The sequence below is a fragment of the Carex rostrata genome, chromosome 17 (assembly GCF_964058835.1).
Source record: "Carex rostrata chromosome 17, lpCarRost1.2, whole genome shotgun sequence".
NCBI lineage: Eukaryota > Viridiplantae > Streptophyta > Magnoliopsida > Poales > Cyperaceae > Carex > Carex rostrata.
In genome coordinates, this window is record NC_135934.1 from 7,702,412 (window position 1) to 7,831,650 (window position 129,239).

The 129,239-nt window shown below is 35.2% G+C and overlaps 15 protein-coding genes, 1 long non-coding RNA gene and 1 pseudogene across 27 annotated transcripts; 11 read left to right on the forward strand and 6 right to left on the reverse strand.

Moving 5' to 3' along the window:
- Positions 1-1,019: 1,019 nt before the first annotated feature.
- Positions 1,020-5,534, forward strand: LOC144568446 (uncharacterized). The gene is made up of 7 exons (XM_078318802.1): positions 1,020-1,326; positions 2,622-2,738; positions 3,136-3,279; positions 3,462-3,558; positions 3,903-4,006; positions 4,214-4,265; positions 5,102-5,534. Exons 1-7 carry the CDS (start codon positions 1,145-1,147, stop codon positions 5,318-5,320), a joined length of 915 nt encoding a protein of 304 aa, XP_078174928.1. The 5' UTR covers positions 1,020-1,144; the 3' UTR covers positions 5,321-5,534.
- A 7,352-nt stretch (positions 5,535-12,886) lies between these two features.
- LOC144568087 (uncharacterized) lies at positions 12,887-13,603 on the reverse strand. Its single transcript, XM_078318316.1, has one exon. It carries the CDS (start codon positions 13,601-13,603, stop codon positions 12,887-12,889), a length of 717 nt encoding a protein of 238 aa, XP_078174442.1.
- Positions 13,604-18,835: 5,232 nt separating this feature from the next.
- On the forward strand, positions 18,836-21,515 carry LOC144568308 (FAM133-like protein). 5 transcript variants are annotated; one of them, XM_078318611.1, is made up of 4 exons: positions 18,836-18,887; positions 19,373-19,443; positions 19,782-19,846; positions 20,529-21,515. In XM_078318611.1, exon 4 carries the CDS (start codon positions 20,588-20,590, stop codon positions 21,197-21,199), a length of 612 nt encoding a protein of 203 aa, XP_078174737.1. In that variant the 5' UTR covers positions 18,836-18,887; positions 19,373-19,443; positions 19,782-19,846; positions 20,529-20,587; the 3' UTR covers positions 21,200-21,515. The 5 variants fall into 5 exon arrangements, with proteins under 5 accessions (XP_078174737.1, XP_078174739.1, XP_078174735.1 ...); XM_078318613.1 differs by having other exon boundaries at positions 18,837-18,887; positions 20,563-21,515; XM_078318610.1 differs by having other exon boundaries at positions 18,867-19,128.
- Positions 21,516-23,460: 1,945 nt separating this feature from the next.
- LOC144568309 (fruit protein pKIWI502-like) lies at positions 23,461-25,576 on the reverse strand. Its single transcript, XM_078318614.1, has 5 exons — positions 24,967-25,576; positions 24,349-24,448; positions 24,129-24,224; positions 23,920-23,997; positions 23,461-23,814 (listed from the first exon to the last, which is right to left on the reverse strand). The coding sequence occupies exons 1-5, from the start codon at positions 25,464-25,466 to the stop codon at positions 23,752-23,754; spliced, it is 837 nt and encodes a 278-aa protein (XP_078174740.1). The 5' UTR covers positions 25,467-25,576; the 3' UTR covers positions 23,461-23,751.
- A 10,034-nt stretch (positions 25,577-35,610) lies between these two features.
- On the forward strand, positions 35,611-38,744 carry LOC144568088 (uncharacterized). The gene is made up of 4 exons (XM_078318317.1): positions 35,611-35,848; positions 35,942-36,039; positions 36,114-36,278; positions 38,682-38,744. The coding sequence occupies exons 1-4, from the start codon at positions 35,638-35,640 to the stop codon at positions 38,742-38,744; spliced, it is 537 nt and encodes a 178-aa protein (XP_078174443.1). The 5' UTR covers positions 35,611-35,637.
- A 3,061-nt stretch (positions 38,745-41,805) lies between these two features.
- Positions 41,806-43,808, forward strand: LOC144568624 (microbial collagenase). Of its 2 annotated transcripts, none has more exons than XM_078318997.1 (4): positions 41,806-42,055; positions 42,636-42,821; positions 42,934-42,993; positions 43,361-43,808. In XM_078318997.1, exons 1-4 carry the CDS (start codon positions 41,855-41,857, stop codon positions 43,640-43,642), a joined length of 729 nt encoding a protein of 242 aa, XP_078175123.1. In that variant the 5' UTR covers positions 41,806-41,854; the 3' UTR covers positions 43,643-43,808. The 2 variants fall into 2 exon arrangements, with proteins under 2 accessions (XP_078175123.1, XP_078175124.1); XM_078318998.1 differs by having other exon boundaries at positions 41,811-42,055; positions 42,639-42,821.
- Positions 43,809-51,608: 7,800 nt separating this feature from the next.
- Positions 51,609-55,997, forward strand: LOC144568450 (uncharacterized). Its single transcript, XM_078318804.1, has 8 exons — positions 51,609-51,818; positions 52,924-53,015; positions 53,265-53,332; positions 53,636-53,708; positions 53,977-54,101; positions 54,371-54,472; positions 55,032-55,131; positions 55,599-55,997. Exons 2-8 carry the CDS (start codon positions 52,932-52,934, stop codon positions 55,773-55,775), a joined length of 729 nt encoding a protein of 242 aa, XP_078174930.1. The 5' UTR covers positions 51,609-51,818; positions 52,924-52,931; the 3' UTR covers positions 55,776-55,997.
- Positions 55,998-61,778: 5,781 nt separating this feature from the next.
- On the forward strand, positions 61,779-65,881 carry LOC144568314 (threonyl and alanyl tRNA synthetase second additional domain-containing protein). 2 transcript variants are annotated; one of them, XM_078318621.1, is made up of 8 exons: positions 61,779-61,998; positions 62,719-62,877; positions 63,101-63,213; positions 63,308-63,400; positions 64,370-64,472; positions 64,954-65,028; positions 65,190-65,285; positions 65,598-65,881. In XM_078318621.1, exons 1-8 carry the CDS (start codon positions 61,909-61,911, stop codon positions 65,655-65,657), a joined length of 789 nt encoding a protein of 262 aa, XP_078174747.1. In that variant the 5' UTR covers positions 61,779-61,908; the 3' UTR covers positions 65,658-65,881. The 2 variants fall into 2 exon arrangements, with proteins under 2 accessions (XP_078174747.1, XP_078174748.1); XM_078318622.1 differs by lacking the exons at positions 65,190-65,285; positions 65,598-65,881 and adding an exon at positions 65,109-65,158.
- Positions 65,882-66,568: 687 nt separating this feature from the next.
- Positions 66,569-70,425, reverse strand: LOC144568313 (proteasome subunit beta type-5-like). The gene is made up of 7 exons (XM_078318620.1): positions 70,089-70,425; positions 69,126-69,255; positions 68,740-68,846; positions 68,432-68,566; positions 67,787-67,890; positions 67,565-67,665; positions 66,569-66,898 (listed from the first exon to the last, which is right to left on the reverse strand). The coding sequence occupies exons 1-7, from the start codon at positions 70,218-70,220 to the stop codon at positions 66,771-66,773; spliced, it is 837 nt and encodes a 278-aa protein (XP_078174746.1). The 5' UTR covers positions 70,221-70,425; the 3' UTR covers positions 66,569-66,770.
- A 255-nt stretch (positions 70,426-70,680) lies between these two features.
- LOC144568089 (uncharacterized) lies at positions 70,681-72,619 on the reverse strand. Its single transcript, XM_078318318.1, has 5 exons — positions 72,305-72,619; positions 72,061-72,261; positions 71,802-71,970; positions 71,092-71,381; positions 70,681-70,956 (listed from the first exon to the last, which is right to left on the reverse strand). Exons 1-5 carry the CDS (start codon positions 72,617-72,619, stop codon positions 70,681-70,683), a joined length of 1,251 nt encoding a protein of 416 aa, XP_078174444.1.
- A 5,741-nt stretch (positions 72,620-78,360) lies between these two features.
- EMB2369 (tRNA synthetase class I (I, L, M and V) family protein) lies at positions 78,361-88,357 on the forward strand. 3 transcript variants are annotated; one of them, XR_013515623.1, is made up of 20 exons: positions 78,361-78,703; positions 79,072-79,216; positions 79,416-79,472; positions 79,917-80,036; positions 80,108-80,212; positions 80,760-80,986; positions 81,454-81,520; positions 82,152-82,306; positions 82,932-83,193; positions 83,641-83,835; positions 83,941-84,020; positions 84,094-84,156; positions 84,262-84,343; positions 84,522-84,599; positions 85,171-85,272; positions 85,513-85,685; positions 85,866-86,043; positions 86,967-87,040; positions 87,135-87,266; positions 87,862-88,221. XR_013515623.1 is itself a non-coding variant. In XM_078318615.1 (20 exons), the coding sequence occupies exons 1-20, from the start codon at positions 78,423-78,425 to the stop codon at positions 88,096-88,098; spliced, it is 2,817 nt and encodes a 938-aa protein (XP_078174741.1). In that variant the 5' UTR covers positions 78,361-78,422; the 3' UTR covers positions 88,099-88,357. The 3 variants fall into 3 exon arrangements, 2 of the variants coding, with proteins under 2 accessions (XP_078174741.1, XP_078174742.1); XM_078318615.1 differs by having other exon boundaries at positions 86,963-87,040; positions 87,862-88,357; XM_078318616.1 differs by lacking the exon at positions 84,522-84,599 and having other exon boundaries at positions 78,363-78,703; positions 86,963-87,040; positions 87,862-88,357.
- Positions 88,358-88,504: 147 nt separating this feature from the next.
- On the forward strand, positions 88,505-90,480 carry LOC144568312 (alpha-1,3-arabinosyltransferase XAT3-like). Of its 2 annotated transcripts, none has more exons than XM_078318618.1 (3): positions 88,505-88,684; positions 88,946-89,020; positions 89,199-90,480. In XM_078318618.1, the coding sequence occupies exons 1-3, from the start codon at positions 88,573-88,575 to the stop codon at positions 90,392-90,394; spliced, it is 1,383 nt and encodes a 460-aa protein (XP_078174744.1). In that variant the 5' UTR covers positions 88,505-88,572; the 3' UTR covers positions 90,395-90,480. The 2 variants fall into 2 exon arrangements, with proteins under 2 accessions (XP_078174744.1, XP_078174743.1); XM_078318617.1 differs by having other exon boundaries at positions 88,583-88,817.
- Positions 90,481-93,241: 2,761 nt separating this feature from the next.
- LOC144568799 (aspartic proteinase nepenthesin-1 pseudogene) lies at positions 93,242-94,721 on the forward strand (annotated as a pseudogene). The gene has a single exon (XR_013515728.1). The product of XR_013515728.1 is annotated as an aspartic proteinase nepenthesin-1 pseudogene (transcript).
- A 5,524-nt stretch (positions 94,722-100,245) lies between these two features.
- LOC144568482 (beta-1,2-xylosyltransferase XYXT1-like) lies at positions 100,246-102,786 on the forward strand. Of its 2 annotated transcripts, XM_078318846.1 has the most exons (4): positions 100,281-100,522; positions 100,644-100,709; positions 101,016-101,342; positions 101,476-102,786. In XM_078318846.1, the coding sequence occupies exons 3-4, from the start codon at positions 101,075-101,077 to the stop codon at positions 102,663-102,665; spliced, it is 1,458 nt and encodes a 485-aa protein (XP_078174972.1). In that variant the 5' UTR covers positions 100,281-100,522; positions 100,644-100,709; positions 101,016-101,074; the 3' UTR covers positions 102,666-102,786. The 2 variants fall into 2 exon arrangements, with proteins under 2 accessions (XP_078174971.1, XP_078174972.1); XM_078318845.1 differs by lacking the exon at positions 100,644-100,709 and having other exon boundaries at positions 100,246-100,522.
- A 617-nt stretch (positions 102,787-103,403) lies between these two features.
- Positions 103,404-105,365, reverse strand: LOC144568315 (uncharacterized). Its single transcript, XR_013515624.1, has 4 exons — positions 105,239-105,365; positions 104,609-104,686; positions 104,324-104,430; positions 103,404-103,819 (listed from the first exon to the last, which is right to left on the reverse strand). It is a non-coding gene; the product is annotated as an uncharacterized LOC144568315 (long non-coding RNA).
- A 5,148-nt stretch (positions 105,366-110,513) lies between these two features.
- On the forward strand, positions 110,514-113,052 carry LOC144568551 (beta-1,2-xylosyltransferase XYXT1-like). Its single transcript, XM_078318915.1, has 3 exons — positions 110,514-110,763; positions 111,261-111,587; positions 111,721-113,052. Exons 1-3 carry the CDS (start codon positions 110,655-110,657, stop codon positions 112,908-112,910), a joined length of 1,626 nt encoding a protein of 541 aa, XP_078175041.1. The 5' UTR covers positions 110,514-110,654; the 3' UTR covers positions 112,911-113,052.
- Positions 113,053-113,713: 661 nt separating this feature from the next.
- LOC144568316 (scramblase-like protein) lies at positions 113,714-119,780 on the reverse strand. Its single transcript, XM_078318623.1, has 12 exons — positions 119,643-119,780; positions 119,135-119,563; positions 118,596-118,682; positions 118,447-118,488; positions 118,283-118,327; positions 116,549-116,614; positions 116,195-116,251; positions 116,044-116,105; positions 115,545-115,665; positions 114,913-114,990; positions 114,627-114,733; positions 113,714-114,129 (listed from the first exon to the last, which is right to left on the reverse strand). Exons 2-12 carry the CDS (start codon positions 119,555-119,557, stop codon positions 114,099-114,101), a joined length of 1,119 nt encoding a protein of 372 aa, XP_078174749.1. The 5' UTR covers positions 119,558-119,563; positions 119,643-119,780; the 3' UTR covers positions 113,714-114,098.
- Positions 119,781-129,239: the final 9,459 nt, after the last annotated feature.

The window sequence follows — 129,239 nt, forward strand, 5'->3', positions numbered from 1 at the left end:
ATTCACTTTTTAATTATATATAATAAAACATTTAAAATATATGTCAAAATAAAACCGTTATATGTAATTTATATTATTTTCTCTACATGCATATGCATGTAAATTTTTTATCACTTTTTAGTTTTGTTTTCATATAAATCAATAATTTGAAAAATCAACGTCCATAATTTGTCCATTTCAATGTGTTTTTACAAGCTCTTGATGTCGATCAAAGTAAAATCAAAATATTGTAATATTTTACTGTGCATAAAAAATAATATAAATTAAATCTAACAATTTATTTGAATATTTAAATTTTAAATTTGAAGTTATCAATATTAAAAAAATGAATACATAATAAATAAATACATTTAGAACTTCCACAACATAATATTATAATTTCATATGAAAAAAATATGTCATAGTAAAGTTTTGAGGGGACAATATTATGCCTAGATGATAAGTAACCCTTGATTAAACCCTAAACACAGTCACAAGATTCGTGAATTAAATTTGAATAATTCATTTTTTTTATGCCTAACCGAACGTCGAATTATTCGGTTGATTGGATTTTGACCCAATTAAACCCGAATAATTCGCGAATTTTTACCATAACATTATTTTTTTGCTCTCTTGTAGGATGAAATCTCTGGTCCGGATAATTCCGAATCATTTTCGAATTATACCCGAATTATTCCTGAATCACAAATTTTTTACCTCGCCAAACCGAAACCGAATAATTCATTTGTCACTATGTTTAGTAATAGTCTTCTTGGCTCAAACTCGCTACACATATGAACACATTCCACTGCTACTGAGATCAAGAAAACAATATTTGCAATTCATTGGGCCCTCTTCTTCACGAATTCAGATTCCCTAAAGTAACGTAAATTTTGAGTTTTCATCGTCACCGTACAATCAGAATCCTGCCCAATCTGTAATTTACGGCTTCTTATAAATTCGTGCTAAAGCAGATCGGACAGTCCGCATATTAAACAAAAAATTTGAGTTACTTTGTGATATGAATTCCTCTTTTCCTCTCTCCAAAATTCTCCGACAACAAATAAACAGATCCACGATTTGTCCTCTCTGAATCTAACCTCGGATCTCTCTCGCTATCTCTCTATTTCTCTCTTTCTTTTTTGTTTTAAATAATTAAAAATTAATGGCTGGTTTAAGGTGGCCTCCACCGCAAGAAGACCACTGGCAGCAGTTCCCTGTGGCCGCCGGCGCCGGAGCCGCCGTACAGTCCGACGAGGAGCGATCTTCTGTGGCTGCCGATTCCTGGTCTGTCAAGAGCGATTTCGGGAGCTCCACCATCGACTTTCGCGCTGCTTCGGATTATAGGTGCAAGTTTGAATTCGTTTTGGTTCGATTTGTAGGGAGTTTGGGTTAAAATTGAAATGCTTGTATTGAATCTGAACAATCTGCCCTGATAGCTTATTCTCAAATAATAGGCCGTTGTTTTTTGTTTGTATTATAAATATAAATCAACTAATCCAATGCATGATTTGTACCAAAATTAGTTTTAGGGAAATGAGACAGATCCATGCTGTGATTGTAATCTTAACTGAATTAATTTAAATTTAAATTTGAAGGGAATTGTATTCAAATTGAAATGTATCTTTTGTAAATTGTTATGCAAAGAGCATGAACACGTCAATTTGTTTTAGAAGTGTGAAAGCTCATGCTTTGAGTGGTAATTGAAATTGAATTTATATAATTTTGACTTTTGCTCGTCAGAAATGAGCTGTAAAATTGGAAGGGCCTTGTTTAAAGATAATTATCTAAAATCCAGAAAGTGTTTGAATATGGTCCAAATCCTCTCCAGTTATTTGCTCTTGCAACATCGGTGAATGTCTTTATGTCATGATGTTTTATTTCTAGCAGCACATATAATACTTGGTCATGTTAGTTTCTGTGGGTCTCAGTTACTCTATCTGCCCAGAGTATCTAACTTTTATAGCTTGCTCCCGCAATATATGAATGCGAATTTGGTCATGCAAATAAGAACTTAGGAGTTTACAACACGTGCATGAACTTATATAAGGAATTATTCTTCAAATTAGTTGTCATGTTTTTTTTCCTAGCAACGCATATAATATTTGGTCATGTCAGTTACTGTGGGTCCCAGTTACTCGATCTGCCCAGGGTGTCTAATTTTTATAGCTTGCTCCCACAATATATGAATGCGATTTGGTCATGTACGCATGAACTTATATAAGGAATTATTCTTCAAATTAGTTGTCATGTTTTTTTTTCCTAGCAACGCATATAATATTTGGTCATGTCAGTTACTGTGGGTCCCAGTTACTCGATCTGCCCAGGGTGTCTAATTTTTATAGCTTGCTCCCACAATATATGAATGCGATTTGGTCATGCATCTCAGAATTTACGAGTTAATTACATGTGCATGATTTTATATAAGGAAACATTCTTTAAATTAGTCGAAAGATTATAATTTATAGTGAAAGCATGAAGTTATGATAATATATTACAAGTTATTGTTTCCAATAATACAGACTGCATGTATTGAAAAATCACATGCATTTCTTTATTTTTCCTTGCTTCTGATAATTATACATAATATATGTCCTCTCAGAAATAAATTTGACTCTTTTTTATGTGTGTTTTTTAAACAGTTCTGACAAGGATGCACCAGACAGTACTGATGTCGAGACATTGCAAAACTTTTGTGATGCAACTTATGCCGAGGATCTTGCTAACTTTCAAGAGCATGGCCACGCTGGCGAACTTTGGTTAGCAATTTTTTAAATAACAACAACAACAACAACAACCAAGCCTTTAGTCCCAAACAAGTTGGGGTAGGCTAGAAATGAAACCCAACCGGTGAGGGTTTCATATCCATAAAAAGGCTGTATTTTACGTTGGCTCGCCATGCGTATCACAACCCTCCTCTATTTTCCTGGCTTGGGATAGGCTGTGTTTAGGCTGTGTAGAAACTACACGGGCGGAGTTATAAATAACAATAACATAAAATAATAATTAAGGAAACAAAGAAAAGACGAGTCACAAATCAATACAATGGTATATTGATAAATGTACCAGACTTGCTTTAGACATAGGTCCTATATATAAGCAGACAAATAGATATCAGTACACAAATCAATACATTGTTTTTATTGTGCTTTTCAGTTTTGGTAATGAAGTGTTGGATGTACTGGTACGGTGGACAAAGGACCTGTGCATTGGTGGGTCCAACAAAGATATCGGTACAATCAATGTTCTAGATGTTGGTACAGGAAATGGCCGCCTCTTGCAGGAACTCTCGAAGCAAGGGTATGTTGAGAAATCTGTAACAATTTATGGTACTGGTTTAGTATCAAGCTAGCAAAATAGTAAAATTTTGTGCCTTTTGGCATAATACTGACATTTTTAACCCTTTGTTGTTAGTTATTAGTGATTCACCTTCTTTTGCTTGATATGTTAATATATGCACTGTTTTTATATTTCTAAAATAGGTTTAATGACTTGACTGGGATAGATTTTAGTGAAGCAGCAATTGAGGTGGCAAGGAACCTTGCTAACCGGGAGGGCTATTCTCATATTAATTTTTTGGTACATTATTCTATTCTGAGTTCATTTAAATTTTGTTTCACCAAAGCTGTATTTCATAGTACACAACACAACCAGAATTCACACGGTTATTTTATCGGTAGCATAAAAAAATATCAAAATTTCACCCATACTATCGATTCCGGACAATTTTGTTTAATACCACAACTGCGGTCAAATTGTTTTATTCAGCGGTTGTGGTATAAAACAAAATTGTTCGAAATTGATGGTATTTGTTTAATTCTCTCATTTTTTTGCTATGAATAAAAAATTGGAAGAATTTATGCTAGAGTTGAAACAGCGTTTCATGGTAACTCAACTGTTTTTTCATGTATGGGCAATTGCAGGTAGATGATGTACTGGAGACAAAACTGGAGAAGAAATTCCAGCTTGTACTGGACAAGGGAACCCTTGATGCCATTGCTCTACATCCTGATGGCCCTGTCAAAAGGTACATCTTATTAGTGGTAACCGTACCAGTGGCGACCTGTATGCCAGTAACCTTGTCGATTTCAGTACTGACACTAATGTTATAAAGGACTAATAGTATAAAACAGGTTGGCAACAGTCTGTTGTGTTTAGTGCTAGGTGGACCTGACCCTGTACCAGAATCAGGTACTGCAATTCTTTCATGTAAACGAACTATATTTTATTTCAGGATGATGTATTGGGAATCTGTGTCACATCTGGTTGCTCCTGGCGGGATACTGGTAAGAAATGCAAATAATAAGCCCATAATTTGTTCCTTTATATATATGTTTAGAGTGAGGCTATGGTACTTTGCATAGCGCAGATTGGCCCGTACTATGGATCACTATCTCCATTTTCAAAGTCCAAGTTGTCGACGATCTGAACCATTCAACATGTTCTTCATATGAATAGGTACTTGCAGAACAAATTTTACATTTTTTAGAAATTGTTTTACTATTTTTTAGATAGGTAGAATCAGTAGTTCAATCTTTAGATCAACTGATTTTCTACCTATCTAAAAAAATAGTTAAAGAATTCTATAAATGTAAAATTAAGTCTGCAAGTACATTTTCATATGAAAATTATGTTGAACGGTTCAGACATGGGCGGACCCAATTGTGTGTCTGTGTGTTCGGGGGGTGGATGTTGATCCGGACCTATAGATCTCCATAAAATTCCATATCTGTGTGTTGGGGGGGTGGATGTTGATCCGGACCTATAGATCTCCATAAAATTCCATAGGGGCCGCCCTCTGGAATTCTAATTTGTAATCTGAGTTAAATTTAGGGTTAAAATTGGAATAAATTCCTTGAATTTGGATTGGTAATTAGAATTAGAAGTGAGATCATTTCAAATTACATATTAGATCATTGTTTTTTATCTAGTACCGATTAGCTAATGGGTTTGAACCAAATTAGCTCTTTAAATCTTGGATCCACCTCTGGGTTCAGATCGACTATTTGAACTTCGAAAACAAAAATATTGATCAATAGTACGGACCAATATGCGCAATGCAGTACAAGTCATATTTTTATGTAATTAACTCGGATTTTTTTTATTTTTATTTGTCATGTAGATTATAACTTCATGCAGTAGCACCAAGGATGAGCTGGTGCAAGAAATGGATAATTTCAACCACAGAAAAAACAGCTCCAGTGTTGTTTCAAATGGAGAGTCCAGAGACGGCGCCACCACCGTCTTTCAGTATCTAGACCATGTCCAAAGCTACCCTAATGTTGTCTCCAGTGGGGTTCAGGGGTCCCGTGTCGCCACTGTTGCATTTATTGCCAAATAAAATCACTATTGTGAAAAATTCTTCTGTTGTCTAATCTAATTTGTATATTATATATTAGTATGGAGTCGCCGCCACCCCTCCCCCAGAAAAAATCATCTCTGAATTTTGATTTTTCTTCGAATTGGTTTAAGGTAGCATTAGTATGGATTTTTATTATGAGGGAGAAGCATGGTATCAAATAGTTAAAGATTGTACTATTTCTGAGCTTTGTGCTCTTCTTGATTTTTGTTTCCTTTTTCATAGTAGTCTTTCCTTGTATGATTCATCATTGCTGGAAATGGAGCATTTTTTAAACAACTGAGTTCACTGAAGGTTATGAAAATTTGGTTGTATTAATTCCCTTTAAAATGCAAAAGAGAAATTGTTTAGGCGTTTATGTGGAACTAAATACTCCGATATCTGGTGTTCTTCTTATAATGATGCTAAAAGCACGGGTCATTTGTTGCTTTACATTCTTCTGTGTTGTTGTCAAGGTCCAAATAGCCGATCCCTAGCTTAACATAATATCCATATTTATTTAAATGTGTTTGGAGTTAAAAAAAATCATTTTTTGGAGGCTTTTACTATATTTTTATAGTTTTTTAAAACGGTTGATTTTTAGTGGTACCTAATTATTTGAATTTCTTTGAAAGGGAAAACTTCGAGTGTACTCGTCCAAACTTTCAAAATGATCAATTTTCCTATCATAACATTGAAATTTCTTATTTCTCCATTTTAAGCTCAAATCCTTTCTTGTTTCCTCATATGTTGATTAAATCTGAAATTTTAGATTTAATTTATGATTTAATTTTGTTTTGAAGTTTAAATGTCTATTTTACCCCTTCTAAAAATGAATTCTCCCTTCTTCTCCTTCATCCCATTATTGTTACTCAGAATCTAAAATCACATCAACGAAATCAATGATGTCTCCACCTACTCCTCCTTCATCCCATTATTGTTACTCAGAATATATAGTCACATCAACGAAACCAATGATGTTTCCTGCAGCAATCCTGGATCACTGAGTTAGAGTAGAGAAAGAATAGAAATAGAATAGAGAAGATGGAATAAAAAAAAAACAATAATTTCCATTAATTTCAGATAAAAGGAAAAGTCTGACAAGCAAACCCAAGGTCGAATGCCAAACGCAATTTGCCTAATTCCAACCAAAAAAACATACCCCTCTTCACAGGAGAGTTGGCCTTATAAAGGCGATCAAAAATGTGAAAAAAAAAAGTAAATCTAACGATTACAGAAAATCCCAGTTTTATTCTGCGGCATAACAACTTAGCTGATTTGGAATAACAGCTCTAACAAACTCACGAATTGGCAGAGACAGAATATCAGGGCATTATCTCCAGTTCACCTCCCCTCCAATTATCTCCAGTGTTGTTGCTAGAACCCTTCTTGTCAGTCTCACTCACAATGACCTTAATCTTTGGTTGGGGTCCACCTACATCGCTATTAACAGCAATCTGCCCGAAACGCCTTCCTGCATTGCCCTTTCCGTCCTCTCCTTCTTTTGAAATCACATTTGCAACGGGCACCCCCAAATCGAGTTCCCTTCGTTGCATTCCCTCCCCCTTAAGCACATTCATGTCCTCATGAATGAAATCAGGGAACCTGTGAGCTATTTCCTCATAGTCTTCCCATGTGGCATCATCAGGTGATTGATCGCGCCACTGAATCAGTAATTGAACCTGTGCTGCATTATGCTTCTTCACCAAGCGTCTAGCTAGTACTAGATGAGGCTCCAACTTCCCCATCAAACCCGGACCATTAACTGGTAATGTTGGAACCGACACCTGATCAGTACCCAATTTGCCCTTCAACTGGGAGACATGAAAGACAGGATGGATTTGCGAGTTTGGGGGCAAATTCAACCTGTATGCTACCTCACCTATTTTCTTCAAAATTTCAAACGGGCCATAAAATTTGGAACTTAATTTCTGATTTCTCCAGCCACCCACTGAAATCTGACGGTAAGGTTGTAACTTTAAATAAACCCAATCACCTTTGTTAAACTTCTGCTCGGTTCTATGTTTATCCTCCGTCTTGCGCATACGATCTTGGGCTCTCTTCAGATTCTCTTTCAATTGAGATAGTGCTGATTGTCTGTCACGCAAGAGGTTGTTCACTGCCTCTACTAGGCTACGAGGAATGCTGCCCAAAGCTAGTTGAGGAGGAGGGTAGCCATACAAAGCCTCAAAAGGAGTGGATTTAATCGCACTATGCCAATTGGAGTTGTACCACCATTCTGCCAAGGTGAGGTACTATTTCCACTTAGTTTGTTTATCAAAAACCATCCCTCGAAGGTATTGTTCGAGGCACTGATTCACTTTCTCAGTTTGGCCATCAGTTTGGGGATGATAAGCAGTGCCCATGTTCAATTTCACCCCTATCTTCTCCATCAATTCACTCCAAAACTTACTCGTAAACACTGGGTCACGGTCTGACACAATGTCAGTAGGCAAACCATGTAATCGATAAACATGATCTAGGAAAGCTTGAGCGACATTCGCAGCGGAGTAAGGATGGTTCAAAGGAATGAAGTGAGCATACTTAGTCAGCCGGTCGACTACTACCATTATCACCTCAAACCCACTTGATTTTGGTAAGCCCGTAATAAAATCCATACCAATGCTACACCAAGCTTCAGCTGGTATGGGTAAGGGTTGTATGAGACCAGGACTTGCCACATGCTCCTCTTTGTTCAATTGACAATTATTGCAATTCTGCACAAACTCATGTACAAACTCTTTCATCATAGGCCAAAAAAATGACCTTTTTGCCCTCTGGTAAGTGGCTGTAATACCAGAGTGCCCTCCCAGCTTGGAACCATGCAATTCTTGCAAAATCTTCTGTCTCCACTCATTTTTTGATCCCACACAAATTCTTCCCTTGTATCGCAATATTCCTTGAAACTCAGAGAAGTGTTTAGTAACAGTTGCATCCTCACTGCTACTCATTTTGGATTTGAGTGATTGGATCCAGTCATCCCCAATATAACTTTCTTTCAAGTCCTCCACCCATTTAGGCACTAACAAACTAACTATACTCAACTCTGCTACTGTACCATCCACCACATCTCCAACTTCTTTCCTTGAAAGGGCATCAGCAACCTTATTTTCCACCCTTTTTTGTATTCAATTCTGTAATTTAACCCCAGCAACTTACTAAGGCCTTTGTGTTGCATTGGTGTGTTCACCCTTTGCTCCAAAAGGTATTTGAGGCTGATTTGATCTGTCTTGATAATAAATTCTTGGCCCAAAAGGTAGTGCCTCCACTTGTTGACAGCAATGAACAATGCTAGTAACTCTTTTTCGTAGGTGGACAAGTTCTGATTTTTCACACCAAGCTTTTTACTCATAAATGCCACTGGTCTCTTGGATTGCATGAGTACAGCACCTATCCCTTCATGGCTGGCATCCGTTTCAACAACAAAAGGCAATTTGAAATCTGGTAACTTGAGCACAGGAGCTTGCACCATTGCCTTCTTTAAATGATCGAAAGCTTGTTGAGCTGTTGGGTCCCACCTAAAGTAATCTTTCTTCAAAAGGTTAGTCAAAGGTTTGGATATGACACCATACCCTTGTATAAACTTCCTATAATAGCCAGTGAGACCAAGGAACCCTCTTAACCCTTTAATATTTTTTGGAATTGGCCAATCTACCATACACTCAGTTTTTTTAGGATCTGTTGCAACTCCCTCCCTTGAAATAATGTGACCAAGGTATTCTATTTTGTGGACTCCAAACTCACATTTTGACCTTTTCACAAACAGTTGCTGGTTTTTTAGAGTTTGCATCACTGTTTTGAGGTGTACTACATGACTATCTAGGTCCCCGCTATAGACCAAGATATCGTCAAAAAATACCAACACAAATTTTCTCAAAAACGGTTTAAAGATGCTATTCATCAAAGCCTGAAAAGTAGCAGGCGCATTTGTCAAGCCAAAGGGCATAACAGTAAATTCATACAAGCCCTCATGAGTTTGAAAAGCTGTCTTATGAATATCCCTCTCATCCATTCTTATTTGGTGGTACCCAGCCCTCAAATCTAGTTTAGAGAAATAGTGAGCCCCATTCAATTCATCAATCAAATCATCAATTATGGGAATTGGAAATTTGTTTTTAACAGTACCCTCATTCAATTTTCTATAATCCACACACATCCGCCATGATTCATTCTTTTTCTTGACTAACAACACAGGTGAAGAGTAGGGGCTGTCACTAGGTTGTATGAAGGATTTTTGTAACAATTCCTGCACTATCTTCTCAATTTCTGTTTTTTGGTGATGGGACATTCGGTAGGGTCTCAAGTTCACTGGTTTGGCATCAGGTAGTAGGTGGATTTTGTGGTCGACTGGTCGTTTTGGTGGTAGCTGGTTTAGTTCTTCAAACACCATTTGGAACTCCTCTAACACCTCCTTCAATCTTGGTTCGGTTTCAACTTGCACTTCATCACTGACTTCTTCCACTTTGTACAAATGTGCCAAATAAACTTGTTGCCATTCTTATTCTCCTTCTCCACATTAATATGACCCTCACATACCTTTAACTCAGACTCCTTCTCATTCAACAACTTGACCTCTTTGCCCTCATATTCTACTAAAAACACTCCCTTCATGAGATTCATTCTGATATCCCCCAAACTAGCTATCCAATCAACACCCAAAATCAAATCATAACCTTGAACTTCTAAAATTCTGAAATCAGCACAAAATGGATGCCCCTGGATGCTAAAACATACATTCTTACAAATGTTATTAGTGACCAACTGCTCCCCACTTGCACTTCGCACTAACAGGGTTGTTGTAGGTGTGGTAGGCAATTTCAGTTCTTGGACTATGAGAGGGTGTATGAATGAATGAGTAGCATCCGTATCAACCAACAACACAATGTGAAGACCACCAATTAGCCCTTTGTATTTTGGGGTTTTGCAATTTCCTGCTCCATGGCCTACACTCAAGGTAACTAATTCCTCATCTTCTATAATCACATTGTTAGAGTACTGTACTATTTGCCCACCCTCATCTACTCCTTCATCCAACTCCTCTTCATCTTCTCCTTCTAGAGCATGCAACCCCTTGCTACATTTATGCCCTTGACCCCATTTCTCATTACACCTAAAACAAAGCCCCAATGCTCTTTTCTGATCCAAGGTCAGATTGGACAAGTTTTTATGATGATGTTTGTAAATGGGTGGATGTTGAAGTGGATTTTCAACTATCTTCTTGGTAGGTGCCTCCCCTTGTCTCACTGGTTTATAATTTGGATTGTAAGGTGGTCTATAACTAGTTTGCACATGGTTTCTCATAAATAGAGGCTTCTTGTCAACAGGTCCCACAACTACCTCTAATTCTAAAGCCATATTGAATGCTTCACTTAAGGTTTGTGGTTTGAACAAAGTCATGGAATTTTGGATTTCCTCCCTCAACCCACTTATGAAACTCCAAACAAAAAAATACTCTTGTGTAATACCTGTTTCTACCAATAGTCTAGACTTGGCTCGTTGGAATTCTCGGATATAGTCATCAACAGTATTGGTCTGATGTACTCTCCTAAACTGAACAACAGGATTAAGGTGACACCTCAATTTGAAACGCTCAAAAATAGCATTTACCAGTGCTGGCCAAGTCGGATTGGGATGTTCAACCCGGTAACATGTATACCACTCTTCTGCATCTCCCACGAAATTCATGGTCGCCATGCCAACCTTGTAGGCTTCTGCTGTCTGATAATAATTGAAGTAAAAATTACTACGCTCCAACCACTCACTGGCTTTACTGCCATCAAAAACAGGCAGCTCAATACGAGGTTGAAAGCCCCGCTGCTGCAACTGTTGGTCTGGATACGGATTTCCCCTACCAGCTTCCAACTCAATATGCTGATCTGGTCTCTCCCCCTCCTTATCATGGAATACCCGATCCGTACGATGGCCAGTACCACTATTTTGGCTGGTATCCCCCCGCTGATCCAAAACGGCAGCTCTGATCATCATCGATAACTCAGTAAAGGCGGTTCTCAGGTCAGACATCTGAGTGGCTTGTTCATGGAACTGAGCTTGAATCTGATCATCACGAGTCTGCTGAGAGAAATGAGAATCGCGAGCGAGTTGAGTGATACGATCATTCATGACAATCAGATCCTGAGAGACATCATCAATCGTCTCGTTGGGTTTCGATTTTGGCGGCATGACTGCTCAGTAAAATCGCCTCCCAGCTGTGACCGAGAGGCTCTGATACCACTTGCAGCAATCCTGGATCACTGAGTTAGAGTAGAGAAAGAATAGAAATAGAATAGAGAAGATGGAATAAAAAAGAAACAATAATTTCCATTAATTTCAGATAAAAGAAAAAGTCTGATAAGCAAACCCAAGGTCGAATGCCAAACGCAATTTGCCTAATTCCAACCAAAAAAACGTACCCCTCTCCACAGGAGAGTTGGCCTTATAAAGGCGATCAAAAATGTGAAAAAAAAAGTAAATCTAACGGTTACAGAAAATCCTAGTTTTATTCTGCGGCATAACAACTTAACTGATTTGGAATAACAGCTCTAACAAACTCACGAATTGGCAGAGACAGAATATCAGGGCATTATCTCCAGTTCACCTCCCCTCCAATTATCTCCAGTGTTGTTGCTAGAACCCTTCTTGTCAGTCTCACTCACAATGACCTTAATCTTTGGTTGGGGTCCACCTGCATCGCTATTAACAGCAATCTGCCCGAAACGCCTTCCCGCACTACCCTTTCCGTCCTCTCCTTCTTTTGAAATCACATTTGCAACGGGCACCCCCAAATCGAGTTCCCTTCGTTGCATTTCCACCTACTCGTGATACGAAAATTCCCTAGATTTGACGATGTCAAGATTGCCAAAGATTTGATGAGGGAGATCAAAACGATGTGGCCCACCGTGCTGCCATTTGAAATCAGTTTGAGTGCTGAAGAGGAGATAATCGAGAGACTTGATATTGTATTAATTTGTTAATTTTTGTTGGTTATTATTATTTTTATTTGTTTAAGGGGTTCTTGTGATAAATCGGAGATGATCTGAGTGCTTCTGAATATTATTTCTCAGGAAAAACATGGGTCATGTATAATTTAGTTCGATGCTGTAAAATAAGTAGTTATTTGAACGCAAGTAGTTGGGTGTTGAAAGGTAAATAGAAATAATACTTGAATTGTGAATCTGTTTGTGCTCACAATCTCTGTGATTTGATAATATTAATAAAGTTAATTTTGGAAATTTGTTTTAGAGAAATGCTAAAACCAGAAGTGTATCACGATCTCTGTAATCTCTGTTTAGAGGAATGCTAGAGTCCGTATCAAAACTAAAAAATTGAAGTACTTTAGGGGATACAGACTCATTCTAAACCGCCTCCAAGTGACAGATTCGTAATCCTCTCATATATTGTAGAGGAACAGAGGATCATTCTCACTTTACGGTTTGAGACTAAATCCCAGCCGGTTTGAAATTCAAACTAGTTTAGGGGCAATATTATTTTGTTGAAAAATTGGCAGTGACTACCAATGATGCATTATATAAATGTGATTACAACCGCATATCCTAAGTTATTACACAGCCTTTAAACCAACCTTGCCATGGTTTGATCTATTCCCAAATTCACTACAAATTGCTTTCCCCTTTTGCAAAATCTCTGCCAAAGCTGCGCCTCTTCCTTTGCTCTATTTGCAACTAGTCGAACTGGTAGCTTCGTGCCTCGAAAAATAACTTCATTGCGTTGCCTCCAAATGGACCATAGTACAGCCATGAATAATACAATCCAGATCTGTCTCTGGTTTCCCTGCTTGCTGCCGTACCGGTCCATTGAGGCCTCCCATGTTTCTTGTACCGAAGCCTCTTCCTGCATCACATCTCCCACACATGCCCAAACTTCTCTAGCATTGACACATTGGAAGAAAAGGTGGTGCGATGTTTCTAGCGTATCCATATCACACATCACGCAGTGGTCTTCGCAGTTTATGTGTCTCGTCTGTAGCCTTTCGCGTGTTAAAATTCTGTTCTCCAATAGCAGAGCCGCAAATATCTTAACTTTTGAAGGAGCAGATGCTGCCCATACCTCTCTAAAGCCCCAACGAACTTTACCTGTTGTAATCAGTAATTTATAAATCGAACCAGCGGAGTATTTCTTACTTGTTGTCCAGCGCCATATCAACTCATCTTCATGGTCCTGTAGTACCGGTACCGTACCAGTATAGGCAGAAATGATGTCACCCTCCCCTGGAATTGCTTCCTTGAGTGAAATGTGTTGCCGTATTGGCCTTGGCAGCCTATCCTTCATCCTCCTGAGTGGCACTTCTCCCCAAACATCGTACCAGTAAGAGATTTTTTCACCATTTCCAATATTCCATGTAGTCGACCATTGAAACAGTGAGTACAATTTAATCAATTGATTCCAAAAGAATGATCCTTCCACTAACCAAATTTTAGGAAATTGCTGTGATGGTTTATTCTTTCTTAGCAATTGAATTACCGTGTACCACAACCCTCCCTCTATAGATGTCGCTTTCCACCACCATCTAAGAAGAAGAGATTTGTTCCTGAATTCTAGGTTAGCTACGCCCAAGCCACCATAACATTTTGGCAAGCACACCACCTCCCAACTGATTAATGGTAAGCCCCTCTTTTGAGAATGCGATTTACCCCAAAGGAAATTCCTGCACAGTGACTCTATTCGTCTGACAACCCACTTCGGAAGTTCAATGCAGGTCATAAGATATATAGGGACGCTACTGAGAACCGAATTTATCAATTGCACTCTACCCCCTTTTGATAGAAATTTTCCGGTCCATCCTTCTATTCATGATTCGATCTTCTCCAGTAGAGGAATAAAATCTTTCTTACATGGTTTTCGGATTGTCAATGGCATCCCTAAATAAGAGATAGGAAGTTGAGTTTGAGTGCATCTCATAACCGCAGCCACCATCAACACTTCTGATCGGTCCAAGTTGAGTGGATAGAATGAGCTTTTGTCAAAATTTATTTGTAATCCCGAGACTTTAGAGAACAGCCGCAACACCAATTTAAGAGTTATCATGGTTGGTAAATCGGCATGAGCAATGATAGCCGTATCATCGGCATATTGGAATGCAAGTATTGAGTTCTCTAATTTCTTGGAAATGGGTATGTCCAGAGTGTCATTAACTCTGTTAATCATTCTTTGTAACACGTCGACTGCTATTAAAAATAGCATTGGTGAAAGTGGATCACCTTGGCGTAGGCCCCGCTTGTGTGGAAAATAATCCGATTCTTCTCCATTAATGATGACTCTAGATGAAGAAGTTTGAAGCAGCATTTTAATCCACCTTAGCCATTTTGAAGGAAACCCTCTGGAGTGCATCACATTGATTAGAAATTCCCAATTAATGGAGTCGAACGCCTTCGCAAAATCTATTTTGAAGAAAACAGCCGCTTGACGAGATTGTGCAACATGATGCAATATTTCTCTAACCACCAAGAAATTTTCAGAAATTTGACGGCCTTTAATAAAGGCCGATTGGTTTATAGATATGAGTTGAGACAGGAAAGATGAGAGCCTAGTAGCAAGCAGTTTAGAGATTATTTTAGGGATTAGGCTAATAATACTTATCGGCCGAAAGTCTTTGAGTTCGGTAGCACCTTGTTTTTTGGGAATCATCACAATATTGGCTGTGTTCAAGGGATTGAGATCTATATTTTCATTATAGAAATCATTTACTAAACCGAGAATTTCATGCTTTATCTCAGCCCAGTAAGTCTTTGCAAATTCGCTAGGAAGTCCATCCGGGCTCGATGCCCGATTATTGGCTAAAAGGAAAACTGTGTGCTCAATCTCCTGATCTGTAAACGGGTCTGCTAATGCCTTTAAATTCAGTCCATCCCCATATAAAACAGTAGAATCAAATTCCTCAACTGGTGCTTGCGTACCTAGAATTGATTTCATATGGTTGAGAAAGAGTGCACGGATTTGAGCAGGGTCCACAATCTGTTGACCATTCACATGCAAGGACTGAACTGTGTTGATTCTGTGCCTCGCTGATGCATAGTTGTGGAAGAATTTCGTGTTGTTGTTGCCTTCAGAAAGCCATCGACATCGAGATCTTTGTCGCCAACGAGTCTCGATAATTATTGCAAGGACATATGCTTTCTCACGCCAAATCTGTCTTGAGGCAAACTCAGGCTGAGATAACGGCCTAGACTCCTCCAACTGATCCATGCTCATGATGCTTTCCTTGCACTGTATGAGCTCCTTGTTAAGTTGCGGGTGCGACTGCATGTGCATGAGTGTTATTTTTCGGGATAGCATGTGTGTACTCGGCCTTGCTTGATTATCTAGCTGCCACAACCTTTTAACTATTGCTCTGACCTGTGGGAACGAAAGCCAAAAATTTTCAAATTTGTGTTGTTTTCGGCTTGTTTGAAGCTGCTTACATGTTAGTAGTAATGGCGCGTGGTCAGATACAGTAACTTCCAAGGCAGAGAGAGAGATGGAGGGAAAGCGATCAGCCCACTCCTGCGTGACAAAGGCTCTGTCCAGCTTTGACATAGTTGGTGCTGGCCTTTTATTACTCCAAGTAAATCTTCTGTTTTTAGGGGCAGTATTATTGGGCTTTAAAATTTGTGCCAGTTAAAAAGAACGGTACATATTTACTAATTATAAAAGATTCTATTGGATAGGATGTGAATTTCCGGGTGATATGTACAAATTTCAAACTTTATTGGTACATGTGTAAATTCATTGTTTATTGATAGGCCTAAATTATATACATATTTAATCAAATTTTTATCACAAAATAATATCAAATATATTGTATTTTGAATATAAAGTGAATAGAATGCACCTAGGATTAAGTTACTGCGTTTGTTTGATTTTAATTTGCAGAAAATGAAGAAAACCAAAGAAAAATACTCAGTACGGACGCACGGTTTGCGATATGGCCGCACTAAGTACTAAGATGGATTTCTAGACGCGCGCCAATTTAAAATCTGTGCGAACGCACAGGAAAAATCCGAGCCCAGTGCGGACGCACTGTAGCACCAATGCGGGTGGCCTGACCGCACTGTAGCAGAATGCATAACTGGAGCCTGAACTTAAAATAGCCATAACTTTTGACTCGTAACTCCGTTTTGGTCATATGACCACTTTTTGGAAAGCTAACGAGAAGATCTACAATCTGAGAATCTAAAAAAAAAACTTGGAGTCGGAGCATCCGCCTGGACCCGCAGACAGCCAGAAATACGCGTTTTCAACACGGTTTCTATTTTTAGCGCACCAAGGACATGTTTTGACGGCCAAATGTGGACAAGGCAACCTGAGAAACAATCCAAATATAGCACCCGCTAACTCCACTTCCTAGCCTCTTAATTGGGCATAGCCCTTGGCTATAAAAGAGGAGGTTAATTCCCATTCAAGGAACACAGCTCTCATATCTCTCTCACCCTTGGTGCATGTTCATTTCCAAGGAAAAACACACGCTTAGCGTAAAATTCTGCAGCCAATGAAAGCTTTTATAGGAGGAAGAAGAAGGAGATTCGAGCAAGAAGTCGGCAAGATTGAGGGTTTTGATCCAAGAAAGGGTGTAATCATTTCTTTATTTCATTTCTTCTTATTTTTGCCAAACTTTGTAATGGATCTCTCCATGAGGGAGTAGATCTCTCTCTAGGGGTTTAGGTCAATGCATGAACTTGTTTAATTGTATCTTATTCGGTTATTTGTTTTTGTTATGATTGTTTTATGGGATTTGATTGTTAATTTATGTGATTTATCATTTGTATTAATTACATAATTAGTACTTGAATTGTAGTTATCCCGTTTTGGATTCAAAAGAACCAAAATTGACTAGGATCAATAGGATAGTACCAAATTATGAATGCAAATACCCTAGGTTTGGATTAGGATCTAACCAATTTGTAATCTAAGCCGAAACTACAGAAATTAAGGTTAGGAACTTGGTGAAGGACCTAACCGTGAAGCCAAACCCTAATTATGACATCTCAAATCGAATCGGGTATTGGTATGATAGACTTAATTGTGAAGTACCAATATTTGAGGAGATGAAAGACTAACAAGAGCTTATGGTCTAGATAGCTAGGGTGAAAGACTTAATCGTGAAGTCCGAATTACTTAGACACGTTATTAATTCACGAAAGTGACCCTTAATGACATATTAGATTAGAAACCTCATCAAATCACACATGAATTTAAACAAATACCGAATAGATAGAATTAGTAAGGGATTGTAGACCAAATACCCCTAGATCTCCTCAACCAGAAAGCAAACCAATCTTTCTTTCCTTTATTTACTTTAATTGTTTTAAATTCCTCCTTTTCGGGTATTGAACCCAAACTTAGGATTAATTAGAACAAAACTCCCCCCATTTACTTTATTGTACTTTACTTTTCTTTTATTTTCTGAATTAATTGACAAAGTACAAAACCTAACTTTTAACCATACTCTTTGTGGATCGATACCCGATAATATACTACGCGATAGGATTGTATACTTGCAATTTGAACCAAAAGTGTATTTAGGGATAACAAGTACATCTTGTTGTACTGAAACTTTGTACTATACCTTTTTGGTGTAACATTTATAGGGGAAATTTCATGTATATCCCTCAAAAGTTTCAATATTACATATTTATTCCTCCAAAATCAATAATTACATATTTATCCTTAAAATCATACAAACTCACATATTTGTCCAATCTAACTCTATAACATATCAAATATCTCCAAAAATAATTATATAATATTTTTTAAACTTAAAAAAATATTTTACAATATTAATTAATAATAACAACATAAAAGAACAAGAAATTTCACGTATACCCCTCTGAAACTCAAAATTACGTATTCCCCTCCTCTAAAGTTTGAAATTACGTATTTTCCCCTCTGAACTTCAAAAACTCACAAATTTACTCATTTTATTGTATTTTATATTAAAACTCATTCTAAAATTTTAAAATATCCATTTTACCCTTTATTAAAAGCATGTAAAGCCCATCAAACTCAAATTTAAATCTAAAAGGTTCCTCTACTGTTTGATCCGCTGGTATTGCATTAAGATCTGTGCAAAGACAGCATAGTGCTTCAATATTCTTGCTGATCTAGCATGCACAGATCTTAAAGCAATATTGATTTGTGCGCATCACATTAAGATCTGTGCACGTCACTTCAATATACGTGCGTGTTCGCATCAAGATTTGTGCTGATCTTGTGCACGCATATTTAAAAGCAGTTTGGACGGTAGAAAAAATGTTCATATTCAAATTTGAGTTTGATGGGCTTTATATGTTTTTAATAAAGGGTAAAATGAGTATTTTATAAATTTAGAATGAGTTTTAATATAAAAGACAATAAAATAGATAAATTTGTGAGTATTTGAAGTTTGTAGGGGGGAATATGTAATTTGAATTTTTTGAGGGGTATACGTGAAATTCCCCTGGAAGGACTTCAGAATAAGGAAATTTAAACTTTTAGGACTTCTGTGAAAATCCCAATATTAAATCTGCAGTCGGTGCAACCTCAAATTTTATTCTCTCGCCACTACGCGTTACCATCTCTTTTCCTTCTTCTTTGGTAGGTGAGCTTAGGGTTTCAACTACTACCTTAATTTTAATCATTTGCTGGTTTTAGTTTCTTTTGCCCGATTTGGATACTTCTAGGCGTGTTAAACTCTCCATCTTATTTCATAGATCCGATCAGATCTGTTACTTTGTTCTTGGGTTTACTGTTCAAGTAGGTCAAAGGTTCCAATTCTTCTCATTTATTTAATGATATTGCTTCATTTAACAAACTGTGAACGAATTCGGAACTTAGTATTGGTAATTGTTTTAATTTTAGGCATTTTATGTGAATTTTTGTTTGCTATACTCCCTTTGAAATCGTATAGATCTAGTCCAGCTGTTCAGATTTTATGATATTATTGAATGAAAAGTAGTTCCGGGTCTACTTTTCCTTTAAATTTGGATGAAGAAGTTCATTGTTTAAGGGGTATTAACTACTAAGAAGAAAAAAAAAATATTAAAAGGTGTAATGGCTTATCTTTGTTTTTCTTTCTTTGTGCAGGACAATTGAGACTGATCTGAAAAGAGTGAATTTGGATTGTTGTGCAATTTTTTCGTGGGTTTACACTTTAGGTGGGTCTAAGGTTCCAATTCTTGTCATTTATTTTAGTTAAAGATGGTTGCTTCATTTTACTAAATGTGAACAAATTCAGAACTTAATATTGGTAATTGTTTAATTTTAGGCATGTATGTGAATTTTTGTGAGCTATACACCCCCTTTGAAATCGTATAGATCTAGTCAAGCTATTTAGTATCTGTGATATCATTGAATGAAAACTAGTTCCAGATCTACTTACCTTAAAATTTATATGAAAAAAATTCACTGTTTAAGGTGTATTAACTACTAAGAAAGTAGCATATATAGTTAGAAGATGTAAATGGCTTATTTTCGTTTTTCTTTCTCTGTGAAGGATAATTGATACTGATCTGAGAAGTGTGAATTTTGATTGTTGTGCAACTTGAAGTCTTGGAAAAGGTAAGAAAGTTGACCAATTGCCGTAACAATTAATGGATATAATATTCTGATTCTGTAGTTTGTTAGTATTACACTGTGTGCTTAAAACTTGTGATATATACAAGGCACCAAAATAAAAAAGAAAGAAAAGAAAACAAAGACTTCCCTCGAAAAATGTTAGTATACCAGCTACCTGAAACTATGGATGTAAATACGTGCCGTGCTGTGACCAAGTCTGATTTTTAGGTGCCGTTCCGTGACATGACTAAATTGGGATGGATGGTCACGGCACGTTAGTCACGCCGTGACCACACTTGTCGTGTCCAAATGTGACTGGTCAAATTTGGACACACTTGTCACGTTTAACAATTTTTTTGTCGTAATTTAAGTTAGTTTATTCAAAATAATTCACCATTAGATCAAGATCTAAGGGTCTTGATCACACGACTTGCATGACCACGTGGCTTGCCGTGCCAATTTTCCGAAGGATGGTCACATCACGGCATAGACACGTGAGTCATGGCACGTAAATGGCACGTGCCGTGCTGTTACGGAACCGTGCCGGCATGACTTTTTTACATCCCTATCCGAGACCATTTTAGTTTTTGATCGCTGAAGTAATTGTCATCCAAGACAGAAATTTTAATTTCTATGTATTAAATAGGTGTACCAAAAGCTAACATATCTTGTTTCTCTTTATGAGATGCACTTCCTTGCATCATCATACCATGTTGCAGGTGTCAATTGTGATTCTTTTGACAAATGGACACAAACAAGTTCCTCCAACTGGTCGAAGAAAAGAAAAGGCGAATATTAGAAAAGAAAGAGGCACCTTTGAAATGGGAACAGAAGCTTGAGGCTGCGGCTAAGGCAAAGGCAGAGGCGGAGGCCAAAGCAAAGGTGGAGGCCAAAGCGAAGGCGGAGAGGAAGAGGAAACACAAAAAGCAAAGGCGAAAAAGTGATTCTGGTACCGACTTGGATACCGATTCTGATTCTGATAGAAGCGGTTCGGACAAGAAGAGGAGAAAGAGAAAGGGGAGTGAAAAGAGGCATGGAAAGAAGCACAAGTCGAAGAGAAGACATGGGGCCCACTCTGAATCTGATTCAGAATCTGACCTGAGTTATGATTCTGATTTTGGTTCCGGTTCTGATTCACATAAGAGGCGGCACCGTCATAGGCATAGGTCGCAATCGAGTTCTGACGATGACAGTTCAGGGTCTGACAGTGATGGGGCCCACCATACCAGTCATCGGCATGGCCGGCATCACCGTAGACGGCATCACCACAACCACCATCATCACGGGGATCGGCGCGCAAATGGACACACTGATGAAATCAAGAAATCTTCAAGTGAACACGATGGATCAGAATAATTTTAGTTGAATTGCTGATTTGCTGTTCGGATTAACGTCTATAATTTGTTCAAGTGGTCTAGTGTCGTATTTAAGGTGTCAGTGCTAAAACTTGAGTATTTATCTGTTTTTTTTAACTCGTCATTATTGTCTGTCTCATGGGAATTTAGTATTTGTCATTTTGTGATTAGGAGTTAATTTCTTTGTTTTTGTATTGGTGATCTGTTTTGATTTTTGTTAATTGGGACTGTTTTATCATCAATGCTTAAAAACTGTAGGTGTGCTATGACTGAATGGACTTGGTGCTTATTAGATTCGTGTCTGGTGTGTTTGTTTTTATTTGTTCAAAAATGGGAAATTTTATGAAGTAAAAAATGAAGGGAGAAATTTGATGTATATATATGAATCTTGCATGATGGAAACTTTTTATTTATGGTTCGTGGAATCATTTCGTAAAAAGTTTATTTTTTCAATTGGGCTCAAGAAAAGAAGCTAAAATACATAGACGATAAAAACATGGTTATTTGTTGGTATACTTACTACATTAATAATATAAGTTAGAAAAATATTTTCTACGAAATTTCATACAAAAGCGTTCGATGTTTAATATTTTGAATCATTTTATTTCCAGATTTCTGCCCTTATTAGATACAGCTGTCGACGAAGGAGAGATTTCTAGATGTGAATGTTCAGAGTCACAATTTTCTTTTGTGAACATAGTTCATTGGTAATATTTGACAATATATTTTTTTTAATTCTAACAAACAAACTCTTCTAACTTTTCTTTTCTTTGATGAAAAAAGTCTTCTAACTTCGTGCGCGTTTGGTAGTTGGTATCTCTCTCATTTCTAATTTTGCACTTTATTTCAGCGCGTTTCTGGTTTTGCGCTTTATTTCAGCGAGACAAAAGTGAAAGACGTTTGGGTGGACAGTTTCCTTCCCAGTTTTTCTCATCCAAACGGGGAAAAACAATAAATTGACTTCGCTTTCATTTCTAGTTTTTTCATTTTTTGTTCTCCTAATATAGTAATATCAGTACCATGATTTTTATAAATGGCGGAACAAGTTGATAAGGGGTTGCACACGTTGAAATTCGCATGAACGGTTTATATTCACAAAGCAGTTTAGACCTAAATCCAGCCGCACAAATTATAATGCGGATCAAACAGACAAACGTCAGACTCCATAAAAAACTGAGTCCGTATCTAGGGCGGATCTAGGATTAATGTCAGATACTAATTTGACTAATCAGATTTAAACCCATTAACTTATCAAGTACACAATTACAACTCAATCTCTATAATTATGTTTATTATAAAATATGTTATAATCATAAAATCAGTTGACACAACATTGAAATATTTTAGTAAGCTAATTAAAAATTTGTTTAACACAATTCAAAATGAGATTATTCTTAGGCAATTTGCAAATTAAAGTGTTGAATAATAAAATGCACAAAAAGTTTGGCCAATCCATTTCTTTAGAATTGTAATAAAAGATCCCACCGTCAAATCTTTCTTGTTCTCTTTATTTTCTTTCATTCTATTTACGAAATAGAGTATCGCATATCCAAAAAAAATAAAATACACAAATTCGACCAAAACTCACAAGGAATTGATTCAAGAATCGAACTTACTCGAACTAGGAGTAGGCACTACATTGAACCAGAGATAGACACATTAAAAAATTAGTATTAAATCGAAATAAAAAAATTAAAATTCAAGAGTAGACATTCACCTTTCCAATTTGTACATGGATCCGCCAGTGTGTCCATATCCATTGAGGTAACAAAATATTTATGTTTAGATCAGAATCATGACCAATTTGGCCCGATGTGAAATACACAAGACTCCTTTAATATTCGTGTGATTAGAACTCCTTTAATATTCGTGTGATTCTAATCAGACGGTCTGAATCTAAACACAAATATTCTGTTACCTTAGTTGATATGAATTCATAAAAAACACCCTGCTTCCATTGATGATAACAAATTGAAGCATTACCAAATCGATCGGCAAGGCACATGCAGTTCGATTTATTAATTATTTTTATAATGTAATAAATTGGGTCCAAGAATAAAATTTTCCAGTTCATAAGTCAATTTAAGTTGCAGGTATGTTATATTTCAGTTCAAGCAATAGGAATCCACTAATACATCAAAATATCAATACAAGAGAATTGCTGACACACTGTTTTTGGAGCTTCTAGTATAACAAGAGAGTCAAAGATATCCATGAAGTCAAAATTATATACTAAAATCTGCTATCAAACAGACGCCAATATAAAGTTTGAATAAAGAAACAACTATTCCATTATTGTTTAAGACAATGATCTCAAATGTAGTAAGAAATAATCTTCATGCTTCCTCTATGAACCTTTATGAACACAATATAATTTAAAAAAAAAAAAAGAAGATAATATCTAGGGGTTTACTCTTTTGCCGTGCTCCCAAAAATTTTCATTTTAGAAAGAAAGAAAATGCAATGATAAATATACAACAACACAGCATGAACGGTAAAACCATGCTGAATATAAATGAATCAGGCAGCCTATCATTTCAACTTAGCTATAAATCAGAAGTTGGTTAAAATCTTCTCTTTTGAAACTCCATTGGCCAAAAGTATAGATGTAATTTCCTAAAAAGGTAAAAAAAATTGAGCTAATTACAATAAACTCAAGGTTAGAACAACATAATACCTGGAATCAACCTATAGAGAGAGAGATAGAGAGAGAGCACATACTTCTGTCATTTGCCGGTGTCCACATAAAACTGCTCCGGTTGAAGGTCCTGAAATAGGCTTCTCTCTCAGAAAAGTAGTCTGAAACAATTATACCAACAAAAGGAAAAGTTTAGTTAAACAGGTAAAAAATAAGATTGAAAACATGAACTTAGATATGGTCATATGGGTATATATAATGTCCATGGTAAAAACAAAATTCGTAAAATTACCTGAATATAACCTCTTGCACCACTCCATCTATCGTCTGGCCGGGACATAACTGGTATAACTTTCACTCCACTCGATTCCCAGTATTTAAACCTATCCTACAATGTAATTTCATAATCAGTATACATATCAGGTGCAAAATCATTAAGGTTTTTTTTATATGTATAAAATAAATAAGAATTTATAACAAGAAACAAATTAAAATTCATAAAATAAACTCACCTGATAAGCCATCCTCTCAAGATTTCTTGCCCCATAATAAAGCCGCACTTCAGCTTTTTTATTTTCATTAAAACCGGATTCAATAAGGGATCGAATTGGGCTGCCACAATTCAAAAAATAAAAAAGCCATTAAAATTTTAATTTAGGCCGCAATTTATATATAAACTCTCATTTGTACACAACGATTACAGATCATGTATCAAATGTAGAGAAGCTGGTTTTGCAATCCTACTGGCCAATAGATATCTGTACCAACCTGTACCAGTAATTAGCATAGCATCCATAGCTCATAATGCTAAGGACCGGTGCGAATTGCACCATACTGAATTGAATAGTGAAAGCGAGGAATTTAACCTCATTCCAGATCACAATTCAAAAAATCAAAATCAATTAAAATTTTCATCAAGGCCCCAATTCATACATAAGCCCTCATTTATACACAACGATTACATATCATGTATCAAATGCAGAGAAGCCGGTTCTGCGTTCCTACTGCTGATGTCCGTACCAACCTGTACCAGCAATTAGCATAGCATTCATGGGTCATACCACCATGTACCAGTGTCAATGGCACCATACGTCCATACCGAATTTTATAGAGAGAGCGAGATATTTTACCTGATTCCAGAACCTGTTGCAAACATCAAAACCAATGTCACGTCACCACCGCCCACCTGGCCACTCCAAAGCCGTTGGATCTCAAACCCCTTGCCCATGACCTCCCCAACCTCGACCAAATCGCCTTCCCTCATCTTACACAGCGCATCCGAAACGGATCCATTAACCCGTTTGACCAGGAACTCAAACTCCGAATCCAATTGCGCCACATGGGGAGGCGAAGCGATCGAGAGGAGTAACGGTGGGAAAGCGCAGCTGGAGGGGAAGCGGAGCGGGAGAAACTGCCCGGGAGACACGTGGCGCGCGGCAAGGGACTGATGGGAGGAAAGGTTAAGCGTGAGGTGGAAGAGGGTGTGATCTGAGGTGGCGGGTGAAATGTGTGAGACTGTAGCAGGGGCCCAGATGTCAGAGAAGGTCAAAGGGGACACGTGGGGGGTTGTGGCGGTGGCAGTGGCGAGGGAAGAAAAGAGGCGGCGCCGGAGGAGAGAAGGGAGAAGCATAGAGAAGGTAGGGGAGGGAGAGAGAGAGTTGGAAAGGTGCTTCTTAGAAAAACAAGAAGAAAAGGAAAAGGAAAATACGTAAAGACGATGAACTGTGAATTCGGATCCCCTAAAAGTAAGTTTTTCTAATATAACAGCCAATATAACACTACCTCTAAAACCTATCAAATCGACTTCAAACAACTAATTTAAACCGTTTAAACCGATTTACATTATAAGTGAATTTACATACAAATTTTTTAATATATTAAAATTAATTAAAAATTCACACATTTGACCGGTTAACTTAATACTAAATAAATTCGAAAAGTTATAAATTTTGCATGTAAACCCATAACTAATGAAGTAAATCGGTTTGAACGGTTTAGATTCACCGTTTAAAGTAAGATTTGATAGATTTTAGAGTTGATATTAGATAGGTTGAAATGTCACTGATGTTATATTAACCAAACTCCCTAAAGTAATCCAAATTTTGAGTTTTGATCCAGACTGTCTGATCAGTCTAGGCACGAATATTATAAGACTCGTCCATTCCACTGCGGTGTGCGAACCTGATTGGTCAGATTAATCTGATCGGACGATCCAGATACTTTAGGGGTCCAGGACCCATGAGAGCAGATTGGAACTTGGATACTTCTTTTTGTGGGAAAGTCCTTGGAACATTCGTGTAACTAAAATTTTGAGTTCAGAGCCTTTGAGTCGCGAATTCATATCAGCTAAACTCAAATTTTGAGTTCAGATCCGGACCGTCCAATCTGTCTTGGCGCGGATATTAAAGGATCCGTGCATTCCACCTCGAGTTTGATTGTCCCGAAAATTCTGATTGGACGGTATACATCTAAATCCAAAATTTGAGTTACTGCAGATTGTAAACATTTTATTTAAAATTTTTCTCTACAATTTTTCTTTGAATTGAAGATGTATATCAGTGTTGTAAAAAACGTCCGTTTAGGCCGATTAATTGGCCAATTAGTCGTTGGCAGTGATTAAACCGTTATGGATTTTTTCGATGAATTGGTTAATTATTTTCAATTATGGCCGATTATTTCCGATTATTTCCGATTATTCCCGATGAATAGCTTAACGGTACCCAATCCGTCTGACGACCGCATATCGTTATTCACAGCACTAATGTGTATAACATTCGTGTGCCATGTAATAAGAGTGCTATACAGTAGAGAATCAGCATGCACAAGACTGCGAGTTCGAGTCCTACGAGTTTAGATTCGAACCGTCTGATTAGAATTCAAGTCAAACAAGTCAGAAATAAAATGCGCGTGCTCCTTTAATATTCGTGCACAGAACAGATGAGACGTTCCGGATCTAAACTGAAAATGTTACCTCAGGTAATATCAGTGTTCTAAATAGCGCGTTATAGTGTTTTTGGACCCTAAACGCTAAGCTATGGCATCAAAACGCGCTATTTGAGCTACGGACCGCTAGCGCATAGCGTGTAGTGCAAATAATGCGCGCTATGCAACATAAGTTTTTTTTTTTTTCTTTTCAATTTATATGGGGGCTTTAAATAAAGACTCAGATTGGATTTTAACTGTGATTTTATTTTTTGCAATTGACGTGCTAAGCTTTATATTAAACTATTAATTATTAAATGAGAGATCCATCAAATGAAATCAAATAAGGAAGCTACAGCGCGCTATGTAATATGAGTTTTTTTTTTTCAATTTATATGGGTTTTAAATAAAGGCTCAAATTGAATATATTAAGATATTTCTTGAAGTAACAAAATAGTAAAAAGATTTTGAATAGATTAAGATGGTTAATTATGCCATGATGTGTATGTTATTTTGAAATTTAAATAGAAAAAAAAGATAAATTATGTCATGATGCTGAATATATTTTGAATAGAAAAAGATCTATAGTTTATGATATTAGTATTACTATGGATATTTTGAGTCGCAATTTGGACTTTGTATTGATTCAATATAAATATTATAATTTTTTAATCAATTTGATGTTATTTATTGTTCTGTAAGACTTAAATAATATTAATATTTAATACAAATATATGATATAATTTTTATAAAAATAAAAAAATACTATCTAGCATAGTTTTCGTTATAACGATACTATTTGTTATAAAAAAAAAATTTTAGACTTTCCGCTGTTTAAACCTCGGTAATATGAATTCCAGGAGGACCAGGACGGCTAGGAGAAATCCAATAGTGCTCGTCTTTTGTTCCATCCACACGCTACGCCTACGCTAGATAAATAGTGCATATTCGCGACAACTTTTTCATTTGAAAATTATATTATTGAAATATTCTCTTTAAGTCACGTGTCTCACGTGATTACTATCAATATTTTTCTTATTTAACTTTTACTTGTCCAATTTGACAAGAATATTTACTGGGAGTGGGTGGTGTTATTTATTGGAACGAGCACTCATTATTGTACTATTATCATGTGCGCTAAATTGACCGGCGATTTTTATTAATATCCCTAAAATAAATCAAAATTTTAAAAATGCCACTGCTCCTAATTTTTTTTTAAAAATGCCCTGACCGCCTGGGCTTCGGGCGGTCCAAAAAAGCCTGTGAGGCGCCGGCCCAAATGGCGGCCCACAACACCAGTAAGGCGCCCCCCCATCTGGCGCCCCATAAGGCAAGTGAGGCGCCCCCCCATCTGGCGCCCCACTGCCCAGCTACTAACCCCACCCGTGAGCCGCCCCTCCTCTCTCTCCCCCATTGTTTCTGCCGAAAAAAAGAGGAAAAAAAGAGAAAAAAAGAGAAAAAAGAAGAAGAAAGAAGCCGTTCCGAGCCGACCCCTCTCTGCCTCGCACCACGCTCGTCACTGCCTCGCGCCTCGATTCGCTTCTCTCTCGATCGAACAAGTGAGTTTTCTTTTTTTCGATTCGATTAGGGTTTAGGGTTTCGGTTAAATGTGATTAAATGATGTAATGTGATTCGGTTTTGTTTGATTCGATGTTTAGGGTGAAATGTTAGTAATTAGTTGAATTGATTGAATTGGTTGAATTGGTTCGATTGGATGCTTGAATTAGATGATTGAATTGCTTGATTGCTTGAATTAGATGGTTGAATTGCTTGATTGCTTGAATTAGATGGTTGAATTGCTTGATTGCTTGAATTGAATGCTTGAATTGCTTGAATTGGTGCAATTGCTCGAATTTAGGATTATGATTTATGGTAAAATTGCTTGAATGACATATGGTTGAATTTAGGGTTTGTAGTTGTGAATTGTGATTTTTTTTTAAATTTAGGGTTTATAGTTAAATTTAGGGTTTATGGTTGTCAATTGTGAATTACTTACAAATTTAGGGTTTACACTTCAATTTAGGGTTTATGATTTAAAAATATGCATATTTATTTTTTGATAATTATTTTTGTGATAGTTTATAAAAAACATGTATATATGAATATAAAAGATTTGAAGTAAAACTAATTATTTTGAAGTATCACAAAAATAATTTTTTATTGTATGCATGCATATGTTTATAAAACATGCATTTGTTTATAAAAAACATCTATATCTCATTTTTTTTATTGTAAGTAAATTGCATGCATTTGTTTACAAAAAAAAAATGCATGTACATGCAAAATTAATTTTGTAAACAAATTGCATATACACCCAAAAAATAAACCCAGAATTGTATATGCATTTTTTTTGTAAAGTTTATTTATTTTCAACAAAATTAATTTTTGTAAAATGCGTATGCATGCAATTTACTTACATGCAAAGTGTAAATTAATTGTATATGCATGCAACAAAATTAATTGTATATTTTTGAACATCATATAAATGCAATTTATTTACATACAATTATTTTTGGATTATATACATGCAATTCTTATTAAAAAAAAATTATATAAATTGTATGTTTGCATGTATATGATTTTCAATAAATCTAAAAAAAGTAAACCCATAATTGTATGTAAATTGCATGTATATGCATTTTTTTGTTTAAACAAATTGCATAAATTGTATATGCTTCTTATTAATTATGTAAAAAAAGTAAACCCAGAATTAATTATGTAAACAAATTGCATATACACCCAAAAAGTAAACCCAGAATTGTATATGCTTCTTATTAAAAAAAATTTATATAAATTGTATGTTTTGATTAATATTTTTTGGCAAATGTAGTATGCCTAGAGTTAGACGGTGGGGAGTACGAGCTGAGCCTGCAGAGGGTGCAGATCCTGTGGATCCGAGTGGAGCTGGCACGTCCTCGGTGGATCCGACTGGAGAGGGCCCGTCGTCGTATGATGATACGACTGGCAGGGGTTTTGAGGATCCGACTGGAGCGGATCCATCGTCTCAGGCCGATTTTCCAGATGGTGTGCATGATCCTGACACATTTAGTCCTCTTCTATGGACCCATCATGTTAAGCACCACGTCTCATTGGCATCTCTTGAGGTACGTAAATTTTATACTTTAAAAAATGACATTCTGTTGAGTTATTAAAAAAAATGCACGATTTGAGTCTGACAAATTGATAATAAATACAGGACGATGTCATGCTTACGGTGAGGCACCGCAGGTCTGAGATTCCGTACATCCCCCATAAAGAAATGCAGCGATACATCTTGAACCTCGGCTTGTATCAGCTTGCCACCATGCCGCAGAGTAGGATCGATGTGTCTCTGATGCAGGGTCTAGCGGAGAGATGGCGACCTGAGACTCATACATTTCATCTCCCGGTCGGGGAGATGACAGTCACCCTTGGTGATGTGAGCGCCTTATGGGGTTTACGTATCGATGGCGACCCCATAGGCGGCATCTCAGACCATCCAGAGCTGCAGAGGATGATACCGGAGTTGTTAGGGTGTGATCCGAAGACTCTGCAGAAGAAATATAAGAAGAAGAAGGGGGAGAAGGAGGAGTTTCGTTATTCCGGGTACTGCATTTCTCTAAAGGCACTCCGGTCTCACTTCTTCCAGAATCAGATAGATATTGATACTGATGACATTGAGGCGGTCAGGAGGTACTATTACACTCTTTAAATTAACTTAGTAGTTGCTCAACCGTCTCAATTATTTACATTGATTATTTTATATTGCAGGTATACTAGAGCATATGTGCTGGATTTGTGCGGTGCTGTCATGTTCGAGGATTCCAGCGGTGACGTGGTTCCGATGATGTACCTCTCCCTGCTGAGGGACCTGGAGAAAGAATCGAGATGGAATTGGGGTGGAGCTGTCCTCGCCCACTTATACAGAGGCCTCTGTCATGCTTGTCTGGTAAGTCTGCATTAATATACGTTGTTTTTGAAGGATGGATAAGAAGCACCCAGATTTAATTGTAAGTTAAATTTTCAGGTCAAGAATAAACAGCTCTTTGGACCACTGCTTCTGCTTCAGCATTGGTCGTGGTCACATCTGCCCATAAACCGGCCAGTCATACCATTGCCGCATCCCGATTGGGGAGGCCCTGAGCCAGCCAGATGCCCCGCATACGCCGCCATATGGGGCAGTCATCACGATCATGAAGAGAGGGGCAGGGGGATTTCTTATTGATAAGCCAAAATTGTATCTATTTAAACCTAGGGTTAGGTATGTAAATTAAGCCAAGTTTTGGTTAAATTAGTTTAAATTAGGTTTAATTAGGTTAGAAATGTCCAAAAGTTCAAGTTACTGCCCTAGTTATGTTTGTTTTACAGGTAATCAAGTGTTTGGACCTTAACGAAGCAAAACGGGTGAGTTAGCACGAAGAAATGAGCTTCTGCCAACATTTATTGCGGCCCGAAATGGAGTTATTGTGGCCCGCAACCAAACAAGTCAGAGCCTCTTCATTTACAGCACAGTTATTGCGGCCCGCAATGCACTGTAGCAGTCAGCCAAAAATAGAGTCTGAACTTAAAACGGCTATAACTTTTGACTCGTAACTCCGATTAAGGCTTGTGACCACTTTTTGGAAAGCTAACGAGAAGATCTACAACCTAAGAATATAAAAGAAATTTATTGCGGCCCGCAAGGACCTCTTCAGAATTTTTCTGCGCAGTCTGTTAACTGCTATAGTACATTGCAGCCCGCAATAAGGCGATTCAGAGCCCGAATTTGCTATTTTTAGTTGGTTATTTCTAGGTTTTTGAGTTGGGTATAAATAGGGACTTGTAGAACAGATTAGGGACGTTTTTTTAGGCATAATTTCTAGGTTTTGAACAAGGAAAAGCAAGGAAAAGCAAGGAAGAGAGAAGAAGGAAGAAGGGAGCAAAATCGATCAACCGGTTTTATCATTTTCTTTCCTTTGGAACTCTTTTATTCTTTTGATTTCATTTGTGCTTTAGCCATGACTGGCTAAGGGCTTTTCTAGGGTTGATTAGGGTTGTACTTGAAACTTTTGTTATGATTTAATTGATTTTATTCTATATATTCTTGTTCTTTGTTATGATTTATTCTTTATTTTAATTGATTGTGAGGACTTAATTGAAATCACATGAAACCCTAGGATTTGGTATTTGCAATTGAGAAATTGAATATTAGGTCCAGACCATAAGGAATAGGGTATTTGATAGGCTAAGTACCGAGAGATGACGCGTGTCTTATACGGGTTTTACCTAATAGTTTAGAGAATTGTGCCAAGTACCGAGAGGTGAAAGATAGTTTTCTAGATTTATTGGGACAGTAAGAACTTAATGACTTTAGATTAGAGTAGCCAAGTACCGAGAGGTGACGTTTATTCTAATCGAAAGATGGTATTAATATAGAGATATCCCTTTGTACCTACAACACCCAACTGTGCCTTCATAAATAAAAGAACAAATTTAATAAACCAATTAGTCGTAACACTAGTGGATAGGAACCCTAAGAAATCCTAATTTCTCATTCTTGTTAAAAACCGAATTTCGCCTTAAGACTTTAGTTTAATTTAATTTAATCGCAATCAAACCAACCAATTGAACAAACAAAAACCTCTTTACTTTCTTTTACTTTCTTTTACTACATTAAATTGTTAGGTTAGAGTTAATATTCCGACTTGTCCCTGTGGAGACGATCCCTAAGTACTCCTCGATAAGGTTGTACACTTGCAACCAAATTGAGTGCAATTTAGGATTTATTACTTGTGTAGTAAAAATCACATCACTTATGTCCGGGGTCAGCTCCAGATGCTCCGAGATGGGAATATCGATTGGTTTCCGTATCGTGCATGGTATCAGCGCAGATGGCTGAGCCCGCTGACATTAGAGCATGCTGGGTTTTCGGATACCACTTTTGGGGTTTCGCGGTAACCAAAACCCGTTTAGGCTTAAGCTGCGGAAAGAACGTAAAACAAAAATTTTTACTTCTAACTCAAGCCGTGAATTAAAAGGGATATGCCGGAAAGACCAAAGCAGAGTTCCTTCTGAAGTCTTTCATTGCAAGGACCCTTTTAATCCTTTTTACAGATCTACTCCATGATTGATTTCTAAAACTTTAATCTACTTACAAATTAAATAGATTAATATAACATATTTATACCTTGTTTCCAAATCACAGTTGGAATGCAGACCGAGCGAGTAGAGCCTCACCAGGGAAGGAGTCGACTCGGAGTATCACACGTGTGATACCTCTATCGGTAATCCACCAGGACTAACCGGAGAGCGGTTTATTTCTTCTGCCAGAAATACCGTAAACCGCGGAATTATGCAAAAACACTATTCAAAGGAATAAGACGAAAACCCGTAATCACGAATTTTCGGTTGCTCAGTTTCATCAATATGCAAAACTGACATACCGCGAAATTCGGTAAAACACTATTCATCAATCTCGTAAATATTCTCCACAACAACCCGCAAGATTATACGTCAACTACGTATAACTTTCTTTTCTCAACCGAAACACTATTTGGGAGAGAAACCGGGAAAGAGAGAAAATACCGATTCGTTTCTGCACGAAAAGATACATGTGAATGTGCATATGTATATATGTGAATATATCTTTCTCTCTCTACCCTCCACCCCTATTTATAGTGTTTAGATTCGGTTGCAAAAGACCAAAATGCCCTCCAAGTTCGGCCTATTTACAAGATATGTCATTGACACCTCATCCTTTTATATGTGAAATGACCAAAATACCCCTTCCACACCCTTCCACATCCTTCTCCATGCTTCTACACATGCAAGGTGGCATAGGTGTGAAATGACCATTTTGCCCTTATGGATAGGATTGATGACATGTCATCTGGATAGGATCAATGACGTGTCATGCGGATAAGCTCGAATCTGAAAAGACCCGAATGCCCTCGGCCCGAACACAAATAATATTCATATAATTATTCTGAACAATTATATATATATTTTTCTTTCGGTTATTTGTTTCAGTATTGATGACGTGTCATCTGGATAGGATCGATGACATGTCATGCGGATAAGGACGAATATGAAAAGACTCGAATGCCCTCGGCCCGAACACAAATAATATTCGTATAATTATTCTGAATAATTATATATATTTTTCTTGCGGTTGTTGTTTCGATAATTTATACAATGTGTCCTGCACATTTATAAATTAACCGGTTAACTTTTATACAACGTGTCATACACGTTTATAAATTAACCAATGTTTTTGCTTGTTATTTTTACATAACATTTATAATTTAATTATAACACGTATAATTAATTATAACCATCTTATCATTGATCATAACCAATTTATAATCAATCAAAATAAGATTCTCCGATTAACTCCTATATGGTGTGACCCAATAGGATCTGTGTTATGTTGGTAAATAGAGTTAAAACTGTTTTAACTTCTATAATCATGGGTGGCATCTGGCAACACATCATGACCATCCAATTACACAGATGATGCTGTACTGTACAATATCACGATCCAGTAAACAATTTACTTGTGTCTGTTCTTCTGTCTCATAGCTATCAGATCAGTTTCAAGGTAGATGTGTGTCATCCTTGCTAACTTAATCTTTTCTTGATCTTGAGCATATTATCAAATATGATTACTCTTGTAATCATACCGCGCGCTGATAATCTTACTCTATCAAGGGGCCCGGTGATGCTATAACTCGTATAGAGATACGAGGGACAAGTAGTATTCTTGGCAGACTATCACTTCCTCAGCTAAGCTATATATATCGAAATGCTACCGTTATGACTGCTTTTTACGGACAGTGTTAGATAACACTCACACATATATATTTCTTAGTGGGAACGATAAATACCTCATACTTTAGAACGTGACACTGAATGAGAAACATTAATGACACGAACACAATTCTATTTAATGTCTCATTCGGGGTCTGTCAAATACCATGTTCCTAGAACATGTATCTATGTGATTAAAATGACATCTCGTGTCAAATGGTTTGTAAAACTTAACCATCTTTTAATCCACATACTAACCTTATAGCGGTAATTAGTGTTCCTGCTAATTACCTTGGTTAGTGACCTTTTAAGATTAAGAGTATATATCATCTATATTATGGAGTTTCACAATTTCAGTCATGAACTCGAAATGATCCATAAATTCAATAATACTCAAGGCAACAAAATGATATTAATCATCCAATTCATGAACAAAGCTTTATGATAAATTATCGTATTATTGACTTCTAGATTATTACAAACTAACAGAGCAGACACATCTATGGTATTATCGGGGACCGGTCGTCTGTTTCTGGATAGTGGAGTACCATTACCCCGATCGGGTATCCCGGCAGTTTGGCTTGGATGCTTTCATCCCGGAGCACCCGTTGATGGGCAAGGATGCTACCGACAAGTTCCACAATTAAGTACCATCTACTTAATTAATTTTTAACTTTAATATATCCACTGTTTCTCTACTTTCTAATTAATTGCACTTGCAGAACGGCGCACACTAAGGCTAAAGTCGACTGGAGCCAGCATTTCGTCATGCAGTACAACTGGGCTCGACATCCGGAGCAGCACTTATGGAGCCCGCCAGATACTACATCGTTGGGTGCTGGTCCCGGGGATCTGAGATATGCCGTATGGTACCAGAGATGAGGCATGCCGTCAGTCTACCTGACAGGCCATTATGGCGAGACCCTACGACGTAGGCTGATGGATTCATCCAGCAATTATATGCCCTGGGGTCCGATCAATGCTCGCTCGGTAAGTAAAACCGAAACATACTTTTATTTTAAAGTGCAAATCCAGATTACTTACTGTAGGCATAATCATGTTGTGTGCAGCTGTTGACCGCTATGAGAGGAGTTGGACACAGCTTGGCGTGCATGGCGAAGGATGCTTGGCGATATATAGGATGCCAGATGCTCGAGCACACTGCACCAATCGTGGAGACAGGCGGTTTTGAAGGCCGCCTCGTTGGCATGCTGCGCGATGCTGGGGAGAACATCAATTGGCGGGAGATACAGTCTGCACCGCGAAATCCAGATTATCAACGAGTCCCTGTCTACGGCGATGAGATGCCGCAAGCTCCTGCAGGTAATTACAAGTTAATATTAAAAGTACGACACACACAATATTCGTATTTTCGTGAATTGTTCGTTCTAACTCAGTTAACTTCCAATTATGCAGCTGATGACTCAGGTTGGGCGTTCCACGACTGGGTGCTGAATACCCAAGGATGGGATGCTTATAAAAATAAATACGGAGTTGCAGTAGAGCTTGGCACGGTCAGTCGTCAATTATACCATTATTTGTTGCAGAGTTCTTTGTATGTAGCAAAACTAACATTATTTTAATCTAGGATGGAGCACCTCGTTGGAATGCCGATCCCATATTTAGCATAAATGAGCTGGACCCGGCAGATACAGATGCAGAGGCGTATGGCTCCCACAGACCACGATATGGAGTGGAGATGGAGCATGACTTTGAGGCTGGTGGGAGTTCATCTCAGACTGCAGATGGCTTTGTCTCTGCATTATTTGGCGCACCGCCTCCTTCCACGTATTCTGCAAGCTGGGAGCAAGATCCATGGGAGCTGCGTACACAGCGCGCCAATGCAGAGTCAGCTGCTGGATTTGATCCACGGGCAGCCAGGACAGGTACGCAGCACATGTATACGGGGGACGAGGATGAGGATATGGGGGACGATGAGGAGGATTTGGGAGAGGATGCACTCCGAGATGTGAGTCCGCAGAGGCGCGTGCAGCCGCACAGGCATGGCAAGGGCGTAGCGGCTCCTAGGTTGTCTCTATCCGGAAGGAGACGAAGATGATGATTGTAGAGTTTTTGTTTATTGTGATATATTTCTGACTGTAGTATTTTGACTATGGGACTGCTGTATTATGTTGACATTACGTTTTTTTTATTTTATGTTCATGTTGGTATTATGTTGTTTGCACTTTGCATTTCATTATTATAACACAGTTCAACAATACAATTAAAGTTCAACAATACAATTAAAGTTCAACAATATAATTAAAAGCTTAACAGTATACTTCAAGTAATTACATTCAAACTAAGAAATTATATTCAAGTAATTACAATTTCTTCACTATTTGCGACCCACACTCCCAGCAGACCGCCTGTGACAGGGGCGGTTTGCTAGGGTCCTGACCGCCTGGGCCACGGGCGGTCCACTAGGGATGCTTATTTATTCGTTTTTTCTCTCTCTCTTCTCACTCCAACATCAGTCTACCTTCCACCTCAAAGGCAGAAAGAAGGGAGAAAGCGCTCAAGGCGATTTCGGGCGATTTTCTGGGCGACTACAGCTACAGGTAATTTAAATATTTTTTAAATTATTCTTTAAATATTTTTGGTAATTATTTTTTAAATATTTCTTTTAATTATTTTTAAAATATTTATTTCAATTATTTTTTATATATTTTCTAATTATTTTCTAATTAGCCGTTGATTACTGTACAGTTAGTATTTAATTACGCACATAATTAGCCTTCCTAATCAATTGCTGTCACTTGAAACCCTAGTTATAATGGCACCCAAAGTTGGAAAAAATAGAGGAAGAACTGAAACCGAACGCGAAGCAAAAATAGCACTCATTAATAATTTTTGGACGGCTGAAGCCTACGCGATGAGTAATTTGGAAAGATTGTTTTCACCCAAAAATAAAGAAGCATTTCTGAGCACTCTTGATCCATCAATTAGAAAAATGCTGATGGAAGGCTAGGTGGACAGGGTCCCTCCACCTGGATGGGGACAGTGCTGCTTATGTGAGCTGAACGGAGATATGGTGGATATGTTCTTCTGTTATAAATGTGGCAAAGCTGTTCATCCCAATTGCATGGACCCGCATGCAGATCTGCTGAACGACGCTCGTCTCACTACGTGGGAGTGTCCTGCGTGCGTCCGTCGGGCTGAGGAAAAAAAGGGAGCAAGCTCCTCGTCTCGTAAGGCTTAGACCCCAATTGTATGTTGTTGTAGTATTTTATGTTTTAACTGTAACGGTTTGTATAATTGATATTTGAACTGGTTGTTGCTGTATGAATTTTATGTTACCTTATTCTATGGACTCGACGGTACTGTATTATTTAGTAATGTATTTGAATTTTAAATTCCTGGATTTATTATGAATTTTAATCCGTTTTTCTTCACAAAATTCTTCAAATCAAAATTATAAGATCTATATAAAAACAAAAAAAAACAAAAAAACCATGGGGCGCCCTTAGGGATGGCGCCTCACTTGCCTTATGGGGCGCCCCAGGGGGTGGCGCCTCACATGCTTTTTTGGGCCGCCCGAAGCCCAGGTGGTCAGGGCATTTTTAAAAAAAAATTGGGAGCAGGGGCATTTTTAAAATTTTGATTTGTTTTAGGGATATTAATAAAAATCGCCGTAAATTGACTGTCACTTTAACATTGGTCCGATGTTTATTATGAATTAAACTAATTTTATTAACATTAACTTTCTTTATTCCGAAAAATTAACATAAATTTATTATATAATTTTAAAATATTAAACTTACAAAATATTTCATCTCTAAATTTTCAAAAATATTTTTTTTGATTCGATATTAGTTATTGATTACTACTATTTAATAAACTATCTATCTAAAATAAAGAACATATCTATAAATTATTTTTAGTATATTTTGAAAATAAATTGGAGAAATATGATCTCCTAATTTCATGAATTTGAATCTCAAAATTGCCACAGTAATTGTGCACACTTAATGTCTTTTGTATAACATATATATCATAAATAATTATTAGCAACATCGAACAATAAAAATAATGACTAATTGTCATGGATTAATTAATTTTCTCCAATATCATATCAACTCATCTTAAATCCACAATCAACACAAAATAATGGAAACTTACCTCGTAAACTATATAATCCCGAATCATAATATAGGATGTGAGTAGGAGTGGCAATGAGCTGGCTCAGTCCGAGTTAGATCTTAACTCAGCTTATTAATTTTGGACCGAGTTACAGCCGAGCGAGTTGGACCTAGAGCATCCGAGCTAAAATCTAAGTTTGAACTCGTGACAAGCCAGTCCGAATCGAGCTAGCGAGCTAGACAGTATAAATTATACAAACATTTTGAAGAAGAAATTTTTTTTTGGATAAAAGGCTTTAGAAGCCCGTTTCATGTTAATGAAACAAAAGGTTTAAGTTACATAGTGTTCTGTCAGAGTACTGGTGGGAAAACAAAATAGCACCACCTGTGCCTCTCACCAGCATCTGTACATGTAAACCCAACTATTGGCAGTTTGCAAAACACCACATGAGTTTGTAAGTAACAAAACAACACAGAATCTGAAGTTCTACATATTAGACTAAATGGATCACAACTGAGTAAAGACATAAAACAACAGTTAGACATCCTCAACATAGGCAATGCGGGGCACTTCTGGAAACGCCTCAACAGGTACTACATCTGCTTCAGGCGCCAAGGTTTGTATGGGTATTGCATCAACATTGTCCACTATCCAAGCTTCTGTAGCTTCTTTCAATTTCTTACTCATGGTACCTGTCCAGTAAGTAATCAAGGATATAATTAGTAATATAATATTTCTTGCTGTTTTAACAGTAATATGATTGAAACAAATGTCATTCCTATATTTCCATATAGTCCAACACAAAGCACTATACATTACCAGGAAACCTATTTTTTTTGTTTTAGGAAGGGTATTAGCAAATTGAAGAATATCACGACAGTTTGCCCATGTATGCATAATATCCTGACTTTTACCCAACCAGAACCAGATTTGCTGAGTGAAAGGGAAATTTAAAAACAAATGATTTCGAGTTTCCACTGCAGAACAGAAGTGGCAGTGTTTGTCTCCCTGCCATCCTTTGCGAGCCAACCTAGATTTTGTCAACAATTTATTAGAACTCAATAACCACATGAAATTTTTTATTTTGGGGGGAATAGGCAAAGACCACCAAAGCAGTGGATGTGAAGACATTATTCCACTATAATTGAGCATTGTATATAATGAGTGAGTAGTATACTTCCCTTTGGAATCCCATCTCCAGGGAATCCTGTCTTGGAGTTGAGTAAATGAAACATTGCTAATAAGATATAATAGATCAGTCCATTCTTGTTGTAACTTCCCCACTAGAGATAGCCTGAACCTGATAGCCCCCCCTTGAGAGTGCATGACATCTACTAAGCCAACATTTTTGTTAACACAAATTGTAAACAAAGACTCAAAGTTGATGGCTAATGTGCAATTCCTATACCACAGATCTGTCCAAAATTGAAGTGTGGATTGTATTCCTGGTTCATAACTAACACTAATATGTCCTATGTATTCGAATTTAAGAATGACTGACCAAAATGGAGAGAGGGGGGTATTGTGTGTGTAATATTTATAAAGAATCAAAGTTTTCCAACGACTGGTGTAGGAGTTATCTTTTAATTTTGAAGAAGAAAATAAATTATACAAACTTTTTGAGTCGAGCTAGACAATATAAAATGCACATAAATTCACAAATTGATGCCTAGTCGAACTAGAAAGCAAGCTAGGACTCAGCTTGAACTCGTTAATTTTGGACCGAGCTAGTAGCGAGCTGACTCGTTAACAGCTCGGTCCAATAACGAACGAGCTGTTAGCGAGCGAGTCAGGTGCGAGTCACGATCGAGCCACGAGGTACGAGCTTTTTTGCCACCCATAGATGTAAGAGTAAATATATCATATATGCACATTGACTATTTTTCGAACTCATAGTTATAAAAAAAAGACTATTTTTCGAACTCACACATTTTAAGTAAACCATCATGCCTAATTAGAGTTTGTCACATGCAATGAATGTGATATTTTTTTTATCCTTAGTCAATTATATTTATGATATACTTATATAAGATTATACGGAATATGATTTTATGAAAATGTAAACCACAAAATAAATTAATTTGAGGGAATCTATACACATGAGTATGCATAGGAAAAATTATGAGAATGTACTAAATTAAATATTTGATTGTATTATGAAAATAGTTAGTGAGAAATCTTAGTTTTCTTTCTCAGATGCATGATATCAATATAATTAGTCTTATTAATAATTATTAATATAATTAAATAAAATGATTAAATAATAACATAACAATTTTATTAATTATTATTTTATAATGAGATTTTTACTTGTAAACTTGTCATTCAGTTATTACAAAATCAATTAATAATTAAATTAGCAAATTGGTAATTACTGATTTTTAAATAAAATATGTATTTTTTATAATTTAGTTATAGTGAAAATTATTTTTGTTTATATCAAATATTCTAAATTCATTTGTATATAACAACAAATATTATAAATTAAATGCAATTACAAATGAGTTAATTTTAATTGTAACAAAATTCAGAACTGAAATTGAGAGAACTTAACACAAAAACATAAGCTTGAAAAAAAAAATAGAAGAGAGAACACAAAAAATTCCACCACGGGAGAACCAAACACGTCTTTAATCATGTTTACTCTACTTAAGCCGAAGCCGTCAAATAAGAAGTAAAATAGAAATAGTAAAATGGAGTAAGAAATGAATTGCTCCGAAATAAGTTACTCTATATGAGACTATATCTTCAAACAAATTAACTTACTTTACACTTACTCCACCCGTAGAGTCCACTTTCATAGACAAATACTCATTTCTCAATATTTTATTCCTCTACACATGAATTAATTTAAGTAATGATAATTACTATCAAACAAGATATAAAATATGAAAAATAAAATAGAATAAACAATTTAATTTTCATTAATTTTACTCCACAATTAAACATGACCATCGTTAAAAAAATATCCATAAATAATAACATTCTGATGAGAATATTTCAGTTCTAAAAACTCTTAGAGGTGTATATCTTAATTTTGCCTTTCTTTTTGTGTTGATCAGCTCCTCTCCAGACTCCAGCTGTCAGCATCTCGGACTCGAGCACAAATCTAAAACATAGGAATAAAGTAGTTACTGGAAATATCCGGTTCCTCTAAATGGAGAGAAATATACCTGAACTCAACTAAAAGATGAGCTAATAACCGCCACTAGCGAAGCTCAGATACAAAGCAAAAAAATTAAAATAATGGCACTTAAATTTCAATTCCATCTCTCTTCTTCGCCCGCTTCTCTCTCTCTCCCTTCTCTCCAAAAACCATTAGTTCATCTCCCGAAAACCCTAACCCTAGTAACACCTCGTAAACTATGCAAAACTCTTCGACTTGCTGCAGTGGCACCAGGAGTGGACCCCACCAATTCTCAACCTCTGATTAAAGATGAAGAATCGGTTAGCATGATTTCTCGTTCATTAAATTTAGTTTAGTTCCGTTTAGAACAATCAACATCTGGTATAGGTATCAGTACCAATTTTTATTTCATTTATTGTTAGGTTTGTCAAATTATCTCGGTACCAGTTCGTGCTTAATTGAGGTGTACAGAATTGTCAATCCTTCATTTAACATATGAAATGAAATAATCCGGAAATAAAAATGTACTTTAAGTGTAACTGTACCAGTAATTTACCAACATCGTACCCTTAGTTTTCAGGTTGATATGTAGATTAATGGCAATTTAATTATTCAAATTTGCATATGCTTTCCACTTTCAAATTTCAGTCAACCATTTACTGATTACCCTTAGATAATAAATATTTGCACGATCCTTATAAATCATTCAATTTTATTTTTTTGGTGAAATTGGGGTATAACCCACCGGTTTCTCATTGAAACCATAATAATATCTAGATGGTACCAAACGATTTGTACCAATTACAACTTACAAGCTTGTCTTTCAATTATTATTTTGTTGAAATATTTGAGGTAAATGTTTTATTTTTTTTCTTCAATTTGTTCCTTCCCCTATGATAGCAGGATGTGAAGGAGAGCGTGGCAGTACTGAAGGAGGCAGCTAAGACACGGCGGGTCCCATCTTCTGACATACTAGCAGCACTCTCAAAAATAAAAAAGTCAAAGGTGGACCCCACTCCATTTTTTGAGATTCTAGGCGGAAAAGAATCGCCAGGGAGGACCTGGATGCTTATTTTCACTGCTCAAGTAATTTATCAGTTTTTTTTTTTTTTTCTCAATTATCTGTTTTTAATAATACGGTACACTTTTTTTGTTATGGGCTAATTGATGGTGATTTACTGCATGTACCTATATATAGGGACAACTGGAGAAAGGGCAATATTTTCCCCTGACAGCTATTCAAAGATTTGATGCTGCGGTAAATTCATTATCTTATTATAGCAACCATATAATAAAAATGATTAGTAGATTTTTAAATTTGGTAACTTTGGCACTGATCTGATCAGTTTAGCCTTATTGCTGTTTAGTAAATACACCAAAGCAAAATTGTAAACTGTATAACTCAAACTAATTTTTATATAAAAATAGTACTTGATATTGGATGCTGATTCACTCAAAAGTAAAAATGTAAATACACTGGTACTGGCAAGGCAGTTGTTCTCTACATTAATTTTAGTTATTTTTCTTTAGATAAGTTAAATTAATGTTCTTATGTTTCATTAAAACAAATGTATAAGGATAGGAATTAGATTTATCTAATTTTGATGTTTACATGAAATGGTTAGGGAAAGAGAATTGAAAACGGTGTATATCTCGGCCCTGTTGGCAACCTAACCTTTGAAGGGAGGTTATCATGGAAAAACAAGATACTTGCATTTATTTTTGAATGTGTTCGAATAAAAGTGGGCCCCTTTGGACCTCTACAGATTGATTTGAGTCAAGATCAGAGAGAACCCGGTACAAAAGACCCATTTTTTATTTGGTTTTATGTAGACGAAGAGATAGCCGTCGCACAAGGGAGAGGTGGTGGCATGGCCTTTTGGTGTAGGTGTCGTCAAGTCACCTAAAATTTTCTTATTATAAAAAGAAAGTTAAATTGATATGTTTGATCAAACACAAATTGGATTGATACGAGGTAGGGATATCATAAATGGTGTTCTGTTTGTTGTAGATGTCAAAATTGATAAATTGATCCACATCGACCATCTTGTATATATATATTTTTCATTATCATCTGATCATTTTTCCCTGTATTACAAAATTGGTCCTTGTAATGAATTTAAGAAAAATAAAAACTTCACCAGTAGTTATTAATTACCCTTTGCATCAAAAATACTTAATAGTTGTTGAAAACTCAATTTGAATATTACAAAGATTATGACATAATTGTTAAGAAATAAATGATCGATGGATACAACACTTTTGTGGTAGAGTGAAAAGAAATGATCATAACAAGCAAATCTTACAATTATAAACTCGTAATATTCTCTTACAAAAGAACACAATACATCTTCTCTTATATCCCAGAATTATAACTAAACATCCAATAATAAATTCTGACGATCCTTCACTAATAAACAATAACTTTTTTTATAGGGAAGTCCAACTGACTTGACTTCACTATTTGAAACCAGATTAATGAAATTTAAATCCATAGGTTATACACTCGGATTGACAAACGTTTGCCTTTTCAGAATTCTTTAATCAGCAAAGAGTTTCTTTATATTTCTCAACAAATTTAATTTGATTATAGAAAATTAAGTTTATACTTCAGCAATAATATATAACATATGATTTAATCCTGGGACTCAGTCTAAAGTCGCTTGTAAGAATGAGATAAATGTTTATATTTTTTGTAATGCCTCGTCTTTGGTGTACAACATTTAAGAAAGAGATAATTATATAAAATTTTGATCATGAGATGTGGTCAAATCCTAAAAATTCAAGTCTTGATCCCTGTTCCTCCTCACATTTGAAAAGAAAGCTTCAAAAAGAGCTCTCAAAAACTTCTCTTTATTATTACTCCTCTTATTGAAATTTCATCGATGTTTGTTCTAATTTGTTATTTTTTGATTGATAATGGCGTGGAAGGATCTGGCCATCGGGATTGATCTCGGTACCTCTTATTCTTGTGTTGGTGTGTGGCAACATGATCGGGTCGAAATCATCGCGAATGATCAAGGGAACCGTATGACACCATCATACGTGGCCTTTACAGACACAGAGAGGCTTATTGGAGATGCAGCCAAGAATCAGGCTGCCAAGAACCCTACCAACACTGTTTTCGGTAAGTTCAATTTTCAAAATTATGTTTCTCTTCTACTTCTCTGCATAGAATTGTGCATGTATGTTGTTATTTACTAATTTTGATATGCAGACGCGTTCTTTGCTGATAATTTCTTCAAAACAAAAGTTCTGTCATAAGAAATAAATTGGTATTAAATATTTCCAACTTGGATATATTGTTATTGAATTGTTGTTGTCCTTTTCTATAAACAGAGTTTAACTTATGCACTAATTCATGAAACGTTGCTTTCAGTTTAAATGAAACCTTATTTATTTAATTAATTAATAATAATAATAATAATAATAATAATAATAATTATTATTATTATTATTATTATTATTATTATTATTATTATTATTATTATTTCTTCTCAAAATGAAGGAGCAACTAGGCAACCATGACATTTTTCGTTACTGGGTGAAAGGTTTCGACTACTGTGGGATTGGATTCACCAGTGTGCCAGATTCTCTTGTAGACTTGTAGTTGTATTTTGTACTGACACCGGTCGTGTAGTTAGACTCATAATCAGAAACTTAGATGTCTCTGCACCCTTTCCAGATGCCATTTGCCAATTTACCGAAGTAGAGACCATTGAGATATATCATTTCCCAGGGCTTCACGGTCCAATTCCTTCCTGCATTAGTTAACTTGTGAATCTTAGATCCCTCATTATAACACAGACATCTCTCTCGGGTTCTGTGCCTAATTTTTCCGATAAGACCAATCTTCTTAGCATTACTCTGTCAAGCAACCAGCTATCTGGTACAATTCCAACATCTCTCTCTACCTTACCAAACTTAAATTTCTTGGATCTTACCTCTAAGTACCTCACAGGCCCCATACCGCCTGGGCTCTTCCCTAGTGACTCTCCAGTGCTTTTTCTTTCCAATAATAACCTAAGTAGTGAAATACCAAAATCTTATGGATTAGTAATTTCTTTATGATCCATGTAGGGAACAACCAACTCAGTGGTGATGCTTCCTTTTTATTCGGTAAACAAAAGACTGCCATTAACATGGATTTGGTTAACAATAACTTTGAGTTTGATCTGAATTCTGTAGAATTATTGGATAGACTAAATAAGTTGGACCTAAGCCACAATAAAATCTATGGCAATGTGCCAGATTCATTTGCCAGTGCTACCAGATTGTCCTATCTCAACTTGTCATTCAATAGACTATGCGGAGAGCTACCCAAGGGGGGTAACATGTGGATATTCAATGCCGTAGATTTTGCGAACAATACATGTCTTTGTGGAAATCCACTGCCACCATGCTTCAATTCGGCACCTGCACCGGCTCCTGAATATACCATACCTTAAGTACCTCTTTGATGTATGCTTGATCCAACAAGTTAGATATTTTCATGTGATGTTGTTTTGATGTATCCAATAATTTTGTGACTTCAAAGTGTTTTAGTAAGTGCAATATGCATTCCGTGATAATAATAATGTGCATTTCTTGCTGAATTTGTGACATGTACCAAATAGTAATGTTTTTTCAGCCTTTTAAGCATACATGAAAAAAATAAATACAATAAAAGAAAACAAAAGTAAATAGAGGAAGCTGACATTGACTTGGTAAGTTGATCTCCTTTTGTTTATTATAATTGATACATGGCTTCAATAGTACCCATTGACCAACTGTCCATTAACATAAATTTCAAATTTTGAGATTGAATAAGAAGTTAATTGATTTATCTCATGAATTTTAATGTACAATTTACAAGCAACATATAGAGCTAGTTCGTTGATCAAGTACCTTTTTAGATGGAAGACAGATTTAAGACCGAGTTTTTTAAAAATACTCGAATTTATAAATATTTTATTATAAATAACCATATTTTTGTCCAAACCGTACAGATTATTTATGGTTTCAATTAAAAATTCAAACCGTAAATATTCCTTACGGTTTGAATTTTTTTTTTTGATTTAAAAATTCGGACCGTATATAATATTTACGGTCCGAATTTTTTATTTTTTATTTTTTTAACCCAACTTTGCACCTCTGGTTAACATATCAAAACACCTTCAAAAATCATGAAAATTTACCGACATGCATTCTTTGACTTCATATAATAAGACTGTGAAGTTTCATACAAAATCTCAAAACAGATCGTGAAATATCGGCTCTCAAAAATTGCCCGAACTGCTGAAGCAGTGCTTCTGAGCCCAAATTTGCACCTCTGATTAACATATCAAAACACCTTCAAAAATTATGAAAATTTACCGACATGTATTCTTGACTTCATAGAACAAGACTGTGAAGTTTCATACAAAATCTCAAAACAGATCGTGAGATATCGGCTCTCAAAAATTGCCCGAACTGCTGAAGGAGTGCTTCTGAGCCCAAATTTGTACCTCTGATTAACATATAAAAACACCTTCAAAAATCATGAAAATTTACCAACATGAATTCTTGACTTCATAGAACAAGAATATGAAGTTTCATACAAAATCTCAAAACAGATCGTGAGATATCAGCTCCCAAAAATTGCCCGAACTGCTGAAGGAGTGCTTCTGAGCCCAACTTTGCACCTCCGGTTAACATATCAAAACACCTTCAAAAATCATGAAATGCAAGGTAGGCGACAGTGCCACTGTCCTCTCTGTTCCACTACTGATAGGTAGAGTCAAGGTATGTAACATTCAACCCTGATTATATTTCATTCCAATATTGAACAAGTCGTATTGTTGTTCCTAATTTTCTTGTTTTAGTGTAGTGTTTTTTGTTGTTGTATAAATACTTCCCAAGAATGATTATAATATATAACATAGCTCAACTCAAAGCATAATAAAATATAATGAAACTAATTGGTATCCTTGCAGGGTCCTGCCTACATGCCTCCACTCTGCCTGTCAAGCACCTAACTGATATAGCCCTTCGGATTACCATTGATAGAGAGTTTTTTTTTTATATAGTTTTAATTCAGTTTAGCTATGTTATGTTTTATTATGTTTGAGTTTTAGTTCAGTTTAACTATGTTATGTTTTATTATATTTGAGTTTTCAGTTTTGTTATATTTCATTATCTCATGATCTGTTCTGAGATATTGTATGAAACTTCACAGTCTTGTTCTATGAAGTCAAGAATGCATGTCGATAAATTTTCATGATTTTTGAAGGTGTTTTGATATATTAATTAGAGGTGCAAATTTGGACTCAGAAGCACTCCTTCAGTAGTTCGGGCAATTTTTGAGAGCCGATATCTCACGATCTATTTTGAGATTTTGTATGAAACTTCACAATATTGTTCTATGAAGTCAAGAATCCATGTCGGTAAATTTTTATGATTTTTGAAGGTGTTTTGATATGTTAATTAGAGGTGCAAATTTGGGCTCAGAAGCACTCCTTCAGCAGTTCGGGCAATTTTTGAGAGCCGATATCTCACGATCTGTTTTGAGATTTTGTATGAAACTTCACAGTCTTATTCTATGAAGTCAAGAATGAATGTCGGTAAATTTTCATGATTTTTAAAGGTGTTTTAATATGTTAACCAGAGGTGTAAAATTGGACTAAAAAAAAAAAAAAAAACTGGACCGTAAATATTATATACGGTCCGAATTTTTAAATCAAAAAAAAAAATTCAAACTGTAAGGAATATTTACGGTTTGAATTTTTAATTGACACCGTAAATAATCTGTACTGTTTGGGCAAAAATAAAATTTTGACAAAAATGTGGTTATTTATAATAAAATATTTATAAATTTGGGTATTTTTAAAAAAACTCGGGATTTGAGAGATCTTTTTTGGAAATCTATGACTATGAATTGATCGGATTCAAAAGTAAAAAAACTTGTGTCAATATCTCACAAATATGAAGTGTGAATCAAATCCATGTTTTGAGAAATCTCTCTCATCCGGAAAGAAGAAAAAATGGAGTTTTTTTCGTTTTCGAAGGAAAAAGAAATAAATTCGTAAACGTAATAGGAAGATAATAGAAAAAATCAATCTTATTTCTTTAATCATTTTCGAATGAGATAATCAAGATCGTAATTATTATTATCAATAAAAAAATTATGAAAAAATTTCAGCTAATGACATTGGATACGATGGGGTTCGAACTTAGAAATCATTTCCAACATTTATTCTTGTTTGATATTCCCAAACTTGGTATCTAAAATTGAGGATATATTGGATATATACAGTGGGTAATTCTTGAAAACATTAATTCTTGACTCTAATAAGTGAGAAAATATTTTTGAAATGAACTTTGATATGATAAATAATAAGATTTTGAGTATTTTTATATTTCTAAAACTATTAAATAAGACTCATCTATCTAGAAAAAAAAGAATGAATTTTTTTTAAATGGATCTTCTCTTTTTTTTTTCTTTGACACTTTTTTTCTTTTTTTTCATATGAGTCATTGATACGAGATGAGTTCTTCTTATTAATCTCTTTTGTTTTTATTTTTGCTGGATATCTCATTTATTTCAACCTTAGTTCATATGCTATTGAAACATGAATTGAAATCTTAGATCAAAGCGCCATGTATGAAAGATATAATTTTTTTTTTTTTAAGATTAGTGGCTTTAAATACACACTAACAGTTTCATTGATAAAAAATGAACTTACAATGGGTCAAATGACCATCCTTCATAGATCTAAATTCATTTATTCTCATGAAATCACGTAAACTACTCTAATTAGCTAATCATTTTTATCTACTCTAAAAAACACTCTATTACCTCTTTTTTCATCTCTATCTATGATCGGATCCGCTTTCATCCAATAGCCGTCGCACTCCGAAGGCCGAATTTATCGCGCTTCGATCAAGATGGGGGTAAAAGCTCTACACTTAGAGCTCTGACGATACCGCTCGACTCAGCTCCCTTTCCTCTCCCTCATTCTCTTTTCCGCTTAAGGAGATAGAGACGAGAGAGAGGGAAGGATATCACTATACTGAAAAAGAAAACTAAAAATGAAACAAGTGGAATGAAAAGAGATGAGAGAGAAAGAAACAACGACAGCTAGGGTTTTTCCTCTCTAAGATATAAACTTTCTAAACAAGACATGAACCTTGGTTCATATACTACTATATGGCTTGTTTCAACGTTAGTTCTTACTATTGGTCTTGGTCCGATGGGCATCGGAGAACCCCCCTCTCCCCGTACGTAACTTTTAGAATTTAGAATCACGGTACCATTGTCAGGTTCTCATTTTCTTTTTCTCCTTTTCTTTTCGATCCGTTTCCTCCGACGCTCTGAATCTAAAATATTGAAACCCTAAATCAATTTGTACTGAACCGGGATTTGCCCAAAATATTTTCTCAGTTTTCTAACACCTTGTTTGGATGGAGAGTAGAGGAAGGAATGAGAGGTAAATAATAGAAGAGAATGAAATGGAATAGAAAGGAAGATTAATATATTTAACTTCTTTATGTTTGGATGATTAATGAGAGAAAATAAATTTAACTTTCATTTCCGTCTTATTTTTTGTTTGGTTGATTAAAATTTAAGAGGTTAATGAGAAATTCGGTGACTGTTGTAGGTTTGAGGAAAAAATCTTGTATGAGAATTATATATATAAGATATAGGGTTGGGTATTTGTGTAATTTTTTCTAAAAATATTTGTAACAGAATTTATTTCCATCCGTTACACTCCAATTTGGAAGGGAAACTGATTCTATTAATTATAATGATACAAGATTAAACATTTCACCTCCAACATAATTTTATCAACCAAACATGATTCAACGAAAATTTTTTGTTCCTTTCCATTCCCTCCCTTCCTCTACTCGAATTCGGATCCAGTAGGGTACCGCACAAGGGAATCTTTTATAATGATTCCCTAATTGATGGATCCGGACCGTTCTTTTAACTTGGCACAAATCTCAAAGATCAAAAATACTGCCCCCTATTGCGACCCGAATCTCAAACCGGTTGAGATTTAATCTCAAACTGTAAAGTGAGGGTAGGGCTGCTAACGAGCCGAGTTAGCTTGAGTTATGGACAACTCGGAAGATAGTGAGTCGAGTTGAGATTATTGAGCCGAGCTGGCTCGCTGACTCGAATTCAACTCGCGAGTAACTCGAGTTGGCTCGTGACTCGTGAGTCAACTCGTTTAAGGTGTTGAAATGTTGAACATTTGAACTGATGATTGTTGTTATGTAATAATATGAGAAGTAAATATTGAATTAACAAACAATTCATAACAAAATGATTAAATGAAATAAATTGGGTCAACTTGGGTCAGTCACATCTAGTTGAGAAAATAAAATGAGCCAAAAATTATGAAGAAAATCATCAATCAAATGAGTCACGAGTTGTAACGAGCAAGTTGAGTCCAACTCGAACTCAACTCGTTTAACTCACGAGTTACTCAACTCGAGTCAGAATAATTCGAATTTTAAACGAACGAGTTGTTAGCAAATTCGTTAACGAGCTGAGTTTGAGTGGCTCACGAGTCACGAGCTTTTTATACAGCCCTAAGTAAGGGTGATCCTCTGCAATACTACAGAGGATACGGATTCTCCTCTACTCTCCATCAGCCTGATTAAACCACTTTTGAGCGGTCTAATAACATAGGATATATATGAAATTCCCCCTTCTTCTAACAAGCCAAACTGGACAGGTGATTGGGTCCGGTCCGGTCCAGCCGATCTTCTCAACGTTTCTTTCAATCAAGCCCGTAGGCAGATCTTCTCAATTTTGGCTCCTTCACCAGGTTCATCTCTTCTCTCTTTCTCTCTCAGACTACGGGCATTTGCCGCATTTCTACAATAAAAAATAATAATAAACCCACTCTCTCTTTCTCGCCTCTCGTAATATCTCGTGGGAGAATTCTCATTCTCGTTTGTCGGAGCAGGAATCCATTCTGATCAGGGCCAACGGAACTTCCTCCAGAATTTACCATATTCATCTCTTTACTCGGTCATCGAGAGCACGGTTCGACATAGAAGCTATTCAACTAGGCGGATCCGCAATCCCTATTCAACCCCTAATCAATCTGCCAGGTTAGTTACAGTATCTGTTGGTTTCGGATTATCTGTAAATCGCAAAATAGCGAGGATGTGTTGGGTTGACCACTCGGTACTGATCACAAAATATTAACCTAACAATATGGAAATCTAGAATCACAAGGTGAGGACCAATCTGCAATTTTGAACTGAAAATTTAATAGATTGTAGTAAATTAATAGTCCGTACAGATTATGGCAGTAGAAGGAGAGTATTTCAACTTTGAAGTAGTACTAGTTCTAAAACAAGATTTTAAGACAGTCCGGTACATTACCTATATGATGTATGATATGTAGTGGAACATTTTTTGGTGTTATTATGACAGACAGTGTTGGTTTGGTGCCACTAAAATCAGCTTAAGTACTAATACAATCAATCCGGTACTGCATTATTACATGTGAGAAGACAACACAGAGAGAGAAAGAGAGAGGGTTTGAGTGAGTTTCTGCTGCTAAGGATTTTAAAAAGAGATACTTTGGTTGAAGAAAGCAAAAAGGGATGGACGTATTTAAGTAATGAATCGGTTGAAAACTTAAAATAGCAGATTTGGTTAGCGAGAGCTCCATATATATCAAAGTATCAAGCACCTGATGTATTGAAGGGTTTGGGTGCCCATCATACCAAGTTTGGTCCAACTTGGTCCATGCGCATTGGGCCGCCCCTGCTCCATGAGTATTCTTCTTCTCATCGTATATTAAAAAACGGAGCGCCTAATAAAAGCAATTTTTGTAGTTCACCCCTATCCTGACAATACAAGGCTGATTAGATCAAGCCTTATGTAAATTTCTCTCCCCATTGGTTCAATCTAATACACTCCCTCTTCTCTAGATTTACATGATTTTACTCTCGATCTCCTTCTTTTAATCTGTAGTTGCAAATGCATCCATAGATGTCTAAGTTTTGTGATTTCTCATTGGAAATTGGTAATATCTAACATCTAAGATTGTCACTCATTGCAATAGGGACAATTAACTAAGCATATGTTGAAAATTGGTTTATGAATACACCTAAGTTGTTATCCCCTACTCTCTTTGTTTTTAGTTTTTGATTAGATAGACTGACCTTGATGCTTGTCATTCTGACTGTATGTCACCTGATTTAGGGGTAATTATGGGGATAAGCAAGACAGAAGTGAACCTAAGAAGGCTACTTGCTGCTGCACCTAGCCAACAAAATCAAACTAAACTTATTCACGTAAGGCTTAATCATTACTTAATTTAATTCTGAAGTATTGTTCTTTTTAGTTAATTTCTGCTCCACTTCTTGTGGAGTATAGCCCATTTCAAAATCTAATTCTCAGTTGTTAGTTTTTTTTATATCTTTTAAGTATTTCATCTTATTACGAGGCTATTTATTCTAGATGTATTTATTTAGTAATCAATTTATTATTCTTTTGATAATACAATGGCTTTTTTTTGTTTGTTGTTTTGTTTTAACATATAGTATATAACTACATCAAGAGAACTGCTAGAGCAATTAAGTACTGAAATTTCTTCGGAAGGAATCTCAAGGTATTATTGTGCGTGGCATGTGTGTGCATTTGTGTTTTATCTCTTCACTTATGCACTAAATGCAGAAATATCCGTTTCTTCCTCTTGTAATGAGGTAAATTAAAGTTTAGTGTACCAGCCAGCTTTTGCATCTGTTATGTTGCCTTACATTTTTGAGCTTTTATTCAATGTTCGGTGCCTAAAGAAAATCCCAATCTATTGTAGGGTTCCAAATAAAACAGCTGGTACTCCTTACTGACACACAGCTTGAAACTATCTTCCTTTGCAAATCATTGTATATTTGATGATTATATTCCATGCTAGTGTCCCAAAAGTAAAGTTGAATGAGTACTCGGAGGCAATTGAAGCACTTGCAACAAAGCTAGCATCAATACCGGTAACAATCCCATCTCTATTTTATTTAGTAGCAGCAATCTATTTAAATGTGGTGGTGCTACACTACACTGGTACCAGTCAGGTTAAATCAAGCAGAATTAACCGTACGGATAGCTTGCCACAGTGAGCAGACTTAAGTGATCTTTTTTGCATGTAAATATAATGAATACAAGTTTATTGATCCCAATTTCATTGACAAAATTAAATAAACCCAACTTGACAACCCTATATTTTTTCCAATTTTGTATAAACCATGTCCACTTTTCCAGCCTGTTCCAGTAGATGATGTGAAAGAAATTGAAGAAACAAAAGTTGAGAGGATCTCTTCAACAATAGAACAAACCTCAAATAGTATCGTGATCTCATCGTCAGGGCTGAGAAGAAGAACCACCATGTAAGTAGTTAGTTACCCTTTTGCAAATATACCTTCAAACTTCTAATTTTTTTTGCATAGTTTGGGCACTTCTCATTGTACCCTTGAAGAATATTGATCTTTATCTATCTTGTTTCTATTTGCATAAGTTTCTATATTTGTTGGCAGCTAAGGTTTGAAAACTGTTGATTTCTTGTGGAAATAAGGGTACATTTGGAAAATAAACTCTTTACAAGAAGTACTCTACGTTTAGTTCCTTTAAATTGCTTGAACATTGTTATGTTGTATAGAAATCAAGAGAGAGGTGAAAATGATCATGAATCGAAGGAGAGAGAAACTGGAGCTCCTATTAGACTGGATGCAGAGGCTCAGGCTCATATTGAGAAACATAGGTATGTACACTGCTATTGACTGGTATAATACTGTTTACTTGGTAGGTGCTGGTCTCTTTCATCATAGACTAAACTTTACAATAATAATAATAGTTATACAAATTACACCAAAGCATTTGGAACTAATGAACTAACAACCAATATTTCACATCTTTACTATTTGCCTCTAACGTTGAGAAAAAAACTTATTTAGTTCTAATTTCTTGTTACTTTTTCCTTTAACTTGGCGTCTTTTGATAACAAGTTTATGTAAACTTGAAACCATAATCTGTTTCTGGCCACATGTCAATTTTTTTATGTTGCGAGTATAAAAAATATGGGCTTGTTATATGCAAAATATAATTTATTGAACAATGCTTTGTTGCGCAGTATGAATATTTAATGTTGGCCGGTCTATCAGCTAACATTTAGTGGTAGTAAGTTAACAATTCTTTAGGTCTGCATTCATATTTTGATCAAATTGGCCATCTGTGTCTTATGGGTAACACTTGGGAACCTTGAAACTTTAGGTTTTGTTTGCAAAGTAATCTGGATAATAGTATTGTGTAATATTGCGCAGAAAACTACAAGAGGACTTGACCGATGAAATGGTAGGATTGGCACGGCAGCTCAAAGAGAGCAGTCTTGTCATGAGCCAGTCTTTGCAAGATACTGGAAAGGTTCTCTCTCTCTCTCTCTCTCTCTCAAATAAGGCAGCCTCTGCCTTCCTAAGTTTTATTGAAAAATAATAAAAGCTGTTTCTCTTAAAAAGCATATTGTAATGCTTTACCAGCACATAAATACATATGTCCTGCTTATATTTCAGTTTTTCCAATTTAGTTGGAAGAGCTAGTGCATTAGGATCTGATCTTTTGCCAATCTAATGAATTCAGGGAATGATATTGACTACCTATATGCACAGCAACTGTAATATACTTATTTAAATTTATTATAACCTTTTTTAGCTCAAAGGTACCTCGTTGACTTGTTTAGAGTTTATGGTTTTCTTTTGTTTGTATGAGCCTCAAAACTTGAAAATTATAAAATATTTCTCCGTTTTACCAGTAGAATTGTTGTTGATTAACGTCTTGTATTGCAAGTACTTTAAATAAACTGATAACATCATTTGATTCTGTGAAATATACAGGTTCTTGATTCGACTGAGAGAGCTGTAGAACATAGTCTGGCAAGCACCGGACGTGCAAATGTGAGGGCAATGGAGGTTTATTCTAAGACCTCTAAAACAACATGTTTTACGTGGCTTCTCATGTTTTTCATGACATGCATATTTGTCATGGTGGTGCTGCTCATTCGTGTCACCTGAAGTGGACCCTGATTTCATTTGGCAGAGTATTATTTGTTTTTCAGTGTTCATATCATGTAACAGGTGCGGTGCATTTTCTTTTTTGATGTTAAAAGAACTCTAGTATTAGTTTATGAGATGAGAAGTCCTTTTTGTTGTAACAGAATCAAAGGAATCAACAGTGTTAACAATTTTTTTCAGACAACAACATCTATGGACCCGTAATTAATTGCTTTTGTAACATTTTTCCCTGCTTCTGTTGTCAACCAACTTGTATCATTCCACATATATCATACTTTATTAAACAAATTTTTATTTGTTTCTCATGAATTAGTCGTAAAAGGTTGAACATACATTTCCGGATTATAATTTTTATATCTTCTGAATTTGTTAGCAAACAGCTAACTGTCAGTCTATAATGTTTAAAGAGGCTGTTTGGCACCGTTGACTTGTGAGGTAGAGGCTTAGGGTGTGCTCTTATTGAACTGTAGGATGCACAAACTCTAGTAATATATATACAATATATATTAGGGACGATGGCACTGATGAGGATGCCTTCAAAGTATGTCAAATTCATAAACTGTGATGCAGTATTATTAATTTTCAATATAAATTGAATATGCAGTAAAGAGTAAAGACAGAGTGTCAGTATGTATCAGTACCTAAACTGCATATAAACCTAAGCTGTACAATGCATGTAGCATTACCATATACAGACTGTTTGGTTCAGTCCCAATGCTTGTCTGGTGGCATCATTACTTGTCTGTCCCTTGTAAATATTATGCTTGTATTATGTCTTGTTTGCTTGATGATATCTTTAGCTAAATCTTTATAATCTCTGCCTTATCATGATATGTGCAGGTTATGTCTTTACAATCTTTATTTGACTGTTTGGTTCAGTCCCAATTCATTATTTTAAAGTTGTATTTGTATGTAATATATATGTGCAGGTTGCTTCGGTCGTGCATCTGCCCTTGCTGTTTGTGTGTGTCTATAGTTGTGGAACAATAGTCAACTATTCTCTCAACTACTCCATTGGATACATTCTTCCTAAAAATTAGATTATCCATTAATGAAATTAATAAACTATTTAATTTATTCTATACAAGGCTGAATTGGTACTCTGTGGATTGGTACCAGCACTGTACCTGTACCTTAGGTTGGGTTTTTACTTTCTAATTTCTGGTTTAGATTCCTAGTTTGTAGACTCCAAGATGTGTGTTATTTTTAGCATCACTGATTCTAGGATGCTTGAGATTTGTTAACATATGGATAAATATGCATAATACCATTGAAACAACCAAATCATAGACTCACAAACTCATTTTATTGATCTAAACTTGAATTGAGAATCTTACACCTATTGATAATGCTGTAAAACCCAGTTTGATACAATTACAAAACCAAGTTCTAAAACCTAGTCGTAGATAAACAATACAAGAATGATGGGTTTTGTCATTCTTATAATCTTATTAAAACCGTCTAATCATGTTATCTCAAAATCAGATTATCAAATCTAAGAGTTTCACTTTTGCTCACAACACACTTGTATCAGCATCGGCATATCCTTGAATTAATTTATTTTGTAGGTTGAGAGGCCCTTGCACAAGTTCAATAAGAAAAGGGTAAAAAGGTAAAACTTCTGGTCCAAAGAAATTTAAATATTTATGTATTATAAAAGTTATAGGTACCATGTATGGCAAATATGAGAACCTTGAAAGAAATTTCAATATTGTGCATCATATAAGTTCTGTATTCTATTTTTGACTGAGGTAACTAATTGTTTCCCAGTTTGTCTGTATACCATTTCTGTTTGTTAGAGGAGATGGAGTGATACTTGGTGCCTCCACCCCTCAAAACTATTTGATTCTAAGTGGGCTTGAGATTTAGATTTTGCCTACTTGGTATATTATGATGTAATCTGGACTAGTAATTTTATCTTTTAGATTGATGATTGATATATGGCAAAAGTGAGGATGACTTGATCTGATGAGCATGTGTTTGTAGGAGATTTATTTTTGTTTTGTGGTGCTATTTTGTTATGCTCTGTTTGTGTTTTTTTGGTCGATCTTATAAGTTGATGCAATGTTTGACATTTGTGTAATATTTTATTTTGCATTGTGATATATATTTTTTTAGTTATGTTTCGTGTCATAGCTATATTTGTTTTTCGAGAAAAATTAGTAGCGTGATCTAGCAATTCATTATGAAAGATGAGATATATCAGTAACAGGAATATTTAGGTGAAACTTTATATAGGATTTCTTTTGGGCAAATTTATGGTATGTGGAATCAAAAATGTATGAGCGAAGCTGATAGGTATGTTGTGCTTAGAGTTAGGCTGGGGTGCTATGGATAGCATAGTGGCCTCTATGCTACGGCTCAATATTCGAGTTTTCAAAATCCAAACGGTCGATCCGAACTGTTCATCTTATTCTCCATATTAATATCTGCTTGGAGACCAAATTTTACATTTTTCTGAATTTTTTTACTATTTATTAAGTATTTTACAAAATTGTTGATCCAACGGTGACTGCACAAAACAGTAAAACCGTTGAATTAGCGATTTTCAAAGTGGCTTAATAAATAGTAAAAAAATTCAGAAAATTATAAAATTTGGTCTCCAAGCAGATATTAATATGGAGAATAAGATGAACGGGTCAGATCGACCGTTTGGATTTTGAAAACTCGAATATTGAGCCGTAGCATAGAGGCCACTATATGCTATCCATAGCACCCCAGCCTAACTCGTTGTGCTTAATATACAAATTGTCGTATTGTTCAGCCATGTTGGCTCTCCACAATTATATTAAGGTGGTCTGTTTGGTTGTCCATTATTCAGCCCGGTTTGCTGAAACGGACCTATTATGAACATAGCTCAGTTTTGAACCGGACATAGTTATGAATATTAGAGGATGGACCGATCGTGAACATGAAGTATTTTATTTTGGACTGAACATGAACAGGACCTTTTCATTTTAATTTCGAACCAGGCCGAGTTTGAACAGGGGGGCCGTCCATTAGCAGTCCTAAGTACGGCAGTGGTTGAAAAAGCGGATTCAATCGTGGAGTGAGATAGCGATTAAAGTACTAGGGTGATTAATATTTTGATTGGAGTACGACGGTGAGTAGATTCAGTGGTCGTTGGAGCGTGGCAGTGGTCGAAGAGCAGATTCAGTCGTGGAGATGATGATTAAGGTATTAAAGTGATTACGAGAGAATTAGAATATTATATTATTTTAGAGGATTTTATGAGAATGAAATAATAGATTTAGAAATTACGGTCATTTGATCCATCTAAAATACGTTTTTTTATCAATGAAATTATTAGTAAGTATTTAAGACCACTAGCCTTAAAAAAAGTTTGTACAACATATTCTACAACTTTAATGTTTGGTGTTTTTTTCCAAAATCAGGAATTGTGGTCAAATAGACGAGTCAAGAGAACCGGTCATTTTGAGTTTAATAGAGCCAAAATATTGTTTGTATTATGTTGTTTCAAGGCTCGGATAGCTTTTTCTTTAAAAAATATATATATATGTAGCTTATGTCATTATGCTTATGTTATTTTGAATAGAAAAAAAATAGTTTATGTCATGATGTTTAAGTTATTTTGAATGAAAAAAAAAGATAAATAGTTTATAATATTATTAGAGACATTATGAATAGAAATTTAAATTTTGTATTGATTCAATATAAATATTATATTTTCTTAATCAATTTTGTTTTACTTATTTCTTAATGAGATTTTAAATAATGTTAATAATTAGTGAAAATATAAAATATAGTTTTTAAATAAAAAAATACTATGCATGATATATTTCGTTATAACTATGCTACTCACAATAGCTTTTTTTTTTTAATTTTTCTGTGATAACGCAATAAACGGTATTTATAACCTTGATAATTAATTAATTATAAACAGAATGTTACTCTTGTATAGAATCTGTTACAATTAGAGAACCCGCTCAAAAGCTCTAAATAAATCGAAAGAAAAATTCCCCAACCCCTGAACCCCTCTTCATTATCTAAAGCAGATACAATCATAAATAAAAGAAAGTCAACAAAACAAAAATCATTGGCTGATTTTGTTTGTTTAGCTTGGCTGATCTAACTTCAATTCTATTCACAAAAACTTGCACAGGGAAGAATATCCAGTACAGTAGTCGGGCACTCGGGCTAGAGTCTGTGTTTTCTGCATTATCTCATATAATCTCGACCGTCCGATCAGATACCGAGTCAATTCGGCTCAAACTTGTAGTCTATATTTGTTCTACATAAACTCAAAATTCGAGTACGATTTGAATTTGTCTGGCCTACCCTTTTTCTTTGTCCACTGAGGAGGGAAGCTTCTTACTTGGTTCTTATCAAAGAAAAGGGAAGCTTCTTGGTTCTTATCAAAAGAAGCTTTGAATGAACTACCATTCTAAGAAAACTAAAATAGTTCAACTTTTGTATCGCTTTATCATTGTTTTACCAAGTTTTAGAAATCAACAATTTATTGCTTTATCACTGTTTAGAATTTACAGCGTTAAAATAAGTTGATAATTTTTTTCTTTCTAGTTTTTTAGTACGGTATTGTGTGACCAAACTCAATTTCAAACTTTAATATGATAATTTTTTTAACGCATTCCAATTTCTTTGGCATAGAAAAATATAAATATGAAATGATCAATTCAAAGAATAGAAGCGTCACATGCTTTCTTTTTTTTCGTCTTTGTCAAACATAATTTACTTTGCTTCATATCGAATTAACATGCATAAGTTATATTTTGTATTACCAACAATGTATCACAATATCATCAGAGAGGCCGATCTATATTTAGATTAACTTTCAAAAAAGTTATACTTAAATATTATTTTTTATATAGTTTAGAGTTTTTGTTCTTGTTTTTCAAAGTTTTTATTCTCACACAAGTTGTGATAGACTAAAAATAAAATCCAATCGGAATTAGCAATACAGGGACTCTCCAATAGGTCATCTATCCTAGTACTACTCCTGCTCAATTCGTGAGGATTTTATTTCCATAAAAATATTTTTTCTACCACTGGCTTACCAAACTTATCACGAACCTTTCTTTTTTCTGACTTGGGACAAAACTGTATAGAAACTAAACAAGTAGAATTTAGAGTAAAATGTTATGATATTATAAAAATAACTTTTCGTATGCAACGCAAAATTTTTATATAATTATACTTTATTAACTTAATCAAAAATCAAAAATAGAAAGAAAATGTGTATCTGCAAAAATTAACATTTGATCTAATAACAAAGACACATGACTCTTATATAAAAAATTATAAATTTAAAACTTACAAAGTAGAGAAATCCTCTGTATTTATAAATATGAGTTGAAAATAAGCTACATCTCCATCTAGGGCTGCAAATGAATCGAACCGAATCGAATTTACCCCAGTTGAGTTTGGTTTGAATTAATTTTGAATATAATTTTTTACGAACTCAATTTTGAATATTTTATGAACTTTTTTACGACAAGGAAGAGTGATCGTAGTTGTCGAAAACGAGAGGTGAAAGTCGTCCAGGATTTTAGAATTGAGAACGACGATTACGACTTACGAGTTATGACTTATGACTGAGCGGCCTTATGTTTTAACTTTTAAGTCTTTAATGGAAATCAACAGTTCACGTTACTTTGAGATTCGAACTAAAATAGTTGGCAAACCTATCTTAAACGAATCATGTCCAGTTTAAATTTAATTTGAATTATTTCAAACTATTTCAAATTGAATTTTTTACGAATTTTTCGAATAAAACTCAAATTGAATCACAAACTACAAACTTTTTGTGCAGCCCTCTCTCTATCTCTCATTTCAAAAAACGCGTATTCTCAAATTTTGCCACATCCAACAATTCAGACAGACATTTCCAACATAATAATATTTTTTTTTTTTGGAGAACTTGGTAGTTGCTATCAGTAATCAGCCTAACAAGGAAGACATTTCCAACATAATCACTAACAAGGAAGACATTTCCAACATAATCATTATTATAAACAGGGGCTTAAACACAACACTAATTAATTGAAGCAAACGGCTTTTATAAAAACCCCATTAATTAATTAAACCCTTCCATTTGTCAAATTTTTTCGTCTGAGAAAACAGCCGGAGAGAGGCGGCACTCGTCACCACCACCATGGACGCGATGATTATACCACAGACAAGGTTGCTCTATTTCGAAGACATGTGGGCCCTACAGTCTAGCGCCACCGTGCTCTCTCTCCAGGTCCTCCACCCTCTTTTCTCTTTCTCTCCAGTTTTGGGTCTTGTTCGTAACTTTACATTTTTAATAATTGACAAATAAGATCAAGTTGGTCGTGAAATTGAGATTATGTTTGGTGTATCGAAACAAAAAAGTTCACAGATTAAGGCGCTCAGACCCCCAATTGAGGTTATGTATGGTGATTGCTCAAATTAAACAGCAGAAAAGAGAGCAAATTACAAGTTAGAGCAATGGGGTATATATATATATATTAATTTCTTTGATTTCATTGTTAGCATTTTTATGGGGTTTAAACCCCAAAATGTGGGAAGTTAAAGATTTATTCTTTGTGTAATGTTTTAAATTGGTGCTATCTGACAAGCTTCATTCTTTGATCTCACAGCTAATAAGTTAAAACCCAACTTCTGTTAGTAACATTTCAATAGATAAGCTACTTTTCAATAGTTACCTTTTTAAGTAAATAATTTCTCTTTTGGTGTACTAGCTAGGAAATAATTGAATAAAATGAGGCTTTATATTATTTATTTTAGCTCTAAAACTTAGAATACTTTCTTGATTATACAATTCTTGGTGTTTAATTTACTTAATCGCCGCGTTAAATAAACCTCAAAATGCTAGATTTTCATGCTGTGATATTGTACTATTATTAGGTGTGAAACATTGGCTAATGTCTTTACTACAAAACTTTACTAAATAAATTTTAATATTTTGTTCTCTAAAAAGGAGGATGGGACCCGCCAAGCAGTGATACTTGATGCGACAATATTCCATCCACAAGGCGGTGGCCAACCGGCTGATACTGGAGTTATTGTTTCAACCGAAGATGATGCGGATGGAGAAGTTAGATTTTTAGTTGAAGATGTCAGATCAAAAGATGGTGTGGTAAGAAATTTATATTTTATTTTCTATCATTCAAGTTCAGTAATGCAAATCTACATTTTTTTCTTTTTGAGGAAGCAAATCTACAGATTGATTTGTTTAGGTTTCTTTCTGGACTGGTCCTTGTGTTTAAATAAGAAGCCAGACGAACAACCTTTTATTAGGGTTATACATGTGAACAGTGCATTACATGATAATCTTTATCTTACTTGTACTATTTGTTTAGGTTTTTCATTATGGTAAATTTGAAGGAATTCAAGATCAGCCCAAGTCTAATTTCGGAGGAGGAAAACAAGTTAACTTGCATGTAAATGAAGAGAGGCGCAACCTCAATTCCCGGTACACAACCGCCACATCCTAACATTACTAATAAAAATTCAAAACTTGCTCTTAATTTCTGTTTCCTGATCCAATAATTTTATAATTAATTAAGGTTGCACTCAGCTGGTCATTTGTTGGATATATGCATGAGAATTGTCGGCGTCGGTCATCTTGAACCCGGCAAAGGATACCATTTCCCGGATGGGTACACCTTATTTTATCATTTTTAGAATTGAGGCTTTGGTACTATGCATAGTGCAGATTGGTTCCTACTATGGATCCATATCTCTGTTTTCAAGGACCAAACAGTCGATCCAAACCACTCAATATGATCTCCATATGAAAATGTACATGCAGATCCAATTTTACATTTTTTTTAGAAATTTTTTACTAATTTTTTTGAGTGAGGCTATGGTACTATGCATATCACGGGTTGTTACCGTGCTACGGCTCTATATTCGAGTTTTCAAATCCTAACGGTTGATCCGAACCGTTCATCTTGTTCTCCATATTAATATGTGTTTGGAGACCAAATTTTACATTTTTTGAAAATTTTTTACTATTTTTTTAGATATTTAGAAAATCACTTGATCTGAAAATTCTGGACCATCCAAAAACAGTGATTTTCAATAAATCTAAAAAAATAGTAAAAAAATTTCAAAAAATGTAAAATTTGGTCTCCAAACACATATTAATATGGAGAACAAGATGAACGGTTCGGATCGACCGTTAGGATTTAAAAACTCGAATATAGAGCCGTAGCACGGTAACAAATCGTAATATGCATAGTACCATAGACTCACTTAATTTTTTTTAATAGGTAAAAAATCACTATTTTAGGATGGTTCAAGAATATTTAGATCATGTGATTTTGTACCTACAACAACAACAACTACCAAGCCTTTAGTCATAAGCAAGTTAGGGTAGGCTAGTGATTTTGTACCTATCTAGAAAATAGTTAAAAAAAAAAAATTAAATGTAAAGTTTTGTCTCCAAGGACATTTTTATATGGAGATCATTTTGAACAGTTCACATCAATTGTTTGACCTTTGTAAACAAAGATATTGATCCGTAGAAATTTGCAAAGTACTGTAGCCTTGCTCTTTAAAATTTGATTGCAAAATTGGGAAACCGATTTTAAAATGTTGTACCTACTGTTTATCTTCATTTCTAGACCTTTTGTGGAGTACAAAGGGACAATACCACAAGATCAGTTAGAAAGCAAGAAATATGAGTTGAATAAAGAGGCAGAAGCACTTATTTCTGTGGGTGGTAAGGTGAGGCTGATTAATATCTTTCTTATTTAAATTATGTAAAATGAGTAACTTCTATCAATATATGGATAGAAAACCTATAATTTGTGATTTGCAAAAGAATACCTATACATATCATTAGTTTTTTCTGGCAAAGTTTTTTTTTTTTTAAAGATTTCCACCTTATTTAATATTCCAATTCAATGTATTTATAAACCCATTTACCTCAAAACAGAGTCAATGCAATTGATATCCTATTCTCTTGTTAAGCACATTTTATTTTCATTTCTATAAAACTCTAACCTAAGCATATGTTTCATGTGAAGAAAATTGTGATTTTGACAAATAAAGAAGGGCTTATTATCCAAATGAAAAAGGGTTATAGAAAAAGAAAAATAATTCTTCTCTCATTGTCTTCTAGAAGTCAGGCGTTTTTAACATACCAAGAATTTGTTATGATATATCTGCAATTTTTACCCCTGATGATTTTTTACATTGGAAACAGGTATCTGCTTCTATATTACCATATGAGGTGGCGACTGAATGGTGTGGTGGTGCTCTTCCCAATTATATTTCACAGGTATGTTCAAAATTAAATTGTTTATTCTACGACTATAACAACTGAATGTTATTATAAGATTTATGGAATGATAAAAGCAGGATAGCACACCAAGAATATAATCAACTTAGTACAAATGATTACAATCTGATGATTATAAGATTTATGGAATGATAAAACAGGATAGCTCACCAAGAATAGTGAAATTTGGTCAGTACGAGGGCTGCCCCTGTGGTGGGACCCATGTTTCCGATATTTCTGTTGTTGGCAGCTTGAAGGTAATTTCACATTTCTGTGAAACTCTAGTTATTTATATTTTTATTTTATTCTTAGTGTCAGAATTTATGGATATGTTTTAAGATGGTTCAAATGCCTTCACTTTTTGTGCCTCCATCATGCCTCCATTTTTCAATTTTCTAATAATAATAATTATAAATCTATATGCTAAAATTAAACCATTAGATGTCATCTATGTTATTTTCTCTCTATACATAAAAAATTATCACTTTTCAGTTTTTATTTTTGCAAGCTCTTATTTGATTTTCTTTTCTCATTTTCTCATTATTTTTACTTGTTTGTTTTTGCTCTAGGTGACTCAGATACGAACAAAGAAAGGTGTAACCAAGGTGTCCTATAGCATCGACCCTTGATGATTCTCATTTCATCAACTACACAAAAATTTATGTCATTATATGCAAAATACAATGCATTGTTATATGAAAATTAAATATAGAGTAGGCTAGTTGTCTATGATACGGTGAATAATTTGCTCTGATATATTGATCTCCTGCCATTTTTCTGTACTTATTTCATGTAATCATTGAATGTGCTAGTTATAGTTTAGCTAATAGTACTGCTTGCTTCAAAAGGTCAATTTTTTTTAGCATGTTCTATTATGATTGTATGGAATGTGGATATATATTCGTGCGGCTGATAATAGTCTGAAAAAAAGAGTTTAACAATCAAAAGTAATACAACTGTAATATCCAAGACTAAAGGTGTAATAAACCAAAATTACATGGTGCCATTGAAGAAAGAAAAGTAAAAAGTAGCAAGCCTGTGACCCAACAACGAATGATAAACAAGAAAATTTTACGATGAAGAAATTTTTTTGATGTCCTACCACTAAATAATTCCTGTCAAGAAATTATTTGAAGTCATAAAACTAAATAGGCATGCAAAAAAATCACACTGACTGAACACATCATGATATGTCACGACTTGACATAATATGACAAGTATGCCGGTTATATGTCATGACTAGTCATGTGTGGTAACCACCTTCAACATACAAAATGACCTGATCCCAACCCGAGAAACAACACAACCAAATGTGACAACAAAATCAACATAACATGCCATGCCTTGTGTCGAGACCAAACAGACGCACATAACTAATGTGTGGTGATCATTCACCACAATTTTGCTTCAGGACACAACAAGGTACATGAAAAATTGGAAGTTATCACAACACGACGTGACACATGATCCAAATAATGACATGACTAATAATGACATGGCACAAATTTACATCCCTATAACTAAAAAATAAACAAGAACATTTGAAGAAATTAACAATAAATAAACAAGCAGTACAACTCTACTATTCTGGACTATGTAATTCAACAAGGAAAAAAACAAAACATAGCACTACCAATTACCAAACATTTTCATTTTAGTCATTAAACAACAGCATAAAAAGCTAGAAGGAAATATCATTCCAATTAATTCCAATTTCTCATACAAAGTAGCATGTGAATATATCAAGCAGGAGGTGCATCAACCATTTCTTGTTCGACGGGAGTTGCTTGAACAGGGTAGTATTTGTAATGGAGCTCTGACACATCATCACCTGACAGCTTCTTCCATCCATTTGCCCCCACATGGTACACTGTCAATTTTATTTACACAAAATCAGTATAGTAGTTGGGTGTGGGTGTAGGGATGTTCATTGGGTCTGGTTTATTTGGTTTTCAACCGAATTGAAAAAATTTGGATAAAATAGTTTGTTTTTTTTGGTTTAAATGGATTTGTTCGGTTGTATTTTTTATTAATTCATTTTTTTACATTTGGCTCGGTTTAGATTTTCCAAACCTGAAAAGACCGAACCGACCAAGCTCTATATGGTTCAAACCCATGCTTTTTATATAATGTATGTAATATCAACAACTTACATATTTTGGTTTGGATACTATAAACATCTACATATTATGTAAGGAATTGAACAATGTATGCAATATCAACAACTTATATATAGAATTCATATTTTTTCTATGATTATTGAATGTATTTGTGTATGTATTGAGTTTTGACCTTTTAGAATTTCAACTCTTTTATTTCGTTTCAACCAAACAAACCGAAATTTACTTTGGTTATTTTGGTTCGGTTGTTATTCAGTTGACAAGTTTAATTTGGTTGATTCAGTTCAACCACACAAACACACTTGACACTTGACCAGTCAGGATTTATACTAGTACCAATGCAACAGATGCACATTTAATTTGAAGAACAGGTGGATATGTGAAATTCAGAAACACATTTAACGAGAAACATGTACCACTAACAACGCCTCCACTGGCACCATCTCTGAAAGTAGCATGATAGATGGCACGTCGTGCCAGCTCATGGGCCTCCTCGACTGTCATGTCAGGACGGTACCTTTTTAAAAATTAAAAAGAAATATTCAATCATACATTAATTCAAGATACACTAAAGAACAAGAAGAAACAGATTTGTACACAAAAGAATGCAAACAGAAACCGAAAGGAAAGGTACACACCCGTTATCCAGGATACCGTAAGCATAAGGCGAACCCGACCCGACAGAAAAGCGGTTTCCTTTAAGTCTCCCTCCTTCACTGTCCACATAGTACAACCCAGGACCCTATAAAGGTATGACAAAAAATAATATATAAAAAATACAAACAGTTTCGAAGACTGAACACTTTTCTTACACAGACTACATATTTTTATTTTTTTAATAAAGGGTAAGAAGGGAACTTTATAAATTTAAAATGAGTTTTATTAGAAAAGACAATAAATTGGGTAAATTTGTGGGTTTTTGAAATTTAGAGGGGCTAAGTATGATATTATGAATTTTAGAGCGGGGAATACATAATTTTGAGGCTTTTTAGGAGTACACATGAAATTCTCCCCAGATAAAAATTTGTGCTTGGATGTTATGTAGTTATTTTGTGATATTTGGTATCCAATAAAAGAACTGCACAATTTTATAATTCAGTTTGATTTGAATCATCCAGTATTAAATCTACGACCTTATACTAGGGGGGCCATTAAAATGGGTTTATACAACTGGAGAGGAGGCCGATCGCATTCGCATATGAAAATCACATAATAGGAACAAAGCTTAGATGGCCAAATGCTAACAAGATTAACAAAATGTCAACATGATATATGATATGTACCTTCTCATCCCATCCGGCAATCATGGTACCGATAGAGAGTCCCATACCACGGTACGAATAGAGAATATTAGCCAACAGCTTGGAGGCACCTGTCACTGAGATTCTCCTCTTGTTCGCCAGCTCATGCAAGCGGCACTGCAAATTTGAACATGAAAAATACGCAACAGAGGTTTTTCATTACAAACTTGCTTTTTGAACATTATTCTTACTCCCTATCACATACATAGCCATGTGTGCATAAATTAACATGACTTAGGTTTACTTAATGTTCTAATTACCATATTATATGAGTAAAAGACTGATCTAACCTTAATACCGAGATTTCTGTGCCAAAATTGGCAATCAGCTGCACCACCAGCCATTGTTCCAAGCATGTATGGGTTTATCTCTATAATCTTCTTTACAGATTGAGAAGCTATGTACAAAAAAATTGTTTATAAAAAAATTAGTATAAGAAGGTAACACATTTTATATTTACAGGTTAGATATCAAAATCAATGCATTAAAATCGTTAAAACAAACAACAAGTCGGAGAAGCACGACTTACTCCATTACAACCTGTTTATGGCTTAACTAAATAATGTAGATTTAATAAGGATTCATTAGGATATAGTTGCGGGAAAACAGCACAACAGAACTCTGAACCCAACAACAATTAATAAAAACTAAAATGAAATTCGGCTTAGATACTTACATATGTAACCTCCCATGCTAGCTCTAGAATCAGCAGCCACAATCACACCTTCATTGAAAATAAATGCAAGAGTAGTTGTTCCTTTTGCTGGTTTCAATGTCTTCTTTGCCTCCATTTGAAACTTATCAAACTAACCCAAAAATAACACAAAATTAAATTAAGTCCTTCTAAAATGGCATCTGAATTATACATAACAGATATACTTTCCACCTTTAAACCATGTTATATGCAAAATGAACCTCCAATTTTTTTAACAATTAGGCTTGCAGCAGACTCAATTGAAAGGTATCAGCATAGATTGTACTTTTGGAACTTATCAAACTAACTCAAAAATAACACAAAATTAAACTTAAGAGCTTCTCAAAAATGCATCTCTATTATTCAGAAGTCAGAACAGATATACTTCCCACCAATGAACTGTATATGAACCTCCAAATTTTTTTATACAATTAGGCTTGCAGCAGACTCAATTGGAAGGTATCAACATAGATTGTACTTTAGAACTTGTTAAATTAACCCAAAAAATAACACAAAATTAACTTAAGACCTTCTCAATTGAGTCAGAAGTCAGAACAGATACTTCCCACCAATAAACTGTATATGCAAAATGAACCTCCAAATTTTTTTATACAATTAGGCTTGCAGCAGACTCAATTGGAAGGTATCAACATAGATTGTACTTTTGAACTTAGCAAATTAACCCAAAAATAACACAAAATTAAACTAAGTCCTTCTCAAAAATGTATCTCTATTATACATGATAGATATACTTCCCACCTTCAAACCGTGATATATGAAAAATGAACCCCCAAAATTTTAAACAATTACCCTTGCAGCAGACTCGATTAGAAGGTATGAAACAAACTTCCCAATGAATCGTAAAAAAAAACGAAAACAAAAAATAGCGAGTAAATCATGAATCGTGGAAGAGAAAATGTAAAGAGGTGAGATTTGAAGAGATACATCAGCGCAACCAGCAGGGAGCTCGAAGGAAGCGGGGCCAAAGAGCTGATCCGACCCAAGTTGATCTCCGCCAATCATCGCCGAGGGAACGGCGGCGGAGAACGATTCCAGGCCACTTGTGTCGAGATTCATTGTTTTTTGTTTGTCGGAGAATAGAGAGAGCAGAGGGAGAGATCGGGGGTTTTGTTGGGTAAAGAGTGAGGCTTGGGAAGAAAGAAAAGCGATTCTCTCTTGCAACAAAGAAAAGAGGTAATTCAAGAAATTATCGGACCGGGCCTAATCGTAGTTTTCTAAATGGACCGAATCGGGTTGGACCGGCCTTTTTCTTAACAAGTCTCTAATTGGTGTTTCTTTAGCAGTAGAACATCTGCATTCTTAATTGCAAATTCAACGTCCCAGTTTTCTATTCTTTTTTTTTTTGAAAATTCCGATAGTGGCTATCAGAGATACAGCTGTTTGAGTATACTACACAAAACAACACTTCACTACCTAATTAAAAACACTAGCTTCATACTGCACTAAATATTGCAGCCTATCAAAACAGCTTAAGAGCAACATATAAAAAATAATAAAATAATGCCCAAAACGAGGATTAGCAGAATTTCATCCACATCTTTACTTCTCTACTGGCATGGTGTGCAATCCAGACTGCATCAGTTTCACAGCCTTCGAAAATCATCTTGTTTCGGGCCCTCCATAGATACCAGCAAATTGCAAAGAAATACGACCCCCATCTGTTCCTTGACATTTGATTCTTACAACCCCTCCATGAATTTTCAACTGTAGCTGGCACTGTGTATCCTGGTTGTACTATGTTAACTCCTAGCAAAGCATTTATTCTTGCCCAGCATGTCCTTGCCTTATTACACTGAAAAAATAGATGCATTGCAGTTTCGAAGGAACATTGTTGGCAAACTTCACAACGTAAATTACATTGTAAACCTCGGTGTATCATAACATCGTGTGTTAGAAGTCTCCCCTGTAGTAAAAGATAAATAAAAACGTGAACAGTTGGAGGTATTTTGAGCCGCCAAATGAACTTGTAGCGCCACATTGGTTTTCCTGCTGATATAACCAACTTGTAAAACGAGTTGACTGTATATTCATTGTCTTTGGTCCATAACCAAAGCACTCTATCCTCAGCATGCTCTTGTACCAGCTGTAACTGACAGATACCAGTGGTAATGGCCATTTGCAGCGAATATTTTCTGGTTGAAGGTGAAGGGATAAATTGGGAAATCATTGTTGGATATGTCCAGGCATCAAACCAATATGAAATGGATGATCCCTGAGCTATATTCCATGTAACACTCCAATCAAAAAGAGGTCTTAATTTTAACAATTGTAACCAAAAGAAAGAACCGTGCCTCATCCAAATTTGGTGGTTTTCAGTAGTTTTTGCCAAATTATAAAGCTGCATCACTGTTTGGGTCCATAAGGAATTGGAATCCCTGTATAACCGCCACCACCATCTAAGTAATAAGGATTTGTTGCGAATATTCAGGTTAGCCCCTCCCATACCTCCATATTCTCTTGGATGGCAAACAATTTCCCAATTAATTAGCGATATGCCCCTTCTATTTTCAGATTTACCCCATAGGAAATCTCTTCGAATTTTGTCGATCCTTTTGATTACCCAACTCGGTATTAGAAAGGAGGACATGAAATATATGGGAATTGAACTTAAAACCGAGTTCATTAGCTGTAGCCGACCTCCCCTTGAGATGAACCGAGTTTTCCACCCTTCCAACTTGGATTCAATTTTCTCAATCAAAGGCATGAACAGCTCTCTATTTGGTTTTTTCAAAGTTAATGGCAAACCTAAATAGATAGTAGGAAAATCCGATAAGGAGCAGCCCAGAACTGATGTTATTACCGGCACCTGGTTAGCACAAATATTGAGAGGTATCCATGTACTTTTCTCAAAATTAATTTCTAGACCTGATATTGCAGTGAATAATCTTAACAGTACCTTGAGCGTGATAATTGTTATTGGTTCTGCATTTGCAATGAAAACAGTATCGTCTGCATATTGGTGGATGACAACAGCTTGTTTCAGTTTCTTAGTTAACCGGGACTGTACCGAGCCATTAAGAACCTCTATCATCTTGCTAAGAACATCAAACGCAATATCAAACAGCATAGGAGACAATGGGTCCCCTTGTCGTAATCCCTTTTTATGAAAGAAAAAAATCTGATTCTCCTCCATTCATTACAATTCTCGATGAGGCTGTAGTAAGTAGAGTCTCAATCCATCGAATCCATCTTTGAGGGAAACCACGTCCCTCCATGACCCGTTGGAGATAATCCCAGTTAACCGAGTCAAATGCTTTGGCAAAATCTATTTTAATGAAGCAAGCCGGTTTTCCACTGGTTGAAATGTGATGTAACATTTCCCTTGTTGAGTTAAAATTCTCGGTAATTTGCCGCCCTTGAACAAAGGCAGTTTGATTCGAGGAAATTAATTCAGGAAGATGTATCCTCAACCTATTAGCCAATAACTTGGAGATAAGTTTCGGGATTGCATTCATCACACTTATAGGTCGATAATCACCCTGATAGAGTAGAGATACAAGACAGAGAGAGATAGAGAGAAGAGATATTCTGTGAAATGATTTATTCATCCATTCATTCTTACAAGTCTTTGCAATACTCTTTATATAGACAGAGCTATAGAAGTAATACCAGTACGTGACTGGTTAGTTACAACAAACTATATAACAGAATATGTAACCGAATCTATAACTGTAATACCCCCCCTCAAGCTAAACCATCCGTGATGTGAAGCTTGTCACGTAAAAACTGCAACCTCGGAGCCGGTAAACCTTTGGTAAAGATATCGGCAAGTTGGTCTTTTGAACATATGAACCGGACCAATAACTCTTTGGAAGCCACCTTTTCTCGAACGAAGTGAAAATCGATCTCGATGTGTTTGGTGCGTGCATGAAAGACCGGATTAGTAGCAAGAAAGGTAGCTCCAAGATTATCACACCATAAGGTCGGTTTGGAAACGAGAGGGATGCAAAGTTCTTTAAAGAGTTGGTGAAGCCAAGTGAGTTCGGTACAAGCAAGGGCCATGCTACGGTACTCGGCCTCGGTACTAGAACGTGAGACGGTTTGTTGTTTCTTCGAGCCCCATGACAAGAGATTGGAACCAAGAAACACACAAAAGCCCGTAGTAGAGCGGCGGTCATCCGGGCACCCCGCCCAATCCGAATCCGTGTAAGCATGAAGCTCTAGAGAAGAACGAGCATTTATCATAACACCATACATAATGGTGCCCTTGAGATATCTCAAAATCCGCTTGACAACATCCCAATGGTCATTAGTAGGAGCACTCATAAATTGGGAAGCCTTATTAACGGCATAGGAGATGTCGGGACGTGTGATGGTGGCATATTGAAGTGCACCCACGATACTCCTATAGAGGCTAGGATCAGCCATGGGAGAGCCACTATGCTTAGAGAGGTTGTCATTGGCCGGAATAGGTGTCTTACACGGTTTAGCTCCATCCATTTTGGAACGAACAAGTAGCTCATGAATGTAATTCGGTTGGGACAAGTGAAGACCTTTGTCATGCCGAGTAACTTTGATACCCAAAAAGAAATGCAAGAACCCCAAATCTTTGAGAGAAAAACAAGAAGAGAGAGAGGTAATAAGGTCAGCAATGAGAGCCTTGTTGGAGCCCGTGACAATGATGTCATCTACGTAAACAAGCACTAGTGTAATCTCGAATTTGGAGGCACTTACAAAGAGCGAGGGATCAGAATGAGAAGGCTTGAAACCGAAAGAGAGAAGGGCCGAGGCAAGCTTGTGGAACCAAGCGCGAGGAGCTTGCTTGAGACCATACAAGGCTTTCTTTAGGCGACACACATGATGGGGAAATTGAGGATCGCTAAAACCGGGTGGTTGAGTCATATAGACACACTCCTCAAGATCGCCATGAAGAAACGCATTATTGACATCGAGTTGGCGAATATCCCATTGATGCGAGACGGCAAGAGAAAGGATAACACGAATGGTGGTCGGTTTGACAACGGGACTAAAGGTCTCATGATAATCTAGCCCTTCTTCTTGCGTGTACCCCTTGGCAACAAGACGTGCCTTGTGACGCTCAATTGACCCATCGGCTTTTCTTTTGAGTTTGAAGATCCATTTGCAACCAATGATATTCCGATCAAGAGGAGGCGGTACGAGTTCCCATGTGTTATTGTGCGCAAGAGCACTAAGTTCATTTGCCATAGCCAAACGCCATTCGGGAAATTTATTTGCATTAGTGAAAGAAGTGGGTTCGGCAAGATCAAAATTAGGTAAGGGATGTTTAGAAGTAAGAAGAGATACATGGTTAGGAAATAGTTTTGGTTTTCTAGTATTGGTTTTAGTTCGGGTCAACATGTGGTGTTGATTCAGAGGTTCAGGTACTGTAGCAGCCAGAGAAGGAACAACATGAACTGGAGAGATGGAGTCTGTATGAGTGGCGGGAAGCATGACAGGTTCGGTTGGATGAGAAGCAGGCGGCCTTGACTGAGAGGTAGTAGGCCGTGAAGGGCAGTGACCGGTAGTGGGCCGACTAGGAGAAGAGAGAGTAGCAGGCCGGCCTGAAGAGGAGCTGGTAGGAGGCCGAATAGGAGAAGAAAGAGAGGTAGGCTGAACAGTGCCGGGCTGAACATTACTGGGCTGAGAAGTAGGCCGAACCGAAGAAGTGGGCTGCTGGGAGGAATTGCGCACCAGAGGCAGAGGAAAAAGAGAGGTAGTAGAAGGATCCAGGTGCACTATATCTGAAGGCAGTGAGGTAGAGGTGGTGGCGAATGGAAACACGTGCTCATCAAATTTGACATTGCGACTCACAAAAATTTTGTTAGTAGGCAAATGAAGGCATTTATAACCTTTTTGTGTTTGGCAATAACCCAAGAAAACACAAGGTAAAGCACGAAATTCCAATTTGTGAGAATTATAGGGTCGCAAGAGAGGAAAGCATCGACACCCAATAACTCTAAAAAATTTATAATCCGGGTCTTTGTTAAAAAGTCGAGTAAATGGAGAAATAAGAGGAGGAGAAGAAGGTGGCAAGCGGTTTATAAGAAAAACTACGCTTTGAAAAACATGATCCCAAAGGTGAGAGGGAATCGAGGCATGAGACATGATAGCAAGACTAAGCTCGACAATATGCCGATGTTTACGTTCCGCTAAACCATTTTGTTGCGGTGTGTGTGGGCACGAAGTTTGATGTACAATTTGAGGATAAAGGCGAGTAAGAGGTTTGTACTCACATCCTCCATCGGTTTGAAGTGTTTTAATTGTAGTAGAAAATAAATTCTCTACTTGAGCCTTAAACTTGCCAAACACAAGAACCACTTCATCTTTAGTATGCAAGAAATAAATCCAAGAAAATCTAGAATATTCATCAATAAAGTGTACATAGTACCGATATCCACTAGAAGAAGTAATAGGTGATGGACCCCACAAGTCGGAGTGCACCACCTCTAAAGGGCAAGTAGCAAAAGAAGAAGAAGTGGAAAAAGGTAATACATGAGCCTTTGCTTTGGAGCAATCTACACAAGAGCTCAATTTATTAGAAAAAATAGGTAACTCATGACACTTTATTATATGATTTGTAGTAGAAGGGGAAGGATGTCCCAATCGGGCATGCCACAAATCGGCCGAAGCACGTTCACCAAGTAAAGCTCTAGGTGGAGAAGACAATTGGTAGAGACCACTATTGAGGTGCGCTCGAAGAAGCGGTCTCATAGTGAGGCGGTCCTTTACAAGGCAAAAAGAAGGGTGAAATTCCATAATCACATCATTATCACGAGTGAAACGAGAAATACTAATAAGATTTTTCGTAATGAGAGGAACATGTAATACTTCTTTAAGATGCAAATCACCATGACCCATAGATAGAACACAATTCCCAAGATTGCAAATAGGTAAATTAGAGCCATTACCTACTTGAAGGTGGTCATGACCAACATATGGAGTGCTAGAGGTGAGGTTGTTGATGTCGGCCGTAACATGGTGAGTCGCGCCGGAGTCAAGGAACCATGCCTCGCTTGGAGTAGAGGTAGTGGTATTGACGAGTGCTTGAGCTTGCGGTTCATCATCATACCTATACCAACAAATCACAGCACTATGACCTCTTTTGTTGCATATCTGACAGGTGAGAACTTCCTCATCAGGTTGACCAGTAGTAGTCCGGGCTGAAGTAGAACGGTTCTGTGAGGAGCCTCTGCCTTGACCATGTTGAACTGGGCCTGATCTGTTTGCTTGATTTATGGAAGATAATTATGTTTGCTTGATTTATGGAAGATAAATCTAAGGAATGTTCATAGAAGCTATTGATTAAGCTACAAATCTCATCCCTTAAAGTTATCCAATGCATTTGAAGAAATTCATTCGGGATTCCATCCAGACCCGATGCCTTATTTTTTGCCAATTGGCGCACCGCTCTCTCAATTTCATCTTGAGTGAAAGGGTCTTCCAGTGAGATTAAACTCGGGCTGTTTGGATATAGTATTAAGGCAAACTGCAGTGAGATATCTGGTGTAATGAGAATTCGGTCTAATTTTGAATGGGTCGGATCGGGTCTGTTGTTGCACCAAGTGTAGCGCCTATTAGTCAAAGGCACGTCTACCAATTGCAAATCACGGATTAAGTCATTAAACAGGGCCATCAACCTAAAACTTCTCTGGTTTCCGGACCTATCAGTTAACCACCGTACTAGATTAAAATCACCACCTAAATAGAAAGCACTTTCTAATTCTAATTGTGAGAATGTACAAAAAAATTTAAAAATAGAAAGCACTTTCTAATTACCACTTGTCCAAAATATCTATAATCACTGGCTACATCATGGGAGAGGATGAGAGTTTGAAATGAGATTTAATTTTAAGTTAATTGTATGAGTGCAGACTCTCTAAAATTAGAATTTTTTTATAAACCATAATTAGAAAACAGTTTTCTATGAAACCAGCGTGAATACTTTTTTTTTTTTTTTACAAAAATCATAAGAACCGAAATGCCATTTCAGTCTCCAATTTTTTTTTTTTTTGAGACTGAAATAACAATTCGGTCTCAGGTATATTTACAATTTTTCAACGTATTTTTTTCTCGAAATATGTGAAAATGGCTAGGACCGAAATGCCATTTCGGTCCCCAAAAAAAAGGGACCAAAATGGCATTTCGGTTTTTATGGTTTTTGTAAAAAAAAAAAAAAGTAATCACGTTGATTTCATAAAAATATTCTTTCTAATTATGGTTTATAAAAAAAATCCTGAAATTAAGGTTAAGTTAACCGTTATTAATTTCATTTTAATTTTACTAATGTAGATGCTCACCAACAAGATCATACATCCCTTGATTATCCTTACCACCGCTTATGAAAAGTGATTTTGGCCTCTTAAATTTTTTTGGGTACTTTGATTCAACAAATTATCTTTAGTTTCATAGTATCACAATTCACTAGTAGCACAGGAAAAGTGGAATATTTTTCCAAAATTTTCTTTATGGTTATTATCCCTTATGTTCAAATGAAATTAAGATATATCTGGCACGTAACAATTTTGAAACATATACTTTGTTTTAATCACAAGTTCCTATTGCATAATGTACCATCTAATAATTCAAACTTTTTTTCATGTAAATTTAGATATAGTCATATGAGAAGAGTTCAAATGTCTCTATTTTTTGTACCTCTATCATGTCTTCATTTTTTAAAACTTTAATAATTCAAAAATTAAAATTTAAAAGTCAAAATAAAATTTTAAAGTCAATATAATATTTGTTACAAAAAAAGGTGAAGGTACCAATGAAAAAAAGAAGAAGCTAATACAGCCTGAGTTTTGTGAATTTTTGTAACCAGGTAATTGTTGTTTCAATCTGCAAATCGGTGATATCCAAGAAAAAAATATTTATTTTCAATAGAAAAACATGACATCACTGACGATCTTCTTATAAGCAAATTTCCTAACGAAAATTAAAAAAATTAGAAGGGATAATAGGCAAAATGACGGACCATATCCAGTTTTTTCCCTCTTCACTGCATAGGAAAGTAAAATTTGTGAATTCTTTTTAACCAGGTACATTATTGTTTTCAATCTGCAAAATCGTGATATTAAAAAAAAATTGATAGAAAAAATGACGGTGGAATTCTAGGAAAGATAAAAAATTTGGAAGGGCTTATAGGAAAAAAATCTTCAAAATTTATAGGCAAATTCTTTAACGAAAGATATTTTTTCTGGAAGGGCTTATATGAAAAATGACAGACCCTATCCAAGTATCCATTTTTCTTTTCCCCTTCTTCACTGTGTACGCCTCTCCCACCTTTATTTTTGAACCATGCAACTACACTTCCCATCTCCAGTTTGCTCCACCAGCAATCGCGCATCTCTTCCCTTCCTTCCCCTCTCCCTCTCAATCCGACGGCCCAAAATCGTCCGGTGCTGTTCAATCAATGGCTCAGAGAAGGCGCAACAGAGAAGGGCGACAGCTTATCCCTTCTCTGAAATCGAGCCACGCTGGCAGAAGCACTGGGATGAGAACAAAACTTTTCGAACTCCTGAAGATATTGACGTGGCAAAACCCAAATGTTACATCTTAGACATGTTCCCTTATCCCAGGTCTAAATTTGAGCTTGATATTATGTTTTCTTTGGTGAATTTAAAAATCTCTGAGCTGAATTACCCATATTAGCGTTTCTGAACTGAAACCGAAGGCAAGTGAGTAATTGACAATCTTGATTTGAAACAATTGATGTGTCAAAGCCGTTGGATTCCAGAGAGAATTGCACAAAGATTATTACTTTTCTATAGAAAAACTAAAGAAAAATACAATTGGCAGTTTTTCTTTATCTGAACCCAAAGAAAGCAAATGCTATTTTTCCATGGATGAAGACAACAGTACTATGCTTTTAAATTTTATATCACATGTAAAATAACATTCACTTGGTAACAAATTGGAATGAACTGATACATGGTTAAAATTGTAGTGGGGCTGGGCTGCATGTGGGCCACCCCCTCGGATACACAGCCACTGACATTATATCGAGGTACAAACGAATGAAAGGATTCAACGTGTTACACCCCATGGGATGGGATGCTTTCGGTCTACCGGCTGAACAGTATGCTATTGAGGTACCAAATTAAAATCAATTTAATTGGGCTTCTTGCAAAACACAAACATAGTGACAATGCACATATGCATAAATATATAAATGTTGTATTGGTGCATATCTGTGTGCACCTGGAATTGTAATGGAAATTTTGTAGTCAATGCCCATATACTGATCGTGAAATGCTAGTTATTAAAAAAGTGATAATTTATTGTTGACAGACAGGGACGCATCCAAGGGTCACAACAAAACGAAACATAGAACGCTTCAAGGCTCAGGTAAAATTGAGGTATAAGAATTAGAACACAAAAATAATCTATATTTTTATTTGCATATTGTGGCACATAATAACACTGACATTAGTAGTTCTCCTCTTTAAATAGGAATTTCATAATATAAGCAAAGCTTGAGAATTCCAATTGAAAGTTGTATGGATCTAAAGTTCCTAATATGCCAATATAAAAAATAAAATATTTGTTAATATTACTGCGATCAAAATCAAGTCCATGATAATTGTTATATAAGCCAAGATACACACAAATTAAATAGTGCAGCTTTTTGAAAAAAATGGCATGTACAAACTGGTAATAAATCACCCGGACAAGACATTTTAGTCCAAATGGCATATTAAAATTAACTACTTTTGGTTGTTATACTTTGTGGGGTTAAATTTTAGTGCTGGACTTGTGTTTTCTGAAAAATAATACTGTTTTAATTGACAGCTGAAATCACTAGGTTTTTCATATGATTGGGATCGTGAATTATCTACCACTGAACCGGATTATTACAAATGGACCCAATGGATTTTTCTCCAGTTGCTAAAGCGAGGTCTCGCTTATCAGGTACCACAAAAATTAAGTTCTGTCTCTTTTGTCTTTAAATAAAATTTATTAAATTAACTGTATACAATTAGGCTGAAGTGCCAGTTAACTGGTGCCCTGCTCTTGGTACTGTTTTGGCCAATGAAGAGGTGGTTGATGGTGTTAGCGAAAGAGGTGGCTATCCCGTTATTCGAAAGGTATCTCCAAGAATATTATAGAATTTTTGACTTGTAATGGAATTGTTTATGACCTTAATCTGTATTATATTATGTCATGAGTGAGGCACTGAGGCTAAAGTACTATGCATAGCGCATATTGGTCTGTACTATGGATCAATATTTCTATTTTCAACGTCCAAGCAATCTATCTGAACCGTTCAACATGATCTCCATATGAAAATGTAAAATTTAGTATCAAATAAATTTTCATATGGAAATCACGTTGAATGATTCAGATCGACTATTTGGACATTGCAAACAAAAATATTGATCCGTAGTATGGACCAATCTGCGCTATGCATAGTACCACAGCCTCACTAAAAACAAGTAACATTTGTTGTTTTAAGAAGATATTAGTTTTGTTTTTTCTGGAAAAATAATATATCAATAAATGTGAAGGTATCCCTCTATTTTCCCAAATTTCCAAGTAACAACCTAAATAGAATTTTAACACCTTGTGAATACAATTTTCTAATAGAAAATTCCATGGTCTTACCATAACCTCTTTCATTTGATGTGCTAGTAGCCAATGAGGCAATGGATACTAAAAATTACGGCATATGCTGACCGGCTTATAGAAGATTTAGAAACCCTAGATTGGCCAGATAGTATAAAGGAAATGCAAAGAAACTGGATTGGTAGGTCAGAAGGTGCTGAAATTGAGTTCCTGGTAATTGATTCTAATGGAAGTGAAAAACAAGATATCTCACTCTGTGTTTACACTACCAGACCTGACACACTCTTTGGTGCAACGTAAGTTTACTGTTTTCATTTATTTGTGAGATCCTCGAAGTTGTATTTCTTTAATTCTATACCTAGAGGCTTAGAGCCCAAATCACCGTTATACCCATACATTATATATATATGATTGACTATACTGTGGGGAACTGGTGATAGTAATTTAGTTCGGAGTTGGCATGATTTATAGATTTTGAAGGGTACACTCGATCAGGGGCGGAACCAGGGGGGGTGCAAGGGGGGGCCAGGCACCCCCCAACTGAGGCGGAAGTGCTTACTGGGGTGGTTATTTTTATGTGGTTTTTTACAGATGCATACCGATTGGCACCCCCCATGCAGTTGTTCTTTCGTCTTTCGGCAGCTCGGCCCCCCCCAAGTTCAAGTCCTGGTTCCGCCCCTGCACTCGATGATGTGTTTAATGAAATTTTCATGCAACAAAATCAACATGAATTATTGTTTCATTCTCATTTGTTTCTTTTCAGATACCTTGTGGTCGCACCTGAGCATCCCCTGTTGCCATCTTTAATTTCTGATGAACAAAATGAACTTGTATGCGACTTCATCTTTTCATAGAATATTACAAGACTTGATTATAGGCCCTTCTTTATTTATTACAAAAAGCCCGTAGAATTTTTTTGAGTGAGGCTATGGTAATATGCATATTACGGATCGACCATGCTATAGATCTATATCTCGATTTTTAAAGTTCAAATAGTTGATCCAAACCATTAAACATGATCTCCATACGAAAATATACCTAGAGAGTTTTGCATTTTCTAGAATTTTTTTTACTATTTTTTAAAATAGGTAGAAAATAATTGTTTCTGGATGGTCCAGAATTTTCAACTCAAGTGATTTTCTACCTATACATAAAAATAGTAAAAAAAAATTCTATAAAATGTAAATTTGCTCTACAAGTAGTATATTTTCATACAAAGATCAAGATGAACGGTTCATATCGACTGTTTGAACTTCAACAAAGGAGAGATGATTCCATAGTGCGGGCCGCTGTGTAATATGCATATTATTATAGCCTCACTCTTTTTTTTATGTCCTGCCAAAAGGAATATACCAGTCTTGTGGAACTTATTCCATATGTTCGACTTGAGATAATTTCTTTAATGTTGTTAATAAGTGTAATGATAGTTATAACTTTTAATAAGATTATGTATTAATACAGGTAGAGCAGTACATTGAGCTTGCATCGAGAAAGAGCGATTTAGAGAGAACTGAACTTCAAAAAGAGAAAACTGGAATTTTTAGTGGGACTTATGCTAGAAATCCGGCAACTGGAGAGGTTATTCCAATCTGGGTAGCTGATTATGTATTAGGAGGGTATGTATCAAAATGTGCTGGTGACGACTTATATAAATATTACTCGAGTGAGGCTATGGAACTGTGCATACCGCAAACTTGTCCATACTATGGATCAATATCTCTGTTTTTGAAGTCTAAAAAGTCAATTTGCAACTGTTCAACATGATCTCCGTATAAAAATTTTATTTTAGATTAAATTTTACATTTTTTACAATTTTTTTGGATAGGTTGAAAATCTCTTTATCTAAAAATTCTAGACCATTCAAAAGTAGTGATTTTCTACCTATCTAAAAGTGTAGTAAAAATATTCTAAAAAATGTAAAATTTAGTATGCAAGTACATTTTCATATGAAGATCATGTCGAACGGTTCAGATTGACTGTTTAGACTTGAAAAAACAGAGATATTGATCCATAGTACGGACCAATTTGCGCTATGCATAGTACCATAGCCTCACTCATGTTACTTTTCATACTTTTGTAGGGATTTTTCAATTCCAATGTTTTAAGATCTTTCCAACCTTTTATCATGAATCTATGAAATTTAACGACCACTAAATTACCAAATGACCTTGCTTATAGTTAATTATTTTGCTTATAATATTCTATTTTTATGACCTTTGTTGAATATTATTGAAATTGCAGTTATGGTACAGGAGCAATAATGGCTGTACCCGCACATGACTCGCGCGACTTTGATTTTGCCTCTAAATATAAATTACCAATAATCAATGTTGTCAGACCGACTAGTGGTAGTTTTGATATAACTGGGGCTTATGCTGATGAGGGTATAATGGTCAACTCATCAAATGTGTCTGCTGGGTTGGATTTTAATGGTTTGTCTAACAAAGAGACTGCTTCAAAGATGATTCAATGGCTCGAGCATACCAGACAAGGGAAGAAAAAGGTACAGTTTGTCTTTTCCTACATACCACTTGATAGGTACCAAATTGAATCATGCTTATTTTAGTGTGACCTTTTGGATCTGCTGTGGTACCTATATAAAGAGTGCATATCCTCTGGGTTACCATACCTGGTAGATGAGCTCCCAACCGAGCCAAAGCAATTTCGGTGCCTATTTGATTTGTGCCAGGTTGAAGCAGACGCTACAGATCTCATTCTACACAATAGGGTACCGCACTGGATCTGAATTCCTTAGATAAACTCGCTTAGTAATCTATGGGTTGTACTGTATGGTAGTAAGATTGGTACTGTGCGGTACAATTTTTTTATTAAAAGAATAACATAATTGTGAATAGATGGTTCCGAGTTTAACCCTACCTGATCACTGTATATAACCTGAATAATTAAATAATCAAATTAACTGGTAAATCAATGCTAGTAATTTTATTAGGTGAACTACAAGCTGAGAGATTGGTTGTTTGCAAGGCAAAGGTACTGGGGGGAGCCTTTTCCAGTAATTTTCTTAGAAGGCACTGGAGAAATGGTGCCTCTCTCAGAAAGCGACCTGCCTTTGACTCTTCCCGAGCTGGACGATTTTACCCCTACTGGTACTGGTGACCCACCTTTGTCAAAAGCAACATCCTGGGTATGTTTAGTGTATCTATAGTTATCAAGCATCGTTGCTTCAGTTGTCTGGTAAGTATTTACTGACTGGTACAGAACCGTATCTATTTATTATTTTTATTATTAGGTGAAAACAGTGGACCCAGTTTCAGGGCTACCGGCCAGAAGAGAGACAAGTACAATGCCTCAATGGGCTGGGTCTTGCTGGTAAAGCAAATCAATATTATATTTTTTTGTATTATATTTTTTATCTGTGCTTGATTCAATTGATTCCTTGTAGGTACTATCTAAGATTTATGGATCCCAAAAACCCTAATGCTTTGGTTGATTCAGCCAAGGAAAGGTACTTTTTGAAAATTAATTAAATTGTTGACATATTTCTTTTTGGTGGGCTTGCATAAGCCTTTTAAATAATTAAAATGGAGTCATATTATGAAACATTTGCCAGATACTGGGGTCCGGTTGATATTTATGTTGGCGGTGCCGAGCATTCTGTCCTTCATTTGCTCTATGCTAGGTTCTGGCACAAGGTCCTCTTTCTCTCACTCTTCGTCTTGTACTAATTTTTTATAGTTTATTTCTTCATACTATTGTGATTTTATGAAGATATGGTGTTCTGAAATATTGTGAAACACTTAAGGTTGAAAATGTTTTTGTTTGTATATATTTTTGCCTCTTATGGTTTTCTAATTAGATTGAAGTCCTTAGGTTTTGTACGACATTGGCATAGTCTCCACAAAAGAGCCATTCCAGTGCTTGATTAATCAAGGTTTAATTCTGGGTGAAGTAAGTAAATCTTTCTGTTAAATGAACTTATCACTCTCGAAAATTTCAATTATAGTCTTTTAGAGGCAAATTTCATGCACATCCCATCATATGGTGCAGCACTTAAAAACATTGTAGGACATAGGGTTGGCAATATTTAGGGTTGGGTTTACAATATTTTATTATATATTATATAGTTGGACCTGACAACACCTGTCAGGAGGTCAAGATAACTCAAACCCTCAGCAAATGCCGAATTAGTATGTGACTAGCAGTTTTGAATTCACATCCCCTGAGATATCTCATACTCTGAGTTGATCTGTGGAAAATCCAGACCGTGAAATCCTTTCTGCATGAATCTCAAAGTACAATAATACTAGGCCCCTGCATTCCGAATAGGCACCGAAAAAAAAAGTGGCCCTGCTTTAGATAAACTGAAAATTTGAGATATCTCAGAGGATACGGACCCAGCAGTTTGTCAGTTACATGATATTTCTTGTAGTATTAGGTATTCATTGTCTACAATGGTATAGAAGAGAACATGAGATTTATTTTGTTTGTTTACCCAAATGCTTTAAAATGGTCTCTTTAGGTCGAATACACAGCGTACAAAGACAAAGAAGGAAAATTGGTTTCAGTGGATGCTAATGATAGTTTGAGTGAGTATTCTCAAGAAAAAGTGCCTCCTGAAATGGTACATGGAATTAGTTTGATTATTTTATGTTTTCTCATTTTTCATTATTAAATTTTATAAAGTTGCTATCTTCTTGCCGTTTTCTTTTATGAAAAAGTATCCTATGAAACATGCCCATATTTTGGAAAAATCCAAAAGAGCTATTTATCATTTGTTTTATTATGTAGTGGATTTTTTTTTTTTGGCTATTTTTTGAGGTTCTTCTCACTTACAAAAACTAAAACCTTACTTTTATTGTAGGCGACAAAAATTGGAGATAGTTATGTTCTAAAAGATCACCCAAATATAAAAATAAATGCCCGTGCCTATAAGATGAGTAAGAGCCGTGGAAATGTAATTAATCCTGATGATGTCGTCTCCGAATATGGCGCCGATTCACTTCGCTTATACGAGATGTTTATGGGCCCACTTAGGTAACAACACTTTGAAGGTTTACTGTATTATACTGCATTTTATCTCCATACAAAAATACCTTTTTTAAATCCTGACAATGTTGTCTCAGAATATGTCACAATAATAAGTGCAACGTATAAAAATGCACATCATGATTTTAATATAGTTGATGCTATCGGTTTACTTTCTGAAATGAACAGGGACTCGAAAACATGGAGTACAGGTGGCATAGAAGGTGTGCACCGGTTTTTAGGGAGGACGTGGAGATTGATAGTGGGGCCTCCTTTACCAGATGGGTCATATAGAGACGGCACAGTAGCCACTGACAATGAGCCCACCTTAGAGCAGCTTCGTGTTTTGCATAGATGTATAGCAAAGGTCAGTTTAGTTCAATCTCTGATCCAGCTTGAGCAATGATTTCACAAGCAGCGCAATTATTCTAAAATTGCAAATTGACCCAATATTTCTGCTTTTACATGGAAGGTGCAAGTGATATGATGATAGTTATTTGAAAGAGGTTCCATTTTAACCTACAAAGTTCCATGAGTGAGGCTACGATAGTATGCATAGTGTACACCGGTCCGTACTATGGCTTCATATCTCTGTTCTCAAAGTCCAAACGGTCAATCAGAATCGCTTAATGTGATCTTCATATGAAAATGTATTTGGTCACTAAAATTTACATTTTTTTAGAATTCTTTTACTATTTTTTTTGATAGGCAGAAATCACTACTTTGGAATGGTCCATAATCTTCAGATCAAGTGATTTTCTACCTATCTAAAAAAAATAGTAAAATTTGATTTCCAAGTCAATTTTCATAAGGACATGTTGAGCAGTTCGGATCGAATGTTTGGACTTTGAAAACGGAGATATGGAGCCATAGTATGGACCTAAAAGCTATGCATAGTACCGTAGCCTCACTCAAGTTCCATAATGTTATGCGGGCTGTTGCAAAATTTAAGTATCATGCATATCCCTGCAAAAGATGGAGGATCATACATTAAATTACTCATGTAATTTACCAAATAGTGTGCAAAATATCACTTGTACCTGTCAGTGTACCTTTTTTTTTTTCTATGATTCCTAAATTTTCAACACCTTTCCGTAGTCTAATCAAGTGAGGGAGAAAGCATAGCTGGGTATTAATTTCAAGAAATTGAGACAGTAGAGGTGTAGGACATATATCATTGTTCCTTTACTGAGGTAGTGAGGTGTTTATCATATTTTGAGATGTTACAAGGGTTCACATTAACTTCTATTATATGTTGATAAATTAATTTTAATTTTCCTGACTAGGTAGCTGAGGAAATCCAAGAAACAAGGTTTAACACGGCAATCTCTTGCATGATGGAATTCATAAATGCTGCTTATAAGGTTATTTAATACTTAATTTTTGTGTTAACCTATTTAACATGGAGTTGGCATGTACCTTGTTAACATGTTTGTTCTTTTTTTCTCAAACATTTAGTGGAAAAATCAACCAAAGGAAGTGCTAGAGGTGTTTGTATTGTTGCTCTCTCCTTTTGCACCACACATGGCTGAAGAATTATGGTTTCGGCTCGGCAACTCTACATCTTTAGCGTATCAACCTTTTCCTGAGGTAAATAATTCATTTAAACTCGCAAAACATATCAACACTTTCTTTGGAAAACAATAAAAGGATAGTTTGGGCATCTTTTCAATAAGTAGGTGAGGGAGATGTACATAAAATGATATCTTTAGAGGTATTTGCGATAGGGTAGGGCTAAAATGCCTCAATCGTGCATCATGTCCTTATCTCCGTTTTCAAAATCCATACAGTTGATCTGAACTGCTCAACATGATCTCCATTTTAAAATGTACTTGGAGACCAAATTTATTTTTTGGAAATTGTTTACTATTTTTTAAAAAGGTACAAAATCACTTTTTTTGGATGGTCCAGAATCTTCTGAAAAACAGTGATTTGTGCCTATAATAAAATAGTAAATAACTTCCAGAAAAAGAACAAAAAATTGTTCTCCGAGCACATTTTAATATGGAAATCATGTTGAGCAGTTTCGGTAGACTGTTTGGACTTTAAAAACGAAGATAAGAATATGAGGCAGGAAAGACATGAAGCATTTGAACCTTACTCTTTGCGATTATATATTGAACTTTTACCTCATTTCTATCTTTTGTCATAAATTACAATGATTAGTTACTTTGTTTCATTTAAGGCAAAGAGCGAGTACTTGAAGGAGACCACTGTGGTTTTACCGGTGCAGATAAATGGTAAAACGCGTGGTACAATTACAGTAGAAAAAGGCTGTTCAGAAGAGGACATATTCAAGTTAGCCTTAGCAGATGAGAAGCTATGCAAATATTTGAATGGAGGCAAGATAAAAAAGAAAATTTATGTACCAGGTCGTATATTGAATGTAATAGTTGTTAAACAAGAGGTAGCCCGGTCGTAAAATTTTGATTATTAAATAGTTTTTTGTAACTATTATTGTTTTGGCTCTTTTCATTTTTTATTATTAAATAATTATTTTGTAACTATTATTCTTTTGGCTCGTTTCATTTAGTTGTTTCGACTATTCGTTTTCAATTTTTTCAGTTGAATTTATAAAGCATTTATTTTGAAATTATTTCAAAATAATGTTGCAAGTAATCACAGCATAAGTTCAAAAGTTGGATATATGTTACATGATTTTGATATTGCTAAACATAAAAGCCTTCTTGTTCACTTTGTAGTAATATAATACATCCTTGGTTGTTTTGACACTGATATGTGGATTGTGTGGATGGCTTTTCTTCAAGTAATATAATACACGTGTCCATTATTTTCGTCTTTTTGCTTAATTCAGGCAAAATAGTTAGACCTAACTGGACTTAGTTGATGTTAAGTTACACCTACCAAGAGAAAAGGTGGCATCACTGAGTTGGAGATGTTTATTGAATTTAGTGCATCCAATATACTAACGGATAGGATTTTTGTTTACAAGTTGTTCAAACATAAATGTGAGATTATAATCATACAAAAGAAGGAAAGAGGAAATGGTAAATATTGTTCAAATTATTCGAAATTTTACTCAGTTTTCAAGGCTAAAGATTAGATTTGTTTTGGTTTTGGTATGCGTACTACTAACAATCGCACTCTATGCAATGTCTGAGCAAAATATTCTGACAGATTGTAAGTTTTCTTTTCATTTTTTTTATTTCCTTCATTCAATTTGGTGTACAATGTTTATTGTTAAATGATTTGTAATTGATGTTTCATTTTAAATTTTTTTTGTTTCTCTTGTAAAAATTGATCAATAGGGAATTTCTTAGCACCATTTCATTCTGTTGATGTTGTGGAAGGCGATGAATTCCTGGTAACGTCTGAATATTTAGGTAATTAATTTCACTTCTCGGGGTTCTTGTTGCATTAAGAAGCTTTCATTTCTCTCCATTTAACAGAAATTGTTGTTAGGCGAAAAGATAAAATGAATCAGAATAAAAGATGTTTATTGTAAAATTCAAAATATTGGAGCTCATTATGAACTTATTTGTTTACTGTTTTCTTGTACAGAGGAGGTGAGTTTGTCGAACAAAACAAACATTTTGTGCGAATTTAGAAGCACAAGATCTGACTTTTGCAAGATAAAGAACTTTGTCCTAATCTTTGGGCATTCTTCTCTACTAAATTATCATTCTTCCATGACAAATGAATCCCTGCAAGCATACAAAAGTTTCAAAATAAAGCCCCATCCGAGAAAACAAGACAAGATTGCACTTACTCATGTCAAAGAAATATCAATAGAGCCTATTTCTCTCAACCAAACAACACCTCACTGTACCATGATGCACATTGCACCGGCCATATTATTTTCGACCGGTGGTTACATCGGAAATATGTTTCATGATTTTACTGATGTGCTAATCCCATTATTCATAACTTCATTCCCGTTTCGCGGGCAAGTGCACTTCCTTGTTGGAGAAATGCAACCTTGGTGGATCAACAAGTACCGACCTTTGCTTGAACAACTCACACGATACAAAATAATAAACCTGACCAAGGTTAAAAGAGGGCTTTGCTACTCAAAAGCCATTGTTGGCCTAAAATTTCACAAAGAAATGAGCATCGACCCGAAAAAGACCGACAACAAGTACTCGATGGTTGATTTTGCTCAAATTATAAGGAAATCCTTTGATTTAGAGAGAGAAAATGCAACAAAGCTAGCAATCCACAATAGCACAAAGCCAAGGCTTCTCGTAATCTCAAGAAAGAAAACTAGATCATTTACCAATGTCAAAGAGATAGTTAAAATGGCAACAACCTTAGGGTATGAAGTTGTACTGCAAGAGCCGAAATCGCGGTCTAAGTTACGTGATTTTGCACGTATTGTGAACTCATGTGATGTGCTAATGGGTGTTCATGGAGCTGGTCTAACAAATCTTGTTTTTCTCCCAACAAATGCAGTGGTCATACAAGTAGTCCCACTTGGTGGATTAGAGAAACTTTCAATGGAGGATTTTGGGATACCGGCATTGGACATGAAATTGAAGTACCTTCAGTACAGTATAAACATAGAAGAGAGTACTCTGATAGAAAAATATCCGAGGGATCATGTTGTTTTTAAGGATCCATCAGCGATTCGTAGAAAAGGTTGGGCTGCTTTGAGATCAACATACTTGGTTAATCAAAATGTGACACTTGATGTCAGTAGATTTAGGGGTACATTGTTGGAAGCTCTTAAGCTTCTCCAATCTCCATCAATGAATTAGTAGCTAGGTTCAAAATACTAAACACTCAGTGTGTATGTGTGTATTCATTTTAAAAATAGATATGACAATTTTTAGACTTTTAGCAACTCGGATTTAAATTTTGTAGTTTGCATTACTCATTATTATTAGATTTAGACTGTACGCTATTCTATTAGGCCAGTTTTTATTTTTGTTTGGACAACACACTGTTTACGTCATATTTTTATAAATGCTTTCCAAAATTTTGTAGATTTAAATTAATAATTGAAGAATTATCTGTTGACTGCCAGAGAAAAATAATTGTAACTAATTTTTTTTTAAGGCCTAGCAGCGGCTGCTAGGTTAGAATTTATTATAATGTAAAAAAATTACAACATTAATTGTTTAGTACATAACTACCAACAGGGATATGTGTCCATCTGCACACATCTCTATGTCAATAGTGCCATGCCCATGCACCCCAAATTTACGTACCAGTATTACAAACTCTGAATTGAAAGCTACATACTTAACAATACTTGAGCCACACTTTCATCTCTCTAATGCATCTGACAGCTAACAACTTGAGTGGTATTCGTTCATCTTCAAAGATCATGAGAATCTGGGATGCATTGGAGAGATGAAAATGTAGCTACGCACTACTTCATATTGTGTAGATCCTAGAAAGATCTAACTAAAATTAATGGAAAGAAATCTAATTCTTAGATCTTTCTGGGATCTACGCACTATTACCTTGCTTTTGAATTCTTGCATTCTTGGTATTATTATTTGCTAATATGCGAGCAGAGGGGGTTCAATGCTCATAGGATCCATGATTAATTTGCTCGATTGGATTAATGAATTTAATCTCCAGTGCTTTTATTTAACAAAAAAAAAAAGGGAATGTGTATAGACTATCGCAAGCTTAAGGAGAATACTGTCAAAAAAAGTTTTCCATACCTATCATACAGGATTTGCTTGATGAACCGGGAGATACCAATTCTTCTCTAAGTTGTACCTCAGGTCTAGTTATTACCTGCAGATCCACGATTTTTGTCTACCCCTAGATCAAATTCTGACTCCTCCGCCTCCAAACACAAATGTTTGAAACCAAAAAAAAAAAAGTACACAAATGTTTATAAGCTACCAAGTCTTACTTACAATATTCCACTTTGATGGCGTGAATATGACACTGCCAGAGTTGAATTATATGTTGTATGATTGAAGCGCTGGACTGTACTGTGTGGGATGAATTGGTTCCTCCACAGATGGATTGATAATTGGAAATTTCCAGCAGCAGGACATGCATCTTTATATTTAAACGGAGTATTTTTCATTAATTAGGATTTTAATTACTTTGGTTCAGTAAATGGAACTCTTGATTGTCAGATTGTTGCCAGATTTAGTGTTTTTAATTTATTATTATATATTATCGGTTTGGATCGAATAAAGTATATATTGTCAAATCGTACTTCCAGAATCCTAGAGTTTGATTCTTTCTTTCTTTTTTTAAAATTTTGGTTGCTCCAAATTTGAATGGTGTTTCCTCTGAGTTAACTCAAACTTCAAGTTTAGATCCGAATCGTCCGATCATAATCCGTACCAATCCGATGTGAGGTGGAATGCACCAGCCTCCTTTACTATTCATGCCAAAGCAGATTGAGCGGTCTGGATCTAAACTCAAATTTTGAGTCTACTCATCAGAGGATATGAATTCGTGTTTCTTCGGGTTGCAGCAACAAAGATTAGATAAATAACCCAATTATGAAACTATTAAGTAATACATCAAAAGACTACCACGCCTCAAAAAATGTTCTATTTCAAGACTCCACAATTAGCTTAAGAAGCCTACAAGTAGTAACGTAACAACATGTCTCAAGGTTGATTTCCTCGTGAATAAGTTATTTTAACAGGACCAGTAATGGCTCAGTAAGTAAGAGCCTCACTTGGTCGATTTCAGCCGAAAAAACATGCACAGCTAGTGGACTTCTAATTTATTAAGGTGCCTGTTAATTTGGCAGGACCAAATAAGGAATTAATTAACTAACCTTCACTAAATTGGTAGAGAAAATAATCTGTCACTAATTAAGAATAGCGAGAATAGCGAGAATAGCTACTGTTGAGAATAGTAAATTAAAAATAGCGAGAACAGCTACTATTTAAGAATAGCGCTAACTCAAAGCTATTCGGAAGTTGTTTGGATTGAACATTTAGAATAGCTACTGTAGGGATTGAGGCTTTGAGAGAGTTCATTTGCTATTCCATGTTTCTGTAGGAATAGCGAGAACAGCGCTATTCTCGCTGTTCCTGAGTACGTTTGGATGGATGAGAATAGCGCTGTTCTCGCTGTTCTCGCTATTCTCGCTATTCTCACTACATCCAAACATACCAAAAGTTGAGAGGAATCTGTAGCGTTCGTACAATGAATCAAATGAGATTGCGAGGCACCGAGTACCTGTAGCTAGCGTTCGTACAACGAATAATAAAATGGTGTTGACAAATAAAGCAGACAAAGAATGAACGCGAGTGTTCGATCGAGACCAGCACAATAAATTCCTGCTTCATATTATATGCTTCGATTTGACCCTGTAACCACCCAATTTTGCTAGTGATGGATACTTTGAACTTTGAAGTGCCACTTTAGTGCTTGTAAAGACCTGCTGGTCTGTGGTTTTTAATTTGTGCGCGTAGTACCAACCATATATTCTCATTACTAAGTGGAGAATCATGCATATTATAAGTGAGCGCATACTGGATTTCTAGAATGACTTTAATATCCTTAATAATATATACATTTTTTTTTATTTTAATTAAAATTGTTCGATAAAATCAATATAAACGTTCCAAAATTATTTTAGTGTAGTGGAATAACATCACTCAAAATTAAATCTTAATATGTTCACAGTTCATGAATGGACAGGCCGGCCCTATATAAAGAACTAGCTCAACCCACCAGTAGGGTATATCACACAAATTAAATAGCACAATGCATATTTCTCTTGTATTACTCATAATCTCACTTGCTACCCCAACCATCTGTATCCTTGGAGATTTTCAGTTGGAACTAACTCATGTCGACTACGGCCATCAACTCACCAAGCTTGAGCTCGCCAAGCGGGCCGCAAGCTGGAGCAAAGCAAGAGCTGCACTGTTAACATCCAAGGCTTGCAACTCAAACCCACTTTCCAGAGCCAACATACCATTTTATCCATCTGGAGGTAATGCGTATGTGCTAGAGTTAACAATCGGCACCCCTCCCCGTCCTTACACTTTCTTGCTAGATACCGGCAGTGGACTTATTTGGACCCAGTGCAAACCATGCTCAAGATGTCTCTCCCAGCCATCCCCGGTCTTTGACCCGTTTAAGTCATCCACCTTTTCGCGGCTTCCATGCTCTAACAAGCTGTGTCAAGACCTTGACTCGAAAAATTGCACCAAACACCATTGTATGTACTCATATGGTTATGGTGATCAGACATATACGTATGGAAGTTTTTCAAGTGAAACCTTCACATTCGGCACCAGTAGTAAAATCAAGGCGCAAATTGCATTCGGATGTGGAAATATAAACGGTGGGGACCTGAACAACTGCTCTGGTATAGCTGGCTTTTCTAAGGCAGCAACCTCCTTGGTGTCTCAGCTCGGTATATCAGGTTTCTCGTACTGTATGACCAATGATATCAATAAGCGATCTCTTCTCAGGTTTGGTACCCAAGAGGAGATATATAGAGACATCAAGGCACCAGTGCAAACCAGTAAATTTGTTGATGGCCCTCCTGGTTATGAAACCCTTTATGTTATTATCATGACCGGCATAACAGTCGGCACCAAACGACTAAGTATCCCCAAATCAGTGTTTAACAATGGGACAGTGGTGGATTCGGGCACAACCTTTTCTCAACTACCGGAGGTTGCTTATAATAAACTAAAAGAGGCCCTTATATCAGATATGAAATTGCCTGCGTCTAATGAAAGTACTACACAAATTGATTGTTTTTCATCACCATCTATCTTGCCATCGCGGGTGAAAGTGCCGAAAGTGATTCTACACTTCGAAGGCATAGATATGAATCTGGCACGCGAAAACTATATTCTTGATTTTGATGAGGAAGGTATATTGTGCTTTTCTATGGGGCTGACCACCGACTCATTTGGGATCTTAGGCAGCACGCAACAAATTAACATGCAAGTCATGTATGACTTGAAAAATAACAAGCTAGCGGTTGCTCCAAATCAATGTTATAAGAAATAAAATTATTTGTGAGTTTTATTATATTATAATAAAATGAAGAATAACGAAAGCTCATGTAACAATAATGGATAATAAAAATTAATGTGGGACGGAGGACCAAATATATTTGGTCCAATATATATGCATGTGTGATAAGTAGTGAGAAATACTTTTTTCACAAAAAAGAAAAAGAAAAAGAGAGAAACATTTTATTGACGCACACACGGATCATTTCAATTTGACATATTCCAATAACGCGCAACCAGTATTCGCACTCCAGTAATACTACCTAATGTGCACTACCAATAGTAAAATTATCCCAATCATCCAGCTTCATAATAATTCAACAAATGAATACAAGATAATTGATTAATTGTATTGTTTTAAGAGTTATATTGTATACCCATTTGCCGGTTTTTTATTAGAGAGAATGATCGATGCAGTGAAGACCGTTCTTCAATTCGCTTCTCTGAGCACCTTCTGGTGGATAGGAGCGGATAATTCAACCACCGCTCCAGCTGACCAGCTCCAAATATCTCGCCTGAAGAATCCCTTGTTCCCAGTTCAGGCGAGACAAGAGGATCATTGGGTCTATTCGAAATCTACAAAATCTGCGTTGGATCAATTCATTGAGGATCGGATCTACCACTCTGTTGTTATTTTCTAGAAATCTAATTAAGCCCATACACCAAGCACAAGAAATTCAAACAATAATAGTGATGTTTAGTTTGTGCCGGCTGTATTTTCTTATCCAAATTCTTCAACCCAGTATTTCGAACTATTTTGAAACCTTGTCTCTTGCTAAAAATTGAACCATGTCCTAATTCTTATACTACAAATTAATTAATATTATCATTCAATTAAAGAAATATTTATTCGAGGACTTTCCGAACTTCATCTAAAAAAAAAAATATTCGCTGAAAGAAAAGTTAACTTTTAGAATAAAAAAAAATTATAAAATAAAATATTTTACATTCAAATATATTATGAGAACATGTAATTTTTGTATCATTTAAAACGTATAGAACCTTTTTTTGGTCGGATTAGTCTTTTGTGGTGTAATATTTGGTGTGGCATTCTTTTGTTGGTTAATTTGGCATCGTTGGGTCCAATTTTTTTTTAAATATTATTGGTTATTGATATTGATCGGATAGTCAATAATAATTAATTCATAAATAAATTTTAATATGTTTACAAATTTAGATATTTTAAGGTGTCTCATCTTGACTGAATGGCCTATAACAATTTCATTATAAACAATGCCCTATATTTTACATAATAGAGATTCTAAGAAAATGAGCAGTCTGTGAATAAGGAACAGACAGGTAACAAGAAAACTTTTATATTTAAATAATAACAGATTATAGATGCATGTTTGATGTGGATTGAACAATTACAAAGCATGGAATGGCTAGTTAAACAAAACACAAATCCACATTCAGATCTATAGAATCAAATATGACGATTCAGATTCAAGATTAGTGGGGAATTCAGGCACAAATTAAGTTTAAGTCAAGAAGGGTTGTGTTTTAAAATTTATAATGTTTTCAAGCTAGTTCAAAATTAACAAGTGAGATCAGTGCACTAAATAACTAATTAATAAACGAGGGGAAACAAAGGCCACCTTTTGTTAAGTTACAGGCCCAATTTGTTAAAAGTATTGGGCCTTCTATACGGGCTTAAGCATAGCCTCAGGCAGGTTATATTTCTACTCTTCCTTCTCTTGATTTTCGTATTAACTCTTTTATTGGTTCTAGGGTTCTTCTAATAATGTGTATGACAAATCTTACATCTTGAGAAAGACGTCGATTATTGAATAGCTACTGTTTATATAAAAACAATAAATTAGCTAATTATTCAAGGAAAGTTTCGATCGTACTCCAAAAAATGTGGTTAACATTGAAACTTGGTATACTATTGTTGCAACGTAACATATATATAGTTTAGGAGTTGTAGTATTGTAGATAACACAGTTTTCTAACATTGAATCGAAATTAGAATCAGCAAAAATCTGCTGAGCTAATAAAGGCCTGTTGGGCCGAGCCATATGCCTAATAAGGATTTAATTTTATCTTCTTTTCTTTTCTTTTTTTGAAAGCTTGGTAGTAATTACCAAGGTTCGTGAGGGGAAATCAAACTCTCGACCTTTGTGTATAACAACTTTAGGACATTTTTCTAGTCAATTGTGCTACCTCCCCTGAAACGGAAGTAATCAAAACAATTTGCTTCAAATTTGATATAATTTTATCTAAAAAACATGTACAATTTTATTTTTTATTTTAAATAAATATTTTAACAGTGTTAATATATTTCTGTTTCAAAAAGTATTAAATGATTTAGCTCCGACGACAAACTAGATTAAGTTCAAAATACATTCCTAGATTTCGGTAATAGATATCTAGGCTGAACATCAAGTAATTCATGGCTTCATGCTCCTGTAATCCAAATTCAAATACACTAAAAGTCACAATAAGATAAAAGAAATTTATTGAGATAGCAACTAGCTTGTAAATTTCTTTGAACCGGATCATGACATGATGACATCCATGATTTGGACCTTGCAAGGCAAAATGGACCGAGGAATAATTCAAAGTCCATTTTTTAGGCTATATACATGTGCACCGATGCATCTTTTTCGGGAAACAGTACAAATTTGAGTATATTTCTAATTTTCTATTTAGAAAACAAATAATGGAGTCAATACCAAGCCAAAAGCGCATTTAATGCATTTAATGAGAAACAACCGCCTTACAAGCAAACCATATATTTCTGAATTGTGAGGTTCCAATAACAATTATATTCTAATATTTTATTCCTTCAGTTATCATATATACATGCGCATACATGCACGTGAAAGTTTCAAATCATCATGCAATTAAGCCATAAATTAATTATATTAGCAATATTAAAAACCTAAAAAAAAATCCGAATAAATTTTGGTTGTTTTTTTTAGTTTAAGAATCCATCAGAATGGGCTGCAAATCAACATGACTTGAATTTCATGTTTCCAATGCTGGATCTTATTCGGCAACCGTGGTGTCAATTTTGTGTAGATCAGGACACAAAATTGCCAATAACTTTAAGATATAATAATCTTAATTTGACATCCCTGGTGTACGTATAAAAGGATTCTGAAGACCCGACCTCCATATATATATATATTTTTTTAAATTCAAGAGATAATAGTACACACCAATATATTATATGCTGTAAACATGAGTGTGCCACAGAAGATCCAGACTACATTTGTATAGATTTCATAGATGTAATTAAATTGATCAACCATTTCTAATTTGAAAAGTATTCACCAACAACATGCCAACATTTCAAAGTAATTAGTTGTTTGAAAGGACCGAAATCAACCAGTGAAGATTCTATGTGACGTTTATATTTTACAATCTAAAACTATTTTATTTAATATTTATAATGCAAGTTTCTTTAATGAAAATTCATAATAAACTTATTTAACTATCAGCCCGGAAAAAAGGTAACATCATTGGCAAGCGCCACGGATGCAATTACGAGGAATTCGTATCCTCTGAGATATCTCAAGCTTTGCGTGACTTTATGGAAAATCCCAACTGTTTAAATACGTTCTGCACGAATCTCAAAGCACACATAATACTAATCCCCTACATCACTCCCGAATAGGCACCGGACACGTCGGTCACGCAAAAGTTGAGATATCTCAGAGGATACGCACTCCAATTATGAGTGAGGCTATGGTACTATACATAGCGCTGATTGGTCTGTACTACGGATTAGTATTATTATTTTTTGAAATTCTAACGGTTTGAACTAGGGTTGGTAACGAATCGAACTTACTCTAGGTTTGAGTTTGATTTGAATAAGATTCGAACCGAACTAAGTTTGATTTGTTTTGAATCGAATTAATTGCAAACTACACATTTTTCGAATCAAAGTCGAATCAAATTACGAACTAAATTTTTTTTTAGCAGTCCTAGTTATACCGGTAGTTTATACATTAACTTTCTTCTCGCAGAACAAAATTCACATGGATTCCTTTTACCGGTATGAAATGAGTGTTTGAAAGTTGAAAAATTGTTCATGAAAAAATACATTACAACAAATACTCGTAAAAAGAGGATTAAGTACAAGAACTGGAATATGCAGTAAAACAAGTAATCGTATCTCAAGTGCTCACTCGATTAAACCCTCGATCGTACCATCTAATGAAGTGAGAATTCGAAAGGTAGAAAAGGCGGAGGAGAGACGGCCGAAGAGAGAGTAGACATAGTCGTCTAGGCCGTAGAGAGGAGCGACGGCCAGAGAGATAACCAGTCGCCGAGAGCGTCGGCTAGGTTTTAGAGCGAGTTAGTGAGAGGCAGAGACAGAACTAGGTTATTGAGATTTGAGAGCGAGGAAGCGTCGGCTAGGTCAAATAATGACTATCTATCTTATATTTTAATTTCATCAGGTAAATGAACGGTCGATGTTATTATGAGATTCGAACCATAAAAGTTTGCGAACCCATTTCGATCGAACCAGACCTAGTTTGAATTTGGTTTGAATTAATTTCGAACCAAACGTGGTTTGGTTCGTTTCAATTTGAACTAATTTCGAATCAAATTAACTCGAATAAAACCTTAATCAAACTCAAATCGAATCACGAACTACGAATTTTTTTGCCAGCCTTAGTTCGAATCGTTTAACATAGTTTCCATATAAATATGTACTTTTAAACTAAATTTTACATTTCTTTTAGAATTTAGTTTTACTATTTTTTAAATAGGTAGAAAATTATTATTTTTGGATGGTCTAGAATTTTTAGATCAAGTGATTTTTTATTCATTAAAAAAATGGTAAAAAAATTTAAAACATGTAAAATTTAGTTTACAAGTATATATTCATACGAAGACTATGTGAACGGTTCAAATTGACTATTAGAATTTTAAAAACAAAAATATCGATCCATCGTATGGACCAATCCGCAGTATGCATAGTACCATAGCCTCACTCATTATAAATCGTCTAAATATTGTTGTTTATATCCATTTGATTGTTTTTATATGTATGGTCAATTTGAAATATTATTCTTTATATCCATTTGCTTGCTTATAAGTATGGTCAAATTTAGTATGACGATAAATTATGAAGGTCTACAATTCATGCATAGTCGTTTATCACTCAAAACGATCATGTCTATCTCAAAAGGCATAAAATTATAATTTTAAAAGTTTTCTCTATTTCACCAATTTTAAATGGAAAAAAAAGAGTAAAATTGATTCAAATTGTTCAAAAATATAATAGATTAGTTTGTTAAATTGAGAATTAGACATATGTGGGATATATTGGGTCCAAATTTATATTCCCTTCATTGATTCTCAAGATCAAAATAGCTATTGTATCTATCTATAAACTTTCTAATTAAAACTATAGCCGTATAATGAAATCAATATAAATCTTCTAAAACTTATTTTAACATATTGGAGCCTCACCATAATTTTATCAATTTAGTCCTCGCATATTTTTTTTCAGTCAAAGATACAATGTTACAATTCATTTTACAAGACGAGTTATTGCACAAATTAAAACTGAGGTACATTTTTTGGGCTGGATAGCAAAGCTGTGAAGTCAAAGTGCAATAAAACTATCAACTAAATGATTTTTTTTTTTGCTAGTTGTTTCAAATCATGTACGTCAAATATATTTATAGAGAGAAGATTACACACACAACCATGAGAGAGGCGGCTACATGTATTTATTATTATTTTTTGAGGTAGGCAATCACTTACTAATAGATTGCATGCCCAAGCCTCCATTTTAGAAGAGGTGAAGGTGAAGAGGAGGAAAAGGAGGAGATTACAAAATGAATGGGGTTATAAGATCTAATTACTTTGCAATAATGGCATCATGCTTTGTTATTCTCTTGGTTTATTTCTCCGTACCGGATCAGTTTGCAAATCGCCTAAGATCATGTAAGTTTGTTATTTACTTTTGGGTTGTAAGATATTTCAGTTTTTGTTTCATGATATACTTTTGAACAAATAGAATTCTTAGGTAATCTATACATTGGAATCAAATTTTGAATTATTACAGCAATTCTATGGTAATTGATGATTGTTCCTTGCATCTGTTTTCCTTTTCTTTAAACTCAATTCAGCAGTTAGTTTTTCTTTTTTCTTTTCTCTCTTCTCTTTTTTCTCCTTGTTTCTTTGAGAAATGTTTTTATATAATGCACAATATGCATTTTTTTCTATACCAAATATGTTTTTGTTTTTGTTAAATATTTATTTTAAGTTCATTGCAAGACTCAATGCAGACAAAAACGCAGCTTTGTCTAAATTTTGCAAAATGATATGATTTACATTGTTGATAAATTTTGTAAAATAATATGAAAACCAAAGCCCCAAAAAGTCTTTTCTAACCTGTATTGCATCGCTCATTTATTTGTTTCGATTCTAATTCCAGTTCCCTTTAGCTCCCATGAAGAAGAAAAGGCAACACCGGAGCCGTCGATCACAGTAGCAATGCAAACTCCATCGCAGAATCAATCTGAGCCGTTGATCCCAACAACACAAAAGATCCCAGTGCAGGAACAATCTGTGTCATCCATCCCAGAAACCCAAGAAAAAGAAAATTTTATTGAACAATCTATTCCTTCTAACACCTCAGCCCAAGAAAAGCCCATTAATCAAAATATTGGGCCTTCTATTCCTCCACCACAAGATAATCCTATTCCTCTTGCAGAACAATTCCAGCCCTCTGTTCCAAATGCAAGAGATCAAGAGAATCTTGGTAAGATACAATACAATTATACACACACACCTCTCTTTCATCTCTTTTACAAATTTAATATATTAAACTCTTCTCAAGCTTTACTTTTCTTTGCTCATTTTTAATGTATCTATTTATTTATGTTTCCTAAAAGGTGAAGATGGTGATAAAACAAAGTCCTTTAAAAAACCTTCTTGTGACTTCTCGGATATGCAATTTGACATGTGTGATGTCGAGGGAGATGTGCGTGTTCACGGCAAATCGTCTTCGGTTTTATCAGTTACTTCAACCGAAAGTTACATCTCTGAAGCGAACAACGAAACATGGAGCGTGAGGCCACATCCTCGCAAGTATGCGACCGAATTAATGGCACAATTCAGAGAAGTTAAGATAAAAGTAGAAACTCACAACCAAGCTCCAAAATGTGATGTATATCATAATTCAGCAGCTGTTATCTTTGCAAATGGAGGTTTTAATGGAAACTATTTCCATGACTTCACTGACCTACTGGTACCACTGTTCATAACATCTTACCAATTTAAAGGAGATGTCCAGTTTCTTGTATCAAACATACAACCATGGTTTATCTTCAAGTATATCGGACTTCTTAAGAAGTTGTCGAACTATGAAATTATCGACTATGACAATGAAGAACGGGTGCATTGCTACCATCGAGTGATTGTTGGCATATCAAAACATAAAGATTTAACTGTGGATCCATCAAGAGCTCCGAACCACATTTCCACGGTTGAATTCGGCCGTTTCGCAAAGATGGCTTACTCACTCAAACAAAATGTCGCTATAAAACTAGGAGAGGAAAGCGGGAAAAAACCGAGACTACTGATCATGGCAAGGGATCACACTAGATCACTCATGAACCGCGGAGAAATCGTCCCATTGATCGAGAAACTAGGGTTCGAAGTCGTGATCGGTAATGCTTTATTTTCCATGAATGTCGACGAATTTGCACGTGTCGTTAACTCCGCCGATGTGATGATGGGTGTGCATGGGGCGGGGCTAACAAATTTTGTGTTTCTCCCGACAAATGCAGTGCTCGTTCAAATAGTTCCTCTGGGCAACTATGAGAGGACTTGTGAGTACGACTTTGGAGAACCGGCAGTAGACATGGGTCTCAAGTACCTGCAGTACAGCATAAGCGAAGAAGAGAGCACGCTAACAGATCTGTACCCGAGAGATCATGCCGTGCTTAGAGACCCGGAATCAATCCACCGGCAAGGGTGGCAAGTGGCAAATGGAATTTATCTCGGAAAACAGAATGTCAGGCTCAATTTCACACGGTTCAGACCGATTTTGGAGAGGACACTCCATCTTCTCAGACAGTGATACTTATTATTTTTTGCAGAGTAAAAATGTTGCAATTCATTGATTCTTTTTGTAAAATAACGGATTTGGAGATTTGTTTGTTCTCTGTCTTCTTTCTAGAACTGAAGAAGGGGTTCATACATTTATTTTTTCTTGCCAAAATTTGTTAATTTTTAATTAGATGTTCTTCCCTTCAAACTTCAAGAATATATAACATAACCTTTAACCAAATAAATTAAATGTATTCATCAGAAATAAATTATTTGTATTGATCTTGTAATCTGATAATTTTTTTTCCAGTCGGCTTAGAACGTATATATACGATAATTTCAATGTAGTTGATGCTGTAAAGATACATTTTAATTAAGCTCTGTCGGTCTTGAAATAATATATTGTCTCAAAACAAATTTGGAGTATGATAATTTCTTCACTTTCATTTTCTTATATTTTACCATTTTAGTGTCACTTGCTCATTTGGTAAAATATCATTTTAGTCTATTACCAAATTATTATTGCCCCAGATCCATAACATTCGGTAAAATTTTCGACTTTTTTAAATATTGCATCTCACTGTAAATATTAAATTCTTGTACTATAAACGAACATATTAAGGCATCCAAATTCTGGATAACCCGCACTTAGCATGATATTGAAATACTTGAAAATAATTATCAATCGATTTGGTAGCAGTGCACAAAATCACTGTAGACAGAGCGTATGGTTGTTGGAGGCAATGGAAATGAAGACAAACATAGATAATTGTTCGCAAACACATCAAAACTTCTATATTTTCTCAAGACAATTTGGAACGGTAACACAGAAAATTAGCCTCACTAAGCACCACTTGCGTCAGAAATTGCATCAATCACTCTACAATTTGGCAATTATGAAGCAAAAGAGAAAAGAGAAGATGGACAAGATAACATGAATTAAAGGGTGCCAGTTAGAACATCAGACAAAGAAACGCCAGTGCATAACGGTGCAATGACATATTTCTAGCCTGCTGCTAATTTGTTGAACATCTTTTAATCAGTGAAAAAAATCTCTATAAATAGAGCGGTGCTCTGTAATTGCCTTTCATAGAAAATGAAAAGAAAAAAATATATGATACTAATGACAGACACCACAGCTCTGCCACATGCGGCTATTCCTCAAGTAGAATAATTGGGAGGCCCCTGAGAAGACCAGCAAAGAAATAAAATTGAGGAAAAAACAAGAGGAAAAGGGAACAGTAGTATGTCCAGTCTACGATAAAAGTAACCCAAATTTTGAGTTTAGATTGGGGTCATCTGATAAAAATCCAGGCCAATCCAATCTGAGGTGAAATGTACAGGTTCCTTCAATATCCGTGCCGGACTAGATCAGACGGTCCTGATCCAAACTCAAAATTTGGGTTAATTTAGGGATGCACATTCAAGATATTAACGGGCCATGTTCTAATCACAGAGACAATGCTTATACTATATCAACCATTGGTAGTATCAGTTTTTGTAAAGACCTGGATAGTTTCAATGTAAACTGGTGGACTTGTTCCACTCTTTTAAAAAAATAATAATAAATAAAAAATATTAACCCTTGGTAGTTTTAGGCTAGTATGAACAATCAACAAGCCAAGAACAAGGTAAACAGTCAAATTTCAAATGGGTATGTACTCGATCCAAAAGTAAATTAAAACATACCAGCCACCACGCCTAGAGAAGTAGTCGCAATCTAAGGAAACTGCCAGTGCAACTGCAACGGCTCTTTCCGACAGAGTTAGGGGCCGAACAACCTCTAATCCCTCAATCTAAGAAATCCGGAAAAAGATAAATAGTTATTAGAAAACTAAGAGCATGTATTGAATGTAACATTAGAAAATAATGGCCATGCAAAAGATCGATTGTTAATATATTAAAGAATTTTGCTAAACCAAATTAAAGATCTAAACATAAAGCGCTGCAATGCATTTTGAGTAGAGAACTTACCTGGTACTCAGACCCATTCTTATATCCTGCAATTGAACCTCCAAAACGAATTACATATTGACCCGCATCGGTGAAAAGCTGCACCAGATTTAGCACAGAGGCAAAATAAGTAATTTCTTTCTGCTAATTTCTAGATTAATTCAATTAATAGATATAGTGTTTTATTTACATTTACTAGAAGAATAAAATGAGTGAGGCTATGGTAGTATGCATAGCGCGGATTGGTCCGTACATCAATATCTTCTGTTTTCAAAGTCCGAACAGTCGATCTAAACCGTTCAACATGATTTCCATATGAGAACCTACTTGTAGATCAAATTTTACACTTTTTACAAATTATTTACTATTTTTTTAGATGGGTATAAAATCTCTTGATCTAAAAATTCTAAATCATTCAAAATTAGTGATTTTCTATCTATCTACAAAAATAGTAAAAAAAAAAAGAATGTAAAATTTAGTCTGCAAGTACATTTTCATAGAGAGATAATGTTGAATGGTTCAGATCAACTATTTGAACTCAACCACCAACTTTTTTAACTGATATAAAAAATTGATCAAAATCATACATCAGTCTCTAAAAATACTCACGGGCATGCAGAAACTATAAAGGAAAGAAAAGAAAGCACTGACCTCAAGACCTATACCCCTCCAGTTGCGATCAATCTCAGCTAGCACATTTTCTTCTTCATCTTTCAAGGTAAAAGTCCAGTTCCAAAATCCTGGGTTCTCAACTACCGCAAATTGACTATTTCTGGAAATATTGCACAATGAAATGAAAAAAAAATCAAGAAATATAAGGATCTGCCCAACATCTGTTTACAAATAACAAAGGGTTCTATAATTTTCTAATAAGTCATAGAAGTATGTGCAGTTTTGGTTATAAGTTTGACAAAGGATGGTAGTAACAAGATTTGACACTCTTTCATTTGATACTTGTAGTTTCGATCATACTCCAAAAAATGTGGTTAACATTGAAACTTGGTATACTATTGCAACGTAACATATATATAGTTTAGGAGTTGTAGTCTTGTAGATAACACAGTTTTCTAACATTGAATCGAAATTAGAATCAGCAAAAATCTGCTGAGCTAAGAAAGGCCTGTTGGGCCGAGCCATATGCCTAATAAGGATTTATTTTTATCGCCACTTAAACGGAAGTAATCAAACAATTTGCTTTAAATTTGATATAATTTTATCTAAAAAACATGTACAATTTTATTTTTTATTTTAAATAAATATTTTAACAGTGTTAATATATTTCTGTTTCAAAAAGTATTAAATGATTTAGCTCCGACGACAAACTAGATTAAGTTCAAAATACATTCCTAGATTTCGGTAATGGATATCTAGGCTGAGCATCAAGTAATTCATGGCTTCATGCTCCTGTAATCCAAATTCAAATACACTAAAAGTCACAATAAGATAAAAGAAATTTATTGAGATAGCAACTGACTTGTAAATTTCTTTGAACCGGATCATGACATGATAACATCCATGATTTGGACCTTGGAAGACAAAATGGACCGAGGAATAATTCAAAGTCCAATTTTTAGGCTATATACATGTGCACCGACGCATCTTTTTCGGGAAACAGTACAAATTTGAGTATATTTCTAATTTTCTATTTAGAAAACAAATAATGGAGTCAATACCAAGCCAAAAGCGCATTTAATGCATTTAATGAGAAACAACCGCCTTACAAGCAAACCATATATTTCTGAATTGTGAGGTTCCAATAACAATTATATTCTAATATTTTATTCCTTCAGTTATCATATATACATGCGCATACATGGACGTGAAAGTTTCAAATCATCATGCAATTAAGCCATAAATTAATTATATTAGCAATATTAAAAACCTAAAAAAAAAATCCGAATAAATTTTGGTTGTTTTTTTTAGTTTAAGAATCCATCAAAATGGGCTGCAAATCAACATGACTTGAATTTCATGTTTCCAATACTGGATCTTATTCGGCAACCGTGGTGTCAATGTTCCCAAAAAAATGTATTCATGTCGGCAACAGGGACCACGCCATTCTGTGAATTTGGTAGAAGGTGGGAAGCGTAGAGGTGTTGGGCTATGGGGGAGGTAAAGTAGGGTGCAAGGGGGAACAAGGCCTTTTAGGAGGTGGGTTGATGGGTTGGTTGCCGGCTGGAGCAGTGCGGGGAGGGATAGCCTGAGCGGTGAGGGGAGGGGAGCGCGGAGCAGGGGCGGGGCGAGGTTGGGAGGTATGAGCCAGCTGTGTAGGAGGCCTGTTGTTGGCCTGATCTGTCTTGAGGAGACCATCTGGGTATATGAAGGACGGTAGGGAGTGTAGGGCTTGGCTGTCGGCATGGAGGAAGTGGGTTAAGGGTTGGTCGGCTTCCGGCTATCTGGGAAACGGCGGCGGCGGCGCACTTCTTGCCATTCTTCCGTAGCCTGGGGTTGGGTCGCCTTCATGTCTCTCTCTCAATCCTCCTCCCCGAGATATCACTGGAAATGTGATGATAACCTCGACTTAAGTCACATCAACAAGGCGAACATTGTGATGATTTCCAAGAAGGAAGATGCGAGATTAGCAACAGACTATCGTCCCATTAGCATCATCAACCTCTTTCCCAAGCTAATCTCCAAGATACTAGCCTTGAGGCTTAGCAAGGAGCTTCCAGACCTCATCTCCTCACACCAAACTGCCTTCATCAAAGGCCGGTTCATCACAGAAAATTTCATTTCCACACGAGAATTGCTACATCATGTCTCGTGCAAGGCAGGGCCTACAGTGTTCGCAAAAATTGACTTCTCCAAAGCCTTCGGCACCATTAGTTGGAAGTTCTTGCGGAAAATAATGCAAGCGAGGGGGTTTCCAAATAGGTGGATTCGTTGGATAGATTATATACTCTCCTCAGCATCCTCTCGAATATCTATCAACGGAGAATTCACGGAATACTTCAAGCATTGCCGTGGTGTGCACCAAGGGGACCCCATGTCACCCATGCTATTCATTTTGGTGGTAGATGTCTTGCAAAGGATGGTTAACGGACTCAATAACAACCTTTCTAATCCGATTTCAAAGAAGATTGGAGACTCTATTATGGCTCTACAATATGCCGACGATACGGTTTTCATCACCAATGCATATGAAGAGTCCATTATCGGGTTCAAAATACTGCTCAGAATCTTCTCAAGTGTATCAGGTCTTAACATTAACTATGGGAAAAGCAGCATAGTACCATTCAACATGAACCCACAGCAACAACATATGGCAATGTCAATCTTAGGATGTGACCTTGCCCAGCTTCCCATTACCTATCTGGGAATGTCGTTAACTATCACCAAACCCAGCAAGACGGCATACATGCCATTGATTGAAAAAATGGAACGCAGGTTGCAAGGGTGGAAAGGGAAATTCATTTCCAAGGGGGGCAGACTCCAATTAGTCAATTCGGTGCTCTCTGCGATACCTATATACTTCATGGCCAGCTTCATTTTACCTAAATGGGTCATTAGGAGAATTGACCGGTTACGACGCCAATTCCTCTGGGGTAAAGGTAAAGAGAACAACAACGGCATGTCCCTCCTTAACTGGCATACGGTTTGCCTTCCAAAAGAATGGGGCGGCTTTGGGGTCACAAGCATAGCTTACCACAACACTGCTATGATCATCAGATGGTGGTGGAACCTCTATGTGAACCCAACTTCTCTGTGGTCAATAACAGTAACAAAATTGTACAAACTTGGAACTCAAACAGGGCCTGCTTTTTGGCTAAAAGGCGGGTCTTTCTTTTGGAAGGGGTTGCGTGCCCTTAAACCTCTATTCCTGGCTAGTTCCTTTTGTAACGTTGCAAAGTGTAAAGTATTAGTTATCAATAAAATACGGCAGCCATTGCCCTTCATTTCAAAAAACATCATTGGGAAGCGCCACAGATGCAATTATGAGGGAGGTAGCGCCGATTGGTCCGTACTATGGATTAATATTATTGTTTTTTAAATTTTAACGGTTCGAACTAGGGGTGGCAACGAATCGAACCGAATCGAACTTATCCTAGGTTTGAGTTTGATTTGAATAAGATTCGAACCGAATTGAGTTTGATTTGTTTTGAAACGAATTAATTGTGAACTACACATTTTTCGAATCGAATTACGAACTATTTTTTTTTAGCAGTCCTAGTTATATCGGTAGTTTATACATTAATTTTCTTCTCGCGGGACAAAATTCACACGGCTTCTTTTTACCAGTATGAAATGAGTGTTTTTAAGTTGAAAATTGTTCATAAAAAAATACATCACAACAAATAATCGTAAAAAGAGGATTAAGTACAAGAACTGGAACATGCAGTAAAACAAGTAATCGTATCTCGACTGCTCACTCGATCAAACCCTCGATCGGACCATCTAATAAAGTGAGAATTCGAAAGGTAGAGAAGGCGGAGGAGAGACGGCCGAAGAGAGATGAGAGATAGTCGTCTAGGCCGTAGAGAGGAGCGACGGCCGGAGAGACGGTCAGTCGCCGAGAGCGTCGGCTAGGTTTTAGAGCGAGAGGGAGAGGCGGAGAGAGAACTAGGTTATTGAGATTTGAGAGCGAAGGAGCGTCGGCTAGGTTAAATAATGACTCTCTATTTTGAATTTTAATTTCATTAGGTAAATGAACGGCCGATGTTATTATGAGATTCGAATCATAAAAGTTTGCAAACCCATTTCGGTCGAACCAGACCTAGTTTGAATTTGGTTTGAATTAATTTCGAACCAAACCTGGTTTGGTTCGTTTCAATTCGAACTAATTTCGAATCAAATTAACTCGAATCAAACCCAAATCAAACTCAAATCGAATCACAAACTACGAATTTTTTTGCCAGCCCTAGTTCGAACCGTTTCACATAGTTTATGTATAAATATGTACTTTTAAACTAAATCTTACATTTTTTTAGAATTTAGTTTTACTATTTTTTTAAATGGGTAGAAAATTATTATTTTTGAATGGTCCAGAATTTTTAGATCAAGTGATTTTCTATTCATTAAAAAAAATAGTAATAAATTTTTAAAACATGTAAAATTTAGTTTACAAGTATATATTCATATGAAGACTATGTGAACAATTTGAATTGACCGTTAGAATTTTAAAAACAAAAATATCGATCCATAGTATGGACCAATCCGCAATATGCATAGTACCATAGCCTCACTCATTATAAATCGTCTAAATATTGTTCTTTATATCCATTTGATTGCTTTTATATGTATGGTCAATTTGAAATATTATTCTTTATATCCATTTGCTTGCTTATAAGTATGGTCAAATTTAGTATGACGATAAATTATGAAGGTCTACAATTCATGCATAGTCCTTTATCACTCAAAACGATCATGTCTATCTCAAAAGGCATAAAATTATAATTTTAAAAGTTTTCTCTATTCACCAATTTTAAATGGAAAAAAAGGGTAAAATTGATTCAAATTGTTCAAAAATATAATATATTAGTTTGTTAATTGAGAATTAGACATATGTGGGATATATTGGATCCAAATTTATATTCCCTTCATTGATTCTCAAGATCAAAATAGCTATTGTATCTATCTATAAACTTTCTAATTAAAACTATAGCCATATAATGAAATCAATATAAATCTTCTGAAACTTATTTTAACATATTGGAGCCTCACCATAATTTTATCAATTGTTTATAATTGTTAGCTTCATATTTGAATAAAAAGTCCTCGCATATTTTTTTTTCAGTCAAAGATACAATATTACAATTCATTTTACAAGACGAGTTATTGCACAAATTAAAACTGAGGTACATTTTTTTGGGCTGGATAGCAAAGCTGTGAAGTCAAAGTGCAATAAAACTATCAACTAAATGATTTTTTTTGCCAGTTGTTTCAAATCATGTACGTCAAATATATTTATAGAGAGAAGATTACACACACAACCATGAGAGTGAGAGGCGGCTACCTGTATTTATTATTATTTTTTGAGGTAGGCAATCACTTACTAATAGATTGCATGCCCAAGCCTCCATTTTAGAAGAGGTGAAGGTGAAGAGGAGGAAAAGGAGGAGATTACAAAATGAATGGGGTTATAAGATCTAATTACTTTGCAATAATGGCATCATGCTTTGTTATTCTCTTGGTTTATTTCTCTGTACCGGATCAGTTTGCAAATCGCCTAAGATCATGTAAGTTTGTTATTTACTTTTGGGTTGTAGATATTTCAGTTTTTGTTTCATGATATACTTTTGAACAAATAGAATTCATAGGTAATCTATACATTGGAATCAAATTTTGAATTATTACAGCAATTCTTTGGTAATTGATGATTGTTCCTTGCATCTGTTTTCCTTTTCTTTAAACTCAATTCAGCAGTTAGTTTTTCTTTTTTCTTTTCTCTTTTCTCTTTTCTCTTTTTTCTCTTTGTTTCTTTGAGAAATGTTTTTATATAATGCACAATATGCATTTTTTCTATACCAAATATGTTTTGTTTTTGTTAAATATTTATTTTAAGTTCATTGCAAGACTCAATGCAGACAAAAACGCAGCTTTGTCTAAATTTTGCAAAATGATATGATTTACATTGTTGATAAATTTTGTAAAATAATATGAAAACCAAAGCCCAAAAAAGTCTTTTCTAACCTGTATTGCATCGCTCATTTATTTGTTTCGATTCTAATTCCAGTTCCCTTTAGCTCCCATGAAGAAGAAAAGGCAACACCGGAGCCGTCGATCACAGTAGCAATGCAAACTCCATCGCAGAATCAATCTGAGCCGTTGATCCCAACAATACAAAAAATCACAGTGCAGGAACAATCTGTGTCATCCATCCCAGAAACCCAAGAAAAAGAAAATTTTATTGAACAATCTATTCCTTCTAACACCTCAGCCCAAGAAAAGCCCATTAATCAAAATATTGGGCCTTCTATTCCTCCACCACAAGATAATCCTATTCCTCTTGCAGAACAATTCCAGCCCTCTGTTCCAAATGCAAGAGATCAAGAGAATCTTGGTAAGATACAATACAATTATACACACACACCTCTCTTTTATCTCTTTTACAAATTTAATATCTTAAACTCTTCTCAAGCTTTACTTTTCTTTGCTCATTTTTAATGTATCTATTTATTTATGTTTCCTAAAAGGTGGAGATGGTGATAAAACCAAGTCCTTTAAAAAACCTTCTTGTGACTTCTCGGATATGCAATTTGACATGTGTGATGTCGAGGGAGATGTGCGCGTTCACGGCAAATCATCTTCGGTTTTATCAGTTACTTCAACCGAAAGTTACATCTCTGAAGCGAACAACGAAACATGGAGCGTGAGGCCACATCCTCGCAAGTATGAGACCGAATTAATGGCACGATTCAGAGAAGTTAAGATAAAAGTAGAAGCTCACAACCAAGCTCCAAAATGCGATGTATATCATAATTCAGCAGCTGTTATCTTTGCTAATGGAGGTTATAATGGAAACTATTTCCATGACTTCACTGACCTACTGGTACCACTGTTCATAACATCTTACCAATTTAAAGGAGATGTCCAGTTTCTTGTATCAAACATACAACCATGGTTTATCTTCAAGTATATCGGACTTCTTAAGAAGTTGTCGAACTATGAAATTATCGACTATGACAAGGAAGAACGGGTGCATTGCTACCATCGTGTGATTGTTGGCATATCAAAACATAAAGATTTAACTGTGGAACCAGCAAGAGCTCCGAACCACATTTCCACGGTTGAATTCGGCCGTTTCGCAAAGATGGCTTACTCACTCAAAGAAAATGTCGCTATAAAACTAGGAGAGGAAAGCGGGAAAAAACCGAGACTACTGATCATGGCAAGGGATCACACTAGATCACTCATGAACCGCGGAGAAATCGTCCCATTGATCGAGAAACTAGGGTTCGAAGTCGTGATCGGTAATGCCTTATTTTCCATGAATGTCAACGAATTTGCACGTCTCGTTAACTCCGCCGATGTGATGATGGGTGTGCATGGGGCGGGGCTAACAAATTTTATGTTTCTCCCGACAAATGCAGTGCTCGTTCAAATAGTTCCTCTGGGCAACTATGAGAGGACTTGTAAGTACGACTTTGGAGAACCGGCAGTAGACATGGGTCTGAAGTACCTGCAGTACAGCATAAGCGAAGAAGAGAGCACACTAACAGATCTGTACCCGAGAGATCATGCCGTGTTTAGAGACCCGGAATCAATCCACCGGCAAGGGTGGCAAGTGGCAAATGGAATTTATCTCGGAAAACAGAGTGTCAGGCTCAATTTCACACGGTTCAGACCGATTTTGGAGAGAACACTCCATCTTCTCAGACAGTGATACTTATTATTTTTTGCAGAGTAAAAATGTTGCAATTCATTGATTCTTTTTTGTAAAATAACGGATTTGGAGATTTGTTTGTTCTCTGTCTTCTTTCTAGAACAGAAGAAGGGGTTCATACATTTATTTTTTCTTGCCAAAATTTGTTAATTTGTTAATTAGATGTTCTTCCCTTCAAACTTCAAGAATATAACAAATTTACCCAAAAACTTTGTTCTCTTATATATATGCTCATAACCTTTAGCCGAATAAATTAAATGTATTCATCAGAAATAAATTATTTGTATTGATCTTGTAATCTGATAATTTTTTTCCAGTCGGCTTAGAACGTATCCATACGATAATTTCAATGTAGTTGATGCTGTAAAGATACATTTTAATTAAATTATTTTTTTCCAGTCGGTCTTGAAATAATATATTGTCTCAAAACAAATTTGGAGTATGATAATTTCTTCATTTTCATTTGCTTGTATTTTTCTTACTATTATTAAATTATTTTACCATTTTAGTGTCACTTGCTCATTTGGTAAAATATCATTTTAGTCTATTACCAAGTTATTAATATTGTCCCAGATCCATAACATTCGGTAAAAAATTTTAGATATTGCATCTCACCGTAAATATTAAATTCTTGTACTATAAACGAACATATTAAGGCATCCAAAATCTGGATAACCCGCACTTAGCATGATATTGAAATACTTGAAAATAATTATCAATCGATTTGGTAGCAGTGCACAAAACCACTGTAGACAGAGCGTATGGTTGTTGGAGGCAATAGAAATGAAGACAAACATAGATAATTGTTCGCAAACACATCAAAACTTCTATATTTTCTCAAGACAATTTGGAACGGTAACACAGAAAATTGGCCTCACTAAGCACCACTTGCGTCAGAAATTGCATCAATCACTCTACAATTTGGCAATTATGAAGCAAAAGAGAAAAGAGAAGATGGACAAGATAACATGAATTAAAGGGTGCCAGTTAGAACATCAGACAAAGAAACGCCAGTGCATAACGGTGCAATGACATATTTCTAGCCTGCTGCTAATTTGTTGAACATCTTTTAATCAGTGAAAAAAATCTCTATAAATAGAGTGGTGCTCTGTAATTGCCTTTCATAGAAAATGAAAAGAAAAAAATATATGATACTAATGACAGACACCACAGCTCTGCCACATGCGGCTATTCCTCAAGTAGAATAATTGGGAGGCCCCTGAAAAGACCAGCAAAGAAATAAAATTGAGGAAAAAACAAGAGGAAAAGGGAACAGTAGTATGTCCAGTCTACGATAAAAGTAACCCAAATTTTGAGTTTAGATTGGGGTCATCTGATAAAAATCCAGGCCAATCCAATGTGAGGTGAAATGTACAGGTTCCTTCAATATGCGTGCCAGACTAGATCAGACGGTCCTGATCCAAACTCAAAATTTGGGTTAATTTAGGGATGCAAATTCAAGATATTAACGGGCCATGTTCTAATCACAGAGACAATGCTTATACTATATCAACCATTGGTAGTATCAGTTTTTGTAAAGACCTGGATAGTTTCAATGTAAACTGGTGGACTTGTTCCACTCTTTTAAAAAAATAATAATAAATAAAAAATATTAACCCTTGGTAGTTTTAAGCTAGTATGAACAAGCCAAGAATAAGGTAAACAGTCAAATTTCAAATGGGTATGTACTCGATCCAAAAGTAAATTAAAACATACCAGCCGCCACGCCTAGAAAAGTAGTCGCAATCTAAGGAAACTGCCAGTGCAACTGCAACGGCTCTTTCCGACAGAGTTAGGGGTCGAACAACCTCTAATCCCTCAATCTAAGAAATCCGGAAAAAGATAAATAGTTATTAGAAAACTAAGAGCATGGATTGAATGTAACATTAGAAAATAATGGCCATGCAAAAGATCGATTGTTAATAATATTAAAGAATTTTGCTAAACCAAATTAAAGATCTAAACATAAAGCGCTGCAATGCATTTTGAGTAGAGAACTTACCTGGTACTCAGACCCATTCTTATATCCTGAAATTGAACCTCCAAAACGAATTACATATTGACCCGCATCGGTGAAAAGCTGCACCAGATTTAGCACAGAGGCAAAATAAGTAATTTCTTTCTGCTAATTTCTAGATTAATTCAATTTATAGCTATAGTGTTTTATTTACATTTACTAGAAGAATAAAATGAGTGAGGCTATGGTAGTATGCATAGCGCGGATTGGTCCGTACATCAATATCTTCTGTTTTCAAAGTCCGAACAGTCGATCTAAACCGTTCAACATGATCTCCATATGAGAACCTACTTGTAGATCAAATTTTACACTTTTTACAAATTATTTACTATTTTTTTAGATGGGTATAAAATCTCTTGATCTAAAAATTCTAAACCATTCAAAATTAGTGATTTCCGACCTATCTACAAAAATAGTAAAAAACAAAAAAGAATGTAAAATTTAGTCTGCAAGTACATTTTCATAGAGAGATAATGTTGAATGGTTCAGATCAACTATTTGAACTCAGCCACCAACTTTTTTAACTGATATAAAAAATTGATCAAAATCACACATCAGTCTCTAAAAATACTCCCGGGCATGCAGAAACTATAAAGGAAAGAAAAGAAAGCACTGACCTCAAGACCTATACCCCTCCAGTTGCGATCAATCTCAGCTAGCACATTTTCTTCTTCATCTTTCAAGGTAAAAGTCCAGTTCCAAAATCCTGGGTTCTCAACTACCGCAAATTGACTATTTCTGGAAATATTGCACAATGAAATGAAAAAAAAAATCAAGAAATATAAGGATCTGCCCAACATCTGTTTACAAATAACAAAGGGTTCTATAATTTTCTAATAAGTCATAGAAGTATGTGCAGTTTTGGTTATAAGTTTGACAAAGGATGGTAGTAACAAGATTTGACACTATTTCATTTGATATGCATCAGCTCATCTCAATATAGTTCCTTCAACTTTCTGGTTTTTTAACTTTAAATTGTCAAACTAGCCCTAACTCGTAAATTTAATGTAATTTCAGATCTTATTGACACTAAAAAGGTCAGATAACATAGTAAAATGCAAAAGTCCAATAACGTCAAATAAAGAGTACAGAGAAAGAGAAGGAAGGCAAAATTACCCCAAGTAGAGGTCATAAATCCGCCTCCATAGATGCCAGCGTCTATGAACAACACCAATTTCCTATGTACAAAATGCGTAGAAATTAATACAATAGCTATAGAAGTACCAGCAAGGTGGTAATATAGTGGTACCGGGACAGAAATGCGTACCTTACCATCAACCTCTATATAGATCGTGCTATTAATCAGCCAAAATGGCCTCCTGACCTAAACAATAAGAGGTAGATTATATAAAAATAATATTTAGTTTAGAAGATTACAATATGAGTTTCCAGTAACCTACTTTATCAGTGCATGTGTGACATTTCTTGGCCCTTGAATTTTGTTTCCTATAGTTTACTTGATTTGGGCTCAGTTGCATAAATGAAAGAAGAGTAGAATCAAATAATTCAAAGTTGGCCAAAAAGAGGTTTACTGCAATTCTACACTTGAGAAGCTGGAAATAAGATGCTTCTGGTACCGTACCATTTAGTACAAGCAGAGAAAGTAACCCTGAAATCTTACCTGGAATATCTCATTTCCATGGGAATCATTTACATGTGCCACAAAAGGCCGTCTTGTGCGAAGAAGCTGCAATTTATACATAGATTTTAATTAACAGAGAAAAACAGCAATAAGAGGACTGAACTGATAAGGACTTCCAAAGAAAGACCGAAAGATACCAACAATCTAAGAATATTAAAAAAAAATAAATTGCATCAGGAAATGAAGAGTATAAAATACTGGAACACCAACCCACTATACAAAAAAAAGGACAGTCCATAAAGAAAGGTATGACGAGTCCGTATCCCCTTAGGTACCGGACTGAGTACAATACTCCCACCCGGGCCAAAAGTAATACGGTGCCTAATTAGATATACAGGGATCTGTTTAAAATTCGTGCCAGATTAAACTGACAACTCAGATCTCACTCTACTCAGTCAGGTATTGCACTGGATCTGAATTCAGGTATCAGATGATAAATTTGAAGTCAGTAATCATTCAGAAAAGATAGGCAGGTCTCTGTAAGTAATCTTTGCAAACAAAACCTTCCATCATATTTGCCACATAGTCCAGGTTTTTTAAACATAATTCAGGTTACTGTCGCATAATAGCCATCCAATAAAAGCCAAGTACAAACTCAAAATAACCAAATATCCCTAAAGCAGTCATTTTAGATAGAATGACAAATAAATCAATTTTTATAAAGTGTCTTATTTGCAAACTGATCCAAGGGACCATTATATTTGCTAGTTGCAGTTATGAGGAATGGCTATTTTATTACAAATATGGCATGATATTATATTTATTTAAAACTGATCAAGAAATGCCACTAAATAGTAGGGGAATGTCCCCATAGGTAATTTATGAGTACTTGAAATCTAGCACCCAAACTAATATCAGCTTAATTTCAATTTGGAGTGACTCTAACAAACAAAAATAGAGGGCATTTTAGGAATGAAAAACTTATAATGTTTATTGATTGTGCATTATTTGCAAATTGACACAAAAGACCAAAATGCTCTTTTGTTAAAAGTGCTTGTGAAAATTAGCTCTCTATTTGCACAATTATGGTATAAAATTGGTTAATGTGCCAAGACCATAGAAAAAGAACAAAAAAGTTTCATGTATTCCTCTATAAATTTAAATTATAATATGACAATTTTGCTAAAAATAAGGAACATCATGCATGCCTTTACATATAATGCAAAAACCACCTACACTTCGGCATCGTTTAAAAGTAAAAAGGGATCAAAATTCAAAAAGCCCTTCGCATTGGACTTTGGAGAGAAGAACAAAGGAAAATTGGGAAATGGGAAATGGAGTATAGATAATAATAGGGGGAATTTCATGTATACCCCTCAAAAACCTCGAAATTATGTATTTCCCCTCTAAAATTCAAAATATTATATTTACCCTTCTAAATATAAAAAACTCACAAATTTACCCAATTTATTGTCTTTTCTATTAAAAGACATTTTAAATTTATAAAATTTTCATTTTATCCTTTATTAAAAAATAAAAAATATGAAGTATGTGTAAGAAAAATGTTCGGTCTTCTAATTAGTCTGTTTCAGATGGCAAATGGGTCATTTCTCTACTTGTGACGCATAGATGATAATACTAGGATTTTTCTAACTTTTTGAGAGGTATGTGACATACTTATTGCTCCCCATGATAAAACCTTATATGTGGTATTTCTATTTTTTTGGTAGCAGGTGTGTATGCGTACTCAAAATAAATGGACCCTTAGTGTACCTGCCTGAAGATGACATTACTCGTCTCCCGAATAAAGCCTACAGGCTGGAAATAAATCACATGTCAGAGTATCGTGCCACAAAATTAAAAAAAAAAATATGTCAACCAAATTAAAAGATATGTAAAAACGAAAATCATAATAAAAGAGGTCAAAAGTTACACACCGCACTAGGAGATGATGCATCCATTATCATGTATCTACTCTCCTATAAAAAAATGCAAAATGGAATATTAAATAGTGTTACATTGTATCAATCATTCAATACAAAATTTGATTCATCTTCACATCAAAACAAAATTACAACATAATAACCTGTTCAAAAGCAAATAACACGTTTGCCCATTCTACGTCTCTTGCAATAACCAGGTTGTTTCTTGACAGGAGTGACTCCAGCTTGCGCTAAATCAGATATGAGTAAACAAAATTGATGCCAAATTTTAGTCAAAACTGTTTTAAAAAGTATATTTATAGCATGACCAAGATGTTGTCTTGGATATATTTAGAAAGTATGGAAGCAATAGTATGTTATATCAAAAGATAAATTGGGTTCACAGGGTGTTACATAAAAAGAATTATGCTTTAATGTTACAAAAAAATATATAATATATATGCATAAAGGTATATTATATTTATATGCAATACTGAAACATTGTATATAAGATAGCAAAATTCAGTGCAATAGTATGTTATATCAAAAGATAAACTGAATTCACCATGGCGTTATACAAAAAAGAATTATTCTTTAATGTTAGAACATAAAACATCAATATATGCTTAAAGGCATATTCTATGTAATACTGAAACATTGTATATAAGATAGCAAAATTCAATGCATTTAAAAAAAAAAATACCTCTGTGGAGATAGCATCAGTTCTCCTGTGATTTACTGGACTTGTTCTCCCTGAAAAATCCTTTGCTAATTCATCTACTCCACAATTCAAGAAAGGAATTTGAAATGTTGAGAGACCCCCAAGCAAATTGTTTTCATTTTTATCCAATTTATTCTCTCTCAGTTTGCCTCTTTTCTCCTTCCATTGCTTAATTTCTTCTCTCCAGATTTTAACAAACCAATCTCTTGTAACAGTACCACCCCCTTTCTCATGGTACGATCCAAATCTATGTGATTGAACAAAGTTCCCTGGTTGAAGAGGTGTCTCCCAGTCATTAACGCCTAGAGCTCTTAAAATGGCGCATGGATTTGAGATGGTAGTTTCTTTTGTGAAGCTCAAGCGCACACCCATAGAAGGAGAACGCCATGTCCGTAACCACCTCATTTGAACCTGTAAGAAATCGGGAGCTGAAATTGAACTTTTTCTTATAAGGGTCAGAGGATTACAGTGAGAGATAGAATCAACTGACCTCTCTCTCTCTCTGTTTGACCCTTGTTTAGTTTCCGCTCAAAGAGGAGAGGAGATGGAGATGGAAATGGAGACCGGAGAAATCGGGAGGCGAGGTGGAGGAGGAGAGGGACGGAGTCACTCGGGATGTCGCGAGTACATATCCTCTGAGGTAACAGAATATTTGAGTTTAGATGCGGTCTGAAATGGAATGAACAGGTTCCTTTAATGTTCGTGCTACAACAGATCAAACGGTTCGGATCTAAACCCATAATTTCTTTAATGATATGTGACCATGAATACTTGTAATTAAAACTGATGATTTCATGCAAATGAAATGGGCGTATTGCCTTTTTAAAAAAAAAAAAAAAAAAAAAAAAAACCCATAATTTCTGTTACCTCGGGTAATCTGAATTAGGGAGTCCTGGTGAAGGGGTGACCACTGACCAGTGAGAGGAGAGGAGTTGGGCCGGGTCCGATGCATATGGGCTGGCCAGATGCGGGTCAGTATCCAGTATCCACCAAATAACCAACCATTTGCATAGTAAGTTAAGAATCAGCTTCAATTGGGAGTACGCGGTGCAAAAGAAAGGAACAAACACTGTCCGATTGTTTTATGAGTGAGTCTATGGTACTATGCATATCACGGGTTGTTACCGTGCTACGGCTCTATATTTGAGTTTTCAAATTCTAACGGTCGATCTGAACCGTTCATCTTGTTCTCCATATTAATATGTGTTTGGAGACCAAATTTTACATTTTTTTGAAAATTTTTTACTATTTTTTTAGATATTTAGAAAATAACTTGATCTGAAAATTCTGGACCATCCAAAAACAGTGATTTTCAATAAATCTAAAAAAATAGTAAAAAAATTTCAAAAAATGTAAAATTTGGTCTCCAAATACATATTAATATGGAGAACAAGATGAACGGTTCAGATCGACCGTTAGGATTTGAAAACTCGAATATAGAGCCATAGCACAGTAACAAATCGTAATATGCATAGTACCATAAACTCACTCTTGTTTTATTCCAGACCAGGGGTGATTAATGAGCGAGTTAGAGTATGTTCATGTTCGCTTATTTAGTAAATGAGTAAGTTTAAGCGAGTTGATAAATGAGCGAGTTATAAGCAGCTCACGAATTATGAGTACTAAAATTTAATAAATTGTCATAATTCATTTAAATAAAATATAATAAAAATGCAACAAAAATAAAATCATATTACAAAAATCAACAGTATCATCAATACTTCAACAGTGATACTTTCACAGCTATCGTCCAACAAACAACAATAGAATATAACAAAAATCAATAGTATCATCCAACAAAGTGTAATACTTTCAACTTGTTCTGCCGAATTAAAAAAAAAATGAACATATGATGAAATTATGAATATTACACAAGATTTAATAAGGCAAGGCTGATGTGACAAAAATTTATTTGGGATTGAATGTGGCAGGAATTAGATGTGACAAATCTTAAATTAGCTAGTTATGAGCGAGTTGGAGCATGCTCATGCTCGCTTATTTAATAAATGAGCGAGTTTAAGCAAATTGATAAATGAGCGAGTTTAAGTGAGCATTTAATGAGCGAGTTATGAGCAATTTACTCACCCTTATTCCAGACTGTAGCTGTCCGATAATTTCATTTACTTTATAAGAAAAGAATAAGAAAAGAAGTAGAGGTGAACGAGCACTGTACAGGAGAGAGCATTTATAATTTAATAAGAAGAAATAAATTGAACAGTTGGAAGAACATTTGCGATTTTTTTTCTGGTTGCTTTTAATAAAAGGAATTTGTACACCCCTTAAAAAAATTAAAATTACATTTTTTTTTTCTCTAAAATTCATAATATGATATTATCTCTATGCATTTCAAAATCTCACAAATTTAATTAATTTATTATCTTTTTTATTAAAACTCATTTTAAGTATATAAAATATTAATTTTACTCTTTACTAAAAAAAATTAAAAAAATATGTAACTTGTACAAGAGAAATATTGAGTATTATAATTATGGACCCTGATAATTGTCCCTCCACTCTCATCCCCACAATTTTATTTGTTCAATCTCATCCACATTTCTCACGATCTATAAGGAATTTTGCGAATCTAAAACCACGAACGTCTTCTACGCAATTTTATCTTTCAAATGAGATTCATGATGACATACTTTCGATCTCGTCGTCACACAAGTATTTATACCTCGTCATTTAAGTATTTATACCTAGTATTTTCCACATATGACACTGCTGACATTTAAAAGTATTAATATCAAGTATTACAAGTATTTATACCTATGCACTGAAGTATTTATATCTATGTGGTCAACTATTTTTGTTAGAGAAAGGTTGACGCAGGAACGATTGGGGAAGGTTGATGCGGAGATGCGAGATCTACAATTGGAGATAAATACTTACAAGTATAGGTATAAATACTTGCACGATGAGGTATAAATACTTGTGTGACGATGAGCCTGAAAGTATGTCATCATATATCTCATTTGAAAAATAAAATTGCGTAGAATACGTTCGTGGTTTTAGATTCGCAAAATTTCTCATAGATCGTGAGAAATGTGAACGACATTGAAAAAAGAAAAAAAAAACATCTCTAAAAACGTTTATGATTATTCTCACCATATAGTTTGAGTGGTCCCTTCATATAGCCATATCAAGTTAGACATGCAAGTATTAATATCTTAGTTTGCAAGTATTAATTTATTGGAAAAATTTCCTGTGTGCCCATTCAAACTTTCAAAATAGCCAATTTTCCCATAAATATACCAAAATATCCAATATCCCCATCTAAATTTTTTTTTCTTCTATCCCCTTTTATTTATTTTATCTTTCATTTAATTATTTTCAAAATCTGAAAATCTGAGTGAACAGTAAAAACATTAAAAATTTCTGGACCACCGGATCAGCGATTTTCAAAGTGGCTTAATAAATAGTAAAAAAATTACCAAAAATGTAAAATTTGGTCTCCAAGTACATATTAATATGAAGAACAAGATTAACAGTTTGGATCGGTCATTTGAATTTTAAATCTGTGATTTATAGTCCAATGCACCATAACCCATCTCTTAGTCCTAACAAAAATAACGAAGTACCTATTCGTGTGTTTAAGAGCATCACTTAGCCACCATGGACAAATGCCCTAGATCCTCGTGATACAAAATTTCTTGTGAATATGAGAATATAAAATTCTTCAGATTGTAGCAAATAGAAAATTCATATGAGCGTATAAAATTCATAAGTTTTTTTTATTTATTTAAATGAAATTTAGGATTGGAGATGGCATCAACTAATTAAGTGTGTACTGGAGATATTTTTCTCCTTTGGTTTTCTTTATTAATTGAGGCTTAATTTTCCTCTTTGTGTTTCTATGAGTGAGATATATCAAAGGGAACACAGAGAAGGGGATTATAAGTTTCGATTATGTTTCCTCTTTGTTCCCTGAAAAGTTGTAACGATAATATAAAAAATAGGTGTGGAAGGTCTTAGTTACCAGACAGGTATGTAGGTATAATTAATATGACAAATTGGTAATAAGAAGAGCAAATGACAGAAAAGAGAACTTTTTTTCCTTTTAGAAAAATTGTGTTTACTGGATTGAAATGATGAGGCCAACACAACGTTGCAAAATAAATCCCCTCTCTGTTAACGATTGAAATGCCTGCTTTCCAGCTGGTTACAACCAAACAGACGAAAATTATTTCACTTTTCTATTTCCTCTCTATGTATCAAACATTACAATTCAAAATCAAACACAATACAACGTATATTTGTTTTCAACCTCAATACATGTTTGTCCTTAATTGGCGCCTGCCAAATTAAAATAGGCACCTACCAAAGTTGACTTCTTTGGTTTTTATTCAAAGTCCATCACATGTCAAAAAAAAAAAAATACTAACCGTGTTGAAACCAGGTTTACTTACAAAAAAAATGCACAAAAATACAAAAAAGAGAGAGCACGAGGCACACAAAATTTGATGACAAATTTCATAAAAGCTATTTATATCCTACTCTATTATTGATAAATATCAATCATGTAAGATTCATGAACGAACTAGAAAATTTAAATAGAGATGACTAATTTTTAAAATATATAATATGTGAAAAAGAAAAAAAGAGTGTGGTTAATAGAAATTGAATTTAGGAGATCTTACAAAAACAAAATAGAACTATAACTACTAAACTATAAGTACAAATTTGTCAATTTATGAGGAAGGTAGTCTATATAAAAGATTACAAAAACAAAAATTATATTTTTTATATACATAATTAAAAAATTTAAAATTATAGGAGTGACTTTGCACCCCTGATATATAGTTAGATCTGTTTGATAAAAATAAAGAACTGGCACCTAACATACATAGTGCATTTTTATTAACAGAAGAATTACTAGACAATTTTTTTTTTTTTTTTGGTTATAAGCCCGTAGGCATCTCTTGCATTAATAAATTACTACAAGGAGGATCTGCTTTGACAGAGTTTACCAACAAACTGAAAATTACAAAAGAGTGACTATCCTAGGGTTCTAATTAACAATGCTAGTAAGTGGTAACTGCAATTACTATAAGAAGAGGGGATATGTGTAGCCAGTATATTGAAAGCAATGCTTGCGTGCCCGATTTGAAAGTCTGTGGGCCTTATCATTGTCTTCTCTTCTAATTGATGTGCAGCAATAAGATTTATTTTGAAGCAGGAGGTGTGCTATTTGCATCACCTCACTGTAAGCTCGCCAGTTGACATGCTGAATTGAATGTGGTGCTTGAAGGGATTTGGCAAGCTGTTCAGAGTCTGTGTAGAAATTGCATAGATCAATGCCCAGTGTCCCGGCCGCCTGTAAAGCAAGTAGTAGTGCAGTTGCTTTCATGTGAAAATGGGAATGACTTGCATACCATATTGGATCAACATTCCATTCCACTCAATGACGTAGGCTGCTCCCCCATGAACCATGATGAGGTGATTTGAAAGAACCATCAGTCCAACAAAGCTAAAATGGCCTTGCTTTTACTTGAGAAAGAAAAAAAAGCTAAAATGGGCCGATCTTGCTCGAGTCCAAAAGTAAATATTTAAATTTAAAGGTGATCAGCGGGCCTATTAATTACGAGATTAATAGGAGAAGCCATACCATAAACATGGGAATATCTATTAATAAAACTTGGGATTTTGGGAAAGTTATTTACATGTACGTGTTGGATTGAATTGAGAATTTTTTATAATCTCAAGCACCCATATGTTCCAAACAAACTAAAAAGTGACAAAACAAATATTTTGGATAAAAAAATTCAATAATATATTTACAGTATGTTATTATGTCTTGATGTTTTTTAAAAAAAAAAATTAGTAGCATCTAGTATAATCCTAAAAAATCAGAACTTCAGATAACCTTCAACATATTTTAATTCACATGTGCATTAATTTCTTCACGATGCACAATTTTTTTCAAGAATGCATTTTTATAGTGTGTGTTGTGTGTTTCCATTGTTTTAGATTAATTTGTATCTTAATTATCATCCTAAAAGTACGGATAATCTTCAATACAGTCATGAGTCATGAACAGACATATAATCAGTAATTATATGACCAACTAATTAATGAATAAAATTTGAATACGTGAGATGTGCACTAGCATATAGAAGTTTATATAGTTCAATTTAAGATGGTAAATATTTCATGAATTAATTTTACATGTGCATTAATTTCTTCACGATGCCAAATCGAAGTAAATAAAATTAAATCTCAAATAACTATTTTAAAAAACTTAAATAACAAAACTAATTGCTTGGATATATTATACCTATCACACACTGCATACATGTAAAAATTAACATTCTAATTTTATTTGGTTACGCGTCAAAGGCTAATAATCAATTATCCAAATTTTGATGGTTTACCTGCACTCTCTCTCCCAACATTTTTATTTTTACCCATTTTTAAAAATATTTTAATAAAAATAACCAGTGTTTTGAATTTTTTTTTTTTTAAATATCCAAACCGTGGAAAAAGTTCACAATCCGGCAATTTTTTTTTTTTGCACTATAAAGAGGCCTGATTTAGTTGTATGTGTTGATAGATAATTAGATGAACTTTATTTTGTGAATAATTTTCATTTTGAGATTTGTATGAACTTTATTTGTATGTGTTGACAGATCACAATTTCATTCTGAGCCCAACTTTATTTTTTACGGTCTCACGGTGATTTATTATGTTGCAAATTTTTTAAATTATTATTTTTTAATTAAATTGTAGACGAGAAGGATGGACAGTAATAATCGAGAAAAGAACGAGGAAAAGAAAAACAACTGTTCCTGGACTGGAAGAAATAAAAAGGACTGTCCGAGATGTGTGGAGATAAAAGAATATTTTCAGTATGAAATATCTGATGATGATTTTGTAGATAACCCCCTACAGCTATGGTTTAAAAAAAAAGGAGGTTGATCTAGAGATGCCTAAGGCTAAGACTAAGACTAAGGCTAGCACGTCGTCTGTTGTTACTGACCCAAATTCGTCAACCTCGGACGATGACTTTGTTTCATGTACGTTCAAGGCTCATTGTAAGAAATAGTATGTTGTTTAGTCCATTTGAAATTTAGTTTAGTTTGTTTTTGGAGATTATGTTGTTCAATTTGTTTGGAATTTAGATTAGTTTGAATTGTTAAGTTAGAGGTTTGTATGAATTGTTAAGTTAGAGTGCTTCTGAACTCAACTTTGCACCTCTGATTAACATAGCAAAACATCTTAAAAAATTATGAAAATTGACCGACATACATTCTTGATATCGTAGAACAAGACTGTGAAGTTTCATACAAAATCTCCGAACAGATCGTGAGATATTATCTCTAAAAAATTACCCGAACTGCTAAAGGAGTGTTTCTGAACCCAAATTTGCACCTCTGGTTAATATAGCAAAACATCTCCAAAAATTATGAAAATTGACTGAATCTTGACATCGTAGAACAAGACTGTCAAGTTTCATACAAAATCTCCAAACAGATCGTGATAAATCATCTCTCAAAAATTGCCCAAACTGCTAAAGGAGTACTTCTGAACCCAACTTTGCACCTATGGTTATCATAGCAAACCATCTTCAAAAATTATGAAAATTGACCGACATGCAGTCTTGATATCCTAGAACAAGACTGTGAAGTTTCATACAAAATCTTCAAACAGATCATGAGATATCATCTCTCAAAAATTACTCGAACTGCTAAAATATGTTTTGTTCCTGGCTGTTCCTGGATAGTGCAAAAAATGGTATGGTTCGGCCAGAGCTGAAACATCTTATTTCTGGCCAAAACAGGGACCGAAACTAATGTGCAGAAAAGCCTACAGTTCAGCCAGAGCCAAAACAGGTTGTTCCTGACCAAAACAGAAGCTGAAACATCTTATTTATTTTTGTTATTTTTAAACCATATTAATTGGAATGCATTTAGTTTTTTTTTACTCTATTTACTTTTCTTGTTTTTGTTATTTTTAAAGCATGTCGTATTATTGTTCTTAATTTTATTTTGTTGTTTAACTTTGCGAACCTAACAAGTGATTTTTGTATTTTTGTTACTTTTTATTTTTGGTTGTTATTTTTTGTTGTTGTTTTAGTGTAATGTTTTCATGTTGTATAAATACTACCATAAAACGATAAAAATATATAACATAGCTCAACCCAAAGCATAATAAAACATAACGAAATTGAACTACACAAAAACAAAAACTATAAAACTAAACTCAAACATAATAAAACATAACATAGCTAAACTAAACTAAAACTATAAAAAAACTCTCTATCAACGGAAATCTGAAGGGGTAAATCGGTTAGGTGCTCTACCCCTACTTTTCCTACTAACATTCCGGACATGCCAATCATTCCATTGTAGTTCTCCGTCCTGCGCTCTACGAGCTGGTGTAATTTCCTCCTCAGGCTCGGCCTCTATGCTCATCATGAGTGCTTTATTCCATGAATTCTCGGCCGCATGGGTAGCTGGCGGTGGGGGGGTATGGAATAAGGAATCCTCGGCTGCGTGAGTAGCTGGCGGTGGCAGGGGGTATGGAATAAGGAATCCACAAGCTGGGATGCATAGTCATGCTGAGTCCCGCTACCTAGAGGCCTCCCAATCGTGAGCCATCACTGGATACGGCTGACACGGGGAGGCGGCTGTGGGCCCAAATGGATACACCGATGGATCAACGCTGATCTGAAAATCCAGAGACTTATGCATAGGCTGGGGGTCCGAAAACTTGTGCTGCTCATGCGGCTCAGGTGGTGGCGGCATGTAGGCAGGACCCTACAAAGATACCAATAATTCAATCTTAATTTACCAAAGGAGGAAATTTTAACTAACTTAATTTAACTAACTTGACATAAAATAAAAAAGACATATCTGGGGAAGAATTGGACGTCCATGCTCGTCAAAGAAGCCGTGCCAACTGAACATGCCTAGTACTCTACGATGGTAGTCCCACTCTGGCTGCTCTGAGGACTGCGGTGGCATCTCACTAGCCTTAACAGGTGGCTAATCGGGCTTGTCCCTTTGTACTCTGTGCCAATCAATTTCCTCTCCGGCGTCTCGCAGCATGGTGACTAGCTTTGCCTCGTGGCCGTGGCTCTCAATGCAGGGGGCAACCAAGTTCAAATCACATGACCAAAAGCTCTGTAGCCACGTTTTCGGGTCAAATATGCTAAAACAAGCAAAACTATACTCAAATATGATAAAATATGATAATTCAGGTAAAAATATGCTAAAATACGTTAATTACGAAAAAAATATGTTATTCGGATAAAATATGCTAAAACAAGCAAAAATATACTCAAATTGGCTTAAAATACGCTAATTGCGGTAAAAATATGCTAAAATACATTAATTACGGAAAAAATATGTTATTCGGATCAAATATGCTAAAACAGGCAAAACTATACTCAAATATGATAAACTATGCTAATTTAGGTAAAAATATGCTAAATTACGTTCATATGGAAAAATATGTTATTCGAGTAAAATATCCTAAAACATGCAAAAAATATACTCAAATCTGCTAAAATATGCTAATTGCGGTTAAATTATGCTAAATATACGCTCATATGGAAAAAAAAATTATTTGGGTCAAATATGCTAAAACAAGGAAAAATATACTCAAATATGCTAAAATATGCTAATTGCGGTAAAAATAAGCTAAATATACGATAATATGAAAAAAAAATGTTATTCGAGTCAAATATGCTAAAATAAGCGAAACTATACTTAAATTGGCTTAAAATATGCTAATTGTAGTAAAAAATTACTAAAATACGTTAATTACGGTAAAAATATGCTTCTTCGGGTCAAATATGCTCAATAAAAGGGAAATTATACTCAAATTGGCTAAAATTGGCTTATTGCGGTAAAAATATGCTAAAATACGCTAATTACAGTAAAAACTTTGGACTCAAAAATTTAAAATAAAATTAAAACTAAATTTGGTACCTTAATTATCACTAATTACATCTAATTTGATACCTACATTAACACTAATTATCACTAAATTGATACCGTAATTAATTAACCCTAATAAAAACTAAATTATACGAATTTGGTACCTTACTAACTTAATTGAACTAATCTACAACTATTTATAC

Bases quoted from the DNA above. Each gene is read 5' to 3' on its own strand.
- LOC144568446 (XM_078318802.1), top strand. From the start codon at position 1,145: ATGGCTGGTTTAAGGTGGCCTCCACCGCAAGAAGACCACTGGCAGCAG. The intron at 3,280-3,461 runs GTATGTTGAGAA...TTTCTAAAATAG, and splicing joins CAGGAACTCTCGAAGCAAGG to GTTTAATGACTTGACTGGGA. The intron at 3,559-3,902 runs GTACATTATTCT...GGGCAATTGCAG, and splicing joins ATTCTCATATTAATTTTTTG to GTAGATGATGTACTGGAGAC.
- LOC144568087 (XM_078318316.1), bottom strand. From the start codon at position 13,603: ATGAAGGATAGGCTGCCAAGGCCAATACGGCAACACATTTCACTCAAG.
- LOC144568308 (XM_078318611.1), top strand. From the start codon at position 20,588: ATGGACACAAACAAGTTCCTCCAACTGGTCGAAGAAAAGAAAAGGCGA.
- LOC144568309 (XM_078318614.1), bottom strand. From the start codon at position 25,466: ATGCTTCTCCCTTCTCTCCTCCGGCGCCGCCTCTTTTCTTCCCTCGCC. The intron at 24,225-24,348 runs GTGAGTTTATTT...ATTACATTGTAG, and splicing joins TTGAGAGGATGGCTTATCAG to GATAGGTTTAAATACTGGGA. The intron at 23,815-23,919 runs GTATGTGCTCTC...TTACCTTTTTAG, and splicing joins GACACCGGCAAATGACAGAA to GAAATTACATCTATACTTTT.
- LOC144568088 (XM_078318317.1), top strand. From the start codon at position 35,638: ATGGCGAAGGATGCTTGGCGATATATAGGATGCCAGATGCTCGAGCAC. The intron at 35,849-35,941 runs GTAATTACAAGT...CCAATTATGCAG, and splicing joins GATGCCGCAAGCTCCTGCAG to CTGATGACTCAGGTTGGGCG. The intron at 36,279-38,681 runs GTCTCTGCATTA...ATCATAATATAG, and splicing joins CTCAGACTGCAGATGGCTTT to GATGTGAGTAGGAGTGGCAA.
- LOC144568624 (XM_078318997.1), top strand. From the start codon at position 41,855: ATGGCACTTAAATTTCAATTCCATCTCTCTTCTTCGCCCGCTTCTCTC. The intron at 42,056-42,635 runs GTTAGCATGATT...CCCCTATGATAG, and splicing joins TGATTAAAGATGAAGAATCG to CAGGATGTGAAGGAGAGCGT. The intron at 42,994-43,360 runs GTAAATTCATTA...TGAAATGGTTAG, and splicing joins TTCAAAGATTTGATGCTGCG to GGAAAGAGAATTGAAAACGG.
- LOC144568450 (XM_078318804.1), top strand. From the start codon at position 52,932: ATGGGGATAAGCAAGACAGAAGTGAACCTAAGAAGGCTACTTGCTGCT. The intron at 53,709-53,976 runs GTAACAATCCCA...CCACTTTTCCAG, and splicing joins CAAAGCTAGCATCAATACCG to CCTGTTCCAGTAGATGATGT. The intron at 54,473-55,031 runs GTATGTACACTG...AATATTGCGCAG, and splicing joins GCTCATATTGAGAAACATAG to AAAACTACAAGAGGACTTGA.
- LOC144568314 (XM_078318621.1), top strand. From the start codon at position 61,909: ATGGACGCGATGATTATACCACAGACAAGGTTGCTCTATTTCGAAGAC. The intron at 61,999-62,718 runs GTCCTCCACCCT...TTCTCTAAAAAG, and splicing joins CCACCGTGCTCTCTCTCCAG to GAGGATGGGACCCGCCAAGC. The intron at 65,029-65,189 runs GTATGTTCAAAA...ATGATAAAACAG, and splicing joins TTCCCAATTATATTTCACAG to GATAGCTCACCAAGAATAGT.
- LOC144568313 (XM_078318620.1), bottom strand. From the start codon at position 70,220: ATGAATCTCGACACAAGTGGCCTGGAATCGTTCTCCGCCGCCGTTCCC. The intron at 68,847-69,125 runs GTAAGTATCTAA...TTTTGTACATAG, and splicing joins TAGCATGGGAGGTTACATAT to CTTCTCAATCTGTAAAGAAG. The intron at 67,891-68,431 runs GTACATATCATA...ATACCTTTATAG, and splicing joins TTGCCGGATGGGATGAGAAG to GGTCCTGGGTTGTACTATGT.
- LOC144568089 (XM_078318318.1), bottom strand. From the start codon at position 72,619: ATGAATGCAATCCCGAAACTTATCTCCAAGTTATTGGCTAATAGGTTG. The intron at 71,971-72,060 runs GTACTGTTAAGA...TGTGCTAACCAG, and splicing joins TAACAATTATCACGCTCAAG to GTGCCGGTAATAACATCAGT. The intron at 70,957-71,091 runs GTTTTTATTTAT...CTATTTTTTCAG, and splicing joins AAATACCTCCAACTGTTCAC to TGTAATAAGGCAAGGACATG.
- EMB2369 (XM_078318615.1), top strand. From the start codon at position 78,423: ATGCAACTACACTTCCCATCTCCAGTTTGCTCCACCAGCAATCGCGCA. The intron at 84,344-84,521 runs GTCCTCTTTCTC...TGAAGTCCTTAG, and splicing joins ATGCTAGGTTCTGGCACAAG to GTTTTGTACGACATTGGCAT. The intron at 86,044-86,962 runs GTCAGTTTAGTT...TTTCCTGACTAG, and splicing joins TGCATAGATGTATAGCAAAG to GTAGCTGAGGAAATCCAAGA.
- LOC144568312 (XM_078318617.1), top strand. From the start codon at position 88,682: ATGGTAAATATTGTTCAAATTATTCGAAATTTTACTCAGTTTTCAAGG. The intron at 88,818-88,945 runs GTAAGTTTTCTT...ATTGATCAATAG, and splicing joins GCAAAATATTCTGACAGATT to GGAATTTCTTAGCACCATTT. The intron at 89,021-89,198 runs GTAATTAATTTC...TTTCTTGTACAG, and splicing joins GGTAACGTCTGAATATTTAG to AGGAGGTGAGTTTGTCGAAC.
- LOC144568482 (XM_078318845.1), top strand. From the start codon at position 100,414: ATGAATGGGGTTATAAGATCTAATTACTTTGCAATAATGGCATCATGC. The intron at 100,523-101,015 runs GTAAGTTTGTTA...TTCTAATTCCAG, and splicing joins TGCAAATCGCCTAAGATCAT to TTCCCTTTAGCTCCCATGAA. The intron at 101,343-101,475 runs GTAAGATACAAT...GTTTCCTAAAAG, and splicing joins AAGAGATCAAGAGAATCTTG to GTGAAGATGGTGATAAAACA.
- LOC144568551 (XM_078318915.1), top strand. From the start codon at position 110,655: ATGAATGGGGTTATAAGATCTAATTACTTTGCAATAATGGCATCATGC. The intron at 110,764-111,260 runs GTAAGTTTGTTA...TTCTAATTCCAG, and splicing joins TGCAAATCGCCTAAGATCAT to TTCCCTTTAGCTCCCATGAA. The intron at 111,588-111,720 runs GTAAGATACAAT...GTTTCCTAAAAG, and splicing joins AAGAGATCAAGAGAATCTTG to GTGGAGATGGTGATAAAACC.
- LOC144568316 (XM_078318623.1), bottom strand. From the start codon at position 119,557: ATGAGGTGGTTACGGACATGGCGTTCTCCTTCTATGGGTGTGCGCTTG. The intron at 118,683-119,134 runs GTATTTTTTTTT...TATCTGATTTAG, and splicing joins CTGATGCTATCTCCACAGAG to CGCAAGCTGGAGTCACTCCT. The intron at 114,991-115,544 runs GTCAGTGCTTTC...AATCTGGTGCAG, and splicing joins GGAGGGGTATAGGTCTTGAG to CTTTTCACCGATGCGGGTCA.